Raw genomic sequence first — 127508 nt, 5'->3', positions numbered from 1 at the left:
TACAAAGCCAATCCCTCTTGGATGGGAGAGGGGGAACTGGGAAGGGCAAGGGGGGCGCAGAAACAGCCTCTTTGCACCCCAAAAAAGAGGGGCTGAGCCAGGACCCGGGTGGGTGGTGGTCACGGGGGGGGGGGACGGGGACAGACGGACGACGACTCCATCCCCCCTCCCTTTGGCAGCTCCCGCTCGCAAAATTGGGCTCTGCAGCGGGGAAAGGTGGAACGGGAGCTGCGCCCCACGCTTGGGGACACCGGGGACAGCCCGAGGGGCGATGCCCACCCCAAATCGCCGCCTGCCCCAGCCGCCCCCGGCGGAGGAGGGGGTGCGGGGTTGACCGGACGTAGGGCCGATGGTACGACCAAAATACCGCTTCCCGCGCCACGGCCGGCCCTGCGCGTCCCGCCATGGGGCCGGATTCGCTTTCCAGCTAAATGAAGTGCAGCAAAGCCCCGGGCAGGCTGGGAATGACTCACACAGCAACTGGAGCAACACACACACGCAAACACACACACGCGCGCGCACGCGCATGCATATACACACACACACACGCACGCACGCACGCGCGTGTGTGTGCATGCGCGCTTTATGAATGATTAATCCCAGCGCCGATGAGTCACTGCCGCCGGCGACCGGGAGCGGGGTGGGGAGAGGGAAGACCACAGCAAAAAATCCAGGGTCCAACATTCAAAAAGCAACAGCCCCATGACGGGAAACCGCCCCAGATTTCGGCGGGGGGGGTGGGGGGGGTGGCGGGGGCACAGTCCTCCTGGCACTGCCATAGGGAGCGGTGCGGGGGGGGGTGTGTGGAGGGGTATTTGGGGTGCTCAGCTCCCCTCGCCTCCTTGCACCCCCTTTCCCCATCCCTGCTGGCCGGGGGTCCCTCCCTGCAGCCAGGGGCACCCTTGGGTGCTGCGTGCGGGGGGGTGGGGGGGGGAGGGGGAGCGTGCCACCACCCGCCCCGTGCTGATCCCCCTGCCCGCCCCGGGGGGTCTCCACCCTCTCTCACCCCACTCCTTCTCCTCCTTTACATCTGGGGCTGAATCCCCCTTTTCCTCCCTCCTTCTGCCTCCTCGTCGGTCCCGGGCTGCCTTTCCTCCCCCGTGTCCCCCCCACGCGCTTATCTCCTTCCCTGAGTGGGGGGACACCCCCCACACACACACCCCAAACCCCTGGGGACCCCCCTGCACGTCACGGTCCCCAAGGGAGGTGTGACCATGGGGGGACGCTGGGGCCAAGCGCCGCAGGCAGAGGCCACGGACAGGGACGGTGACGGTGGCCCTGGCACCGCGACGGGGCAGGTTGGGGACCCGTGGCCCCCCCCGGGACACCCGTGCGGCGCAGCCTCGCTGCCGAAGGCGGGGTTCTGGCCCAGGGCTCTGGCGCGGCGGCTGCCAAACCGCGGGGCACTGTGGGACGCCAACAGCCGCCTTCCACTCCCCAGCTTTGTTTTGTTTTAAAAAGTAACACCCCCCCCCCCCCCCAAAAAAAACCACACACACACCCCCGGGGCGGGAAGGAAAGCGCTTTCTGCCCTTTGCCTCCGGGTACTCCCCGAGGCGGCGATGTTCGCCGGGGTCCGGAGCATCCCCTGGGATCAGGACAGCCGAGATAAAGCTTCCAAAACTCAACCTGGGCAACCGTGGCCGGGGCAAAGGCGCGGAGGGACCAGCTTGGGCAATAGCTAAAAATGACAGCTAAGGGTCATCGGCACAGCCTGTCCCTGCTCTGGCAGCCCCTGGCACCTCCTGGCTCCTCGCGCCGGACCCTGGCACTCAGTCCCACGCTTCGCTGCCGGGGGGTGGGGGGTGCTGAGTCTGAGGGTTTCCCCCGGGCCGGGGGGGGGGGGGGGCAGCAGGACGCCATGGGGGGCTTGGATGGGGGTCCGCCGGCTGGCGAGCCTGCAGGGATCTTGCAATCCTCCTCGCTGGCGTCGGCAGCCCGCGGTAAAGAGGCTCCGGGGAGGGTCAGGCTCTGCCCCCTTTGCACCAGTTGCTCCACACAGAGCCCCCCCCGGGGATGGGATGGGATGGGATGGGATGGGATGGGATGGGATGGGATGGGATGGGATGGGATGGGATGGGATGGGATGGGATGGGATGAGATGGGATGGGATGGGATGAGATGGGATGGGATGGGGTGGGATGGGATGGGATGGGATGGGATGGGATGGGATGGGATGGGATGGGATGGGATGAGATGGGATGGGATGGGATGGGATGGGATGGGATGGGATGGGATGGGATGGGATGGGATGGGATGGGATGGGATGGGATGGGATGGGGGTGTCCCCCCCAACGCAGCCACGCAAACCCCCTTTCTCCGGGGTGCGGACAGCCCCGTTCTTCCCCGCCAGCCCCAAGGAGGGCGCAGGGGTGATGCCCGCAGCCCTGCCTCGGGCTGGGGCAGGGGGATCCCGACCCGGCACGCACACGGGGTGGGGGGGGGACCGAGGAGCCCATCGCCGGCACGGCCGTGAGCCGGTCACCAGGCCTGGTTGGCTCACGGCTGGCAAAGGGGCGCTTGTCAGAGGGGTTTAATTTAAACCAGATGCGCCGGACGGCGTGACGGGCGAGCCGGGAGGACAGGCTCCGCTCCGCATGGCCCTTCCCCGCCGCCGCACGGGGCACGGCGCGATGCTTCGGCCCACAAACGTGAATTCCTGCGGTTTCCACGAGCGCTGGGGGAGCTGGAGCGGTGCGAGGGGGACCGGAGAGGGGCGATGGAGGGACGGGGCGGCTGCGTGGCTGGAGGAGAAGCTCTCGGCACGGGCTGTGTCTCCCTCGGCGTGACTCAGAAAGCAGAAAGCAGTCCCATCCCTGGAATTTCAACCCCCTCCAAAGCTCTTTGGCCTGCAAAAAAAAGCCCGGAAACGCTGGGTGCCTGCGAACGCCGCGATGTAAAGTTACCACGGGCAAACGTGGGCAGCGACGAAGCGCGGCTGCTCTGGGGGTCGGGGGCGACGAGAGGAGCTGCAGCTCCGGGGACCCCCCCGTACCACGCGGCTGCTCCAGCACGGAGGGACGCGGGAAGGGGACGTGCCATCATCCCCAGGTGGGAGCCCTGCGGACTTCTTTTCTGGTGGCTTTTCAGCTCTTTTCGGCTCATTCCAAGGTCCCTGGGGTTCGCTTCCCAGGCGGCGCGCAGCTTTTGTCACCTGCTTTTGCAGGCACAGAGCAACCCGGGACGGAGCCACCCCCATCCCCCAGACGCCTTCCAAGTGCTTCCCTCGCTCCCGGCCTCAGCACGGGGCCGTTTCTCCGGCTATTTCCTTTCCCAAGCAGACACACCCCATCTCCAAGTGGGGATTTTCCCTTTCCAACCCTCTTTCCTGGCCAACGAGACATAGCACCGTTAACCCTCCAGCCCCAACCACCCTATCACCAGCAGGAGAAGATCCCAGCCTCCAGGGTTTTTTTTTCCCAATCTGATCCCAGACAGCCAAAAATCACCGGGTTGGGCGTACGCAGCAGTCCCCCTCCCGTAGAGCCCTGGCAGTAAGTGACACCCCCCGAGGATGAAGAGAGACACGGTGGTAGAGGCAGGGATGGGACCCGCGTCGCTCGGATCAGCATCCCAATCCATCGCGTCATGCCATGCACCGTGCTGACCTGCAATGCCCTTCCTGCCACGGGCTTCCAGTTCCCCCCCCCCCCCAAAAAAATCTGCGCACAAAAGGGGGTTGGGGTGTGTGTATAGAGGAGTTTTAATTAGCTAATAATCTTTAATAGGGTTTAATTGCCTTGTTATAAAAGGTAATTACAGCAATACATCAATTAGAGCTGTAAAATTAATAGATTTACCAGTTGTATTTATTGAGAGCGCTGAAACTTGCAGGGAGCAGCAGCCAGGGCAGCGCTGACGGGTGTGCTCCGGGATGCCAACGGCGGGAATGGGAGCAGCCGCGGAGCCACCCCGCCACGAATCCTGCTTGAGCCCCCCCACCCCCACCCCCCCGCCCCAGCCAGCCTGGGAACCACCAGCACCCGCGAACCGCCCCGCGATCGGCAGCCAAGGTGTTAAAGCAGAGCGGACAGACAGACGTGCCAAACGCGAGGATGGGGTTCCTCTGGGACACTGGAACCAGTCACCTCCGGCAAACTGGGACCAGTCACCTCCGGCACACTGGAACCAGTCACCTCCTCTCTGCTTGAGCTCCTGAGATGGGAATGGCTCCGTTTGCTTGGGCTGGGGCAGACGTCTGTCCCGCAGCAACGACCGAGGGGACGCCTGTGTCCCCCCGCAAGTCCCGCGCTTCACTCTCGGGAGCAAAAGCATCCTTAAAATCCAGCCTCCGAATCCCCCTTTAGCAAGACAGCGGGCACCCAGGGGTGCAGGAGCCCATGGGTGCAGCAGCAGAGAGAGGAGCACACCCAAAGTGCTGGGGCTTTTTTGGGGGGGGGGGAGCGTGCCCTGGGGTTTGCAGCCCCCCCGAACCCCGGGAGCGCTGGTGCTGCCGCTGGGCTGCCAAGCGGCAAGATGCGGCCCGCTCCAGGTAGCCCAGTGGAAAACGCATCATCCCATGGCTTCGCCAGGAGGGGAGGGTTTTAAAGGAAAAGCCGTTTTGGCGTCGCGTCGTTTTGTGGCCCCGTTATCCAACCCCCACGTTAAGGCCGTTGGGGATCAGGGGTGGACGGGATGCGGAGCCCTCCTGCCCCTTTCCCAGCTTTGCTGAGGGTCGCTCAGGATAACGCCTGTTTCCCATAAAGTCTCTACACCACGCGCACATCCACCCGAAATATCCCGTTTCACTGAAAGGAGCGACTTTCGGAGTGTAAAATCCTGAGCAAGCCACTTTTCTGCTCCCCGCAACGCCCCCCCCTTCCCCCCCCCTTCCCCCTCCCCCGGCGCTGCTGGGTCGGGGTCACGCTCACCTTTTAATCGCCGTTTTTTTCCCCAAGCGGCGAGCTTGGCGCGCGCAGGACGAGCGAACGCAACGGGCTGGCGCCAGCCCAGGCCGGCGCGGGGCAGAGGACGGAAGGCAGGCACGCACGCACCGGTCCGGGATGTGCCCCGTTTAACGCCACCTTCAGAACGACACCCATACCCACAGCCGTCCCAAGTCCGCCAGGTCTCAGCGTTTTCGAGCTCACCGGGTGCGGGGATGAGGAGGAGCGAGACCCGGGCACTGCACCCGCGCTGCCCAACGGGGTTAGTTCATACCATGAGCGGCACATTCGGTAGAAATTAGAAAGTTTGGAGAGGAGGTTTTTTTTCTCGCCCTCGATGGCGGTGATTCAGAGAACTCCTCGCCCCGGTGCCGCAGCCCTGAGCCCGTCCCTTCCTCCCGAAGCCGCAGCGCTCGCACTGTCCCGCGTTGGCTGTCCCTGCTGGGAACACACCGGCTTCTACGGGTAGACTGGGCTGAGGGTACCCCTCGTGTATTTTATATTGCTATCAGGATCAATAATAGCTCTTTAGTGCTATTAATGTTAATTATTTAGCCTTATTCTATTAAATCTGTTCATAATTCAACCCCCGGGTTTCCTTATTTTTTTCCTGATTCCCCTTCCCGGATGGGGAGGGCTCATCGGGTGGGAGAATAATTGTCTTAACGACAACAAATTGCTGTGGGTTCCTCAAACCATAACAAGCAGCCGTGTCCCTTACGATACCCCCCCACCCCGGTCGCATCCATCCAGGCTGTGGTGCCCATGCACGGGGCTGGGGGCTCCCTCCTGAGCCCCCCCCCCCCGGCCACCGCTCGAGCTGGGCCGATAGTCCCACGGTGTTGCCTCTTGCCCCGCCGGGAGCAGCCTGCGGCACGGCCGGGGATGCGCGGGCAGGGATGGGGGTTGGAGGGCCGTCGAGTTTTTCCTCCCGCGGGGGCTGTGCCAGCTCACCTTGGCATGCAAAACGCCGGAGCCTCCGAGCGCCGGCAGGTCCGGCAGCCAGCACCGCCGGCAGGATGCGGACCTGCCTTGCCCTCATCCCCGGTCGGAGAAATCCCCGGCTGCGTCAGCGGGGCGGCAGCTCACCGGCTTCCCTCGTAGGGCGGCGGAGGTGCCCATGGGGATGTTTGTGCAGGATGGGGCTGGAAGAGGTCCAGGACGTTCGCGGCGCTCAGCCTTTCCCGGCTGCCCTGCTTGCAAGCCCGCAGGAAAGGTGGATAAAAGCCTTCAGGGCTCCCCACGGCCTTCCCCAGCATCTTCCTCCGGGACTCCAGCCCAGCCCCAAACCCGGCCTCAGGGCCCATGTCCCGGGGTTGGCAGCGCTCCCGGCGCCTGTCCTTCATCCCCGGGGAAGCCCCGAGGTGGATGGACGGCTGCGGGTAGGAGAAATCGCAGCCACGGGCTGTTGCCGCTCCTACGGTAAAAAGAGCCACGTGCTCGAAGGTCTCCGTTGCTTGTGGCTTTTCGGCTGCCACAAAACAAATACCTCCAGGGATGGTTTCAGGATGAACTAATCCTTTCCTACGTTTTGCCCATATACGCAACATCCAGCACCTTCGCTCCTGCTCTGCGGGCAGCTACAGGGATTAAAAATCAGCTTTTACCGGGGGCTGTGCAGGGTCAGGCTGCCCCGGACGGGAGAGCAGCCTCCGGACGTCGCTCACTCACCGCTGCAGCCGTGGGGAAGGGATGGGGACAGGGATGGGGACAGGGATGGGGACAGGGATGGGGACAGGGACGTGAGGTCGGCTGGTGCCAGGACAAACCCCCCGGAGCCCCACAGCCGCTGTGCTGATATTCACATCCCTTTTTGCTGCCTTTACAAGGGGGAAGCGGGGAGAGGACAGGGGTGGCCCGCGAGCACCGGCGCGCACCGGCCTCGCCACGTCCCTCCTGTCATCCTCGGCACCGACGGGACGGAGCGCACGCCCCTCGTGTTTCCAAACACCGTCCCCACCTCCCCGGCTGTCCCCGTGCCGCTCCGGTTCCTTGAGCGGGTGCCACCGTCTCACAGCCGGGGACGGTTCCTTCTGTCACTTCTTGGCAGCTCCCGGGAGAAGGGGTGGTTCTCCAGACACCGGAATCCGTGGCCGGCGGCCGGGAGCAGAGCAGGGATCCCATCTCACGTGCCGGCAGAAGGACATCCAACCCCAGCGCCTCCTCCAGCCACCAGCAGCTCAAGGTCTTCTGACGCCAGAGATGTTTCGTAAAGTCACCAGTCCTCCAAAAACACCGTCTCATCCCGTTCTTGAGGCTGTTTGTCCTTTCGCCCCCCCCCCCCCCTTTCCCTCTTTCCCCCCCCCCGGATCCTACAGCAACGAACCCCTCGGTTTCACTACACGCTGCGGGAAACGGCTCAGACATTTTCTCCTACAAAATACGGTGTTTGCTTCTTTCAGCTCTTAATCACGGGGATACGGGATTCTCGATTCCTCCCTCCTTTCCACCTAAATCTGCAGCTTTTGCCGCTGCGGAGGCAACTTAAAGCGTGCCCGAGCGGCGCCGAAAAGCTGAGGGCGCAGGATCCGCAGGGAAAACCACAGCATTTACGGCCATTTAGCTGCCGGTCCCGAGGCCCCACTCACGGCTCCCCGCGCGCTTGGCATGCTGCGCGTCCCTTGGGTTCCTCCCGCACGTTTTTCGGCGCTGAAGCTTCGTCCTCCCGGGGTGGGGACACAAGCCGTGGCCGGGAGCTGCTCCGCTGGTGGCCGAGCACCTTCCCTCCCCTGCCTCTCCATTCCCTGGAGATGGACCATCGCTCCCCGTAACCCCTCCACGGGAGAAGCTGAGCCGGGAAAACCCCGTGAGCTCAGACGGGTGCGTCACCCGCTGCCTTCCGTTCGTTTCCCTCTACAGACCTTTCTGCAACGGGGGTGTTTTCGTGTTTTCCTGCTATTTACCGCCACCTCTCCCTCCCAGTCCCACTCAGCTTATCTGCTGGGGCGGGAGAGGAGAGGGATGTGGGCTGGGCGGCTTTGCTGCACTCCAGCGGTGCGGGGAAAAAAAAAAAAAAAAAAAAAAAAAAAAGCGAAATAATTAAAAACAAAACAACAAACCAACCCCACAAGAAAACAAACCAAACCAAAACCGACCTGCACTCAAACCAGTGCAAAACGGAAGCGCTGGGGTAGTCCCGCAGATTAAAGGAGAAAAAGAAACGGGCTGGGTTGCAGAAATGAGAGCAGGACGCTGCACGAAGAGAGTGGCACACACCGTCCCCGCGAGGGGGACGCAGGATTGACGACCTGCTGGCTCCAGCCCCGACCCTGCAGAGGGAGAGCGACCCCGAGGCTGCTCTCGTCTACGCTACGGGTGAAAAAAAGTCTCTCCCCAAAGCAGGGTGAAAAAATCTGCCCCGTCGGGGGAATATCCGCACATTGGCTCTCCCATGAAGAGAGGCTGGGAGAGGTGGGGGGGGTCAGCCTGGAGAAGAGAAGGCTCCGCGGAGACCTCAGAGCCCCTTCCAGTGCCTAAAGGGGCTCCAGGAGAGCTGGGGGGGGACTCTGGGTCAGGGAGGGGAGCCGTGGGACGAGGGGGGGCGGTTTGACACTGAGAGAGGGGAGATTGAGATGAGATATTGGGAAGAAATTGTTGGCTGTGGGGGGCGCAGGGTGCCCCGAGAAGCTGTGGCTGCCCCATCCCTGGAGGGGTTCAAGGCCGGGTTGGACGGGGCTGGGGGCAACCTGGGCTGGGGGGAGGTGGCCCTGCCCAGGGCAGGGGGGGTTGGAACGAAATGATCTTCAAGCTCCCTTCCAACCCAAACCGTTCTATGGTTCTATGATTCTATGAAGGGAGCAGAGCCCCCAGAACGGCAGTGGGGAGTGCCGGGCTGTGGTTTGCACCGGCAGCCGCAGGACGGCAAGGGGGGGTGAAGCCGGAGCACCCAGGCGGCGGAGGTTGGAGGGCGCTGCTAATCTGAGCTGATCCTGCAGCACGGCCGGGTACGTGGGCGGAGGAGCGGTGGGAGTTTTCTTCATGGGGTTTGGACGTAAAAGGCAGCGGAGGCTGGAAATGAATAAGATTAACATCAAAGGAAAAATGCGATGTAAAAGTGCCTCGTCTTGGTTTTGTCCCGGGCCGAGCGGTCGAACGAGCCTTTCTGTCCCCACTATTAATTATGGGCTGCGGTGTGACGGAGCCCAGCGGCTGAGCTCAGCGCTGGGCTGTTTGTTTGCCTGTTGCCAAGTGCCCGGTGGCCGCGGGTCGGGATTTACAAGCCCTGTGGTTCAGCCACGGTTTCGAACTGGCAGAGGGGGTTTGGGACGGGGTGGGAGCCAGGGAGATCCCTGCCTTTGATCTGACGGCAGAGCTGAAACCAGAGGGTTGGGTTGGACCGGGCAGGATGGAGCCTGCGGTAGCAGGAAAGGGGTCTGTGCTGGCCGTGCCGGCACCGGTGGAGACCCCAACTGCTGCAGAGGATGGAGGCTGTGGGGCAGCTGTGGATGTACTGAGTGTCAGCCACCCCAGCTCGGCCAGGAGGAGCGCAGGGCGCTGGTCAACAGGGGCTGGAGGTCAGATGCCACCAGGAACGACTCAGGGACAGTCGGGAACACCCTTGGCTCTGACAACGAAGACAGAGAGCACCAAACTGACCCCCAGTTCCCGGGCTGGAGGGGAGGTTCCCTTCCCAGTTGCCTCCGCTTCCACCTCTGTCCTTCTCTGTGCAAAGCCTGGACCACCCCCCACCCACCCCCCCGGCCTTTCAGCTCGGCCGTGCCCGGTCTGTGGGGCTCAGGCCACCCCATAAAAGATCTCCACCACCCTCCAGCGAGCCGCGGCGTCCTCGAAGCTCAGCTGTCCATGATGATGGTCCATGCCTCAGTTTCTCCATTTGCCAGACTGGGGTAAGCGCCTTCGTCCAGCCTTTTCCCACCTTAGCTCTTCACCTGAGAGTTTCTCTGGGTCGAGATGGTCTCTTTAAGCATATAGAATCATAGAAACACAGAAGGGTTTGGGTTGGAAGGGACCCATCAAGGCTGCCTCCAACCTTGACGTCACCAATTAGCTCACTTCTGCCGGTGACCATCAGGTCCAGTAACGCATCCCCTCTGGCTGAGCCCCGCTCTCATCGGAGGATGCTGGAAACTACCACATGGCAAATAAAGACACTTATTATTAATGATTATACAGCATCACCCACACCACAGGCTCTGCACAGTCCTCAGCTGTGTCATGCGAGCCCCAACACCCAGGGGCTGACCAGTCCCATGGTTCTGCAGACGCATGGCCGGGTCCATCCCGGTTCCCTTCCCCTCGGCAGCGAGAGGCCGACGTTGGCAAACACGCCACGCAAAACCATCTCATCAGGCGGACACCGTAACCCGCAGCCTCTCCGCATCCCGAGGATGCAGCAGCCAAGGGGAGCTGTCAGCAGGGTGACACGCACCGCGGGTGACGCTGGATCTGTCCCCCAGGAGAGACTGGCGGTGGGATGCTCTCCCGGCCGGACAAGGTCGGAGGCTGAGCGCAGCCTGGTTCCCCAGGCAGGGAACGGAGCGAACGGAGCTCCATCTCGTGTCTGACGTGTGCAGTACAGAATCGCGGAATTATTGAGTGGTAAGGGTTGGAAGGGACCTCTGGAGATTGTAGAACCATAGAACCATGGAAGGGTTTGGGTTGGAAGGGATCGTAAAGACCATCCAGTGCCACCCCCTGCCCTGGGCAGGGCCACCTCCCCCCAGCCCAGGTTGCCCCCAGCCCCATCCAACCCGGCCTTGAACCCCTCCAGGGATGGGGCAGCCACAGCTTCTCGGGGCACCCTGCGCCAGGGGCTCATCGCCCTCACAGGCAACAATTTCCTCCTCAGATCTCATCTCAATCTCCCCTCTCTGTGTCAAACCGTTCCCCCTCGTCCCACGGCTCCCCTCCCTGACCCAGAGTCCCCCCCAGCTCTCCTGGAGCCCCTTTAGGCACTGGAAGGGGCTCGGAGGTCTCCCCGGAGCCTTCTCTTCTCCAGGCTGACCCCCGACACCTCTCTCTGCCTGTCCTCCCAGCAGAGGGGCTCCAGCCCTCCCAGCACCTCTGGGGCCTCCTCTGGCCCTGCTCCAACAGCTCCGTGTCCTTCTGCTGTGGGGACCCCCTGAGCTGGAGGCAGCACTGAGGGGGGGTCTCCCCAGAGTGCAGCAGAGGGGCAAAGCGGAGCTCATCTCCTCCACCCCCCGGCCAGAGCGGGGGCACCCAGAGCAGGTCGCACAGGATGGGGTCCAGGCGGGGTCTGAATCTCTCCAGAGAAGGAGACTCCACCGCCTCTCTGGGCAGCCTGTGCCAGCGCTCCGCCACCCTCATGATACAGATGTTCCTCCCCGTGGTCAGACGGACCCTCCTGTGTCCCAGTTTGTGCCCATTACCCCTCATCCTGTTGCTGGGCACCGCTGGGAAGAGCCCGGCCCCGTCCTCTCGCCATCGCTCGGCGTTGATGAGATCCCCTCTCAGCCCTCTCCTCTCCGGGCTGAACCGCCCCGGCTCTCCCCACCTGTCCCCGGCAGAGAGACGCTCCGGTCCCTGAGCATCTCCGCAGCCTCCGCCGGACCCTCTCCGTGTCTGCCTTGAACTGGGGAGCCCCGCACTGGGCACAGCGCTCCAGCTACAGCCTCGCCAGGGCAGAGCAGAGGGGGGGGATGACCTCCCTCCACTTGCTGGCCACACTCTATTTTAATGCACCCCAGGCTACCATTGGCCTTCTTGGCCACCAGGGCACACTGCTGGCTCACGGGCAACTTGTTGTCCACCAGGACTCCCAGGTCCCTCTCTCAGAGCTGCTCTCCAGCAGGTCAGCCCCCAACCTGTACTGGGGCATGGGGTTAGTCCTCCCCGGGTGCAGGACCCTACATGTGCCCTCGTTGAACTTCATTAGGTTCCTCTTTGCCCAACTCTCCAGTCTGGTAGTACAGAAGAGGTGAGTCCAGTTCTGGGACAACACTGTCCGCGGCAGCTCCTCTCCCCATCTCCCTGGGCCCCCGTGTGGGGTGGGCTCCGGGTCGCTGCCAGCGTCACAGCCACCCTCACCCGGTGGCTTCTGGAGGACTTGTGACAGAGGTGTCACTCGTCTCCGAAGGAGTCCCCAGCCTGAAGACCCAGGGTGGCATGGGGATCGTCCGGTTGCCATCCAAGAGCTTTCAGGCTCCCAGCGGTCTGGGGGCGCTGACCCACAGGGATGCCACCCCCTCGCCGCCCCGTGCCACCCCGCTCCGCGCATCCCCGCTCTCGCCGCAAAGCACAGGCACGGATTCATTTTTATAGGCACGGCGCCAGGGCCGAGGAACTGCTTCTCATTAGACGAGCGGAGCCTGGTAATAAACGATGCCGAGCTCCCATAACGGGCTGGCGTCCTACCAAGGGATGCAAAGGGGATGGGGGAGAGGAGACATCCCTCACCGGGCTCTGCGCTGCCTGCGGCGCTGGTCCCTCTGCACCCAATGCAGCGCAGGGTTGCGGGGAGCATCCCCTTCTTTCCACTCGATGCCGGTGTGGGGACAAAAAAACCCAACACATCCTGACCCCGGCGGTGGCACGGCAGCACCCCAGCGCCGCGCTCACCTCCCTCCCCCTGAGCAGCACCCACCCCACGCCGCTCGTCTCTCCCTCCAGGCCCTTTGCCAACGGCACGCTGCAGAGGGAAGGGAGGGGGGGGAAAACGCTCCCGGACAGCAGATAGTCCCGGTGAGCCAGCCAGGAGACGGGACACGCTGCCAACAAGGCTGCCGGGTGGAAAGCAGGAATGGGAAACCAGCTGCACACACACACACACACACACACACACACACACCCCCGGCGCGGAGCAAGCCAACGCGGTGCCACCAAGGACCGGGTGGGACGGGGCTGGAGATGAACGCAGTGCCCTGTGCCGGTAAAAACTCATAGCGCTGAACCGAAAAGACAACATGGGCGTTCAGAGGCTCGGGATGCCGAGCGATAGCTCCTGCATCCCGGCCTCTCTGCACGGAGCACACCGGACACGGCACCGGGCTCCTTGCTTCTGGGATGGAGCCCCGGTCCTTCCAGCCCCCCGCTGCCCTTCCAGCCCCCCCGCTGCCCTTCCAGCCCAGTTGCACGGCCCCGGCGTCCTCCCCCGAGCACAAAACCCTCCTCTGCTCTTGTTGGCACATCGCTGGCGCCGGGATCTCGTTGCTCCCAAGGCAGAGCGCCAAGCGATCTGGACGGGAATAGTTAGCAGGCTGACAGCCGGGCTGAGCTGCAGGTGTTGGGCTGACAGCAGCACGGGGAGGTGGCGGCGGCGGCAGCGCCAAGGCTTCTCCGGTTTCCAGAAACAAGATCTCCAGGGATGCTGCCTGGCCCCGGCACCAACTGGCAGACGTGGCAAACGCCGCGGTGGGGACGGCCGGGCAGCGGGGTGCCGCTCCGCTATACCGCGACCCTGTCTGCTGCGGGAGCGTCGCCCGGTAAAAGATGTTTTGGTGCTGCCCGCAGCCGAACTGGTTCCCAGTCCTGCACCTCAACGCTGCCCCGGGGGCGTCCGCCCCGCTGACGCCCACCCCTGCGGCTCCTCTGAGCAAGGGGATGGGTCAGGCATGGCGCGAGGAGCCCGCCGCGTCTCCCGATGCTGGGATCCGGGACGAGACCCCGTGTGTCCTCGGGGGGCTCGGCCGGTTGGGTGGCTCTTTGCCAAAGTGCTGAATGGTGCCACATCCACGAAACGCCTCCCTGCGGTCACCCGCCGGGCAGGGACGGCAAGCCCGGCCGCCCGCCCTCACCGAGGCAAAAGTACGGTGGGATTTGAGGCGGGAGCGGGGTAAAACCCGGCCCCAGCTTCGCTGCCCTGGGTGCTCCTCCCTCCCCGGCCCCCCCACCTCCTCCTTTGGCATGTCGCGGGGACGGGATGCCACTGCCCGGAGCCACCTCTTTGCCTCCGAGATGCTGAAACCGAGGAGCGGGAGGCTCCGGCCATCGCGGGGTGAGGTGGGGGTCTCTTGGGCTTTCCGAAAGCGGGGTCAAGGGCTGCCCCTTGCTCCTCTCGCTGGCCGCCCCATCGAGAGGTCTGAGCCCTACCCGAGGTGGGACATCACCCCTGGGGGCTGTGGAAACCTCCGTCATTGCCCCCCGCTCCCCTTCACCTCCTCCCTCCTGGCCACGTCCATGCGAGAAACCCGCAGCCCTTATGCATTCGCCACGACCCCGTGCCCCGCGGGTGGCCGTGTCCCCAGGAGCCCGCAAGGGGCAGGAGGACATTCCCACAGCCGTGGCAACCCCAGCGATTCGGGGAGCCCCCGAGCCGCCCGCAACTCAGGCTTGGGTTTACACCAGGTGGCCCTTTGCTGCTTGCAGAGGGGTCCGGCCCCGTGGCGGGCTCTGAAATGATCCTGAGTCCCCCCCACCCCCCCCCCGGCTTTGTTATTAAATCAAATCCATCTGGCCTCGACCGTGGACGCTTGTTATTCGAGATCCCTCTCTGAGCGGAGCCGGGATTAGCTGCCGGGCATGGAGGGGGGGGGATTCTCCCTCCCTCTCTCCCACCCGCTCCCAGCCCCTCCTGCCTCTCTCTCTTTTGTGTTTCTCCACTTCTCGGAGGAGCAGGGGGAGGCGCGGGCTCTTCAGGCCGCTTTTGTGCAGCGCGGAGCCGCACGGGTGTCCCCGTTGGGATCATTATGCCACCGCTCTCCCGGTGGGTCCCGTCTAGACATAATCGCCTGCACTTGACTTACCCGCGCACGGGGCAGCCGGAGCCCCCCGAACCCCGGCGACAAAGAGGGGGGTGACACCGTGCTTTGTCCCCAACCACCTGCCCGTTCCCATTTCTGACCCCGAGCAGCCCGAAACCTGAGCGCTGCCCCGGGAGCCGCTTTCTCCAGGGGACGCGCAGGGTTATGCCCCAGCCCAGCCCCGGGGAACGCACCGTCCCGCGAGAGCGGCGGCAGGCGCCGGGGTAAATCGGAGCGGTGCAGGACACGCTGCCGCTGAACGACTGTTTTTAAGCGTTACAGCAAGCGCTTTTAAGCGTCGCTGCCTGCCGGGGCCGTCGCTGCCGGTTTCCCTTCAGGCTGCATCTTTCAGACCCCTGTTCAGGAGTCGCCGGATGGAGCGATCACCTCCGGCTGTAACCTCCATGAAGATGACCGATTTCCACGGCTCTGACAACGTAGAAAGCGGTGGGGGAACGCAGTTGTTGATGAGCTGCCGGCACGACGCGGAGGCCGGGGGAGCCGGGCGGCGGGGGGAAGCTCCCGCTGCCACCCTCGGGGACAGCAGCCACCTCCACCCGGTCGGGACGAGGCGACAGCATGTCTCGCTCCAGCCCCGCGGGGACCTCTCGAGGTCGGGTAGACGGGGAGCCGTGGTCCCCACGGGCTCCTCAGCCCCGGGCCCTGGGTTCGGGCCGCCACCAAAGGTGCCAATTAGCGCACGGGCTCATTTCGGAGCTCTCGCTGGGCACGGGCTTTCGCTGAACAAGGCTGGGGGCTCCGGGCATGCCCCAGCCCTTCGCTGCCGGCTGAGCCTCACCTCGGCCACTTGCGTCTCCTCTGCTGCAAACTGCTCTCCAGAGGACACAGCTTACAGCCCCGACACGCCGTTATTTCCACCACTGCTGGCGGACGCGGTCTCCAGTGAACTACGGGGTGACCCCACACCTCCAGCCCCTCGCCCCCCAGAAGCTGTGGTTGGAGGCGCATCTGGGATGGTCCAACTTACAGAATCATGGAACCATAGAACGGTTTGGGTGGGAAGGGGCCGTAAAGCCCATCTCGTTCCAACCCCCCTGCCCTGGGCAGGGCCACCTCCCCCCAGCCCAGGTTGCTCCCAGCCCCGTCCAACCCGGCCTCGGACACCTCCAGGGATGGGGCAGCCACAGCTTCTCGGGGCACCCTGCGCCAGGGGCTCACCGCCCCCACAGCCAACAATTTCTTCCCAATATCTCATCTCACTCTCCCCTCTCTCAGTGTCAAACCGCTCCCCCTCGTCCCATCGCTCCCCTCCCTGACCCAGAGTCCCCCCCCAGCTCTCCTGGAGCCCCTTTAGGCACTGGAAGGGACTCTAAGTCTCCCCCGGAGCCTTCTGATCTTACTTTGCATGAGATGAGCGATTGCAGCAAAGCGCTGAGTGAAAGCCGGGTACGGCGTGAGAAGGACCAGACAAGTTGGAGACTAACTTTAAACATGGACTTGGTGTTTATGCCTCATCTGCAAAGCCAGGAGGACGCAGCCAGGAGGACGCAGCACGCCTGGCTTTCCTCTCCAGCCTCGGCAAACCCGTGACGCCTTGAATACACCCGCGAAGCGCCCGCCCAGCCCCCACGCTCCCCTTTCCCCACAGCCTTACCTGTACCAGAGCCCGTCCACCACTTGGGAGCAGGGAGGTGACAGCCGAGCACGGATGGCTCTTCGCCCCCAGGAACCACCGCAGCACTGCGTCCCGGCAGCAGCTCTCCATCTCACCGCAGACCTCTTGAAGGCCAGGTAGGGGATTCGGCATCCCGCAGCCGGGTAACGCCAGACCTGCTGGATTTCCACCTGATTTCCAAGTCCCGGTCCTTCTGCAGCTGACTGGAAAACAGAAGAGGAGACAAAGCACGTTGTGGGGAAGCCCTGGAGTCCGGGGCCTTCAGCAATGCGATGATTAACAGCGGGTGCCTTCATTCCCGGGGTCACGCACAGAGATACGAACGTTATCGCACCAACCCTGCTCTCTTAGAGCATCCGGCGGGAACTTTTGAATGGCACAGGGGACCTCTCCGTGACAGAGAGGGTGCTGCCACCTTCTCCGGGCGGCTCTGCCGGTACCCGTCCGCACGGGGATCTCAGCACAGCCCCGAGGGGGTCCCAGCTCCCTCCCAGGCCACCCTGCCCTGTGGTGGGCTGGCAGCCCATTTCGGAGGAGACCGGGAACGTGTCCACTTGACGTGCCTGAAAAGCAGCCCACATCTCCCCGTTGCTATGGAAACGCTTCTTTTAAAGCAAATGAATAGTAATAATTAACACGATCTATTAAATAATAGTAATAAAGGCATTCGTAATGACTTGTAATTGGTAAAGCACTCTTAATAATACGGGCTCGCACCGCGACCCGCTCCCAGCGCCGGAACGGGGGCCGGGGCAGGATCTCCCACCCAAAGGGGAGTCCCGGGTTAGGGCGAGTGCCCTCTGCCTTCCGCGCCGCAAAGGCAGGAGCTTAGCGGGATTCAGCGAGGGATCAGACGTTTATCTGGATAACGAGGATGTCTAGACTGATAAGAAGAAGGGTTAAATTGGCTCAGGGCCTGATTCTGCTCCACCGTGCGGTGCGCGCAGCTCGGTGCACCCCAGCGCCCGCGGGAGCAACTTTGTGAGCAAAACCACGATGGGTCGAGGCCGAGTGTCTGTCTGCAGCCGGGCTGGACACAGCCCTTGTTCTTCCCACTTTTTCAACCCAGCCGTCAGAGGTATGGTCAGGATCCTTAACCCCGGGAAGGCAGAGGCGAGGAGAACTCTTAAGAAACCTTTAACGGGCGCAAATTAGCTTTTCTGAGCTCTCAGTTTTCTGCCTTGGCTCCGCTGTCTCCCCACTCTCCATGGAGCAAACCCCGCAGAGCGGGGCACAGCCATCCTACAACCTGCCCCTGCGAGGAAGACAGAGCCTGGGGCAGGGGAGAGGATTTTAGATGGAGGCGTTGGATTGGAACGGCGCAGGACTGAGCTGGACAAAGCGACGCTGGGCGTCACGGTGACAGGGCAGAAAGACGGCTCTTGCTAACTCAAGCGACCCTTTAGACAGCAATGCCCAGGGAGGAGGAGGAATAGATGAAAAAAAGCATCTTCTCCCTCATCTTCTCCATGACCTGTTGTGTCTGCTCCTAGTCCCAAGATCATGGAGTAGATCCTCCTGGAAACTATGCTAAGGCACGCAGAAAATAGGGAGGTGACAGCCAACATGGCTTCACTAAGGGCAAATCGTGCTTCACAAATGTGGTGGCGTTCTACAACGGCGTTACAGTGTTGGTGGATAAGGGGAGAGCATCTGATGTCATCTACTTGGACTTGTGCAAAGAGTTTGACGCTGTCCCACACGACATCCTTGTCTCTAAATTGGAGAGACGTGGATTCGATGGATGGAGCACTCAGTGGGTAAGGACTTGGCTGGACGGTCACACACAAAATGTTATGGTCAACGGTTCAATGTCCAAGTGGAGAGCAGTGACAAGTGGTATTCCTCAGGGGTCAGTACTGGGACCGGTGCTGTTTAACATCTTTGTTGGTGACATAAACAGTGGGATTGAGGGCTCCCTCAGCAAGTTTGGTGATGACACCAAGCAGTGTGGTCGACACGCTGGAGGGGAGGGATGCCATCCAGATGGACCTGGACAGGCTGGAGAGGTGGGCCCATGTGAAGCTCATGAGGTTCAAGGCCAAGTGCAACGTCCTGCATGTTGGCTGGGGCAATCTCAAGCACAAATCCAGGCTGGGCAGAGAATGGCTGGAGAGCAGCCCAGAGGAGAAGGACTTGGATGTGTTGGTGGAGGAGAAGCTCACCATGTGCCGGCACCGTGCGCTGGAGCCCAGCGAGCCCCCGGCACCCCGGGCTGCATCCCCCGCAGCGTGGCCAGCAGGGCGAGGGGGAGATTGTGCCCCTCTGCTGCGCTCTGCTCTGCTCTGGGGAGACCCCCCCGCAGTGCTGCCTCCAGCTCGGGGGCCTCAGCGCAGGAGAGACATGGAGCTGGTGGAGCGGGGCCAGAGGGGGCCCCGGAGCTGCTGGGAGGGCTGGAGCCCCTCTGCTGGGAGGACAGGCTGGGAGAGGTGGGGGGGTCAGCCTGGAGAAGAGAAGGCTCCGCGGAGACCTCAGAGCCCCTTCCAGTGCCTAAAGGGGCTCCAGGAGAGCTGGGGGGAGACTCTGGATCAGGGAGGGGAGCCGTGGGACGAGGGGGGGACGGTTTGACACTGAGAGAGGGGAGAGTGAGATGAGATATTGGGAAGAAATTGTTGGCTGTGGGGGCGCTGAGCCCCTGGCGCAGGGTGCCCCGAGAAGCTGTGGCTGCCCCATCCCTGGAGGGGTTCAAGGCCGGGTTGGACGGGGCTGGGAGCAACCTGGGCTGGGGGGAGGTGGCCCTGCCCAGGGCAGGGGGTGGCACTGGATGGTCTTTGCGGTCCCTCCAACTCTTACCATTCAATGGCTCTACGATTCTATGAATTTAATACCTCTAAGTCCTCCCTCTGCCAACCTCGGTTGAGGCTGGTCAGGAGGTTCAGACCAACACGCAAGCCCTGGGATCAGGTGTGGCTTTGCCTCCCTTGGGAAGCCATGCTCAAACACCCTCTCTTCAAGCTGTGAGATGCTTCCAAAAGGATCTGGAACAGCAGAGAGCAAACAGATGCAAAGACCTGACAGTCTCACCTGCTTGTTCACACCAAGAGTCCCTTTGCTGACTGCAGCCAGCCGACAAGGTCTTCTTCGCAGAGCAGTAGCGAGGACCAGCTCGCTCGAAATTGCTCAGCGCTCCCGCGGGGCGAACGCTCCGGGAAAACCCGTCCTGATTTAGTTGTCTGTCTTGAGAGCTGAGTTGTTTGGAAGAGCAGGTGCCCAACTGTCAGTGCTCTGGAGGAACATCGTCCACCCCTGGGCTTGCCCGACCGACTTCAAAGCACCTAAAAGTGGCTGCAAGACGTGCTCTTTGGGTTTTTCCCCGAACAGGTCTCATATCCGGGCTGCTGTGCCATGCGGGATGCCGGAGCAGCGTGAAGAGCAACGAGGTGGGTCGCAGCGATCGCAACACACCTGCGTGGCTCAGCCTCCATCCCTCCCTCCCCGAAACACCGCGCTGCAACTTCCACCACGAGGCTAAATTTAGTAGCAACAGGAAGAGCTCCGGAGTACGACGGGATGATTAAAGCATCCCTGGAAAGGAGGCATCACGTGCAGCGTAATGACTTTCCTCATCTCTGGCACAACGTGCAACAACCGTTGCGGCAAACGATGGGGAAAGGTGAGGAAGGGAGAAAGAGAAAGGTGCTCCTACACAAAATTGGAGGGTTCGTGCTTGTCTGGAGGAGAAAAACCAGGACCTCGGCTCTGCTGGGCTGTGCCATGGCCGCACTGCGTGACTTTGGTCAAATTGCTTACAAAGACACAAAAAAGTTAAGGATCACACACGCTACCGTCGCCTGAGATTTATAAACTGCTTCGGTTACAAGTAAACACCTAGATTAAAGGGGAAAAAAAAAAAAAAAAATCTCTTTTACATCTATTTAACTTTGTGTGTCGAGAGCGCTTCGTGAATAATCAGTGTCACCGTTTTCCAGCACAGTCGGTGGGGATGAGGCATTGATCTTTCACTCCATGCAGGGATATCCAAATCTACACTTTTGAGCTCTTTGCTGGCCTTGTTTGGCAAAAAAAAAAAAAAAAAAAAAAAATAAATGACTGCAGCCAGCCCCATCACCCCCATCCGTGTTCTGAAGGGCAACGGGATGTCATTGGACCTCACCCCAAGCTATAAACCTTCCCTGTTTTCATAGAATCATGGTTTGGGTTGGAAGACCATCCAGTTCCAGCCCCCCGCCACGGGCAGGGACACCTCCCACTAGCCCAAGCTGATCAGGTTTTCATTTAAAATCCCCTATAATTGGAAAAAGCGTTAAATCTGCGGGTGCGCGGAGCCTCCAAGCAGGAAGATGTTACCGTGCCAAGAGAAGCTCTCAGGAAAACAGACCATCCCCTCTGGTTGCACCCTGTCCTGGTTTGAGCCGCACAGGGCTAATTTCTCTTCTAACCTTTGGGAAAACTGCACTTTTACAAGACTCGAGTGTCTGAATTTGTGAAAATACCGACTTTATAGGCAGTGATGGCGTGCGGGTTTGAAGGTCTCAGCGTTTTCGAGCTCACCGGGTGCGGGGATGAGGAGGAGCGAGACCCGGGCACTGCACCCGCGCTGCCCAACAGGGTTAGTTCATACCATGAGCGGCACATTCAGTAGAAATTAGAAAATTTGGAGAGGAGGTTTTTTTTCTCGCCCTCGATGGCGGTGATTCAGAGAACTCCTCGCCCCGGTGCCGCAGCCCTGAGCCCGTCCCTTCCTCCCGAAGCCGCAGCGCTCGCACTGTCCCGCGTTGGCTGTCCCTGCTGGGAACACACCGGCTTCTACGGGTAGACTGGGCTGAGGGTACCCCTCGTGTATTTTATATTGCTATCAGGATCAATAATAGCTCTTTAGTGCTATTAATGTTAATTATTTAGCCTTATTCTATTAAATCTGTTCATATTTCAACCCCCGGGTTTCCTTATTTTTTTCCTGATTCCCCTTCCTGGATGGGGAGGGCTCATCGGGTGAGAGAATAATTGTCTAAACGACAATAAATTGCTGTGGGTTTTCTCAAACGGTAACACAGCCCAATAACACAAGTTGCTTCGACTCCACCACTCAGATCCTCATCCCGAAACTGGAAACACAGCACATCCCCCTCTCCCCGGCGGGCCCGTTAAAGACAGCGCTCATTAATTAGGGTAACAGGAGACAGGTAAATCCCTTGGATGGGGCTGCCATGTTCCCGTCCAAGCTTTCCTGGACGGAGATACGCGCACGTGCGGCGCACAGCTTGACAACGAACGTGTGGTGAATCCGACACATCCTGGCCGCGTTGGATTCGCCGGGCACACGCGGACCATCTGGCCAGCACATGGGCTCGGGGTTTGACACGTCCAGGAAGCATCTGAGTCATTGCGGATGCGGCCAGGCAGCCGACGGGAGCACGCGCGCGGGAAATCTGCTCCGCTGGCATCCCGGCGGAGGACGGTGCGATGCCCAAAGAGCCGATCCGCACGTGTGGATCTGCTACGCCAGGATTTTTAGGCCGGTGTAGGTTCAAAAATGCCACAAAACGGCTGACAACACCCCCTCCCCCCCTACAAAATTTAGAAGAGGACACATCCAAGGAAACGTACGGTAATCCTGATGTTCCGTAAACTGAAATCAGGAATAACCTGCTTGCAGAAGATGGGATTCCAATGGGAAGGAAAAGTATTCCTTGGAAAAAGAACCACGTGCATAAGCAGCACGAATAAGAGAGTGTGACCCTGAAACTGCAACCCCCTTTCAATCCCCGACCTAAAATCGTCCAAACTTCAAGCCGAAGGAATTTTTTCAACAACCTCAGGGCAGTTTTTCCAAAACCAAAAAAAAAAAATTAAGACCAGAAATCCAAAACTTCCTCACTTACAATCACGATCAAGCCTGCAAATGGCTCAGCACCACCAGTCCCACCGCCAGATTGTCCCCGTAGCTTAGCGCTCCATCTGCAGCCAATATGCTCAGCTCTTAACAAAATTGAGGGGTTTATAAATCTGCTCTCCCGGGCCTGATCCCATGGACCTGGACCCACCAAAACCAATGGACTTCAAGAAGCTTTGGATCAAAGCTTTGCGGTAATTTACTTATCTCGTAGAAGAGCTTAATTAACAAATGTTTGCAAAGCACTTTAGGATCCCGGCGTGGAGGAGGCAAGACACCTCTTGCTATCGGTCCCGTCTACAAAGCAAAGAGGTTTAAAATCAACGCGCAGCAAGTGAATTGTAAGGACAGTTGCAGGCACAGACGGGGCTGCAGTGACGTGCCCTCGGGTGGATCGTCCCCTTGGGTATGTGCCCTCAGATGGAACATACCCTTGGGGACATGCCCACAGATGGATCATCCCCTTGGGTACGTGTCCTTGGATGGATTGTCCCCTTGGGTACTGCCCTCAGGTGGATCGTCCTGTTGGGTATGTGCCCTTGGATGGATCCTCCCCTTGGGTATGTTCCCTCAGATGGATCGTCCCCTTGGGTACATGCCCTTGGGTGGGTTGTCCCCTTGGGTACGTGCCCTCAGATGGATCTTACCCTTGGGTACATACCCTCGGATGGATCATACCCTTGGGTACTGCCCTTAGGTGGGTCATCCCCTTGGGTATGTGCCCTTGGATGGATCGTCCCCTTGGGTACTGCCCTTGGGTGGGTCGTCCCCTTGGGTACATGCCCTTGGGTAGGTTGTCCCCTTGGGTACGTGCCCTCGGATGGATCGTCCCCTTGGGTACGTGCCCTCGGATGGATCGTCCCGTTGGGTATGTGCCCTTGGATGGATCCTCCCCTTGGGTATGTTCCCTCAGATGGATCGTCCCCTTGGGTACATGCCCTTGGGTGGGTTGTCCCCTTGGGTACGTACCCTCGGATGGATCATACCCTTGGGTACTGCCCTTGGGTGGATCATCCCCTTGGGTATGTGCCCTCGGATGGATCGTCCCCTTGGGTACGTGCCCTTGGATGGATCGTCCCCTTGGGTACGTGCCCTTGGATGGATCCTCCCCTTGGGTATGTTCCCTCAGATGGATCGTCCCCTTGGGTATGTTCCCTCAGATGGATCGTCCCCTTGGGTACATGCCCTTGGGTGGGTTGTCCCCTTGGGTACGTGCCCTCAGATGGATCATACCCTTGGGTACTGCCCTTGGGTGGATCATCCCCTTGGGTATGTGCCCTCGGATGGATCGTCCCCTTGGGTACGTGCCCTTGGATGGCTCATCCCCTTGGGTACATGCCCTTAGGTGGGTCATCCCCTTGGGTACTGCCCTTGGATGGATCATGCCGTTGGGCATATGCCCTTGAGCAGGTCGTGCCCTTGGGTACATCCCCTCAGGTGGATCGGCCGCCACGGAGGGCAGATTCACTTTTGAACATCATTCCGTAGTGAAGGACCAGTGCCTGGGGCTGCCGGATGAGATTGTGGGCTCAAAGCTCCCGTAGCCGCAGGGTCTGAGGGATCCCATCCGGCTTTCCAGGGTTTGGGATAGTCTCCTCTTTCGCTTGCGGCCGAGCAGCTATTGAAGCCAGGGATGGGGAGATGATGTCTCGGAGCTCTCTGTTCCCCCAGCTCCAGTCTCACGTGAAATGAAAATAAGGAAAAGCCTAAAAAAGGTGTCCTGGTCACAAGCTTTCCTAGCAGCTGCTGGAAATACAATACCTCAACTAATATAATAAATATAATATCTCAAATAACATAATAAATATAATACCTCAAATACCTCTTTCCCCCGGACTCGGGTACTTTCGGGGGGAGGGGGGGGGAGGGGAAGAGGGACGCAGCACTGGGAAGTGCCAAACTTTGCTTTGCATTGATGACACAAATTAACCCAGAAAGTTTCTTCCCCGCGTTCGCTCTTGATGATGAATGTGAGTTCCCGTTTTGCCTAAGGACAGTCTGCTGGCACCACCTCAGTCAACGTCGGCTTTATTCCTGCCTTCGAAAGGCTTTTCCGTTACAAGCCGCGGTGCCCGCGCTCCCCTCCCCGACGGCTCTGGCATCGGCAGCACTTGCAGTTTGCCGTTTCTCCCTTTTCTTTCATCATTCTGCGCCCTATTGCTTCGGAAAGGGGTGAGGAGCACGTGACGCTGCTGCACAATCCCAACCTCTGGGCTTGGCGGAGTCTTCCGTCGTCCCTGGTTTTAATTAATATTTTTTCTTTCCCTCTCCCCCACCCCACCCCCCCAACAGTAATTATGGGGATGTGGATTTTCAAAACATTTGGAAATACCAACTTTTTAACTAGAAACGCTGCGTTTCTGCCAAAACCCCGGTAGGGCCCTCGGGAGAGGTGGACGGAGCCGCGCGCGGTCTACAGCCGGCGGCAAACCCAACACCGCTACCTGGAACCGAAAAAATAACCTTTTACTCCCACGTCCAGGGAGCTGCGAAGGTTCGAGCCTCCGCCGGTCCCGTGATAGGAACCCACGGTGATCCATTCCAGCTCTTCAAGTCAATTCAAGCCACCCGGCAGCGCTAACTTTAACCTGAATTACTATGGAAATGCAGCTTCCCCAGAGGGCAGCAGTGCCGGCCGGGAAGGTGAGATCATTCCCAAGCAGTTGCTATCGCCACGAGGAGGATCAAAGTCTTGGTCGGAGCCCAGCTACGCCCCCAAAATATTGTACGAACCGAGAAAACGTTGCTATCGGGGGACCCATCAGCATTAGTCATTGCCTGCGTTGCCAATTCCTGCCGTTTTTCCAGGAGCGTTCGTGTTTGCCCGAAATTCCCAGCTCCCTGAGTCATGTGAATATGCGCAACGAGGAATTTATATATATATATATATATTTTATTATTATTATTATTTTTTAAAGTGAGTTTCTAGACCTTGCGGCTGTGCAGAAAAGGGCGGTGATGTAACTCGAGCGAAATCTGAAAGCCCCCGGGAGAAGGGAAATGAAAAGAAACCCCACGTCCGTTATTTTTGTGGAGTCACGCGAACTTTTTTAGTTAGTTTTTACGATTTCTGGGCCTGACTTGAGCTGTTCGAAAGCCCGGGGCTGCAGCTCCGCGGTTCCCTCTTTTTTTTTTTTCTTTTTTTTTTTTTTTTTCCTTTCACTTGATGATTTCGAGGAGCACTTTCTCCTCCTGAAATGTCCAAGACAGAACTTAAAACGGAGGGCAGGAGCGAAAACGCGTCCCTAAAACGCCACGCTCCCTACAGACCCGGCATCGTGATTGGCTTCGTGAGTGAGACCGAACTTTGGCAGGTGAAAACGTCGCTCTGTAGAATTCGCAGGACAAAATATGACGGTTCCCGACAATCCCACGACACGCGGTACGCACACGTGTTCGTGCGCGGGGCCGCACGCGGGGATACACCCCCCCCACACCACCCTACGCACACACCTGCATACGGACACGCATGCACACAAAACCCCTCCTGGAAAAAGACACGTGCGGTTTACGTACGGATTTCAGGTGAGCGCTCACCCGTAACACGCGCGCGTGCGCTCACATGGATACGCGCAACCTTTTTTCCCCGCGGTTTTAAGCGTGTTAAAGCCACTCGCGGGCTGCCCGTAGGCGAACGTCCCCACGTGCGAAACGCAGACGCCTTTTCGGCCATATAACCTCCACGCGGCACCCGGGACTGAGCGCGTCCGTATTCAACACTCGGCGTGATGCGTGTGTAAGGCGCACACGGAGCCACTATCCATCACCTCCCAACGCAACCAGGCGCCACCTCTTCGAGGGAGGAAAACATCCCAAACCGCCACACTTTCACGAGTCCCATCACCATGCAAAGCTTAAAAAACAACAAAAAAAAACCAACCCCCAACCCAAACCCACGAGTAATTTGAGACACTCTTCTACAATCATGACCAAACTGAGCCACATGAGAAGCGACAGCGTGAGGCGGCTTCTGCTCTTCGCTCTACTTTGGTTTCTTTTTTTTTTTTTTCTTTTTTTTTCTTTTTTTTCTTTTTTTTTTCTTTTTTCTTTTTTTTCTTTTTTTTTCTTTTTTCTTTTTTTTTTTTTTAACCCCCCCCAACACAAACACCAAAACCCTCTAACCCAGGCAGCACAGCAGCTCCGTTCCGGGTCCCGCAGCAGAACCGGTTGAGTCCCGGCATCTTTTGCTTTAAAGATCGGGAAACCTGGAGACGCCGGGACAAAAAAACGAAAGCCGAATTCCCGTTCCCGAAAGTGCCTGGGCAAACTTGCAGGGAAAGCTGTAACAGCAACACCTTACCGTCTGAGTCAGTGGATGAGACATTTCCTTGTGCTGGGTGCCCCATCTGCTTAGTTCATCTGCAAGCTGAGATCTTCTGCTCGTAGACCCAAAAGGGGAGGGAGAGGAGGGATGGGGAGGTGGGGGGGGATGAAGAAGAGAGAGAAACCTTGCTGGAAGGATGTGAGAGCCAGCGAGAGGAAATCATACAAAATCCCGCTGGGGGGATGTGGAAGGGGGCGAAGGGAGGGACGGTTAGGAAAATTCCTGCCTGGGTTGACAAGGCATCAGTGCCACCATCCCCCTCGCTCCGTCCCCAGCCAGAGCCGCAGCCGTCGCCTCTGCCAGGGCTGCGGCGCAATGTGGCTTCGCCGGGAGCCTCCCGTCTTTCCCGCATTGTCTCGCTCCGGCGTAAGCTCAGAGCAATCTCATTTCATGGGAGAGACATCTGGTTTGATTCAAAGGGGAAGAAAGGGGAAGAGGGGAGAAAGGCGCGCTCACACTCCTCACACTCACACACACACCACACACACACACACACACACACGCGCGCGCGCGCTCGCACACCGCCCAGCCTTGCTGGCGGGGAGCTGGAAAGCTATTTTCAATGCTTCCCTCTGCGCTAAACCGCTCCTCATTTCAATGAGAAAAGGCGGGCGAGGGAGCCAGGGCTGTCCCATGGCTCTCCCCCAGCACCCCCAGTTTGCAGCATGGGGGGGGAGGGGGGCTTTGCTGGGGCAGGGAGCCAAGGTCGGGGCGGCCGAGCCCCCCGCGGTCCTGCCGAGCCCCCCACGGTCCCACCAAGACCCCATGGTCCCACCGAGCCCCCTGCGGTCCCACTGAGCCCCCCACGGTCCCACCAAGACCCCATGGTCCCACCAAGCCCCCTGCGGTCCCACTGAGCCCCCCATGGTCCCACCGAGCCCCCCCCCGTGATCCCATTGAGCCCCCCATGGTCCCACCAAGCCCCCTGAGGTCCCACCAAGCCCCCCGCGATCCTACCGAGCCCCCCATGGTCCCACCAAGACCGCATGGTCCCACCAAGCCCCCTGCGGTCCCACTGAGCCCCCCATGGTCCCACCAAGACCCCATGGTCCCACCGAGCCCCCCCCGTGATCCCACTGAGCCCCCCATGGTCCCACCAAGACCCCATGGTCCCACCGAGCCCCCCCCGCGATCCCACTGAGCCCCTCATGGTCTCACCAAGACCCCATGGTCCCACCGAGCACCCCCCGCGATCCCACTGAGCCCCCCACGATCCCACCAAGCCCCCTGAGGTCCCACCAAGACCCCCGCGATCCCACTGAGCCCCCCACGGTCCCACCAAGACCCCTGCGATCCCACTGAGCCCCCCACGGTCCCACCAAGACCCCATGGTTCCACTGAGCCCCCCCCGCGATCCCACTGAGCCCCCCACGGTCCCACCAAGACCCCATGGTCCCACCGAGCCCCCCTGTGATCCCACTGAGCCCCCCATGGTCCCACCGAGACCCCATGGTCCCACCAAGCCCCCCGCGATCCCACTGAGCCCCCCACGGTCCCACCAAGACCCCTGCGGTCCCACTGAGCCCCTCATGGTCCCACCAAGACCCCATGGTCCCACTGAGCCCCTCATGGTCCCACCAAGACCCCATGGTCCCACCGAGCCCCCCCCCGTGATCCCACTGAGCCCCTCATGGTCCCACCAAGACCGCATGGTCCCACCAAGCCCCCCACGGTCCCACCAAGACCCCATGGTCCCACCGAGCCCCCCACGGTCACACCAAGACCCCCATGGTCCCGCCGACTCCCCCACGGTCCCACCGAGACCCCACGGTCTCGCTGAGCCCCCCATGGTCCCACCAAGCCCCCCCAACGGTCCCACTGAGCCTGGCTGCTCCCGCAAGGCCTTGGGGTGCCGGGGTGGGGTGGGGATGGTGTGTGTCCCCCTTTTCCTCTCTTTCCGTGATTCCCAGAGCTGCCGGACACGCGGTTTCAGCCCTCAAACTGTTGTGATTTTGGTTGGGGGGGGGGGGGGTGTCCCCCCACGTTCTCCCAGCAACTATGGGAGAAGAGAACCACAGAATGGTTGAGATCGGAAGAGCCCTTAAAGATCACCTGTCCACGGACAGACGGACGGACGGGGGGGAGGGGGGGTTGGAAGAAGGACGCACACCTCTTTGAAGGCCGCGTGCCCCTTCGCACGAGGACGGAGCCACCCGTCCATGGGAGGTGGCCCACGCCCCATCCCGCTCAGCCCCCTTCTCCCCACCCTTCGCCCCAAAGACTCTGGTGGCCCTGACAGCCTCCGGCCCAAGCGGGGCCACCATGGGGTGACCGCTTCTCCCAAGGGTCCCCACGCACACCCCTCCCACCCCCGGCTCCTCGGGACCAGGGTGGGCGCCGTTGGGTCCCCACGCGCTCCTCCTCCACTTGTGGCCCCTCCATGCCCGGGGCGTGCACGGCGGGTCCCCACGCGGCCCCCTCCACCCATGGCACAGCAGGTCCCCCGTGTCCCTTCCGTCCGTGTCACAGCGAATCCCACCACAGCCCCTCCAGCCGTGTCACGGAGTGTCCTCCCTCCACCCATGTCATGGTGGGTCCCCACATAGCCCACTGCACCCGTGTCACACGGTGGGTCCCCACGCAGCCCCTCCACACATGTCACAGTATGTCCCCCGCTCCCCCTCCACCCACGTCACAGCATGTCACCCCTCACCTCCTCCACCCGTGTCACAGCAGGTCCCATTGCGGCCCTTCCACCCGTGTCACGGTGTGTCCTCCGTGTCCCTTCCATCTGTGTCATGGCAGGTCCCCTCACCCCCCCTCCACCCGTGTCACAGTATGTCCCCCGCGCCCCCTCCACCCATGTCATGGCGGGTCACCATGTCCCCCCTCCACTTGTGGCACAGTGGGTCCCATTGAAGCCCCTCCACCCATGTCACAGCGTGTCCCCCGTGTCCCTTCCATCTGTGTCACAGCGAGTCCCCCCTCACCCCCCTTCGCCTGTGTCACAGCAGGTCCCCCCCCATCCCCTCCACCCGTGTCATGGCGGGTCCCCCACGCCCCCTCCACTCGTGTCACAGCACGTCCCCCCATGGCCCCTCCACCCATGTCATGGCGGGTCCCCATGTCCCCCCTCCACTTGTGTCACAGCAGGTCCCCCCCCATCCCCTCCACCTGTGTCATGGCGGGTCCCCACACAGTTCACCCCCTCCCCCCGTGTCACGGTGTGTCCCCCACGCCCCCTCCACCCGTGTCACAGCACGTCCCCCCACAGCCCCTCCACCCATGTCATGGTGGGTCACCATGTCCCCCCTCCACTTGTGTCACAGCGGGTCCCACCTCACCCCCTCTACCCGTGTCACAGCAGGTCCCATTACAGCCCCTCCCCCCATGTCACAGCATGTCCCCCACGTTCCCTCCACCCGTGTCACGGTGTGTCCCCCCTCACGCCCTCCACCCGTGTCACCGCATGTCCCCAACACCCCCTCCACCGGTGTCACGGCATGTCCCCCCTCACCCCCTCCACCTGTTTCATGGCGTGTCCCCCACGTCCCCTCCACCCCTGTCACAGCGTGACCCCTTCACCCCCTCCACCCGTGTCACAGCATGTCCCCCCCACCCGTGTCACAGTGTGTCCCCCACGTCCCCTCCACCCATGTCACAGCGTGACCCCTTCACCCCCTCCACCCGTGTCACAGCATGTCCCCCCCACCCGTGTCACAGCGTGTCCCCCACGTCCCCTCCACCCATGTCACAGCGTGACCCCTTCACCCCCTCCACCCGTGTCACAGCATGTCCCCCCCCACCCGTGTCACAGTGTGTCCCCCACGTCCCCTCCACCCATGTCACAGCGTGACCCCTTCACCCCCTCCACCCGTGTCACAGCATGTCCCCCCCCACCCGTGTCACAGCGTGTCCCCCACGTCCCGCCCACCTGTGTCACAGTGTGTCCCACCTCACCCCCCCCCCCCGTGTCACACCGTGTCCCCCCTCCCCCCCCGTGCCCCGGCGCCCCCCCACCCCCCCGCGCCCCCTCCACGCGCGCCCTCCCGGCCCTGAGTGCCGCCCGGCGCGCGCGCGCGGGGTAGGGGGGGGGTGGGGGGGGTGTGTCCGCGCGCGTGCGCGCGCGCGCGCGCGTGTCCGCGCGGCGGCCGCGGACTACATCCCCCATCAGCCCGCGGGCGGGGGCGCCTCCCGCTGCGCCCAGCCGCCTTCGAACAAAAGAGTTGTTTCCCCCCGCGGGGCTCCGCGCCGCCCCGCGCCCCGCCGGCCCCCCGCACACCCCGCCGGCCGCCGGGAGCCGGGGGCGGAGGCGGCGGCGGGGGGACCCCGGCGGGCTGGAAGTGCCTGGGCGAGGGAGCTCGGGTTACAGAGAGAAAGGGGCTTGGCCAGGCGGAGGGGAGGTGGGCGGAGGGTCCTTTTCTCTCTCTGTTTCTCTCCCTCTGCCTTTTTTTTTTTTTTTTTTCCTCCTCTTTTTTTTTTTTTTTTTTTTTTTCCCTCCTTCCCTTCTCCCTCCCGAGCTCTTTGTGTCCCCCCCCACCACCCCCCCTCCCCTCCTCTCGCTCTCACACCCCCCACCCCCCCACCCCCCACCCCCCCCCCCCCCCTTCCCCAACCAACCACCACCACCCAACCCCCTCTCAAGTCTTTGTTAGCCATGCCTAGCCTGGTAGTACCAGGGATAATGGAAAGGAACGGGGGTTTCGGCGATTTAGGCTGTTTCGGTGGGAGCGGCAAAGACAGAGCGCTGCTGGAGGATGACCGGGCGCTGCAGCTCGCCCTGGACCAGCTCTGCCTGCTGGGGCTAGGCGAGCCTTCCTCCTCCTCCTCCTCCTCCGCCGTGGTGCTGGTGGAGGACAGCAACAACAACAACAATAACCCGCCGCCGCCGCCGCCGCAGCAGCCCCCGCCGCCGCCGCCGCCGCCGCCGCCGCAGCAGCAGCAGCAACCGCCGCCGCCGCCGCCGCCGCCGCCGCCAACGGCCCCGAAGGGTTCGTCGGCTCCCAGCGCCGGGGCGGCGGAGCCCAAGTTGTGCGCTCTGTACAAGGAGGCCGAGCTGAGGCTCAAGAGCAGCTCCAACACCACCGAGTGCGTCCCGGTGCCCAGCTCCGAGCACGTGGCCGAGATCGTGGGACGGCAAGGTGAGCGCCGGTGTGTCCCGGTGTGGCGTGTGTGTCGTCCCCCCCCCCCCCCATCCCGGTATCCCCCCCCCCCCCTTCCCCGGGTTGCTTTCCTCGGGAAACTTCCCCCCCTCCAGCCGCCGCCGGGAGGATCGGGGACCGCCTCCGCCAACTTCCCCCCGCCGCTCCCTCCCCATTGTTCGGGACCGGCGCCGGGGCGGACCCCCCCCCCCCCGTCGCCACTCCGCGCCCCGCTCGGTTCAGCCCCACCGGGGACAAAGCGGAGGGGGGGCAGCCCGCATCTCCCATCCCCGCGGCTGCGGACGGGTGGTGGGATGGGGTTTTTTTTTATTGGGGGGGGTGGGGGTGGGGTGTCCGTGGGGGGGTGTGTGTGTCTATAGGAATTCTTGCGTGGGCTTGTCCGGTTGTCTGTCTGCACCGGAGCGCCGAGCCCGTGGCTCCTCCGGTTCTGCGAAAGAGCCGTTCCTGAACGGTGCTCTCCGCCCTCCTTCTTTTTTTTTTTTTTTTTTTTTTTTTTAAAAAAAAAAAAAAAAAGAAAAATAAAGCGGGGGGGGGGGGGGGGGGGGAGGTGAAAATAAAGCGGGAGGAGTGGGGAGGGGAAGGAGAAGGGAGAGCGGGGCCGGCGGAGCCCGGCTGCCGGCGCGGGGTGAAAAATCCTCTTTGTTGGGTTCGGCGGAGCGAGGGGGGTGTGGTTGCGCCGGGGCTACCGGGCGGGCGAGTGGGCGAACGGGCCGAGGCGCGGGGCCGGGCGGGCGAGGGATGGAAGTTGAACTCCTTCTGCGGCCATGTGACTGGCGGGGGGACCCCGCAGCGGGCAGCCGGGCGTCCCGCGTGGGTGTCCCCCCTTCCACGCACCCCCCCCCACTCCCCCCCCCACCCCCCCGGTCCGGCCCCGCCGCTGACCGCGCTCCGCCACAGTGATGCTTTTGTTCTCCTTACGGCGGTGTTGGGATCGAGGTGGAATGGAGGAGGGCTTTAAAAAAAAAAAAAAAAAAATATATATATATATCTATCTCTATCTATCTGTCTCTATATACCACACCCACTCTTAAGTCACCCCTCGCCCACCCCCACCGCTCCGGGCTCCCGAGTGTGCATGGGGAGGGGAGGGGGGGTGCGGGGAGAGCAGCTCCGTGGGCATTGCGGGAGCCGGGGGGGGGGGTTACAACGTGGGGCTGGCGAGAGAAGTTTTGTGTGGCTTACAGAGGGGGGCAAAAAAAAAAAAAAAAAAAAAAATAGTGTGGCTAAGTAGGAATTTTTTTTTTTTTTAATTATTTTTTTTTTCTCTAAGCGAGTAACTTGACGCCGCTCTGGAAGTGTGACGGGCAGTGACTGCGGCTCCAAATCCAGATGCTTCCTCTTGGGTTGGGAATTGAAATCGCCCGAGCAGGGGGTTTGCGGTTTGACGTGATGGGAAGGGGGCTTCTGGGAACCAGTGCTCCCAGTAGGGAGGCTGAGGTGGGCAAGGGGAGGCCCCGGGGAGAGGGACAGGAATGGCTGGTGGCTGTGCATCCTTACCGGAGCGTGTTATGGGAACAATGGAGCTGGTGGCTCAGCGGTCTCCCACCGGCGAGGCTGGAGGCCGGTCCCCGTGCTGGGATGGAGAGCGCGTGGGGGAAGCCGTCCTCCCCCAAAACTCAGGGGGTCTGCAGCGGAGGGAACGGCTCTTGCTGTGGTTTCCCCCCCCCACCGCCGCACTGGGGTGGTGGCCCCTGCGCCGGTGGAGTTGGGGACACAGTGGGGCGAAGGGCCTGATCCTCCCCGTGATGCTTTTACAGCGCCGCGAGCTGAGAGCGGCCAGAAACGGCGGGGCTTTGCACCAACTCGGCGCTGGCGGGTGCAAGGCCGTGGAGAATCAGGCCCCCTTTGTTTAATAAAGTTAGAAAAGAGCGAGGATTCGGCAGGCGGAATCGAGGGGAAACGTTAGACGATGCGGGAGGTGCTCGGGTTATTTTCTTCCTGGCTCTCGCCACTGCCCCAAACTCCCGAGAAGGGGGTGTGTTTGGATGGGTTCGATACGCAGCGGCGTGGCCGGAGGGATGGAGAGGAACGTGGAGACCTGGAATTTTTTTATTGTGGTTTTTTTTTTTTCTTTTTTTCTTTTTCCACCATTTTTAGAGTGTGTGAAGGGTTTTCCCACATCTGGGTAAACTGGGAAATGTCAGCGGGCCGGAGCTGCGGCAAGGCAGACTCGGTGGCGCTCTGTCAGTTCGTGGGTCAGGCGGTGCGAGCTGTGCCCCCTTCTAGAGGCGGGTGGGCCAGATCCTGCTCTGGTGGAAACCACCGTTGCTTCAGCAGAGAAGCCCAAACTCTTTGCTCCAGCAGAGATTGGGGGCCCACACTTTCTGATTTTTAAAGGCCCATAGGAATGTCTCCTGGGGCTTTTTTTTTTTGGGTGGAAAGCTGGATTACGAAGCCGGCGCTGGGCGCAGGGCACCCTGGGGGGCCGAATCCTGCGCGTTTGTGGATGCCTGAGCAGGAATCCCCCAGGGGGACCCAGAAACTGCAGATTTTCACCCCCTTGGTAATACTGCTCATGGGGCTGATGGTTTCCGAAGGAAATGAGGGTTTTATGGGTATTTGTGAAGAGGGTGATGAACGTCTTGGGAAAGAGAGCGAAAAAAGAAGTAATAGTGAAATAAAAATTATTTCAGAGCTTTAATTAGTACCAGGCTTGAGCTTTTTCTTTAACTTAGTATTTTCTGATCTGACAAACCGCACTGGTCCTTCATATGGTTTGAAAATACTATCTACCATCTTTGAAAGTGTACCTTTCCGACACGTACGCCTGTAGGAGGCCTGGATCTGGGCACGGGGGCCCTTCTACGGGCATCTGGTGGTGGGATTTCCACCTGCCCGAATACGCTGCCCTTTACTTTGCCGGAAGAGCGTAAAGGTACTTGAGTATAAATAAGGCTCAATCCCCATATATTTTTATAAGAACGTTTGTAAGTGTGATTTGCGAAGAGGTTTACTTGTGGCAGAGGGGGCGGCTCCTCTTGGAAGGAGAGATGCTGCAGGAGCGAAACCTGTGCTTGGCGGCTCCCTGCGTTCCCCGGGAACTGTTACCGTGCCCCGGCGGATGGAGCCAATCGCGTGCTGGAAACCTCGCTCGAGTTTGCGCCGGTGCCGGTTTGTGCGCTGAATTCGAGCGGCGCTTCTTCAGCGGCGCGACCGCTAGCCGGGCGGGATGGGGGACTCACTGGGATGAGATCATGGGCTGCGGAAAGGAGGACTTTGCGGGAATTGGCTGAACGGGTGCTGAGAGCTGCTCCTCCATCAGGATGCCCCAGGTTCCGTGGTGGAGAGCGAGGTGGCTGGTGGGATGTGCCAAGGACTGCTTTGCAAATTGCAGGAGAGGAAACTGGAAAAGGAAGGATCGTAGAATCATAGAAGGGGTTGGGTTGGAAGGGACCTTTAAGATCATCCAGTTCCAACCCCTTGCCGTGGGCAGGGACACCTCCCACTAGACCAGGTTGCTCCAAGCCCCAGGATGAGGGGATAAAGTCCTAACAATCCCTTTGACTGGTGTTTGTGACCTCTTCTGCTCTGCCCCTGGCCATGGTTGGCAATGACTTCCCTTCCCTGGCTGGGAGTGGAGCCATGACCTCCATGTGTGCCCTCCTGTGGCACAGGGTAAGGAGCAGGGATGTCTCTGCCTGTCTTGCGGCTCCTGCAGATCATTTCCCCCTTCCTTTGGTGTGTGGACTCCAGCCGTGCGGAGCTTGGGTGGTTGAACCTCCTGGCACGTGTCATGGCGTGCATGGTGCTCCCTGGTTCTTCTGGAGCCGGTCTGGACCTGCATGGTGCACTGGGGCGCTTGGTGGCTCTTGTATTTCTCCTGCTGACTCTTGTGGTGGGCATCTTCCCTGGCCCAGTTCCTCTCTGGGACTGTGTGTGTTCTCAGGGCTGCGCAGATAAAATTGGCCAGGGTGTAAAGACAAAGCACTGAAGTGGTGTCCCACCATCTCCTCAAAAACCACCTGCAAACCAAGGGCATTGCAAAGGAGAAGGTTCTTGCGACCCAAGGGCGTGGGTTGAGATGGGAGAGATGCTGGGAGAGCGTCTAAAGGTGTCCTGCTTTGGCCGTTCAGATCGTGAACTTAGAAAGGGGCAGAAATCCTCAGCCACCGGGATGTCCGGGTTCTTCCCGAGAAGTCACCTGAGGCAGGCGTAGGTCAGCCCGATGAAGAGGCATATCTGACTTTTCTGCCGGTGTGAAATCTGCTCCCGCTGCCAAACTGGGCTGCTGTCCGTGGAGCCGGGGTGGAGGCTCCTGGACTCTTAAGGCTGGATCTTGTAGTTAGGGAGCCATGGGTTCTTTGTGTGCCCGGTGCGTGCAGGCGCGGGGAGAAGGTAGCGGGTCGGTTTGGCTTCTTGCTGCGCGGAGCACAACAGCGCAAGGCGCCCGCTCCCAGCAGGTCCCTTCCCTGGAAGAGTCTTTTTTGCTCCCATCGTCAGTGGTAGCATCCATTGTCACCTGTACCCAGAGACACCCTTTGATGAAGCATCTCCCAGCCCGCTCTAACTAGCCTGTTGTCAACAGGAATGAGATTATGTGAGAGAGGAGCTTAACGTAAATTGCTCTTTCTTGGCAAGGTGAAGTCAAATAACAAGAGGCCCCACTAACCCCAGGTGATTGGGCTCTTTGTGTAGCTCCAAACATGCTCTAACGCTTTTAGCATTTAAAAATAGTCCAAGGAAGCCTTTTTCATTGAGGAAGTCTGATGATTGCAGCTCCCCCACCCACCATGTGGAGGTGGGTGTACAGCATCCGAGAAGCAGCGAGGGGGGCAGATCCTGTTGTCTGCTTGCTTCGCGTAAATCTTGGAGCTAAAGGCACCCGGGCTGGTGGGGCCCGAAAACCAACCTCCGTACGCCGCTCTAGCAGCTTGAGACGGGCCTTAAAGGGAGAGAAGAAATTGCAGTCGGTGTCAGATTTGTTATAAAGTGTTAATGAGAATCCATGTGAATTTTACACCAGGGAAAAGTGCAGAACGGGATCGACTTTGTGCGGTTTGAACTGGAGGTGGGAGGAGAAAATGGGTCTGGGAGAGAGACAAAGGGAATTTTCTAGGGAGACACGCACGCTCCGCGCATCGGATCCGGCTGCTGGATGCCGCGCTGACCGAGTGAACCGCGCCGCAGAGCAGCCGGCCGGAATCTAGGGCAGTGGGAAAGCGTGCTGGCGTTGGGTGGGGGCCCCCGCCCCCCCTCCCCTCGATCCTGCCTTTGTCTGGCAGCCCCCCCCCCTCCTCCTGCGTCCCCCATCCTCCGCCAGCTTGCCGTGCCCCGCTTTCCCTCCCCTCCTCCCCGCGCCGTCCGGCTCCGAGCGTGTGCCGCGCAGGATTGTGCCATGCAGGGGTCCGCGGTCACACCCACCCCGGTGTGATGCATCGCTGGCGGAGAGCGGCTGCTCAGGACCCGGCGGGGGGGGGGGGGGAGGGGGACGAGGGGGCTTCCAGCCCGAGTTCCCAACTTTCCTCCGCCGCACAACAAGGCGACGATTGTCTGTGGCATCTGGGTTGTTGCTTTTGGGTCGTGTTGTTTTTTTTTTTCCTTTTTTTTTTTTTTTTTTTTTTTTTTTTCTTTTTCCATTTTTTTTTTTTTGTTCTTTAATAAACAACTTTCGTCGCTGCATGAAAAAAGCTTAAAATCGCTGCGCTGGAATGAGGTGGTTGCTTATTTTCGTGGCGTGGTGGTGTGTTGGGTTTGGGGTGGTTGGTTTTTTTCCCCCCCCCTTTCTTGTAAACACAACTTGCATCATCAGTACAATAAAACCTCAATGCAACGGGATTTAGTTGTTTGTGGTCCTTTTGTGTGCATTTGTGTTTTTTGACACCACTTTCATCAGGTTTGCAATGCAGCAAAACCTTACCCCACAGATATTCAGGAGGGGTTTATTTGTGATGTTCTTTGTGTGCTTGTCTTTTAACATGGCTTTCATCTTAAATGGAAAAAGAATGCCCCACCTTACCAGAGATATTTGAGGGTTGTTTATTTTATGGTCCTCTGTAATTTTCTGACTATAACAGAAAAAAAGACCAAGTCCTAATTTGCCCTTAGGCTCTCTTATACCACACCAGCAATGTCAAAACGTCTTCAGTGGGGTATTTACAGGTGTAATTTATACCGGTGCAGCGTAAAGGTGCTTTAATATAAATGAGAAGAGGGCTGAAAATCTTTTGTCTTTAGAGATAATTTTGTATCTGATGAAAACAAGCAATATAAGGACCTGGAGTGATTTGTGTGGTGTGTTTTGTGTTTTTTTTTTTTTTTTTTTTTTTTAAAAAAACCAACAATCCACACCACAAAACCCCAACCTAACAAAAAAAAAAAACCCACCTCGGGGCTGGATCCTTAGTTGCTTGCTGTAAGCTGGTATGGCACCTCTGATGCTTTCAGGTGAAGCCCACGCTTCTGGGTGTAAATTGGCACGTGCTGGAGGTGTGCTGGTTTGTGCCAGGTAAGACCCTCTCTAGACTGCCTCAGAATGTACCCGTGCAGGATCCGTCCCTGTGGCAGCAGCGAAGGGAAGGTTGTCAGCGGGTTTAACTCTGAATTTACACCAAAGTAAAATATCCGATGGAACTACTCCATAGGCATGGCTGCATTTTCCATCGTGCTGTCCTTCTGCTGGCATTTACACCGTACGCGGTGTGGTGGGCACATCCAGTGTACGTCCATCCCGTGTGCTGCTCTGGCTTTTTCCTGCTGCCCGTGCAGCACACGGGAGCCTGGGTGCAAACCACAGGGAGGTCCTATGGAAGCACGGTGGTTTTACGCCGCGTTTTACTGAGCGAGAAAAGATTGGGGGTGGTTTCGTGCAAAGTAAACGGCAGTCAGATCAGATGCATCCTACACCTTTGTTGCGCTCGCGAGCGCCTGCCTTAGCTGGACCAAGTTCTTGAAGCCTTCTCGTGTTAGTTTTGATGGCTTTGTTTACCCCTGGTGCAGGGGTAAGTGGAGAGGAGAATGCGGTTGTGCATCCAAATCTCCCCCTGCTTCCACCCCCCTTACCCCTCCCCAGTTTGGCAATGTCTAGACTCGATTTATTTATTTGGTTTTAGCCAGAGCTAGCCGCTCTGCGGATTAATTCCAGTTAGAGAACTGGTCTGGGTGCCCGAGGCTCGACAGTCCTCAAGGGTTTGTTCCTGTATGTTAACATTTGTGGCTTACTAGGGTAATTTGCAAACACATTTACTTTGAGTCAATTGGCAGTCAGTTAACTGAAGTTAAAAAGAAAAAGGGGTGGGGGGAGGAAATAATCATACGAGCCTCCTTTGCAAAATGCTTTGGGATCTGTGTTATTGGCAAAAAACAGAATAATAGAAGCTAGGTAGTGGAAACACAACAAGAAAGGGCTTAATTCTCTCTCTAATATAAAAATCTAACTGGCAGGAGTCTGCCAGGGATCAATTAGCTGATGTCTGCGCACTGCCTTAAAGAGTAGAACACAACAGCAAAGTTATATATTATTATAGTTTCTACAGGTCCTTTTCTCCTCTTAGTTTTACATTTTTAACACCACCCACTAAGCAGTTTTCTCCCCTTTTAATAATCCACTGAGTAAAGCGGTTTGTTGCGTCTTGTTTTCAAATTTCAGTTATGCACGCAGAAAGCCTTTCATTAAAAAAAAAACAAAACCAAAAACACAGAGGATGAATTTGAAAAAAAGCACATAGGGCTGTGCTACTCATCGGGCCAGGATAGAAGGGGCTGCATCCTGATCTGGCTGAGCTCTGGCAGAAAGGGAACGATGTCGAAGGCGGCTCACGCCCCTCTTTAGTTGTCAGGGTTGGGGTTGAGATGGGCTGGGGGCCTTGGCACTGGGTGGGTAAACCGGATTTAAGCCCAGCCTGATTTTTAGCTGATGTAAATCGGCACAGCTCTCTGGGAAGTTGGTGGGGTTACCTGGATTTATACCGCTGCTGGCTTGGCCCGTTGTCTGCACCAATTTAGAGCTGCTAGAGATCTGGGCCACTGAACCTGCTGGGCTGCTGGTCTTGATGGAGTTCGTCTCATTTCCTGTGGGGTTATTTTCTCCAGTTTTTAAGCACAGGATCCCCCATCTGGCTGTCTCCGCAAAGCTGGCTTTCCTGTCTGCAGGCCTGCACGGAGACCCTCCCTCCTCCTCCTCCTCCTCCCCCTGCTTCTCACACCATCGACTGCACCATGCGTCCTTTTGTCCGTTTCTAGATCCTCCCTCCCCCTCTCGCCGTGCTCTCTCCTTGCCCGTCTCCCTTTTGCCGTTTTGGGGTGGCTCTCCTTTGCCTCCGCACCCCTAATTCTCCTCCTCCCTCCCAGGGATCGCAGCGGGCCTCTCCCTCAATTTCCATCACCTTTCCTCCGTCCCTAACTCCCTCCCACCCTCTCCAGCTCGTGTAACTCGCTTACGTTTGCCCTCATTCATGTGTATTCCTTGCCACCGTTTCCTTCCATCTGTCCCCAGCATGGAGCCCCCGTCCTTTGTCACCGCTCTGCTTGCCTGACCCTCCGTGTCGCCTCCTTGATTGTTCCCCATCGTGCTGGGCTCAGATCCCTCTCCCCCCACACGCAGTCATTGTCCCGCGGCTTAGAAAAACGCCGAACCCCAGCCCAGCCCTGACATACGCCTACCTGAGGTCCTTTTGCAAACGGGAGCAAGCCTGGCGCTCCCGGGAGGCAGAACGTGGGTCACTGAGGAATTCAGCAAACGCTCCTCCAGCCTGGGGTGATGCGCGGGAGTCATTTTCAGCGCGGATGCTTGCCGCTAACACCCCTTTTCTTTCCATGCGACGCTCCGGTGATATCCCTGGGGAAATGGTGGCATCTCGGTTAATCTTCCTAAGATGGAATCTCCATCTTTGGAGCGAGCAGCATAGGAGCGGAGCGGGGAAATGTCTGCCAGGGATGGGTCAGGGAGAGCCGACCCTGACCTGGGGCTGCGGGAGGGCAGAGGTGACCCCTTGATGGTTCTCTCCCGCCTTCCACGGGCTCCTTGGGATGAACCTTTAGTCTGTGATTTTGTCCATGTGCTTTTATTCTCCAGTTGCGTTGTGCCAACCACCGTAAGGTCCTGTTTTTTGAGTTTCCTAAGTACTAATAGTACAACACCGTAGATGACCACTGGTCCACATCAACTGTTAAGAAACTTTGCTAAACAAAGCATTGCAAATACACTTCAGGGTGCAAACTCAGCGGGGAGTAACACGTGAGCTACGTTGGACTTGGCAGGGGGTGCATTTGGTTTGGAATTTGGGGGTTTGCCCAGCTCTTTCTCTGGGTCAGATCTAGCATTTCCATTCCGCAGGAATGTGGAATTAGTGGCTTAGAGATGGGTTAAATGCAGCAGCATCGCAATGCTGAGCATTATAGGAAGTTTTGTAGTAACGCAGAGCAAGAGACAGCCGTTCTTCCCATTCCACAAACGGGGGACTGAGTCTCCGAGAGCTGAAGTAGCTCTGAGGAGTTAAAAGTCGCGTCGGGAGTCGACAGCGAAGTCAGGATTTACCGGCACGTGCCCTCCACCAGCGCCAAGACCCTCTGACGAGTGGTGGGGTTTCGAAGCTATGCCGGGAGGTTTTGTGTTCGCACAGTCTCCCGCAGTTTGACGAGGCTACACCCCAGTGCCCATGCGATGTTGCGAGATGCGAGTTGTGACCCGTCAGGCTGAGCATGCTTCGTGCCGCTCTAACTATTGGTTGTACTGTGCGCAGCGCCTGCCACCGCTGCGAGCGCGGGGAATTATTCTTGTCGGCTGCGGTGGCACGAGGCTGTGTTTTTATCACTGAAGGTGGTGGTGGGGTTCGATTCTTCTTAATGATACGTGGTGCTGGGGTCGTTACGTTCCTGTAAATACCCTGGTGCCGCAAGTGTGTGTCTCGTGAGATGAGCCGCAGATAAGTGCCACTAAGTGAGTGGCAGCCCTGAACTCCCAGCTGGGAAAGATGTTGTTATTTATTAGGATCTGTATAAATAATAATGTTCCAGCCCACCAGCTAAGGAATCTTAATTTCTTGGTTGCAGAAGCATCGCTCACAGGTAATCTTGTGTTAAAATATGATGTCGGTGTAGTATGTTGAGAAAAATTTGCTGGTATCAGGTGGTCAGAGGAGAGGAGAAGAGATGGGCTCCTTTTGGGGTGGGGAGGAGGTGGGGGATCTCACAGAGGGTCCAGTGCCATATCCCGATCCTCTTGTTCCATGAGCCCGGAGTCAGACACCTGAATTCGTGGGAAACCAGGGCAAAACGCTCACCTCACTCCATCTGCTCTAGTAGAAACGCGGTGCCCTGCAGAATCGCATTTTTAAATTCTTTTTAGAGACCTAAACTTGGAGCAAACCTCCCCGCGGAGGAAGCCACAGTCCGCAGGGGAGCTTGGTGCCAGGCTTTGAAAATGCCTTCAGGCACCGAGTGAGGCTTTTGGAGAGAGGGGTCAGAGGGACAGCAGCAGGGAGAGTTTCCAGAACCGGTTTAGAAAACTGTGCCACATCTGTAAAAACATTTCGTTGCTTCATGGCATCCTAGTGTCATCTAGGAACCTGGAGTCACACAGTTGGCTCTAAACCCCTCTAAAAAACTATTTGGAAGCCGAAACACACTGAAAAGTCTCTTGCCTTTTTTGGAAAAGCAGAAAGATGTTTTCTGAGCTGTAAAGAGCAGGGGCATAGGCTTGGTGAGCTCCAGGGAGGTGGATATTGGTAGACAAAAGCACCGGCATGGCAAGCGACCCCAGGAGAGTCTCCGAGCGCCCGGGCAGCTGTGGTGGGGAGGGCTGCGGCCATCACTGCTCGAGGCACCAGCGGGAGAGCGGAGGACGAAGCGCAGCCCTGGGCTGGATGGCCTCCCCTCCCTGGGCAGCCATGGCCCCGCCATCGCTGCCGCTCCTGGTGAGCGCCAGGAGCCGGGCTCCACGCACAGCCTGCGGTGGGGCTCCGCATGGACACGGGAGGGCAGCCCTGCCCCATTTCTTGCTGGTTTGACCCCAAAGCAAATACCGGCATCCTGCTACCCCCCGGCCTCCTAGCAGGGCTGACGTTTGGGGTCCCACCGTGTCTGAGGTGGGGAGCCCAAATTGCTGCGTCTCTGCTACCTCCCCCCAAACTTGGCCCCTCAAAAGTGACCTGGGTCTGGTGAATTGCACCGGGTTCACCCCAAAAGCTCCACAGTAGGACAGAAGAGGGCTCCGCTCTCTTGAGTTATGGCAGACGTCTCTCCCCTCCTGTTCCCTGTGAGCTGGTGTGGTCCACGTTGGCCATGCCTGGCCACGGACTCAGTGTCCCCCTGCTTCCTCCTGTCATCTTCAGCCTCTTGTGGCGCCATGCGTCAGTCGAATTCTTCCTGTCCTGAGATCCACTCTGAGGCGAGGGGAGCCGGGGCGGCCATCTTCTCTGAGGGGCAACATGGCGGGGCCTGGCCCTCAGCGGGGACAGGCTTCCTGACAGGGACGGCTGGCCCATGGGGAGGGCTTGAATCCCCTCCACCCCGGCTCCCTGGTGCTTGGGGGTGTGAGAAGGGGAGATCTCCGAGGGGTGATTGCTGAGGGGTGGATGATTTCAGAGGGGAGGTGGCTGAGGAGGATTGCGTAGTGGGGGGCAGCACACAAAATGGCGACACCCTCTTGAGGGTGAGGGAGTGGGGAGCTCCTGAGGGAGGAGCTCTCTGGGGCTGTTGAGGGGCAAACCTTCCTCTGGCACGTCTCCTGTCAGGGTTAGGGGGGAAGAATGGGCCTTTCCCTCATTTTAGGTTCCTGGGAAGGGGCTGCTGTGTGGTGCAGGCCCTGCTGAAAACATGGCAGCTCAGCCCGGTTTCCTGAGGAGAGGGGAGGGCGGCGGGACAGCCTCTTTAACCTCCCTGCCTTGTTTTCTCTCTCTTCCCCAAGGCTGCAAGATCAAAGCCCTGCGGGCGAAGACCAACACCTACATCAAGACTCCAGTGCGGGGTGAGGAGCCGGTCTTCATGGTGACAGGACGGCGGGAGGACGTGGCCATGGCCCGGCGGGAGATCATCTCCGCTGCCGAGCACTTCTCCATGATCAGGGCCTCCCGCAACAAGGCTGGCACCACTTTCGGCAGCGCTCCCACCTTGCCGGGGCAGGTCACCATCCGGGTGCGCGTGCCCTACCGCGTGGTGGGCTTGGTGGTGGGTCCCAAAGGAGCCACCATCAAGCGCATCCAGCAGCAAACCAACACCTACATCATCACGCCCAGCCGGGACCGGGACCCCGTCTTCGAAATCACCGGCGCGCCGGGCAACGTTGAGCGCGCCCGGGAGGAGATCGAGACCCACATCGCGGTGAGGACGGGCAAGATCCTGGAGTACAACAACGAGAACGACTTCCTCTCCAGCAGCCCCGACTCCGGCATGGAGAACCGCTACTCGGAGGCCTGGCGGGTCCATACGCCGGCGCCGGGCTGCAAGCCCCTCTCCACCTTCCGACAGAACAGCCTGGGGTGCATCGGCGACTGCTCCGTCGACCCCGTCTATGAGACCCCCCGGCTGAACGACCAAAACGACTTCAATTATGGTTACCTCTTCCCCAACTATGGCGTGAACAAGCAAGATCTGTATTACGGGGTGCCGGAGTCGGGTGCCCCGATGTGGGCTGGGCAGGAGAACACCAACCCCGTCTCGGTGCTCTTCTCGAAGCAGCAGCGGTCCAGCAGTACCGGCGCCATCCACCCAAATTCGCATCGCTCCCCGTCCTCCTCCATCCAAGAGCCCAATCTCTCCGGTCTCCCCAGGCGGTCGCAAGGGGAACCGCTCCAAGGGTTTTCCAAGCTGGGGACCACTACCGCTGCCCGGACGTCTGTCTCCAGCAGCCGCGAGTGCATGGTGTGTTTCGAAAGCGAAGTTACGGCAGCTCTGGTGCCCTGCGGCCACAACCTCTTCTGCATGGAGTGTGCCGTGAGGATCTGTGAGAGGACTGATCCAGAGTGCCCGGTTTGCCACGCTGCAGCCACTCAGGCCATTAGAATATTTTCCTAAAGAGACAGAGCAGGGCATTGGGGTGGGGGGGTGGGGGTAGGAAGGGAGCGTGGGGGGGGCCAGGAAAGAAAAATGATGCTGATGCTAATAATAATAATAATAATAATGATAATAATAATAATAATAATAATAATGACATCTGAAGAACAAACAAATGAATGAAAGAATAAATTAATTTAAAGAAGAAGAAGAAGAAAAAAAAGAAATTATTTTACAAGCAATGTATGTTATTTTTTAAAAAAAGAAAGTGAATAATAAAATTAAAATGAATAGCAAAGCCAGAAATTTTGAAGGGCGAACGATGCTCCAGCCTGCAATGTCTTTTTTAAAACAAGTACTCTGAACGCACACTCGGATCTCGCAAGCAAAGCGGTTTAGTTCAGTTTTTTTTGGTGGTGAGATTGGGACTTCTCTGCATTGACCAAGCCAGGCCATCTCGATCGGACGGGGAAGGGAGCAGGGACGCGGGGAGGGCCCTGCCAGCCTTTCTTCTCCAGCCACGTTCAATCTTCACCTTGGTCTGAAGCCCCTACTCTCCTCCCCCCCAGGGATGTCAGCCCAACTGGGAGCTCAGAAAGAAACAAATAGAAAGAAAGGAAAACGGATGACGGGGATTTAGAAAAACAAGAAAGAAACCATCAACCTCTGGGAACCTGTTAGAACGAGGGCACAACTGTATTACCTCAAAGATTTAAACAAAAAAAAAAAACCACAGCAGCTAAAGAACTTTTATTGTTTTCCTTTTTTTCTAAAAAAAACAAACAAACAAAAAAAAAAACACAAAAAAAAAAGAAAATCAAAAGAAGAAGATGAAGAAATAAAAATGGCGCCAGTGAAACTGAAGAAGGTTTGGAAGAACCTATTGGAATCACACTGGGCGATTAGCATTTATTTTATTATTCTGAGCCACCGTGGAGTCTGGAACTTTGTTCTTTTTTCCTTATCCGAGCAGGGATTTGTTCATCAGACGAATCAGGAGTCACTAACAGGGTATTTCAAAAGCAGTCCTGAGTTCCCATCCATGGGGGGAGTGTACCGACTTCCACGTTTCCGTAGTTCACTCTTCATCCTTTTTTCCAAGCGATGCCAGCTGCAGCTACACACGCCACGCATGCGCACGCGCACACACGCACGCACACACATGACATTGTGCTTTTCTTTTCTTAGCAAAATATATATATCGCACCAAAACCTAAGAAAGACGATCATGCAATACAGGCAATGAGCCCATATGAAACCAACGTGCATCCCAACAGAAAGCAAAAAAAAAAAAACCCCGAGTTTATATATATAATTTTGTTGTCGTCGTTTTTAAACTGGACCAAAACTTTTGTTACCCAAAACCGAGTGGGGGGAAAAAAAAAAAAAAGAAGAAAAAGTATTTCTTTATGGACCAAAACCTCTTCAGCTGTCCTTTACCTGGATCTTCCTGAGGTTGGCCACTTTTATATATTATATTTTTTTCAGAACGAAACAAAACAAAACAAAACAATTGCCTTGTTGAACATCCTTTAATCATTTAAAGACTCCTGGTTTTGTTAAATCAGATACTTTTTAAACCATTGGGAAGTGGGAGAGGATGGGCTTCGAGTCTGGCTTCTGTGCCAACGCACACAAGATGCAAGCCAGCGTCTTAACATCGTCAGGTTTGTTCACCCAGCCTCTGGATGCCAAAATGCTGTGATGGTAAAGATGTGTGTTGGATTAACCTATCAAGTACCAGTATACCTGTCTATAAATATATGTGTATATATATACATAGGCGCTTCACTCATCGAGCACCTATATATATATATATGTGTATATAAAATTATATATATAGAATTTTTCTCCCACCACCACCGCTTCCCCGTTTCCTACCCCTCGACTTCTGCTCACAGATCCTGGACCCTGATTTAGAACTGAACCCACAAGTTTCACAACTTGGCAGAGACAGTTCTACAGCAACAACGGAAAAAAAAAAAAAAAAAAAAAGGCAAAAAAAAAAAAATCGCCTGAGATTTTTTTTTTTTTTTTTCCCCTTCAGTTACAGGAGACTTTATTTTCATCGTAATAATATTCCTGGGAACATCCCCTCTTCTGCTTGTTTTGCTGCCGCTTTGCTCCCGGTTGCTGCCTCTGCCCTGGTGTGGTCCGCTCGAGCCATCCTCGGCCACCGGTGGAGAGGCTGAGCTTGCCGCTCTCGGGGCAGGCTGCTCCGGTGCTCAGCGTCGATAAAGATCCGCTTTTCCATCTTCTGATATGGGGTGGAGGGGCGTGAAATGACGCGCCTCCACCATTTTGCATCGACGGTAAAATATTACGTAGGGGCAAGAGGTAGATGGAGGGGTGGACGACGTTCCTAGGCTCTGTAGTGGATGCTGATGTTTTGGAAAAAGTTAAAAAAATAATAATAATGCTGTGCTAAAGGGACACTGTCAGGTCGAATTTGTACTCACCTCCTCCCCAAAGCTTTAAGAAATCTCCGGCCGCTCGGTTCCCCCGGCCCCGTGGTGTGCACAGCCGTTGGCACCGGGACCGGGTCGGGATGTGAGCGCTTCCCGGGGGAAGGCGCCGCGGTGTGGACCCGCCGGTGTGGGTGCCGCGGGGCAACGGCGGGCTGGGGGTGCTGGCCAGCCCTGCTCCGGCCAAACTCCCAAAGCCTCCCCGGGCCAGTGTTGTCCCAGGGCACAGGCGTGAAAGCCATCTACCCCCCGCCCCCCCCCCCTCCCCCCCGGGGAAACATGGCCTCGGCAAAGGCTTCAGAGCCCCGGCCAGCTCTGGCCACATCCTTTGTAAAACTGGCCCAGTTCTCGTTCAAAATCTGGCTTCCGTTTGGTCCCAGTAAAAGAAGGGGAAGGGAGAGGGGGAACATTTCTGTTCTCCGGGGCAGTAACCTCTCCCCTCCACCACCTCCTCCTCCGTCGTGTCCCGTCCTTCCCCAACCCCGGGTTGTATTTTATCTGTTCCTTGTGCAAAATTCTCCCACTGATGTCAAGAGAGTGGTTGGGGCAAGAGCTGGTGGGGGGTACGGGGCGGGGGGGAGGTGGGGTGGGTGGGTGCGGGGGGATCCAACCACCCTTGGAAGGGGCGTTCGGAACTGTTGGTGTTGGTAATGGAGGGGATTTAGCTGGAAACTGCAACGGCAAATGCTTCCCTGGCCGAGTCCCCGGGGGCCGATATGTTAGTTGAGTGACTAGTCGTTCTTGGCTGAGTGAAGTCTGTTCGTGGTAATGTGAGCAAGTTTTTGATCAATGTCTTATTTGATGCCAGGTTGTGAAGAGGTGGGTGGGAGCGGGGAGGGGGGAAGGAGACACCCGTGTCGGGGACCTGGGGTGGGGGGGACCTATTCTAGCACTGACCCTAGGGAGTGGGAAAGGGGGGACGGTACGGGGGGCTCTTCTCTGCTCCTTGTATCTCCTCCCTTACCTTAACAAGCGAAAACGATGTAAAAGCCTCCTGCATGCTGAAAAATGTTTAGAGAAAAAAAAAAAAAAAAAAAAAAGAAAAAAAAAAACCACCAACCTTTCTTTTCTTAAAAAAAAAAAAAAGGGAAAAAAATTTAAAAACGTAAAAAAAAAAAAAAAAAGGATTAATGACCCAAACAAACGTCCTGATCGGAACCGGAGGGGGGCTGTCCGTCTGTCCAGGCAGCGGCATGTCTGCCCCTCTCTGCAGACGAGGTTCCTACTCAAGTCTCCAAGTTGGCCTTTAATAAAATCTTCAGTTCCAATAACCTTTATATATATATATATACATATATATATACATATACATATATATTAAAAGAAAGCTTGATGTAGCAGTTCTAGTTTAAAATTAATAGAAGTATTTCGGCCCCTGTTTTATTTTGATTTCTCCTTTTCCCCTGCTTTCCCCCATAACCCCCCCCCCCATCCCAAACTCCATATTTTGATGTAGCAACTTTGGAAGAAAGAAAAAAAACAGGCGCTGTAAACCCACCCAGAGCTACCTCTGGCCCGAGAGGGGGCTCCACGGGGGGGCTCGGGCAGTGCGGGGAGAGCTGTGGCCCCCCCCGCCTGCTCCCCCCCCCCCCGGCGGGGGCACTTCCCCGTTAGCATCCACGGGGAGCCCGGTTGCGGGGCTTAAACAACAAATTTGCGTAACTTCTTTTTTTTTTTTTTTTTTTTTTTTTTTTTTTCTCTCTCTTTTTAAATATATGTATATATATAAAAATCTTAAAAAAAAAAATAAAATAAAAACAAAAAACAAGAAAAATGCCCATGACCTTAACTATTTGCTCTGACTTGTATCTTCCTTGATAGGTGACTAAAAATGGCTTGTTGGTCTAATTCACCAGCAATAACGTTAACTAAAGACAGACCCCTCCTCCCTGCACCCTGCCCTTCTCCGAGCGGCGTTCCCGGGGCTTTTCCCCCCTTCCCTCCCGCCCCGCAGGGATGATTTTGGGGGACCCACCTTGCAATAGGAGCAGCTTAACCTCAACCGCCCGAAACATCCCTCCTGGGACGCGGGGGGATAACCGCTTTTCAGAGGGGCTAAATTGGTACCGGGCACCCTAATTGTGCCCAGGGAAGGAGGGAGGCACGTGGAGCCGGGTCTTGCCGAGCCGTCCTGCTCTCCCTCCATCTGGTTTAGGAGCTCAGCGATCCTGTTTCTCAACACTTCCCCATCCTGCAAATCCCACGAGGGCTTAACTTTATGGCTAGCCTATGGGCCACCAAATTCGGGCTGGCTTCCGTGCATCCGTGTGTGCAGGATGGGACCGTGCAGGTGGCCCGGTGCAAATGGACGCTGCTGGTTTTGGCGGGGAGCGGGTAGTTCCCGAGCGTTCCCATCCACCGGTGGGGATGGTGGACCCAGGGTGGGGACCCGGCTGAGGACCCCGCTGTGACTTGCCGTTCCCGGATGGATGCCGGTGGCTGTCTCCCCTGGGCACTCATCCTGCGGCATCGGGGCGCTTTCACGAGGCGGGCGACGCAGCATCCGAGGGCGTGAGCGGTGGGATGGAGGGCAGGTCCCCAAAAAAACGGGGGGCGGGGGGCGATGCTCGGAGCATAGCTGCGTTGGAAGGTGCTGAGCGATTAGCAGGAGGCTTCCAGGTCCGGGCAGGATCAGACCCGTGGGGGGACGGAGCGGACTGACGTGGCACCCGACGCCCCAGCTCAGTGCGCCGCTGGGATTTACGCCTGTGCTTTGCCAAACCGCAGCCAATGTCGACACTTGCTGAAACCAAGGAGCGGGGGGCGGGGGCTCCGGTGCTTTGCTGAATTTGGGACTCATCCTGCAACCTTTCCTTGCGGACGTGACCTCCCGAGCAGAGCCGAGACGGCGTCGGGGCTGTGGGAGCCGGGGCTCCCCGATCCTGGCACGGCGGGGGGATGTGACCGGGGATGTGACGCGGGTGGCAGCGGGGTGCTGGGCAGGGGACGCTGCTCTGCCCCGTCCCCCAAAACCTGCTGCGTCTTCGGCCGGTGTTCGCAAGCCGCCGCGGCGGGGACGGGGACTCCTGGAGAAGGGACGATGCGGGGGAGAGGGTGACAAAAGATAACCAAGGGAAACGGAGGGAAAAAGTAATATCATGCTGTGATGTCATCCTCATCGACATAAATTATATAGAGAATAGTATGTATTATAATACATGACAAAAGAAAAAAAAAAAGAACCAAAATTGGATTTATATTTAATGAGGAGATACTATAAAAATATCTTGTCCTAGCTCCCATTTGCAAAAGTATTTTTCAGCTGGAGGGATATCTATTATTTTTTTCTCTTTTCTTTCTTTCTTATAAAAAATAATCTCCATACATACAAAGGCTCAGACTGTTAATATTGTGAACCTCTTAAATCAAAATGCTCCAACCTGTTTATTTGGTATTTGAAGGGTTTATTTTGATGCATTTACTGGTGTTTTTTAAAGAGAGAGAGAGGAGGGAAAAAAAGACTAAGATTTTAAAATTAGAACATTTCTTTATAATTTAATATTCTATTTTAATAAATGCATTTATTACATGTAAATGTAGCAAGGAACTGGGCTAATAAAAATACTTTTTATTAGGTAATTTATTATAAGAAAAAAGGATATTTTATTTTATGATAAAGTGATCCTTAAAAGTTTAGAAGGTTTAGAATATATGTAGGTTAAAAAATACATTTGTATCCAGAGTATTGCTTAAAAAGTGTTTTTAATATATGTTTCCTTTTTTTTGTGTGTGCGTGTGTGTATGTAAAAGGTGATAGTTATGGTGCAGATAGCCCTTTCCAGAAATAAGAAATTAACACAGTTGGATGTATTTAAAAAAAAAAAAAAGTTAAAAAAAAAAACAAAACAAAAACAAAACAAAAAAAAAAAAAGGAGAAAAGAAAAACGGTCGTTAAAAACCAGAGAAGTAGAAAGAGAAAAACCACTATGAATCAAAGCCCGTGCGGTCGTTTCGAAGCCCCCGTCCTGTGGTTGCTCCGGCTGGCGAATCCCTTGGCCGAGCTCTGAGCGCGCTGAAGCGTCTTTGCAGGATCAGGATCAGGCCCCGGCTGCGGAAGACCCTCCGGGATGGGGCTGAGGGGGGGTTTTGGGCAGCACCGTCCCGCGCCGGCCCCGCTGCAGCCCAGCACTTCGGCGCATCCCCGACGCCCCGGGGCTCCGGCACCCACCCGCCGCCCAGGGCAGCGCCGGGTGATGGAGACTCTCGCTGTGGTTTCGGTGGAGACACGGGGGCTCCAGAGGAGAGGTTGGACGCTCTCCGAAAGCCGCGTTGACGTTCCTCACTTCGTCAGCCCACCTCGTTTTCCCGCCAGCCCTCTCCCGTCCCAGGGAGCCGGGGGAGAGTTTGGCCATTGATGGGGTTCGGGGTGGGGTTTCAGAGCGCCCCGTACCAAACCGCGTCTTGTCGGAGGCGAGAGGGTTTACAGTCCTTCCCGCAGCCTTGGCGTTAGGGACCGAGACCCACCACCAGCTTGGACCTCCCCGGGACAGGATCGGGCTCGCGGGGTGCTCTGCGGCCGAGGGAGGGGGTTGCCCTCCGTTGCCTCCCTTTAGGCTTTGGCTCCGTTTCTTCCTGCGTCTGGAGCGCGCTGCGGGGCCGGGAGTGTTTTCTCCCACCGCATTCATCTCCCAAACATCCGCCCTCGTCCTTTTGGACCGAAGGGCTTGTGCAGGACCGGCGCCCGCCCGCCGCTGCGTTGGGCTCCAACCTGGTGCTCCGAGCAGCCGGGGGACGAGACCCGGCCAGCTTCGACCCGTCCTAGATAGGAAAATATTCCCCCCCCTCCCCGAAAACCAGCGCGGGCACGGCTCGCGCCAGACAACGCAGATGAGGACAGCCTGGAGCGAGCGGGGTGTCCCCTTTTAGCCGGTGAAGCTCTGAGCTTGCAAAGCACGTGCTTTAATCCAGGAAAAGCACTTAAGCGCGCGCTTAGCTTCAGCCCCCGTCCCTGAGCGCTTTTTGCGGGATCGTGGCCCAAGGAGCAGTTTCGAGGACGGGGCTGAGCAACCGGGACCTCCCCGCGGGCCGGAGACCCGGACCTCCGCCACGACGCTCGCCCGTGACCCGCTGCCCACCCCAGGGCAGCAGGGAGACAACGGCGGGGAGGCGGGGGGGGCGATGCTTCTGCTCCGTTGCCTTTCAAAGAAGCATTTTTAAAAGAAGAATTTTTGTTGTTGTTGTTGTTGTTGTTGTTGTTGTTCGTTTGTTTTTAACCAAAAAGGAGAAGCAAAAAAAAAAAAAAAAAAAATTAAAAAGAAAAAGAAAAGTTTGAGTTGATGGGTATTAAAAAAAAAAAAAGTTAATAATAATAAACATTCAAATTTATTTCATATAATCCTAGAGTAAAGATTAAAAATAAAATTAACTAGTTCAAATAGTAGATGCTATCCATATTGTTTAATCTATAGTAGATCCAAGTGATCCCAGACAGAGCAGAATGTAAAATAAACTTGTAAACAAGATCAGCTATCATTTTTAACTTCCCCAGAAATTCCATCTTTTTTTGGTACTATTTTTCTGAAGCAAACAAATAAACGAACGAAAGCCTAACAAAATAACAGACCACCGACTGGTACCTTCTGTCAATCAAAGTCCTGAAGTTATTTTTATAGAGGGGGAAAAAAAAAAAAAAAAAAAAAAGAAAGGGATCTAATAATATGTATTTTTTTAAAAAGATACGTTTGGGTTTTTATGTTGCTTTTTTAATAAAAATATAAAGATTTGGCTGGTCACTGAACAAAATGAGAAAGTTTTAGGCCATTATTTTTGCCTTATTCTGACCTCCAGCCTCGGGCTCGGAGCACGAAATTGCAGAAGAAAAAGACGCGTTCGAAGTTGCTGGTTACTTTTCTTGTGCCGTTCTCGCTTTTTGAACTTCTCCGAGCACCGAAACCGCGGCGGGACCGTTCCTGGGTGGGAAGGCGAAGGAAAGGAAAATTGGATGAACTCCCCTCTGTAACGGGACGGACAGAGCTGGCAGGCGGCGAGGTGCTGGGGCGAAGGCGCGGGGCTCCTCCGGCGCGGCCGTGAATTAGGCTTTCTGCCCTCGGAGCCGGGCAGTAGATGTAGAACGTTAGGGTTGGTTTATTCCCCCTTTTTTTTTTTTTTTTTTTTTGTCTTTTTTTTTTTGTCTTTTTTGGTTTGTTTTGGTTATTTCTTGACCCGCCGAAGGAAGCATTGCGCCAGGGAGACGATGCGCGCCTTGGGATGAGCTCCTGTTTAGCAACCGGCGTCTTTCGGGATGCCAGATTTGGCTTCTTGGGTGGGTGGTTTTGGTTTTTCTTTGGTTTTTTTTTTTCGTTTCTGCGCCGGGCGCTGTGTTGCTCGGCCTCGAATCACCGGCTTCGAGCGCCGGAGCCGCGGGTGAAATGTTGGCAAAAGGCTCTGCTGGCTTAGGAGGTCCTTCCCACGGCTGTGCCGGACCACGGCATCCCTGAGCGCTCCGCTTTGCTTCCCGACAGCCGACCCAACGCCGTCAGCTCTCGGGAGGGGGACGTTCGCGGCGAGCGCCTGGTTTTCGGCTGCCAAAGCAAAGGAGGAGGCTGGAGGGGCTCCTCGGCCGGTGTCGCGCCTCGGGCTCTGCCGCCGGACACCCCAGTCCTTACGGTGCCGAGCGAAGTGGCTCCGGGAGACGGCGGGTCCGTTCGCACGGAGGACAGCTTTTCCGCGGATGGCAGATCCGCTTTGGGCGGTTCGGGAGCAGGGGAGCACAGCCCCGGCACCGGCGGTGGGCCCCCCCCCCCCCCCTCCCCCCCGGTTAAACCCCGGTCCTTAACGTTTCAGAGCCAGGCCAGCACTTTTCTCCGGAGCGTCGGTGACTGCTTTTCGCTGCACCAAAATCACCGTTTACACGATATAACTCGAAAATAAATGACCTAGCGTCAACTCCGTTATTATTAGGGAAGCGGAGCGTTGCAAAGAAAACACTCTTGAAAGGCGGTTACCTCTGGGTTTAGCTTTTGCTCCTGTCCTCTGCGTGGTGGCTCAGCCGTAGCGAACCCAGGGATGTCCTGGAGTTCGGGAGCATCCACAAGGATCCCAAAGCCTTCGAGAAACGCCGCGGCTGCCCTGCGCTCCCTCGCCCGCCGCCGGGGCGCCCGCGCTTGGGGCGGGAGGAGGCAACCGCTTACCAGCATTCATTCAGCAAAGCCATGCAATAGGTTGGGAGAAGGAAGCGAAGACAGTTCTCATTCGGTTTCTGCGTATAGCACTGTGAATCAGAGCTCAACTCCACGGGACTCCCCCCCCCCCCCCCCGGCACGCCGGGGGAGGTTTCGGAAAGCGGGGCGCGATGTCTCCCGCGCTTTCGGAGGGGTTCGTGCTTGGTGGAAATCAAGCGCCTGGTCCTTCCCCGCAGGGGCGGCGAGGCGGCCTGTTTGCTCTTTTCATTTTGCGTTTTACCTCATTTTTTGGTTTTAATACTTGAAGAAGAGTCAGTGATTGACGTTGTACAGTGATGCCCTGGACTGGAGAGTGGATGCACTTTATAGTAACTTGTATACTGCTAGTGGGGTCCCATCCTGCCTCTGCCGAGCCCGCAGCAAGGTTTCCTTGGTGTCAGCACCGGCAGGGGCAGAGCCAGGATGGGCTGGTTCTTCCAAAAATTTAAAAAAAAAAAAAAAAAAAAAATTCTTTCTAGGATGTTAGGGAGCGATCTCTGTATTTTATTGTGGGTTTTCACATACTGTAGAAACTCGAAGTCACGTTCTGCTGTCACTTGACCCGGTGGAAAATTCAGCCGTATTTGTGCTGGGCTGACTTCGGTTTTGCCCGTGCGGTGCCGACTGGAGACGGTGGCGGAGGTCGGGCAGCTCCTGCGCCTCTCCTCCCGTGTAACTCGCCCGTTTCAATGGGGTTACTCTACTGGAATGGGAAGTCGCTTCAGCCCTGGCAGGCTGCGGCGTTACCGCTGGCTCCGCTCCAGCGTCGCTTCAGGGCTGCTAATGGAGCAAATTGAAAGTCACCCCCGGTAAAGTGACACTAATGTAAAATCTGGAGTTGTTCCACCGGTGTCTGCGCGGGGCTTAAAAAAAAAAAAATCAAAAAAAAAATAAAAATCAAGTCGCCCCTCCGACGGTGGCACCAGTTTACCAGGCAGCTGACGGCAGAATGTGTTTTCTTGGTCTTGCGATGATGCTTCGGAAACAACTTGCAGAGAAACGGAGCGGCGCTTTTGTGGCCGCAGAGATCTTCTCTCGGCTCCCGGGAGCTGGGACGGAGAAGACACGGTCGCAGGCTGCTTTGCTCGTCTGCGAAACAATCAGCACTTTTTTTTTTTTTTTTTTTTTCCCTTTTTCCTTATGAATTCTGTTCAAGATAATCATAAAAAAAAAAAAAGGGGGAAAAAAAAAAAAAATCAGGGGGCAGATCCTGTTTTGCAATTGAGGATTTGCTCCTGGGTGAAAAGCAGTGTTAAGCAAACATGAAAGGCGGCGGGTATGAGCGCTGACGAATCCCGAACTGGCAGGGCTGTTGGAGCCGCGGCCGCCGCAGGGCTCGCTCACGCTGCCGTGCCGCGGAGCCGACTCTGATCCCAGCCCCGGGCGAGCCAGGGAAATCCCCAGGGATGCCCAGAGCAGCCCCCGGGCACCCGCCTGCACGGCCTTTGGGGCTGCAGAGGGTCTCCTCCGGCTCTGCCCCGGTATCGGAGAGATCCAGGCTCCGGCTCGCTGCCGTTGGCACTTTGGCAAAGCAGCTCCAGTGGGATTTCCCGTGTAAGACGTGAGCTAAACCGAAACGCAAACCACCGGGGACCATCGGCAGCCGATCTCGGCGATACCCCCGCGGCAGCCGCGGTTTCCAGGGGAGCGCAGCCCTCCGCCAGCCCTTCATGGCTTTTGCTTGACAAGTGCCATCGCAGCTTTCTCTCGTCCTCGCTCAAAACCGCTGTAACAAGTTCGGGTGTATCCGCTTTCCCCGGATCCGGGTGCTATCGCACGGTCCTACTCCACGGTACTACCAACCTCGCGCTGAGCCAGCCAGCCACAGAGTCGCCCGGTGTTCGCCTGGCCGTCCCGACTGTGTGGCCCTTCCATTTAAAGTCCATTCCCTAATATGTTGCGTTTGCTTTTTCTTTTTTCTTTTAATTTTTTTTCTTTTTTTTTTTTTTTTTTTTCTTTTAACGTCATAGGAAACCTGTAGTCGGGATTGTTACTATTGGAAACCGATCACATGTTCCATCCAGGTATTTTCATCTCTCCGGCGTTACGCAAAAATAAAGGCCTGAGAGAGAGAGAGAGAGATATAACCGAACATAGAAGTAGAGTTAGGCTCGTTGTCTGAGTTTTGAGGCATATAGTATAAGGGGAGAAGGAAAAAAAAAAAATTAAAATAAAATAAAAAATTAAAATAATGATGTTGCACAACTTGTAGAAAACAAAGAAGGGAAAGGGTTAATGTATTAAATGTGCTAAATTACATTAAGAACTTAATTTTATTAAAGTATTATTACTTAAGAAACTTGGTGTCTGCTCTCGCTTTCTGTCTGTCCGCGTTTTGGGACTTTCTGTCTGTCCGCGCTTTGGGAAGGGGGCCGGGAGCGCTGCTTGGGAACGGGGCTCCCGGCCGGGCTGAGCTCTGGGGGCTGTGGGGCCGTCACCTCCGTCTCCCACCGAGTTTCACGCCTTTAGCCACACTTCTCGGGGTTCGTTAGAGCAAAGGAGTTCCATTGGCAAGATTCCGAGCTCCCCTGCGCCGGCCGCTCTTCCCGGTCCCGGTGGCAGCGAGGTCCCCCGTCCGTGAGCCTTGTGCCCCGTTCCACCCTTCCCACTGCTTCATTCCAGCAGAAATCGCGTAAAAACTGGAAAACCTGGAACAAAACTGAGCTGCTGAGCCTGGAAGTGTCTCCGTGAGCCTAAATGAGCTCATCACCCGCTGTGTCCGCGCCAGCGCCCGGTTGGATGGCACGTCTGCCGGCAGCGAGCCCCAAGGGCCGCTTGGCTCGAGCCCTGTCCCTCTGCGGAGCCGGGGGCAGCATCCTCGCCCCGCGCACCCACCTCTGGGGGCTGACATCACCTCTTGGCACCGCGTTTCGGTGCGGGCAGATGGTGGTGCGGGAGGGGGGGGGGACGGGGGGACGTTTGGCAGCTCTCCGGCTGGTCTGCATGGAGCCGTGCCTCTCCCGGCTGGCACGGGCACGGGGCAGGGTCCGGCCGGGTGGGGTGATAACCGTCACCGACCTGGGGACAGCCCCCAACCACGGTCAGACACAAAGAGGACGCGGCCAAGGATGGGTTTGGCCAGCTGAGGGACGACGACGTCGCCTCTGGGGCGGTGCGGTGCGGGGACGCGCTGCGCCGTGATGGCTCGAGCCAAGGGTAAGGTGCTGCCACGGCCGGTGGCTGCGCTGGCGGTTGGAATAAAAAGGGGTCAACTCAACCCAAACCGCCCCCCCAACTGCCCCGGTGCCATGGCAGTGGCATCCAACCTGCCCCTCCAGCCTGCCGGCAAGTTCACCCCCTTGCCCAGGCATCGGTGACACCTTCCTCACCGCCGCCTCCTCCTCCTCCTCGCCCTGCGTCGCTCGGGGATGCTGCCCCGCTGCTCTGCACCCCGGCGGGCAGAGGTGGGGGGTCGGAGCTGGCGAAGCTCCCGGCCTCCAGGAGAGACCCTGGCAGAGACGGCAAGAACCTCCAGCAGCGACTTTATTTGGGGATTTCGGCCCAAATTCCTCTTTTCGTCCATCAGTCGCAGCCCCAAGGCAAGACCCTGGCACAGATCCCCCCGGCGCAGCCCGGTGAGGTGGGGGTGACCGGGGACAGCCGTGCAGAGACAGAGACCCCCCCGTCGAAACCCCACACTGCCATGGGGGGGGGGACACACTCCCAGCGCTGGCGTTAATGGGGACGGGCTGTCCCAGGAAGGCCACCGCAGCGCCTGACCCCCTCTTGATTGACACCTACCAGTCACCCCCCGACAGAGGCACTGGGCTCAGCCCAGTCTGTCCCAACACCTTGGCTCGTGTCCCCCCCCGGGAGGTACCCACTGTCCCCTACACGAAGAGGGGGGGGTGGGAAACGGGGCCACTGTCACCCCGTCGGTGCAGCAGACGCTCCATCTAGTGGCAGCAGTGTCCCCAAACCGCGCCACGCTGCCACCAGCCCCCACCCACGAGTGACAAAACACTCGAGTGGCGCAGGTTGAAGCCACGGGGGACACTCCTCGCAGTGCGGAGCAGAGGGGTGCCATGCGCTGCCACCGGCCACCACACTGCGGAGGGACCAGATGTCCCCCCCTCAGCCCCCCATCCCTGCCCTCACCCCACCAACGTCCCCACGACCCCTTTATCCCCTTTATCCTTTATCCCCCACCTCGGGGCTCCTTTTGGGATGGGGCAGCAGTGGAAGAGGTGCAGCATCCCCCTTTGCCGGGGCACACCGGCAGGGGGGTGGCGGCGGGAGCAGCGTCACCCCCCGCACCCCACAGCGGGGTGTCCCGCAGCAGCGCCCGGAGGCACACGCAGCCCTCGGCCTGGAAGGGACATGGTTGGGCGCAACCGCCCGCGGCGCGGATGGCTTCACCGGGCAGGAGAAGGGTGCACTCCGTGTCCCCCTCCGCCCCCCCCCCCCCGAGGGCTGCGCCCAGGGGTGCCGCAGAAACGTGGCGCCAAACAAAGGAGTCACCACGTCTGGGCTTGTTCGGTGCCACCACCCCGAGTCACCCGGTGACCGTACCTTCGGGGCGAGAGGAAGCGGGGACACGAGAGGACGATATGTCCCAAACCATGGGGAGAAAGGGGAAAGATCCTGATGCTTCACACCCCCCCCCCCCCCCCCATTTCTGTAGGTCCTACATAAACGCAGGGAGAGCAGCACAGGGGCAGCGGGATGGTGCACGCAGGAGCCGTTGCGCAGAAGCAGCCGCCCGCCCGCCGTGTTCTGGGGGGCCGCAGCGAGCGGAGGAAGAGGGGGAGAAGGGTGATGCCACTGTGTGCTGGGGGGTGGTGGTGGGGGGTGGGGGGGGCTGTGAGGGTGGGGGCACCCCAGGGCGCTCAGATGTTCTGGCAGCAGGGCGCCTGCCTGCCCTCCTGCTGCGTGGGCAGCACCCGGATGGGCTCGATGCTCGTGGCGGGGCCGAATTCGGACTCCGGCTGCCCCGCGATCTGCCTCTGTGACACGATGCGGTAGATCTCTGCCAGCAGAGAGAAGGAAAAAAAATTTAAAAATGAAATAATTCTTTAAGTTTCTATTTCAGCAAGGGAGCAGCCCCCTTCCAAAACACACAGCTCGAGGGGTGCAGATGCCCACATCTCCCCATCCAGGGGAGCAGGATCCCACCCCAGGATGCACAGCCAAGGTCTCCAGCGGCGTCCTGGGAGGACACAGCGTCCAAAACCACCTCCATCCATCCCGTCTCCCTCCTTTCCTTGTTCCCCCTTACCCGAGAGGATGTTGTGGAAAGCCGTCTCCACGTTGGTGGAGTCCAGAGCAGACGTCTCGAGGAAGGACAGCCCGTTCTTCTCTGCAAGGACAGGGCGAGCTCAGGCGGGTGCCGGGAGCTACAGCCGCCCTGGGATGGGACGAGACGGGGCGGGATGGGGGACATACCTGCAAAGCTCCTGGCCTCGTCAGTGGGCACAGCCCGCAGGTGCCGCAGGTCGCTCTTGTTGCCCACCAGCATGATGACGATGTTGGCATCAGCGTGGTCCTGCAGCTCCTTCAGCCAGCGCTCGGCGTTCTCGTACGTCAGGTACTTGGCGATGTCGTAGACGAGCAGAGCTCCCACCGCCCCCCGGTAGTACCTGCGGGGACAGCGAGGGGACAGGGTCACAGCGGGGTCCCGGGTGAGGGACACGGGTGGGGAGGAAGGAAACTCACGCTGAGGTGATGGCCCGGTACCGCTCCTGCCCGGCCGTGTCCCAGATCTGAGCCTTCACAGTCTTGTTGTCCACCTGGATGCTCCTTGTGGCAAACTCCACCCCGATGGTGCTCTTGCTCTCCAGGTTGAACTCGTTGCGAGTGAAACGCGAGAGCAGGTTGCTCTTCCCCACCCCGGAGTCCCCGATGAGCACAACTGGGGGGGGGGGGGGAGGATGACAAAGCACAGTGTCAACCCCCCTCCCCGGCCACCCAGCAAAGGCATTCGCATCCCGCGGTGCCGACCATCCCAGCAGACCCCACAGGTAAAGGATGGGGACATCCCCGTCTACCCGGACCCCACCTTCATCGCAGCCGGGGAGAAGCCACCGGGCGAGGGGAGCGGGACCAGCGACCTCCCCCCGTCCTGGCAGCACCGCATCTGCCTGTAACCCCCCCCCTCAAGAAAATTCCTGCCACGGCCTGGAAGTAGCCAGGGCTTTCCTTCCCAGCACCGGGGACGGGCGGGCGCAGTATGCACGTGGACAAAACGGGGAGAACATCAGAGCCGGGACCTGCGCGGAGACAGCCGGGCCAGAGAGGACAAGCAGAGGCCGGGTCTCCCATTTCCAGCCCGAGCTCCGACCCTGAGGGTGCACAATAGGACGTAAGGATGTGGTCTGAAAGGAACCATCCTCCTCATCCTCCTCCTCCTCCTCCGCTGCCGCCGGTCCAGCCCGTGAGTGGGAAGTCCCTGGGTGGGGGTTAGTTAAGTACATTTTCTGCCTGTCCCAGATCTGGCCGGTTCCTGTAAAACCCGGTGCGACAGGCTCTGGGCGGGCTGTGTCACGTGGCTCCTCTATCAAGTTTGTTGAGTTTATGACTCAACGGGTTTTGATTATTTTATTTTTTTTTTTAATTATTATCTATTTTTTTTATCCCCCCACTGTCCATTCTGTTCGTTCTGCAGGTGCGCTCGAACGCAGCCCGCTTCACTGCGCCCACCCTGGTGGGACCAACCTTGGGGGAGACACTTCTCCCCACCGGGATCAGACACCAGCAGGGCCGAGATCACAACCGTCCGGTGACCGCGCCGGCGAGAATGCCGCAGCTGCGACACCGGCAAGGGACCACCGGGTACGGCAACAGCGCTGCGCGTCACCAGGGCTGCAAGGAACGCAGCGAGACACATCTACACTCGTTCAAGGCTCAGCGGCCGCCATCCTCCGAGGATGTTGCTCCGTGTCCTGGATAGAATCGTCCAATCGTCTAGGTTGGAAGGGAACTTTAAGATCGAGTCCAACCATTAACCGGACACTGCCAAGTCCACCACTAAGCCACGTCCCTCAGCACCACATCTACCCATCTTTTAAACCCCTCCAGGGATGGAGACTCCACCACGTCCCCGGGCAGCCTGGTCCAATGCTCGACAACCCTTTCGGTGACAAAATTTTCCCCCAATATCCATCCTAAACCTCCCCTGGCGCAACTTGAGGCCGTTTCCTCTTGTCCTATCGCTTTTTATTGGGAGAAGAGACCGACCCCCCTCTCACTACCCCCTCCTTTCGGGGCGCTGTGGAGAGCAGTAAGATCTCCCCTCCACCTCCTTTCTGGGCTGAACACCCCCAGTTCCCTCAGCCGCTCCTCATACGACTTATGCTCCAGACCCCTCACCAGCTCCGTTGCCCTTAATAACCCCTTCCCCATCATCTCCGGTTCACCGGGACGTGGCAAAACCCTCCACCCCCCTCCTTGCCCAAACCCTCGGCGCAGGGCAGCCAACAAGAAGCGTTGCTCCGCGAAGGCCGGCGGCGTGCAGAGCAGCTCCCCGCCGTCGCCGAGGGCACCGGGAGGCACCGGAGCCCCGCTGGCAATGCCCGTGCCGGGGCAGCCGGCAACGGAGGGAAGGGTGGCTGCTCCAGGCAGCACCGAAAGCCGCCGCGTGCTGCGTGGAGGTCCAGGAGGACCACACCAGTCTGGGCTACCCTGGACAAACCAGCTGGAAAATGCAGGCCAGTAACGAGCCAGGTTCGTTAACGCTTACCGAGCTTCACCGCTTTGGTCTGGGCTTGGTGATTAAACAAGGGGAAGTTGCCACTTCCCCCGGCTCAACGGCCACGTCCTCCGTCCCGGCGGTGCCGTGCTCCTGCTGCCTCCGGTCCCTCCGGTGCCTCCACGGGCCGGGGACAGGAGGGCAGCGCAGCCGATGCCCGCGAGCGCTCCGGCTGCCGGGAGGTGGCACCGAGCACAGCCAGGGGAAACTGAGGCACGAGCGTGTCATGCTGCATCACCAGCAAAAAAAAAAAAAAAAAAAAAAATAGTGGAATGGGAAAGCCTTAGGAAAGCGGGTTGGGGGAGGGAGGGAGGAGCAGAGCCAGCCCGTGCCGGGCACTCCCTGCACAGCTCCCGCGGCCACGGCACGCTCCTCGCGCTCCCGCGGGCTTTGCGCCGCGGCCGGGATGCGGGGAGGGGGCTGGATGGATGCAGCACCTGGATGCAGAGGGTGCTCAGCCCCAATCCCCCTGAGCTTGAAGGGCTCGAGGACCCGAGCGGCATCCTCCACCCCACGCGCAGAAGCGTTTGGCACACGCAGTCTCTGCCGCCTCTGAAGAACGCGGGGAGCACGCGTCCCGTGAAACATCCCGACACGTGGTGGGGTGGAAAGAGCCTGGAGCTCCGCGCAGGCACCCCGAGGAAGGGTCCGAGGAGCAGCCATGCCCGGGGCCACGGCTCCTCTATCCCAGGCCCCTCCGGCAGCATCCAGGGCCATCCCGTGAGCACAGCGGGAATCCGCATGGCGCTTCGCGGCGGGAGAAGGCAGCGGACACTCCCGTCTCGGTGGGAATCAGGGTAATGCCACTTCGAGCCGTGACCATCTCCCGTTTCCCAGGGAGGGGGGGGCAGCCGGTGTCAGCAGAGCACCGAGACCCCCGCGAGCGCTGGCCCAGCCCCGTGCCCCAAAACCCCGCGTCTCCCGCGGGCTTTGCCCCTAATTCAGGAGGGATGAGCGGATTCTGCATTCAAAACTGAGTTCTCTTTTTTTTTTTTTTTTTTTTTTCTAAGGACTCCAGAGATGACCACGAGACGGAGGAGGGGAACGCAGAGCCGCCCTCAGTCCTGGCTCCTGTGGGGTCACAGGGAAGGGACAGGCACCACCGGAGGACACGGCGCCGGGGCCATCTCAGAGCCACGCTGGCCCAGGAGCGAAGGACGCGCTAGCCGGAGGAGCTCCTGCCCAGGCACGACCCAGCTCCGGCTGCATCAGAGTTTCCCCCCTCGTCGGGTCCCAGAATAACTCCGGAGAGGAGGATTTTCCTGAGCAGGGGCCGGGGGAGGTGTGCGGGGAGCCAGTGGCTACTGGCCGGTCGGTGGCCGGAGTCACCGAGGGCCTTTCGGGCAGGGCTGGGCGGCGAGGCTGACTCATGGCCGGCCGGCGGGTGATCTCACTCCCCGGGCTTTTATTGCTCGGGAGGTTGTGACGTTGTCCCCTGGCTTCCCCCAGCGCCCCGGCGGCCACGGCACGGGGAGAGCTGGTAATGGCAGGGAAACCCAGCGTGCGGAGGGGCATGGCGGCTCGGAGGGGGACGGCGGCTGGGACGGGGATGCTGGGGGGCCAACGGCCGGGAAAACCGGCATCAGGCCTCCAAGGGCCCCGTGCCATCTCTCCCCACGCTTGGTCACACCGTGACCAACACCGGGAAGGACAACCCCGCAGCCCTGGATCCTTTCCCTCAACCGCAGCCGGGCGAGCGGCACGGCTTTTCCTCTTGGGAATGCTCCCTCAGCCCCCAGAACGGCTCCTCCTGACCCCCCCCCCGGCACCCAAACCCCCCCAGAGGGGCTCAGGGGCCGGCACAGCCTCCCCAGGGCCACAAGGACCCGCTTTCCCCCCCACCAGTGCCTCCTCGGGCACCCCCAGGGACCCCGCCATGGCCACGGCCACCCCTCCCATGGGTGCTGCACCCAGGTGAGGGCTCCAGACACCCCCCCCCCAAGTAGTAACGAGCTGCTTTAATTAACACAAGGGCCACAAATAGCCACCCACACCCAGCAGGCACAGACCAGCTCTCTGCAAACCCTCGGACCACGGCAGCATTTCGGCCTCCACCCTCAGGCCCCAGTACCACCGACACCCACCACCCCTCTGCCCAGTGCAGCGGAGCCCCCCAACAAGCCCCCCCCCCCGCCCAGCACTGGGGGCTGCGTGTTATATCCCAGTACAAGCCAAAGCTCCATCTTCCAGCTCCATCCCGAGGGTGCTGCGTGGAGATAGCACGCACACCCCCCCCCACCGCAGTGGGCTGAGACCGAGCACAGCTCATTGCAGGAATGACCAGAGCAGCACAGGCTGAGACCGCGCACAGCTCATCACAGGCATGGCCAGAGCAGCACAGGCAGAGCAGGAGACCCACCTTTGAAGAGGTAGTCGTACTCATCGTCCTTGCCCCGCATCTCGCCCAGCACCACAGCCCCCACTCCCACTGGGCCAACTGGGATTTCCGGGCCTTATCCAGCCCTAGCAGGGGCTGTCCCCTGCGCACCCATTGGCGGCCACAGCCCTTCCTCCTCCGCACCCATTGGCGGCCGGGGCTGCCCATCACCGCCCAGTTGTGCTCACCTGGGCCAGGTAAGGGGAAGTGGGGGGGGGACACACAGGTATGTGGGCTCCGCTCCCCACTCAGCACCGCTGTGCCTTCCCCCGGCGCACCACCGGGGCGGCCTCGTGCCGAGCGCTGCATGGCAGCCGGGAAAGGCCACCGCGTGTGCCAGCCGTGGGGACGGCCGCGGCCACGCTCTCCGTGCAGAGCCACGGGTGCCGAGTGGGAGCGGGGCTGACACGTCTTGCACGGTGCAAAGGGAAAGAGGGTGTCCGGGGCCAGAGGAAGATGATACGGGGAATCCAGCAGCAATTCTCCCGTTTCCGAGGGGTTTCGAGTAACTGGCTGATGCCGAGTCACGGTTCGGACTGACAAACTGCCAGCCATCCCCTAGAAGCCATCGAGGGTGTGGGGACATGGGCTGGGAAAGGTTGTGTGGGGAGGGGGCGCAGGGGGACCATGGCATCGGGCTGGGAGGGGGCGCAGGGGGAACATGGTCCTGGGATGGAAGGGGACACAAGGGGACGGTGGCATTGGACTGGGACAGAGCGCAGGGGGACTACGGCATCGGGCTGGAAGACGGCACAGGCGGACGGTGGCATCAGACTGGGAGAGGGCGCAGGGGGACGGTGGCATCGGACTGGGAGGGGGCACAGGGAGACAGTGGCATCAGGCTGGGAAGGGGCACAGGAGGACGGTGGCATCAGGCTGGGAGGGGGCACAGGAGGACGGTGGCATCGGGCTGGGAGAGGGCGCAGGAGGACGGTGGCATCGGGCTGGGAGAGGGCACAGGGGGATGGTGGCATCGGGCTGGGAGAGGGCGCAGGGGGACGGTGGCATCGGACTGGGAGGGGGCACAGGGGGACGGTGGCATCGGGCTGGGAAGGGGCACAGGGGGATGGTGGCATCGGGCTGGGAGAGGGCCCAGGGGGACGGTGGCATCGGACTGGGAGAGGGCACAGGGGGACGGTGGCATCGGACTGTGCTGCTTGGGTGACCACGATCTGCAGCGCGCGGTGGAGGTGGGGCGCAGGGGATGGGACCACAAACACGCAGGAATTCCAGCTCAGCAAACCCGCATTTCGCAAGTCCTTTAATGGTTGTGTCACCGCTGCGCTGGACACGGAGCAGCTCCCGGGCCCGTTGGCACCGGGCTCTGCTCCGACCCCATCCCACCCTGCAGGCAGGAGGAACCTTCGCTAGGTCCCGCCGTCACGCTTGTCCCCCGTCTGGGACGGGGACAGCGGTGTGCCAAGGGCTGAGCGCTGCCGCTTCACTCCTTAGGGCTTGGGGTCACCCCAGCGCAGTCCCCGGTGGGGACGGAGACCTGTGGGGACAGCCACATCCCCGGCGGGTGGCACAGGGTGGCCTCATGGGAGCAATCCCAGGGCCAGCGGCCATCGGAGCAGCTCCCGTCGCTGGCACGGTGCCGCCCAGAACCTCCCGGCCCCTTCGCCAGCGGTGCCGGGGGGGTGTCGCAGTCCTCTGCACCGCAGGGCCTGGGGGGGGGGGGAAGGGCAGGATGTCCATAGGGGACCGGTGGTGATGCTAATCAAGTCCTGCCAAAAACGAAGCAGACAGAGCAGAGGTCCGGGCACCGGTGCTTCTCACCGTTTATGGCAGAATTTGGCCACCGTCCGGGACTGCTGGTCCCCCCCGCACCAGGACGGGGGTGGCACCGCGGGCTGGGTGACACCAGACGAGCCTGCGCGGAGGCAGACCCAGCTCGACGCCGCTGCCGTGTCCCGGGGGCTGTGGGGGTCACCGGGGGCCACCCGGGGTGCCGGGCCAGCTCAGAGGGCCACGCAGCACGGGCGCTTCTCCGTCTGCGCCGGGGCCGTGCTCTCCGGGCTCTCGTTGGCAAGCGACACCGTGTTGCTTTGGCCGCTCCTCTGCTTCTGCTTCTGCACTTTGTGGAAGATCTCTGCAAAACAAGAGGTGCTGGAGGTGGGGGGGGGGTCTGCGTGTCACCCGAGGGCCACCCCGGGGAAGCAGGGACAGCTTCGAGCCCGCAGCCCCCGTTGCCCGCCCGCTGGCCCACGGCTTGGCACGTCGTCGGTGGTTCTCCTTGCCCTGTATGCAGCGGAGGGGACGGAGGGGAGGGGTGAGAAGGGAGCAGCTCCCGCAGGCTGCATCCCCGCCGGTGCCTGGGGAACACCCCGCGCTTGGGCAATTTCCTCTTGCCCAACCTGGGCTTCGTGCTTCACCCTGGGCCAGCGCTGGCAGCTCGCCGGCTGCCTCGGCGCTATACGGCGCGGCGCGGCACAGCGCACCTCGCCACACTCCTGCCCCGATGCTGCCGGCTGCCGTTCCTGGAGAGGTTCGCCCGGCCGAGCATCACCCCTCGCCATCCCCGTCCCCCGCAGGTGCCCACGGCCGGTTCGGCAGAGTGCCGGAGACGTTGAGTCAAGAGCTCAGGACAACAGGAAGGGGAACGGGGGATTACAGGGGTAGAAGGAGCCCTCGGGGCTTCGGGGATGCCCGGGGGGGGGCATGAGAACAAAGCCATGGGGTGCGGAGAGCGGAACGCCCAGGACGAAAGGCCAGAAACCAAACCAGCAGGAAAGACAACACCGAAACCAGCCCCAAATTGCTCAGGTGGAGCAGCGCAGAGGGACGCGCCGCACATCCTCTGCCCAGCCCTTGGTAAGGCACCCCGTGATATGCCGGGCGCCGGGGCCCCACGGCGTCGGGGCCCCACAGCGTCGGTGCACCGTACCCTTCAGGATGGTCTCGAACGCCTGTTCGACGTTGGTGGAGTCCAGCGCCGAGGTCTCGACAAACAGCAGCCCGTTGTTGTCTGCAATGAGAGGAGCCCCCCGAGACGATGCGGACCCCGGCGAGGGCACGGCTCCATTTCCGTGCCCCTTTAGAGATGTCGGGGTGCCCGCACTGGTGCGGGTCCCAGCTATCAGGGGGGTCCCCAAGCCCCCAGCCCCAGGGCAGGGTGCCAAGCCCGTACCTGCAAACATTTTCGCCTCCTCCATGGGCACCTCCCGAGCCTGCGCCAGGTCGGTCTTGTTGCCCACCAGCATGACGACGATGCTGGCCTCGGCGTGGTCGTACAGCTCCTTCAGCCAACGGTCCACCACATCGTACGTCTGGTGCTTGGTGATGTCAAAGACGACCAGGGCACCCACGGCCCCCCGGTAATACCTACAGGAGAACCGCACCATCACCCCATGTTCCAGACACCTCTCAACAGCATCCTCACCACGAGGGCATCACCACCCGGGTACCAGGGGGATCCCTGATTTTGGGCATCCCATCCTTACGCAGAGGTGATGGCGCGGTACCGCTCCAGCCCGGCCGTGTCCCAGATCTGAGCCTTCACCGCGGCGTCTCCCACCAGGATGGTGCGGGTGGAGAACTCCACGCCGATGGTGGTGCGGCTGTCGTGGTTGAACTCGTTGCGAGTGAAGCGGGAGAGTAGGTTGGTTTTGCCCACCCCGGACTCTCCGATCAGGACGACTGCGGAAGGAAGGGAGAAAACTCACTGGAGCTGTCGAGGAGGGGAGAGGGCTGCTCCAAGACGCTCTACAGAAATTCAAATATCCTTTTCTGACCTGAGCCAGACCAGCCAGAACCTCGTTGCATTGGCAGTGCGGCAGCCGGACCGCCCCGGCTGCCGGCATGGGGTGCACGGGCATCCCGCATCGCCCGATGGCCCCAGACCTGGGCAGGTACGTGGGTACGACACCCGGCGCCGTCACTCCTTCAGCAAATGGGGGTCCCATCCCTGCGGCATGAGCTCTCAGCCCCCCGAGTGCAGCTGAACCACCTCTGCTGAGCCCAGCCATGCTGTCCGGGGGGGGTCACGGCCACCAGGATCTGGGCAGCAGGACCCAGGGCAAGCCCCAGGTCACCCCGCTGCGGTGGGCACCCAGGACCGGCAGCACACCGGAGCCTCTCCATCTGCCCAAGGTCCAGCGGGGTCCGGTTGGTAGCGCCCGGCAGAGACGGAGGACACCGCTGCCCCGTGCCTGCAGAGCTCAAGCTGGGGGACATGAGCCCGTGCCCCCGTTTCTCCAGCCCAGGTTTGATCCACACGTCTTCTGCGTGTGCCACCACTGAGGTGACGGCAGCAGAATGACTTTTAAATGCCCGCTGCTCTCAGGGGTTAATGGGCTCGCACGGTGTTTACGCCTCGCACGCTCAACCCCGGCCGTCTCAGCCCCCACCGCGTGCCAGCAATTCGCCCAGCGTCCCACGCGTGCGGCTTTAGGGTGGGCATGGGTGTCCCCGTGCCCCCAGCGACGTTCACTAGCCCTGACCCCGCTGCCATCAGCCGGGGACACGGCCGAAGCCGGTGCCAGCTCCCCGATCCCCTGACCCTTTGCAGCTCCCGGCGTGCACCAGAGCTGCGGGGATGGTCAACAACATCGGGACACAGCAACCCTGGGGGAAAGACACTCCAATTCCCTCCCCACAGCCCCCAGCCTCTCGCTCCATCCCTTTTTGGGGGGGGGGGGGTTGGCATCGAGCCCCGGACTCACCCTTGAAGACAAAGTTATAATCCTCCTCGGCGCTGCCCATGTCGCCCCGGCTGCCGCTCGCCCTTGCCGCCGCCACCGCCACCGCTTGGTTTCCTCCTTCCCGCTGCAAAGCCTCGAGCAGACGGTGCAGGGCGGGCTGAGCGCCCAGAGGGAGGAGACGCAGGGGGCAAAGTTTCCTCTCGGACCGGGGTCCCGGGGAGCGAGCGGGGTCCGGGGGGAGCGACGGCAAGGCCGGCCGGGTCGGCGGCGCGGCACGGCTGGTTGACTCAAGGGGTGGGACTGGGTGTCGCAGCGCAGGTTGGGCAGGTAGTGTCACCCCTGGGACCGTCACGGGGAGGAGGAGCCGGGGGCCTGATCCTGGGCGCTGGGACCGGCGCAGGCGGCAGCGCGGGGCAGGCTGGGGCAGCGCGGGCAGCCGGGCCAGAAGCAGAACCCCCAGCTCAGCCCAGCTCCAACCGGGTGTGAACGCCTTCCCTCGCCTCTGCTGCCATCGTGTGAAAGCCGGGGAAACCGAGGAAGGGAAGGAGTCCCCGCTGCCCCCCGCTACGCCAGCGCAGCCGGGCAGGGGTGCTGGGGCTCTGTTGTCCCCGCTGCCCCGGGACACGAGCCCCTCGCAGCCCCTGCCCTCTTTTTCCCCAACACGGAGCTATGGGCAGCCCCAAAGCACTGCCCGGGCACCCCCGGCCCGGCACGACCCCCCCAGCTCCTCCTTTAATTTGCACAAGACACAAAAGGACACAAACATCAGACACACTTTTATTCCCCCCTTCATTTTTTTCGCTCCCCCCACCTTATTTTTAAAGGCCACACCAAAGCAGGACCGAGCCCCGGTGTGCCGGTGGGGCCGCTCGCCCCCCACCCACGCTGGTGAAGGCGTCGAAGCAAACGGCCTTTGCACAGCAGCACCGCACCTCTGAGCCCCTCCGCTTCCCTGCTCAGGATGCGGCCACCTGCGTGAGCGGCTCCTCCAGGTACTGGACCAGCGCCTGCGCCTGAGAGCAGAGAGCGGCGGCGTGAGCGGTGCCCAGGTGGGTTTTGCCACCCGCGCGCACACCGCCCGCGTGCTTATTTTAATTCCTATTTCATTTTAGTGCCTTAAAAAGGTGTGGTGCGGCGCCTGGGCTGGCACGGGGGACAGAGGAGCCTCTGCAAGGAGGACAGAGGGTGTCCCAGGCGTGGCAGCTTCCTCCACCACTCCCATCCTCATCCTCCTCAACAGCTCTTTCCCACCCCACGCTGGAGAAGCAGCCCTGTCCCCCGGCCCCCTCCCCACCAGCATTACCTTGGCCTTCAGCATCCCAAATCCCACCGTCTCCTTCGCGTACATGCAGAGCAGTAGGTTTGCCACCCGCGTGATGGCCACTCGCCCCTCCTGCCCGGGAAGAAACAGCACCCGTCACACCCCCGGCTTGGCAGGGACCGCCGGCAGGGTGCCGGGGGACCCCCAGGGCCATGGTGCTGCCCAGGGAGGGGAGGGCAGCCCCCAGCCCCACATACCATGCAGTCCATGAGGATGAATTTGAGGTTGTCCTCATTAAACGCCTGGTGCCCGTTCTTGTCGTAGGCCACCCAGATGTTGCTGGCAATGGCCGCGGTGACCCTGGCATCAGTGTCCCCGTAGCCCGAGTAGGCGAGCAAGGACCCCTCGTTGTTCAGGAGCCTGGAAACAAGATTGGTGGGGGGTAAATTGGTGCCTCTAAACCCAGTGGGGCACCAGCCCCCACTGCAGTGCTGGGGGGCAGAGCAAACCCCCCCCAGCCCAGTCCCCCACTCAGGACAGGGCAGGACAGTGTGGATTTGCGGTACCTGCTGCAGCCTGGGCAGGAGCCAGGAGGGCAAGCACCGTGCACGGCCCCGGCACTGGGTACTGTGCACAGCCCCAGCACCGTGTACAGTCCTGGCACCAGGCACCATGCACAGCCCCAGCACCGCGCACGGCCCCGGCACTGGGTACTGTGCACAGCCCCAGCACCGTGTACAGTCCTGGCACGGCACATCACCCCGGCATTGGGTACTGTGTACAGTCCTGGCACCACGCATGGGGCTCCAGCTCCATTTACTGTGCGTAGCCCAGCGCCGTGCACCGTGCATGGCCCCAGCACGATGCACAGCCCCAGCACCGTGCATGGCGCTGGCACCGTGCATAGCCCCGACACTGCGAACAGTCCTGACACCATGCACAGCCCCAGCACCCTGCATCTTGTGCCATGCACAGCCCCAGCACCCTACATGGCCCCGGCACTGTGCATGGTCCCAGCACTGGGCATCCTGCACCATGCATGGCCCTGGCACCATGCACGGCCTCAGCACCCTGCATCCTGCACAGCCCAAGCATCCTGCTCCGTGCACGTCCCCAGCACTGTGTATCATGCGCCGTGCACGGCCCTGGCACCATGCACAGCCCCAGCACTCTGCATTGTGCACCCTGCACAGCCCCAGCACCGTGTATCCTGCACGTGCATGGCTCCAGCACCCTGCATGGCCCTGGCACCATGCACAGCCCCAGCACCGGGCATCCTGCACCATGCACAGCCCCAGCACCGGGCATCCTGTGCCATGCATGGTCCTGGCACCATGCACAGCCCCAGCACCGGGCATCCTGCACATGCACAGCTCCAGCACCCTGCATGGCCCTGGCACTGTGCACAGCCCCAGAACTGGGCATCCTGTGCCATGCACGGCCCTGGCACTGTGTACGGCCCCAGCACCGGGCATCCTGTGCCATACACGGCCCTGGCACCATGCACAGCCCCAGCACTCTGCATTCTGCGCCATGCACAGCCCCAGCACCGTGCATCTTGCACGTGCATGGCTCCAGCACCCTGCATGGCCCTGGCACTGTGCATGGCCTCAGCACCGGGCATCCTGCATCATGTACGGCCCTGGCACCATGCACAGCCCCAGCACCGGGCATCCTGCACATGCACAGCTCCAGCACCCTGCATGGCCCTGGCACTGTGCACAGCCCCAGCACTGGGCATCCTGTGCCATGCACGGTCCTGGCACCATGCACAGCCCCAGCACCGGGCATCCTGTGCCATACACGGCCCCGGCATCCTGCCCAGCCCCAGCACCCCGCAGGCCCCTGGCAGGCCCCGGGGGCCCACTCCCAGGGTCGGGGGAAGGAAGGAAGCGCCTCCCGGCAGAAGCGTGTCCCGGGCGGGCGGCGGGAGCGTGTCAGCCGCCCCCTCGGCCCCCGCCCCGGCCCCTACTCACAGGGTGCTCTGGACCCCGCCGGTGTTGGCCTGGCTCAGCACCTGCGTCAGGGCCTTGGGGCGCAGCATGGCGGCCGCCGCCCCGCTCGGCGCCCGGCGATGGCGGGGTAGGCCGCGGCGGGCCTCCCCCGTCAGCGAGGCCATGCTCCGCCCGGAGCACGCCGGGACGTGTAGTCCCTCTGCCGGGGAGGCCGTGAGGGCCTGCGGCGGCTCTCTCGTCCGTGTCCCCCCCTCCCCTCCCTGCAGGGCCACCCCGGGGTGCCGCCCCGGCTCCCGGAGAAGGGACTGCCGGCGGGGGACGGGGGGTGCGGGGATGGGGGTCCCCGCTGGCAGCCGGGGCCGGGTCAGGCCGCGGCGTGGCGGTGGTGGTGGTGGGGGCTCAGTCCCCAGCGCCAGCCCGAGTGACCCGGGGGGGGGATCCGGCAAAAATGGAGCCGTTAGAGTGGCTGCAGCAGAGGGGGGGGGGGGGGTGCACACGGGGGGTCCGGGGGGACAGGATGGAGCCCGAGATCGAGGGGGGACAGGATGGGTCCCGCTAACGAGAGGGGACAGGATGGATCCCACTAATGAGGAGGGGGTGCAGGTTGAATGCCGCTAATGAGGGAGGACAGGATGGGTGCCGCTAATGAAGGGATGCACGATGGATCCCGCTAATAAGGGGGATGTGTGGGATGGGCCCCGCTAACGAGAGGGGACAGGATGGATCCCGCTCATGAGGGGGTACACAGTGGATCCCACTAATAAGAGGGGGCTACAGGGTGGACCCCGCTAAGAAGGGGGGTGTGGCGAGATGGACCCCGCTAACGAGAGGGGACAGGATGGATCCCACTAATGAGGAGGGGGTGCAGGTTGAATGCTGCTAATGAGGGAGGACAGGATGGATCCCACTAATAAGGGGGGTGTGGCGGGATGGACCCCGTTAACGAGAGGGGTGCAGGATCGATCCTGTTGACAAGGAGGGGGTGCAGGATGGATCCTGCTAATGAGGGTAGTGCAGGATGAATACAGGTAATGAGGGGGTGCAGGATGGATCCTGCTAATGAGGAGGGGGTGCAGGGGAGAGACAGCTAATAAAGGGGGGTGGGGGGATGCAGGATGGATCTGGCTAACTAAAGGGGTCCAGGGTGCAGCCAGCTAATAAGAGGGGTGCAACATGGACCCAGCTAACGAGGGGGGTGCAGGGGAGATCCAGCTAATTAGGGCGGTGCAGGATGGACCCAGCTAATGAGGGAGACCCTGGCTAGAGCCAGCTAATAAAGGGGGGTGGGGGATGCAGGATGGGTCTAGCTAATGGGGGGGGGGCAGGATGGATCTGGCTAATGAGGGGGATCCAGGGGAGAGTCAGTTAATAAAGGGGGGTGGAGGGTGCAGGATGGATCCAGCTAACCAAGGGGGTCCAGGGTGCAGCCAGCTAATAAGAGGGGTGCAACATGGACCCAGCTAATGAAGGGGATGCAGAATGGATCCAGTTAATGAGGGGGGTACAGGATGGGCCCAGCTAATGAGCGGGGTGCAGGATGGATCCAGTTAATGAAGGGGATCCAGGCTAAAGCCAGCTAATGGGGGGGGGTGTTGTAGGACAGATCCGGCTAACCAAGGGGGTGCAGGCTGAAGCCAGCTAATAGGAGGGGGTGCAGGACAGATCCGGCCCCGGAGGGGCTCTCGCCAGCCCGTGGGGATGCCAGTGAGGAGGCAGCACCGCCGGCAGCCCACCCTCCCCCCCATCCCTACCCCTTTAACACCCCCCCACACACCCCCCAAAACGGCGGCGTCGCAGCAGTTCCCCGCCGGGCCGCCAGGGGGCGGTAGCGGCGGCGCGGGGGGTCGGGGCGCCGCTCTCGCGCGGCGGCGCGCGCCGCCTTTCTCTGGTGGCGGCCCGGGCTGGCGGGGCGGGCGGCGAAGATGGCGGAGCCGAGCGGCGGCGGCGGCGGCGGCGGAGGGCCCGGCCCCGGCGGAGAGGGTGAGGCGGGGCCGGGCGGCCCCGGCGGGGCTCTCATCCGCGTCACGGTGAAGACCCCTAAGGACAAGGAGGAGATCGTCATCGCGGAAGGCGCCTCCGTGCGCGAGGTGGGGGCGGGGGCGGGCCCGCGGGGGGGGGGTGTGGACGGGCGAGGGGGGGGCCTGGCTTGGGGGTGAAGGGGTGAGGGGAGCTGGAGGGGCCTGGCTTGGGGGTGTGGGGAGCTAGAGGGGCCTGGTTTTGGGGGGGTGGGAGGCTGTGGAGAGCTGGAGGGGCCTGGTTTGGAGGTGGGGGGCTGAGGGGACCTGGAGAGCCCTGATTTTGGTTGGGGTGAGGGGTTGTGGGGTCCTGAAGGGGTCTGCGTTTGAGGTGAGGGGCTGATGGGGCACGGAGGGGCCTGGTTTGGGGGTGGGAGGCTGAGGGGATCTGCCAGGGCCTGTTTTTAGGGGGGTGAGGGGCTGAGAGGACTTGGAGAGGCCTGGTTTTGGGAATGGTGAGGGGCTAGGGAGCTGAATGCAGGGGCTTTTAGGGAGGGACCTGGCTTTGGGGAGGGGTGAGGACTTTCGAGGTGGAGTGAGCGAACCGGGGAGCCCTGAGAAGTGGGGGAACACCGCTTTGGGTTGGAGGTGAGGCCTAGAGGGACTTGGAGGACTCTTGGAGACCTGGCTTCGGGTTGCGGGGGGAGCTGGGGCGGCCTTTGGGGCACTGCTGGCCTTTGGGGCACTGCAGGAGCCCAGCTTGAGGTGAGCTGGGTGACCCGGGTGAGGACAGGGGCTTTGAGTGGGGAGGTGACATTTGAGATGAGGATATTCTTGGTGGAGAGGTAGTGGAGATGGTGCTGGGTGTAATCCGTGGGAGGGTTTGTGGGTTGGTGATGTGGGGGGCTGTGTGTGAGGGGCTTGGAGAGTGGCTGTGGGGGGAAGAGAGCTTTGGGATGGATGGTTGCTGTGGGGAGAGGGGTGTGAAGGATTGGGGTGGGGGTCTGGGGGCTCAGCCGGTGGGCTGGGTTGTGCGGGGAGCGGGAGGGAAGGTGTTCCTTGAGTGGTTGGTATGGGAAGGGCGCTGCAATGGGGAGAAGCAGCTTTGGGGGCAGAGCCAGATGAGTGCGAATGGGGCTGCCTCTGGGGAGGCAGCTGGTATTGTGGGTCTGGACGCTGAAAGGCAGATCCCTCGGGTGAGAGGAGAGGGGCTGCGCAAGTCTTTGGGCCAAAGGTTGGATGGAGTGGAGGAAAGGGAACATCGGCCCCTCCTGCGAGGGAGCTTCACAGGGCACGGTGGCATGGGGTGAGCAGGAAGGGGCTGGAATTTGCAAGGACTGGCTCAAGTGCTGTCGACGTAGCTGTGCCCACTGGGACAAGGTGTCGTCAGCACAGCTCTTGGCTTGCTGCACGCTTTGGTCTGGGGTGTGGGGCACGAGGTTGTGGTGTCAAGGACCTGGCAGAGATCTCTGGGGAGCAGAGTCGAGGGGTAGGCAGGGGCTTCTTCCTTGTTGGCTTCTGAGAACCCGTCAGTGTAAGTGCAATGTTAAGTGACGGCTCTGTGCAGAGGAGGGCACGAAGCTTTGTGACCAGGATGACCTGGGGCTCAGGGCTGTGCTCTCCCAGGCATTGTTTTTGAGGGTTCTGGTGCGGAGGCTGCAAGCTCCTCTGGGACAGGTGTATGCTTCTCTTTCCATCCTGGCCTTTCCCTCCAAATTTCCTCTAGTTTGTGGCTTCCAAATGCAAGCCTTTTTCCTCGCAAATCAACTTGGGAATGTCTCAGCTGGGCTAGCAATGACAATCTTATTGGCAGGTGTTAATCCCACCCCATCACACAGTAAAGAAGAGGTGTCTGTGTTACGTGGCGTGGCATGCTCACAGGGAATTCGGTTGCAGAAATAGGAATTGGAGAAGACCTAGTTTATTTCCATTGGCTGATAAAGGATTGTTCCCTTTTCCATGGAGCTGTGTCCTGTATTAAATCAGAGTTGGGCTTTCCGTAGGAAAAAAAAAAAAATCAAATGAGCAGAGACAAAAAAAGTTCAGTCATTCAGAGAATAAATGGTGTATTTGGATTAGACCTGAAAGACACACTTGGTCTTGCTTTGGAAGCCTTCAGCCCTTGAGGTAATTCCTCTGTTCTTTCTGAAACTTACTCCACATTTTGTAAGTGTAGAGGTTGTCTTTGGTTTTTTGTTTGTTTTTTTCCTTAACGCCTCAGACATCCTCAGCAACTGGTGACTGAATTGGTACCTGCATGGGCTCATTTTGGGTGAGATACTGGAGGACTGTCAGTTCCTTATGTTGTTTGCATCGTGGATATGATATCTGGAGTATTACCTTTAAATTTCTGGTCTCAGTCCTTTGCCTGAAAAATGCTTTGTTTGTTTTTCAGTTCAAAGAAGAGATTTCCAGGCGGTTTAAAGCCAAACAGGATCAGCTGGTTCTGATCTTTGCCGGGAAGATCCTGAAGGATGGAGACACGTTGAATCAACATGGGATCAAAGATGGGCTGACTGTACACTTGGTCATTAAGACTCCACAGAAGTAAGAAACTGTTTCATCTTGGGGTCTGAGGGTAAATGGATGATGCGAATAAACCGTGGTGGAGCATTTCTGCCCGATTGGCGACCAAAGCGGAGTACTTGTGTGAGGCCTGAGTGCTGTTTTGGTGCGTGTGTGAGTCTGGCAAAGGTGATCTGGCAGGAGAATTCTCCCAGGCCCTCTCCCTGCCATAGCTTTGCCATCCAGCTGTGAGGTTTATTGCTCGGCCTGTCTTCTCCTTAGGTTACACAGCTGTTTAAGTTTTTTGGCAAGTACCTGAGGGGGGTGACTCTTCTTTAACACAACTTGTGTATGTGACTTTGTGTATTTTGAGCCTTTATAATTTAGTAATCATGAAAGAACTCATTGGAACTTGATACTAGTTCTAATAAAGATAAGTGGCTCTTGGCAGAAATTACTTTCCCAATGAATTTGTGTTGAAGTTGAAACTAATACTCAGTTTTTCTTTCACTTACTATCATATGCTTTGCTCTAAGCCTGTGCTCGTGCTCTCTCAGATGCCACGGGAGGCATACCGCCTGTGCAGAGCACTATCTATGGGGCAGAGCAGTGTTTCTGTATGGTACCTATAGGCATGTCTGCATGGGCGGGCACAGACAGGTGCGTCCCTCAGTGGGAATGTGCAGAGGCTCGGGCCGTATGACCACGTGCACACAGTGGTGGTTGTTAGTGCAAGTACAGTACTGAGGGCGCACCCCGTGGTAGATTCCGGTTTGGACTCGCCTCACTTGTGTCCATCTGCACCATGTAGCTCGGCCTGAGAAAGTGATGCAGGACTGACTGCAAGGTCCTACAGGGTTAGGCTTTTCCCAGTGCTGTCCAGTGGAGTAGTGGGCACAGAAGGCTCTTAGGAACAGCGGCTGTCATTTAGGTGCAGCAACGTCTTGTTGATTTCAAAACTCCCTTTTGCAACCGTTTCTTGGGCTCCTTGCTGCAGTCTGATCAGAATCCCGGTGAACTGATGGGGCTGTGGCTCTTTGTGCAGTTCAGCTGTCCCCTGGGAGAGCTGCCTTACTGGCTTAGTCAAGATTAGTGCTTTTCCCCCCCTTCTGTTTTTTTACAAAGACAAGCATGTGTATTGTCAGCTTCTGCAGGAAGCCTCTCGCTGGATTCTGCATCTCCAGGTAGCCTGATAGTCTGATGTCTGATTTACCGCTGTCTCCACAGCAAACTGTGGTACTTGTGAACCATTTCAAAGGGTAAACAAGAGAGCTGTCCTGGGTTGCTCATTTTTTTCCCCACTAATAGTCATAGATAAGTGCTTACTGAAGATATTGCAGCCTCTTCCTGTGCTGAGAGAAACCAAGTGACCTTTCTCTGGCTTCCTTCTTCCTTTTTTGTTCAGCTTCCTATTTGCTTTGTTTCCCCACTCTCTGCCTCCCTCTCTGTGGCTGCTGGTTTTCAGCAGCAGTCAGGTGAGTCTGGAAAGTGGACAGGGACCTTCAAGTTTGATTTTTAAAGTTCTAGAATAAGAATGAAAAAGGAATCGGAGTTAGAGAAAGGAATCATTCTCAGTTTGGGAAAAAAAAATCAAGAAATCATTGTTCTTATTTACTTGTTGGTGGCGTAATAGCATTATTTGAGGCGAGTAAAGTGAGTTTTGTGGTCTAATTTCATGTGAAAGCTCTTCAGTGCTAGTCCAGGACTCACTGTCATGACTGCAGATGCTTCAGAGAATCTTTAAAGGTTCTCTTTCAAATTCCTGTAGAAATCCCGAGGAGGAACTGTGATTACAAGGTACTAGCTTGGGTTGGTGTAGTCAATAAAGCCCATGTCCAGCATCTGCTGCGCTGTGGCTTATGGCACAGTATCTGCATGTGTGTATTAAAAGAAGCTCTAGTCAACTTGTGTTGGATGGAGAAGCCTTGTAAGCGAGATATGGCCAGTGGCAGAAATGTGAATTCATAGCCAAGCTGGCCAGAAACATTTTGTAGCTTCATGGGGCAGATGCTAGCTGCCTGTGCCTCAGTTTCCCTATCTGTAGAGTAATGCTGATCCTTATTTTTGCCCCCAGGAGCACTGATAGGAATATTCAGTGCATGGGAGGATTTGCAGAAAAGCATATTCTTGTTTACCCCATGCACTAGCCCTGCTGTAACCTCCTGTGGTTTCTGTGGGAGCAGCAGGAGGATTTTCCTGTTTGGAGCAAACTCATTGCTCAAGGATATAGCTGAGGTAAATAGTTCAGTGTGATTCAAGGAAGAGCTCGGGGTAAGACCAGTCAAGCCACTTCTTGTGGGCCAGGATAAAATGTCCAGGTCTGTTATGCATCAGGATGGGAGGCAGATTCCAGCAGATGGAAGGCATCTGGGAGCACAGCTGTGCATCCATGCAGGCAGGAATGGAAGCAGCCAGGGCTGGCTGCTGTGGGGACAACAGGCTCAGGGGAGGCTCAGTCAGTGTGGGGTGCACCGTCCTGTGTCCCCCACAGAGGACTGCTCACCGTTACTGAATCTCAGGAGTTTAATGCCGCCTTCTGTTTCTTTGCAGGGTCCAAGATTCAACGTCTGCTGCTTCTGCCCCCAATGCTGCTTCTGCCCCCAATGCAACCCCTTCTTCTCCCGCTGCCCCGTCTCAGCCTTCCACATCCAGCAGCGCCGGTTCTGACACAGGGAGCGGCAGCAGACGGAGCAGTGGGTCAGGGACCATGGGAGGTCCCGGAGATGGAGGCCCTAATAGTGCTACATCAATCCTGTGTAAGTGATGGCTGTGAGAAAGCGTGACGCAAAAGAAGAATTTCCTAGGATTAGACCAAGGAGTCGGGGTTCTTGACCCCTGCGGTCATCTCTGCTTGCTGTAGGCTTTGCATGAGTTGCTTCCACTGGCATACCTCAGTTTTCCTGCTCAGGGTGATGCCAAAGCCCTTAGCGAAGCATGTGTCGGGGGTGTCCTCCCTCAAGAGCTGGCTGCCGTAGGAATATAGGATACCCTGAGACTAGTGTGGGTACAGTTCAGCTGATGTGCTTGTCCTCTTTTTGCAGCTGCCGACAGTTAGTGACTCACGCCTCTCTCCCCGTGTGTTGTTCCCTCTCCAGCTGGCTTTGGCGGCATCACTGGGCTGGGCAACCTTGGGATGGGCTCTGCCAACTTCATGGAGCTCCAGCAGCAGATGCAGCGGCAGCTGATGTCCAACCCAGAGATGCTTTCTCAGATCATGGAGAATCCCTTGGTGCAGAACATGATGTCTAACCCTGACCTCATGAGACAGATGATCATGGCTAATCCCCAGATGCAGCAGCTCATGGAGCGAAATCCAGAGATAAGCCACATGCTGAATAACCCGGAGCTCATGAGGCAGGTGAGTCAGCACACCAGGGCCCGTTTAAAGCATGTTCAAGAGCATCTTTGTGGACCAGCTTCAGTGCCTGTTCTCCAAAGGGAGTGTGTGAATGCCAGATCAGTCATTTCAGAGATCTCTTCCTTCCTGCTCTAAGCCCCCCACAAACAGATGGTGGTCTCGAGTTATGTGAATACTGATTACTCCAACCCACATACTTGCAACTCTTATCTACCTTTCAGGGCTATTGAATCCATCATGTGTTGGGCAAAAAAGGATGCTGGGATCCTTTTGTGTGTTGCATGCATGGCTACTGAGTTCTGATTCAGAAATAGGAGTAAAAGCAATCATGGAGAAGTGAAGCTACCGCAAAAAGCGTTTTATTTCTCTCTCTTTCTCTTGATGGATTAAGTATAGATACAGAGCTGTACAGTCAGTATTTTACTACCTGTATCAGCAGAGAGCACCAGTCATAGGCTGGGATCCTAGAGGTTCTTGATTTTCTATACAGTCCCAGAACAGAGAGGACCCATGCCCTAGAGGACTGGCTGTCTGGAAGACCAAAGGTTCATCAGAAGTGAAGCATAAGGGATGAGTGAGAGCCTGAGTGTTAAATAGCCCTTGACAGGACTCTGCTGTTCCCCCGGGAAGACTCGTCAGGAGGTCCTTCTGGGTTGTTGCTGAATGAGCTTAGTTTCCATCTGCTGCTTAGTTATCTTTTTCTACTGTGTCAGCCATACATGAAATTCCAGAGCTGCAGGACTAAATTGTGAATGATATGTACTTAAGCAGCTCCTCAAATGAAATCTGGATGTTCTTTGTGCAGGGGAGACCCATCAGAAGCCTGGAGAGGGTGAATTTCTTGGTTTTCTTGAAATGGGAAGGATCCAATCTCTTCCACCTTCTCAGTTTCTGAATGCAGTCCATCTACTTTGAGTGGGAACATATGGGTGTTAAATGTTTGGATGTCCTGATACTGCTTAGAAACAAAACAATCTCATCTAGCTGAATTGAGGTTGAGAAAGGAAGAGAGCTGAGCAAGGATGGGAGGAGCCAGGATCCCTGGGCTCTCTTTGCTTGGATAAATGATCTCTCTGCTCTCTGGCTGTGAAACGGGTTTAATTATACTCTTTCTTCTGGGAGCTGAGATTTAACTCTTTGAGTGCTTGGCTGGTAGATCAGTACAATACCACTGGGCTGCTAACCAGTCTCTTGACCCACTCTGGTCTTCCATGGTGCACATGGGCCTGAGCTTTCCACATTTTCCTCCTTTTCCCAGACAATGGAATTGGCTCGTAACCCTGCCATGATGCAGGAGATGATGCGGAACCAGGACCGTGCTTTGAGTAACCTCGAGAGCATTCCAGGAGGATACAATGCCCTGCGCCGGATGTACACGGACATCCAGGAGCCCATGTTTAGCGCAGCCAGGGAGCAGGTAAGTGGGGTGTAGTCTGCTGAGCGTAGGAAAGGGGTCTTTCCCTGACCCCCGTGCTAACGGAGCAGCTTTCCCAAAGCATGGTTGTTCGTCCCCGCCCGCTCTAGATGACGAATGCGGCCACTAGCAGGAGAACGTTGTGCAGTGCCTGTCGTCTGCTTTTATTACACGGTTTGGTATATCTGAGCAGAGACCTGCCCTCGCTCCTTTGGTCTCTGAACAGGCTGGATGCCAGCCATTGCCGCTGTGAAGGCCCCATAGCTTCGTTAGCGCAGCCCTCTGCTCTCAGCCCGGCTTACTCTATTAGCTCAAGCCTGACGCCTTTGGATTGGAGCTGGCTGAGATCCAGCTGGCTTGAAGCACAGGAGGAGTGAGCACAGGTCTGTCTGCAAAAGGCTGTGCAGACATACTCCAGTCTAGCATTACCTACTGGTATGTCCGGGTGCTGATTTTACATGGATGTTTTGAAGCCCTGTATTTGGGAGCCAAATCTAGGGCTGTGGCCATTTCTTGAGCCTGGTCTTTTTCTGAGCAAGGTGTGTTGTGGATTACAGATTTCTCAGGAGGCGAACTGTGGCGCGTGTTTAGCAAATTCTGGACCTGGATGAATATGATCGGCTGTTCCCTAACTCTTAGAGTGGTGGGGTTAGTCTGACATTCTCTACTGGGGCTTACTGATTATAGCTATTTCTTTTTTCTTTTTTCCTAGTTTGGCAACAATCCTTTCTCTTCTTTGACGGGGAATTCTGATAGCTCAAGCTCTCAGCCTTTGCGGACGGAAAACAGAGAGCCGTTACCGAACCCCTGGAGCCCCACGCCCCCTGCTTCCCAGAGCCAGGCACCCAGCAGCGAAGGGAGCACTGGCTCAGCAACCACCCAAAGCACACCGACTGTATCCAACCCCTTTGGGCTGAATGCTGCTAGCATTGGGGCTGGTACGTAAGAAAGAGAGGAACCAGAGGGTGCTACTGACTGAAGAGTTCGCCCAGGCTTCCCTGGAGGGTGGTTTCCTCTGGCATTTGAGTGTCTGTCTGTGGGTACTCTCCAGATGAATGATTCTAGCCCAGTTGTGAGTGCAAATGGGGTATTTCTTGTGTGCCTGTCAGAGGGCTACTTTGGGAAGTCCAGGTCCCTGCAGCCCTCAAGAGCATGGAAGAGTGGCAAGCAAAGTGCTACCATTGCTGTCCACAACAACGTTCCCTGTTGGCCAGGGGATGAAGTAAAGGCATTGTTGTTAGATATCATGTTGTATTTCAGGCATTGCAGCAGTGCTCAGGCTTGTAAAGGGTTTTCATTTGCCTTCTCTTCCCATTCCCCTTGCAGGCATGTTTAACAGCCCAGAGATGCAAGGACTCCTGCAGCAAATTTCTGAAAACCCTCAGCTGATGCAGAACATGATCTCTGCCCCTTATATGCGGAGCATGATGCAAACTCTTGCTCAGAACCCGGACTTTGCAGCACAGGTAAAAGTGTTGCAGTTGTCTTTGATTGTCAGGCAGGTCGTGAGCACAATGCTTGTGAGACAAGTCTGCTTCTATATCCTCTTGCAGAAACCAGAGAACTGAGTGAATATAGCCAGTTATGTTGTATTTCTCAATAGCTTGAAGGCAGTCGCAGTACTGAACCCTGTGTCTTAGCAGAGCCCCTAATAAAAAAAGGTGGCTTTCAAAGGGACATGGGAATGGCCCTTCTCTTTGCCCGTGGCCAGGTGGCCCCAGATCAGCACTGCTGCCAGGAATTGAGCTGTCTTGTTTCAGTCCCCATTAGCATTAGGGGAACGTGTTGAAAGCCCAGGGAGGGAGTCAGGGGTATGACTGACTTGATCTTCATGGCTTAGTTAAGTAGGGTTTAACAGCCAGTGGCAGCAACCCTCTGACCCTACCTACGTGTGCTGTCTCTTGCTAGATCATGGTAAATGTCCCCCTCTTTGCTGGGAATCCACAGCTTCAAGAACAGCTCCGCCTTCAGCTCCCTGTCTTCCTGCAGCAGGTAAAGGCCCCTGTCTGGCCCTGTGCTGCTCTCAGCCCCCAGGCTCCAGAGCTTTTCCGTCCTCTGTAGGAAAGGGAGTATCTCGGCCGCTTAGGCAAGCGAACTAGGAAGCATGTGGGCTTGGGTGGTTTGGGCTGTGAAAGAAGGGGGTTTGCACAGGGGAGAGAGAAAGGAAGAGCTTATTTAGACAAGGTAATCTAAATTAAGTAATCTACCTAAAGGTGGACTTCAAATTAGACTAGTTAAGCTACACGAAACCCCTGTGTGGACAGTCTCTCACTGATGAGTTTACAAAAATTAAAACAGCTAATTGTGCTAGAGCAGCTGGTTCACTCAGGTAAATCAAATAAAATCACTTTAATTCCAAAAGCATGTGCCCCCAGTTCTAATCTGATTCACCTGGTTTGTTTAGGAAATTTGATCTAAATTCTGTGAGTATCTCAGATGAGCCCTGCAGTCTGGAGACTTGAAGGAGGAACCAGACTCGCAGGTTTGCTCTGGCTGCAGGGCGAGAGGCGAAGCTCTGTGTTAATTGTTGTTCAGATTTAAAGCTGGTGGATCTCTGGCTGCCGACGCTCTCGCTGTTTGGTACCGCTGTGTCTTTTTGCCTTTGTTCCCAGATGCAGAACCCAGACTCCCTCTCCATTCTCACCAACCCCCGCGCCATGCAGGCGCTCCTCCAGATCCAGCAGGGACTCCAGACGCTGCAAACGGAGGCCCCAGGACTAGTGCCAAGGTAACAAGCGCTTCAGAGTGGGTTTCTGCAGGCGGAGCTGACATGCTTGATACCAGCAGGCAGACTAGATGTTGATTCATCGAGGAGATCTGCTTAGGGCACCCTGTCATGGGGACTTCTCTGTGTGTGTGTGTGCCTGCAGGCCTCTGTGAGTTCCAGCTAATTAGAACTTTCTGCTTGTTTGTACTTCACGCGGGAAGTCCTTGACCCTTTCTTTTTGGAGACAAGGTTTGGAAACCACTTGGTCCCTCCCCCATCTTTTGTTTGCCGTATTCAGTATTGGCTGAACTCAAGAATTTTATCTCTGGAGAACAGTATGAGATGCACAGCCACAAGGTTGGGTGGGTCCGTTGGGGCAGACTGGTCTGCTGGCAGCGCTCAGGCCTTCTGCTCTCTGGGTCACGTTCAGTCTCTGCAGTTCCTTTCAGGCCTGTGCCTCTGTTAGAATTGCTTACTCCCAGCACCGTGTGTGACCAGGATACAAACGCAGCCGGTTTAACTGACAAAGCTGTCCTGTAGCACGGGCCTCGGCGAGGGCCAGCCTGGCAGAGCCTGCTGGTTACCGTGCTGCCTGGCACTCGGGGGACACCCAGAAGTGCCAGCTTGCCTCTGAGCGTGCCCTGCCTTCCTCTGCAGCCTCGGCTCCTTCGGCATGCCTCGAATGCCCCCGTCCTCCACAGGAGGAAGCACAATCCCGGAGAACCCTGTTCCCTCCGCTTCGACGCCGGCCAGTGCCTCTCCAGCTGGGGGTGGTAACCCCCAACAGCAGCTCATGCAGCAGATGATCCAGCTGCTGGCCGGAGGAAGCTCTCAAGTATGTAATGCCCAGCTGCATGCTGATAACGCTTCTGGGGAGGGACATCCCCAGGGTGAGCTAGAGGCTGTTCCGATCCCACCCCACTCTAGGGAGGCAGTCCCCAACAGGTTTCTCTTGGCTATGGTGCTTTATGCTAAGTTTGGTGTCTCAGGCTGGCTGGTTCTTTGGGGTGTAGTAACCCTTTGCACAGGTTTGAAGCGAAGAGCGCCATGGATCCTCCTCCCAGTGCTGCTCTCACCGTAGGTACAGAACTTGGACGCACTGTGCGCAGCGTGGCTGCTCTGCCAAAGCCCGTGGCAATGGGGGGAGTATTTCAGTCACTTGGGGAGCCTGGAGTGTTTCAGTATGCCTAAAGCTGAGCTCGGGGTCCCAGCTCAGCCGCCGTTGCTGGCCCTGCTGGTGTTGATCTCTGCTGTCTGACCCTAAGGTCTTTGTCCTTTCCCTCTGTAGGCGCAGAGTCCTGAAGTGCGATTCCAACAGCAGCTGGAGCAGCTGAACGCCATGGGCTTCATTAATCGTGAGGCCAACCTCCAGGCGCTTATAGCTACTGGTGGAGACATCAATGCAGCAATTGAGAGACTGCTGGGCTCCCAGCCTTCCTAAACTCTTGTCATGCTGCCCCGCAGATGTCAGCACATGCATCCATACACATGCACCAGGGGGATCTTTCAGGAAAGCCCACCGTCATTTTCATATCTGACAGCTGTCCATGTATTTAAAACAAAAAATGATACAGCTTAACCCCTGACCTTCCTACTAAGTTAAGATTTCATGTTGAAATGCTCTTTAACTGGCTTGTATGTGGATTCCAGTTCTCATCGTGGCCACAGAGACTTCAGATGTGTATTTTTTCCTAAATATGCCCTCTGTCTCAGACACTCTTCTCTCTCTCTCTAGATGGTAGAGGCGATACTTCTAGTTACTTACCTGAATGATTGTGTTTTGAGTAGCTTGATTTTAACTGTACATGATTCCCTCCCCTAGTCCTCCTTTCAGGCAAATATTTAAAACTTGAGCCAAGTTTGGTTTTTGGTTATTTCTCCCAGCGTCCTATTGGGAATGGATCAAAAGGAAAAAAAAAAATTGAAATGACCTGGAAATTTCTGATGTCATTTGTCTTAATGTTCCATTGGATGAACTGAGCCTGTGTCCCTTGCGTGCAGGTGCCTCTGATCTCCTGGTAGAGGGCTAATGTGCATGAAAAAGACATTTGAAGTATGGCCTCTTTACACTCTTGGGATGGTGTAAAGGAGCCTCGATGCCTTCGGGGATCAGGCTTGCTGTTCTTGAACTTGAGTTGAAAGTGCCGTGCAGAAGAATGTGTTCGAAAGGTGTGTTTCTGCCCCAGCAATTGAGTTCTTACGCGGTGGTGTCAGGGGTTTGGTGACTCTTGTGCTCAGTAGGCTCATTCCTGAAAGTGTAAAAACAAAAAAAGGAAATTGAAAAAAATAAGTTAACGATCTTTTCGCTTCACTGGAAAATGTTGAAGTTCATGTTATTCCCAGTTTAGATCCATCCTCCATTCCCTCCCCCCTCCATTTTGGTGTGTTTGAATGTTATGACTCCAAGAAACTCCCCAAGGACCAGCAGGGTGGTATCTTCCCAAGAGCCTCCATGGCTGTGTAATTTGCATACCATTTTTATCAAAGAAAAATAAATGCGCACAACCATCTGTCTCCCTGCACTCCATGTATCTTCCTTGATTGCCACATTTAAGCTGATTGAGTTCCCCTTGTTACTTGTGATTAATCTGCCTTGTCCCCCCGTGCTTACCTCTTGCAGATAGCGTGGGGCGTCCTTCCCCGCCTGGCTGGGCTCGCGTCCCTCTTGTGGCAGGAAACCTCCTTGACACTTAAGTACTTCAGGGAATGCTGCTGAAGGTTTGCCCAAAATCTGGCTGGCCCTAACCATGCCCGTTTGGAAGCTTCCTTTGAGTTAGGGACTCTCAGGTACGTGTAGGACAAACTACCAGCGACTTGGTGGTTCTGCTGTATTTGGATGACCTGATGTGTGGTGTACGAGAAACCAGCGCGTTCTTCTGCAGACCCCAGAGGTGTTTGCTCGCAGCTGGACGCTGCCGATGCCCAGGGGAGCCCTGAGCAGCTCTGCGTACAGTGGATTTTACCCCTGCTTTTCTGTAGGAAGCACAGTGCTTGCTGTTAGTTGGGTGTTAAGTATTTGTTTTGGTTTTTTAAGTTGGTTTTTTTGGGGGTTGGTTTTTTTTTTTTTTTTTTGGTAGGGGAGGATTAGGCAGCGAGAGAGGATGGGAGGAATCCCAGCGCTGCTTTCTTGTATACCTGTAAAACCTGCTGCAGCCAGCTTGCTTCTGCGTTGGAGATGGGATCTATCAATAATGGCCTGTGTTGTTGGAGAGCGTAGGTGGAGCAGTGGTTGCTTGAGAAAACACGGGAGTGCGTGCCTGCCTTTGTGTGTGTGCATCACGACGAGACTGGGGGGGGGGGTTTTGAGATGAGGATTCAGAAAGCCCAGCATTCATCTCTGCTTTTGGAGGCTGCGCACATACATGTGGATTTCTTTTTGCAACCTCTCCTCAAACGTAGAAAGAATTTGCAGAGTTGCGTGGCCATGGGTACTGGAGTTCCTGATTGCCCTGGCAGGCTCAGAGATCTGTCCTAATGTTGCTCGCCGGCCCCTTTGCACCTAAAAATGGGCTTATAAAAAGGCCTGTGTGGTCCTTCGTGATCTCTTAGGTTTGGCGGATGTCCTTTTCCTGTGCTGAGGTCTGTTTATCTCTGCGAAGGCTCTGTCCCTGTGCAAGCCAGCTCTTGCAGAGCGTGCTGTGGGAGGATGGGGTAACCAGGTATGCGAGAAGGAGCAGAGAAGGCGGCTGGTGCTGCTGGGGCGTGGAGCTGTACCCCCGTCTCTGCCGTAAGGTTGTGCTCCGTGTTTGAACCTCTTTCAAAAGCAAAACTGGTCCCAAACCCTGGTGTTTCTGGCTAGACGCAGTCCTTCCAGCTCCTTCCTCGGAGTTCGCAAGATGTGCTGATGTGGTGTAAATTACACCAACGCGAGGGATGAGTGTGCGTGAGAGGGGAGCGGGTGTGCTGCTTGCTGGCAGGACAGAAGCTTCTGCCCTGTCCCTCCGCTTCTGATGGAGGAGGGACTTGAAGGGGCAGAGGGGGTCCAAAGCAACGAGCGTGCCGAGAGGGAGTGCTCCTTACGAGGCTGTGGCTGCTGTTGCTGTCCCGGCTGGGACCGGGGAGATGGCGCAGAGCGGGCGATGCTTCAGCATCGCTGGGGTGAGGCAGGAGCGGAGCTGTGCAGAGGCTGACTGTGAGCAGAGCTGGCTGGAAATACCTGCGTGGTGGAGGGATCCCGCTGGCGGCGTGGGCAGACTGCTGTCAGTTACAGAACAGAATTAATGTGCTGCTTGTGCAAGTCCTTCCGCGGATATTTTATTTCTTAAGCCGAGGTCCCTGCTTTTCCAGGGAGGGCTCTGGACAGTGGCACCCGTGTGGAAGCCACTCTCCAGTGCTTCCCATAGAAGGACAACGGTTGGCATCTGGCTGAGGGAGAAGTGAGGAGGGGGAGGTGCTGAGTCTTCACAGGCCACTCAGTCCTCAGTGTCTCGCTGTCATTTAAGCAGGAAAACATATTTCTCCTGTCTCTGCACATCGCAGCATCCGCCCTTATGTCAGTTTGAGATCATTCCTCACCTGCTGCCAGCCCACCAGCTAAGGTGCTAAAATAAAGATAACGGGGCAGCTTGCTATCTCAGCTTGCAGCCTCTGTTTGCATCTGATGTTCATCTGCCAGCCCTCCACCTTCCCCCAGGCAAAGCTGCCACCCTCCCTGCTCTCCTCCTTGCTGCGCCAGAGGGGCTTTCATAGGACCATAGAACGGTTTGGGTTGGAAGGGACCTTGAAGATCATTTCGTTCCAACCCCCCTGCCCTGGGCAGGGCCACCTCCCCCCAGCCCAGGTTGCTCCCAGCCCCGTCCAACCCGGCCTTGAACCCCTCCAGGGATGGGGCAGCCACAGCTTCTCGGGGCACCCTGCGCCAGGGGCTCAGCGCCCCCACAGCCAACGATTTCTTCCCAATATCTCATCTCAATCTCCCCTCTCTCAGTGTCAAACTGTTCCCCCTCGTCCCACGGCTCCCCTCCCTGACCCAGAGTCCCCCCCCAGCTCTCCTGGAGCCCCTTTAGGCACTGGAAGGGGCTCGGAGGTCTCCGCGGAGCCTTCTCTTCTCCAGGCTGACCCCCCCACCTCTCCCAGCCTGTCCTCCCAGCAGAGGGGCTCCAGCCCTCCCAGCACCTCCGGGGCCGCCTCTGGCCCCGCTCCACCAGGTCCATGTCTCTCCTGCGCTGAGGCCCCCGAGCTGGAGGCAGCACTGCAGGGGGGTCTCCCCAGAGCAGAGCAGAGCGCAGCAGAGGGGCACAGCCCCCCCTGGCCCTGCTGGCCACGCTGCGGGGGATGCAGCCCGGGGTGCCGGGGGCTCGCTGGGCTCCAGCGCACGGTGCCGGCTCGTGGATGGCTTTCCCCCCCCCCCAGACCCCCAAGTCCCTCTCGGCAGCGCTGCTCTCCATCCCTCCATCCCCACCTGCGCTGGGACCGGGGGTTGCTCCCACCCGGGTGCAGGACCCCGCGCTTGGCCATGTTGAACCCTGTGAGGTTCACACAGGTCCACTTCTCCACCTGTCCATGTCCCCCTGCATGGCATCCTGTCCCTCAGGTGTATCACCGCCCCACTCAGCTCAGTGTTGTCACCAAACTTGCTGAGGGTGCCTTCCATCCCACTGTCCATGTCACGTTGCAGATAAAGATGTTACGCAGCACCAGTCCCGTGCAGTGGGGTGAAGTGCTGAGCTCAGCGCTCTCTCCTGTTCCTGCCTGTGCTGGGCTCCCGCAGGCCTGTGGCACCGGTGGTGTTCCCACTTCTCCAAACAGGGAGGAAGAGCGGGGAGAAGGGCTGGCGGCAGGAGGAAGGGGCGGTGGGGTGGGATGCAGCGAGGCTGTGTCGCAGGAGCCGGGATGGATGCGGCCCCCCCCCCCCCCGGCTCTGCTCTCCACCAGCCCAGCGCCCGCTCACCTTTGCCCGGCCCAGGCTGGGGAGGAAGAGGCGATTTTGAAGAGCGGGGAGAAGGGAACTGTTTAGTGAAACATTAATCCCCGCCCGAGAGCTTTCCCTAATCCTGGGTAACGTGCGGCAAAAGCCCTCGTTCAAAGGAACAGCCGCGCTCTCGCTCTGTCGTCTCTCTCCCTCCCCGAGGAATTGCCCCAAGGTGGTCCTTGCTGACTGTTTCCTCTCATTTTTCTCTGATAAATAGAATTAATTCCTTTAAAATGTTATGGAAGGAGCAATTTCCTTGGCAGGTAGCGGTGAATCTGGCTGGTTGATTTGGAGAGATTTCTTCTGTCAAGGACTTATTTTCACTCCATTCGCCCCCCCCCCCACCCCCCCCCCAGAGGAGAACCGCAGCCGTTTCCCCCGATAACCGAATGTTACGCTCCCAACTTGGAAATCTTATACGCGGAGGAGGGAGATAGGGCAGGAAACCGACATCTAAAATTCTTTCATGAAACCGGTTTCGATGACTTAAGGTCCTTGGGTCAGGACGTGTCCCGTGGCCGCAGCCACGTAAGGAAGGGCGAGAGGTAGAGGAGGCTGCGTGATGCTCCTCGGCCTTTCTCCTCAATCCCGCAGCATTTCAGGGCGGATAAACCATGATTTGGAGAGCGGCTGGGCCGGCGCGTGACGTCCCAGCGGGACGTGACCATGTCACCGTTGGGTCCGCGTTCGCCTTGCTCTGACTTGGTTTATTTTTAATTTCTTCAGCGAGTCGATAACCTCGTTCCCTGCAGCTGCCCGCCTGGTCCTGGCCGCCTTTCACAGGGGTTTGCACGTGGGCGCAGCGCTCCCGGTTTGCGGGGTCGGCTGCGCTGGAGCCGACGTCTGTGCCCGGGGCAGGGCGGAGACTGGGATTTGTTGTTCGCTCCCGTTGACGTTGGAAACAACACAATCACAAGTCTTCCAGCCTGCCCCGGGGCCGACGGACACGCGGGACGGCCGAGGGTCGGCTGGAGCGCCTCGCCGGAGCTGCCCTGGGCAGAGAGAGAGGGAGAAGGGTGACGTTTGGGCACCTCTGCGTCTGCCCCGCGTGGGGTTAGGTTGGGGATGGCTGACGGAGCTGTGTTTGCACCCGCAGGCGCACAAGGGGCTGTGTCACCCGCGAAACCCGGTGGGTCACTAACATGCACCGGGAGAGGGTGCAGTTTGCCAGAGGGGCTTCGCAGCCCTTGGCCGCTGCTGGCAGCGGGGACACAGAGAGCAGCAGTTGTGCCCAAATGTCCCATCCCCACCAGTGCCAGCGGTGGGTCGGAGCCCCGGCTCAGCCCCGGTCTCCCGTTTGGGAGTGCGGGCTGTCGGCAGACGGCGCCAGGGACAGAGGAGAAGCCCTCCTGTTCTCCCCACACCGCTCCGGGAAGGGTCTCCGCTTTGGGCAGCTTTTGCGGTGCTGGGATGTTCGGTCCTGCCCTCCTCCTGTTTTCCTGGATGTCCTGGTGGGAATATCCCCATCCACGCTGCCTCGGTTTCCCTGCCCCGGGAGACGGCTCCTCCATGAAGGTTATTCCTGCCTTTTTTTTTTTTTTTAAAAATATCCTAGCAGACAGAGCAGTGAAATACGGAGCAGTCAAGGCTGCCGCCCCGCAGACCCCGGGCTGCCGCCGTCCCCCCACTCGCCACCACCCTGGAGATAAGCCCCCAGCACCCTTACGGAGGGGAGCGGGAGGAGAAGGCGGCAGGCGCCGGGGTGCTGGGGCTGCGTGGGACAGCACGGTGCGAGGAGATGCAGGAGCGCTGCTGGGGGGCTGGAGAAGGGGACGGGGCATCCCTCGGCCCCCGAACCGCTGCTGCTGTGGGCGACGGTTGCGGCAACGCAGAGTAGAGGGTCAGTGCCTTTGCTGTGTGCGGGTGCGCCCCGTGGCACAACATGCACACCCCGTCATGCGCCCCGTTGCACCGCACGTCCCACGCGCACCCCTACGTGTGCCCTACACCCTGTGCACACCCCATCACGCACCCCTCGCCCACCCCGTGTGCACCCCATAGGCCCCACGCACGTCCTCTCATGCGCCCCATGCGCGCCCCATAGACCCCATTGCACACCTCGCATGCCCTACGCCCCATGCGCGCCCCGTCATGCACCCCATGCACAGCAGACCCCACCCGCACCCCATAGACCTCATTGCCCACTTCACACCCCACGCACCCCGTGGGCACCCCATCGTGCACCCCACGCACACTCTGTCATGCACCCCAGCGCACAGCGCACCCCATGTGCACCCCGTTGACCCCATCGCGCACCTTGCACGCCCCACACCCCAGGCATGCCCTATCATGCACCCCATTGCACAGCGCACACCCTGTACACCCCGTTGCACACCTTGCATGCCACGCACCCCGTCACGCGCCCCGTGCATGCCCCGTCATGCACCCCATTGCACAGCGCACCCCACGCGCACCCTGTAGACCCCATTGCACACCTCGCACGCCCCACACCCCATGCATGCCCCGTCATGCGCCCCGTTGCACACCTCGCACGCCCCACACCCAGTTCACACCCTGTCATGACACCCTGTCACGCACCCCGCGCACATCCCCGTAGACCCCACTGCACACCTCGCACTCCCCACACCCAGTAGGGGGGTCATGCACCCCATCGCACTGCAGACCCCACACCCACCCCACGCGCACCCCATTGCACACCTCGCGTGCCCCGCACCGAATGCGCACCCCGTCGCGCACCCAGTCGCACCGCAGACCCCGCCCACGCCCCGTAGATCCCATCGCACACCCCATCTCACGCCCCATCTCATGGCAGACCCCCCGCGCACCCCACGCAGACCCCGCTGCACACCTCACACGCCCCACACCCCGTGCCGCCCCGTCATGGCGCCCCTCCTCACCTGGCCGCTGGTTGTCCGTCCTCCCCGACCGGCGCGGGAGGGAGGTGACGCGCAGGAGTTGGTGGTGTGTCCGGGCTGCCCGCACCCCGCCGGACCACCTCCTCCCCCCGCTTTGGGGGGGGGCGCAGCTTTGCCGGAGGGAAGGGAGGTCCCGGGGGTGTGACAGGGGTGCGCGTCCCCATCCCTGAGGCACCACCCGGGGGGAGCGCCTGGGCAGCGGGGCAAGGGGGGGCCGCAGCGGGGTCCCCAAGCCCGAGGTCCCCAAGCCCAGGTTGCCCAAGTTCAGGGTCCCCAAGCCCAGGGTGCCCAAACCCGGGATCCCCAAGCCCACGTTGCCCAAGCTTGGGGTCCTGAAGCCCAGGGTTACCAACCTGGCAGTCCCCAAGCCCAGGGTGGCCAAACCCGGGGTCCCCAAGCCCAGGTTGCCCAAACTGGGGGTCCCCAAGCCCGGGGTGTCCAAACCCGGGGTCCCCAAGCCCAGGTTGCCCAAGCCCGGGGTGGCGGCAGCCGCCGGCGCCTGGGAGCCTTATAGCGAGCCCGGGGTGGCGGGCGGGTGGCCTTGGTGACAGCGGAGAGTGGCAGCCGGGGAGGGACGGAGCGGGGAGGGACAAGGACACCGCGTGGCTTGGCCTGGGGGGGGGAGGGTGTCTGTGGCTCGGGATCGGGCCCCTCCGCAGCCCGCGGGGAGCGGTGTGTGTGTGGTGTGTGTTGTGTGGGGGTGTGGTGTGTGGTGTGTGTGGTGTGTGTGGATGTGAGCGTGCGCACGCGTGGAGCAGGTGTGTGTGTATGTATGTGCACACACGTGTGCACGCGTGGGTTTGTACGTGTGTATGTATCTATATGTGTGTATATGTGTGCGGATACATGTGTATATATGTGTATATACGTTTATATGTGTGTATACGTGTGTATATGTGCACATAGGTGTGTATACATGTGTATAGATATGTATACACGTGTGTATATGTGCATATATGTGTATACATACATATACCTGTCTATATGTATGCGTGTATATGTGTATACATGTGCGTATATGTGTGTATACATATATGTGCATATGTGTGTATATGTGTATACATGTGTATATGCATGTGTAGATGCGTGTATATATGCGTATATGTGTATACATGCGTGTATATGTGAGTATACATGTGTATATATGTGTGTATATATGCATATATGTATGTATAGGTGTGTATACCTGTGTGTATACGTGTCTATACGTGTATATATGTGCGTATACGCGTATACCTGTGTATATGTATGCGTGTATGTGTGTATACATGTGTATACGTGTGTACATGTGTGTATACGTGTGTACACGTGTACAGGTGTCTATACGTGTCCCCACGTGTGCCCCCGTGACCCCTCTCGCGCACCCCAGCCCCGCCCCGCCCCGCCCCGCGCGCGTTCCCGCCCACGCCGCCCACGCATGCGCAGAACCCCTCTTCCCGTCGGCCCCGTGCGCCTGCGCAGCCCCCGCCCCGCCCTCCCGCATGCGCACTCGGCGCTTCCTGCCCGGCGGCGGCTGAGGGGACGCGCTGCCATGAGCGCGCCGGAGCCGCTGGGCCGCGGGATGCGGTTCGCCGAGAGTCAGCTGCGGCGGCATGGCTGGCGGCGAGGTGGGGACCGGTCTGGGGTCTCCGCCATCCCTCGTTCCTTCCTGACTGGCCCCGGCGGTCCCCAGGCCCCGGCGGTCCCCAGGCCCCGGCGGTCCCCGGCCCACCCCCCAGTTCCTGGCCCTCCCCTCTCTCATGGCCCGTCCCCGGTCGTCCCCAGTCCGCTTCCCGGAGGAGCAGGGCTCGGCCTCACCCCCCACGCTCGGGGTCTCGCAGCCGCTCCAGCCCCCGGTGGCCTCCGGGTCTCAGGGGCAGCCGCTGCGGCGAGTGACGGATGGCCTTGTCCGCAGGGCAGGGACTGGGGAAGCGGGAGGACGGCATCGCCGAGGCCATCCGGGTGAAGGTGAAGTGTGACACGGCGGGGGTGAGTGCAGCCCCCTGCCCCTGCTCGGCCCCAGCGGCCACCGCTGGCTGCGGCCATTTCGGTGGCTCCTCTGCACCCCGCAGGTGGGACACGATGCAGCGGAGACGTTCTCTTTCCACTGGTGGGACCACGTCTTCAACGAGGCGGCTGGCAACATCGCGGTGGAGGCTGGGCAGGTAGGAGGGCTGAGTGGGGGTTACCCAGCTCGGGCCAGGGTGGGGCTGAAGGCAGGGGAGGGCTTTGGGGTCCCTTTTGCGCTGTTGCTATGTGTCCCTGCAGCATCTCACATGGGGACCGTGGTGGCAGAGATATGCTGCTGGAGGGGACAAAGCCCCTTGGGCAAAACGCTCCTGAGCCCTTTGCCTCTCTTCCCCAGGATGGCATCTCCATGAAGACGCTTTCTGAGCAGGGAGTCAGGATCAGCAATAAGAAGCCCCGCAAGGCTGGCAGAACTGGCAGCATGCTCTATGGCCGCTTTGTGAAGGTAACCAGCCCTGGGGATGTGGCTCTGGGAGCAGCTGGTGTCTCTGTAAAGGTTGCTGTGAACTCTGCATCCCCCCCCCCAGCCCTTGCAGCACAGCCTCTCCAGCCCGTGGCTGCTGGGGCCCCCGGGGTCCCCTTCGCCTTGTCCCCCTTTCTCTCAGCCCCTCTGTCTCTCCCTGCTGCAGTCAGCCACGCTCACAGCACATGGGGAGGAGTCCACAAAGCTGCCCGCCGGCTCAGAGAGCAGTGAGGAGGAGGAGGAGAAGCTGGACCTCTCTTCAGCCAGGAGGCAAGGCTGGGGTACACACCCCATTCCCGCCATGCGGCAGTGGGGAAGGATGAGGGCTGCGAGGGGGAGCCCCACTCCAGACCACGCTCCCCACTCAATGCCGATCCTGGGGGTGACATGTCCTGTCTGTGTCTCACAGGCTGACGGATGAGGAGTTGATGCGAGCGTGCGGGGGCCGCACGGCACACAAGTAAGTGGTTGGTGGGGGCTGCACGGTTGGGCTCCTTCCTCCTGGGAGTGGCTTTCGAGCAAGCTGGGCTGGGGGGCCACGTTCCCTGCCAGGGAGGTGCTGGACCCCAGCTGCCCACCATCATTGCAGGGGTGCCCGTCATGGCCTGACCATGAGCGCCAAGCTGGCACGCCTGGAGGAGCAGGAGCGAGCTTTCCTGGCCACGTACCGACACAAGGAGCGGCAGCAGCAGCAGCCTCCAGAGAGCAGCCCCCCAGCAGGGAGGCAGGAAAAAAGAAAGAAGAAAAAAAGGAAACAGTTCAGGGATGGAGCCAATCCTGAGGTGCTGCAGAGCCAGGAGCCAAGCGGAGAAGAGGAGGTGGCGGGAGAGGAGAAGGTAGTGAAGAGGAAGAAGAAGAAGAACCAGGAGAATCAAGAGCCAAGCGGAGAAGAGGAGGTGGCAGGAGAGGAAGGGAAAACTGCAAAGAGGAAGAAGAAGAAGAAGCAGGAGGAGGAGGACAAAGAAGAGCCAGTTGAGACAGAGAAGAAGAAGAGGAAGAAGGACAAGAAGAAAAAGGAGGATGACAGAGAAGAGATGACTGAGACAGAGATACCTCTAGAAGACACAGCTGAGCCAGACCAGGCTGGGCACAGCCCCAAGAGGAAGAGGAAGAAGAGGAAGAGGGAGCCAGAGTGATCGAGGGCCAAGACTGCTGTGCTGCGCGGCTGCTGGTACCGTCTGGCTGCGAGGGTCCCCATCCTGCCTGCTGGCTGGGCTCTTCCCAGGTGGAGCCCAGTGCTGTGGCCGAGCTGCGCGTTCGCTGCCTGGGGATGCCAGGCCGGGACTGGTTGGTCTGGAGCTGCAACGAGCTTTATTTCACTCCCTGAGCCTTCCTCCTGTCAGGGGTGACCCCGGCTCCCACCAGACCCGGGGCAGGGACCCACGTGTTGTGGGTCTGTTGCAGAGGGACACAAGGGGACGTAACCCCACAGAGTATTGAAATATTTTTTTTCAAGAGCACGAATAAATCTTTATTGCAGTTAAACCATCCCGAAGTGCAAGATCTGTGGCAGACCCCGGGATCCCAGATCGCATCTACACCTAGAAGCACTCAAGATTAGGTACCAACCCCAAACACAGCCTGCCTGGCAGCCACCCCGACGCTCCCAAGCTCCTGGGGGCTTTGGTCTGCAGTGAATTTCGATGAGGTGCTGAGCATCCTCCTAGTAGAGAGCTGCGGCTGTGGCAGAATTAGGCCCTGATCTGCTCTGCCGAAGCCTAACCCAGCACCCCAAGCCCCTACTGAGCCCCAGCCCTAAGTCAGCTGCAGGACGCAGTCTGTCTCGGGATACGGTGGCAGGTTTAAAGCGTATTTCTCCTGGAGCGCGGTGGGCACAAACCTACCCCCGAGGTAGTGGTAGCGGCCGGTGAAATGCATCGCCGCCTTCTTGGGTGCTGTGAGTGAGATGAGCATGTCGGGCTGGAGACCGTCCGCCTTCCCCTTCTCCACGTCCCAGCCTGCAACGAGCCCCCAGGGCAAGCTGGAGCCAGAAGGACCCTGGCCGGGCACCTTCCCGCAGCGGGTCTGGCCGTTACTCACCTGAGGGGATGTCGATGCTGGCGATGGGCACCGTGATGCGCTCAAGGGTGCCGAGGATGCTTCCGAAGGGCTCCCGCACCGCTCCCTTGAAGCTGAACCCGAAAATGGCGTCCACCACCAGGCCGTAGAGCTCGTCGATGAGCGCAGCCTGTGGCGGGGGAGGCAGCGGGTGAAAACCAGCCCCGCGCACAGCTCCAGGGGTGGCTGCTCCCCAGCCGGAGGGGGGACACTGCTCCTCACCTCAGCCGGGAACTCGGGGAGGAAGGGGATGTCCATCTTCTGGCACTGGGTGGTCAAACCTTCAAAGAGGGGCTTGTTGGGGCGCTTGGGGTAGAACACGGTTGGTTCATAGCCCTGCGAGAGCAGGAGGGAGCTGAACGGCGCTCTGGCAGCAGGAGCAGCCGGAGGAGAGGCAACCCCAAAGCTTGGGGGTATGGGGGGGACAAGGGGATGGGTCCCTTTCCCTGGGGGGAGCGTGCAGCCGCCTGCACGAGAGACTCACAAACATTTTCAGGTGCCGGGCGCAGACCAAGCCGTCGCCGCCGTTGTTCCCCGGCCCACACACGACCAGCACGGCGGGCCGGCTGGTGGTGAAGGAGCTGGGTGGGTAGGCCTGGTGTGGGACAGGGGGCGTAGGGTTATGCCAGGGATGGGGGGGGGGGGCACCCCATGGGGCTGAGACCCCCCCTCCCAAGACCACCATCCGCCTCTCGTGGGCCCACCTTGGCGATGGCGGTGGCGCAGCTCAGTCCCGCCAGCTCCATCAGCTGGTCCACGCTGAACTTGTACTCGGTGAAGAGCTCCTGGTCGATGGCCTGGGCCTCCTCCTGCCTGGGGAGGGGGGGTGGCACCCCCCGGGGGCCCTGAAACCCAGCCGGACCCCCGGCTCCATGGGCTCAGGGACAGCCCCTGGGGTGGCTCTGCGCCCCTCAACTTTGCAAAGCACCAGCGGGTGCGGAGGGGGGGGACGGGACGGGACACGGGGCCCAGTTCCCCACGCTGAGCCCCCCCCCCATGCACCTCTGCACCCTTATCTGTCCTCCCCAACCCCTCTGCACCCCAACACGTTCTGCCCGACCTCTCTGCACCCCTCCATGTCTTCCCTGACCCCTCTGCGTGCCCCCCCCGCCATGTCCTGCAGGAGCCTTCTGCACCCCCTGTGTCCTACCCGACCCCGTTATACCACCCCATGTCTCCCCTTTCCCTCTGTACCCCCCCATGTCCTCCCCAACCCCTTTGCAGCCCCCCATGTCCTCCCCAGCACCTCTGCAGCCCCCCCATGTCCTCCCTAGCACCTCTGCAGCCCCCCCATGTCCTCCCTAGCACCTCTGCAGCCCCCCCATGTCCTCCCCAACCCCTCTGCAGCCCCCCATGTCTCCCCTTTCCCTCTGCAGCCCCCCCATGTCCTCCCCAACCCCTCTGCAGCCCCCCCATGTCCTCCCCAACCCCTCTGCAGCCCCCCCATGTCCTCCCCAACCCCTCTGCAGCCCCCCCATGTCCTCCCCAACCCCTCTGCAGCCCCCCATGTCCTCCCCAACCCCTCTGCAGCCCCCCATGTCCTCCCCAACCCCTCTGCAGCCCCCCCATGTCCTCCCCTTTCCCTCTGCAGCCCCCCATGTCCTCCCCAACCCCTCTGCAGCCCCCCATGTCCTCCCCAACCCCTCTGCAGCCCCCCATGTCCTCCCCAACCCCTCTGCAGCCCCCCATGTCCTCCCCAACCCCTCTGCAGCCCCCCCATGTCCTCCCCTTTCCCTCTGCAGCCCCCCATGTCCTCCCCAACCCCTCTGCAGCCCCCCATGTCCTCCCCAACCCCTCTGCAGCCCCCCCATGTTCTCCCTAACCCCTCCCCCCCCTCCCGTGCCCCCCTCCCCCCTGCCACCCCCCCCCCGCCCTCTGTGGACCCCCCAAACAACCCCCTCCCCCCTAAACATGCCCCGCATCCCCATGCACTTGTCGCATCCCCCCCGCCCCCAAACCACCCCCCCCCCCCCCCCCGCAGCCGTACCCGAGGAAGCGGAGCCCCGCGCTGGGCCGGTGCATGGCGCGGTGGGGGCGGCAGCGGGCCCGGTCCCGTTCCCAGCCCCGTTCCCAGCCCCAGCCCCGGTTCGGGCACCGTCCGGCCGCCCGCGCCCCCCCCGCCGCCACCAGCAGCCCCAACCCCAGCAGCGCCCGCGGCCCCGGCATGCGGCGGGAGCGGAACGGAACGGAGCGCAGCACCGCACGGAGCAGGCGCGGGGGCGGCCCCGGGGCGGAGCGCCCCATCCCCGGACCGCCCCCCCCCCCCCCCCGCCTCCGCCAACGGTGCACAGCGCGGAGAGGGACCGGAGAGACGCAACCGGGTCCGCCCCCGCGAACCTCCCGGGGTTCAACGCGGCCAAGCGCGGGGTCCTGCACCCCGGTGGGGGCGACCCCCGGTCCCAGCGCAGGCGGGGGGTGGAGGGATGGAGAGCAGCGCTGCCGAGAGGGACTTGGGGGTCTGGGGGGGGGAAAGCCATCCACGAGCCGGCACCGTGCGCTGGAGCCCAGCGAGCCCCCGGCACCCCGGGCTGCATCCCCCGCAGCGTGGCCAGCAGGGCCAGGGGGGGCTGTGCCCCTCTGCTGCGCTCTGCTCTGGGGAGACCCCCCCGCAGTGCTGCCTCCAGCTCGGGGGCCTCAGCACAGGAGAGACATGGAGCTGGTGGAGCGGGGCCAGAGGCGGCCCCGGAGATGCTGGGAGGGCTGGAGCCCCTCTGCTGGGAGGACAGGCTGGGAGAGGTGGGGGGGTCAGCCTGGAGAAGAGAAGGCTCCGCGGAGACCTCAGAGCCCCTTCCAGTGCCTAAAGGGGCTCCGGGAGAGCTGGGGGGGACTCTGGGTCAGGGAGGGGAGCCGTGGGACGAGGGGGAACGGTTTGACACTGACAGAGGGGAGAGTGAGATGAGATATTGGGAAGAAATTGTTGGCTGTGGGGGCGGTGAGCCCCTGGCGCAGGGTGCCCCGAGAAGCTGTGGCTGCCCCATCCCTGGAGGGGTTCAAGGCCGGGTTGGACGGGGCTGGGAGCAACCTGGGCTGGGGGGAGGTGGCCCTGCCCAGGGCAGGGGGGTTGGAACGAAATGATCTTCAAGGTCTCTTCCAATCCAAACCATTCTATGATTGAAGCACCATGAATGGACTCCCACCAGCAGTTCATCCCTGCCCTGGGGGTGCAGGCCAGATCCTGCTGCCCAGTCATGCTGTTGGCTCCCCCCATGGGAAGCGGCCATCTCCAGTGTCCTCCAGCATCACACGAGGCTGCAGATGAGGGACAGCATCCTGCTCCCTGTGCGGGGCTCGGCGGCGGGGCTGGGAAGCAGTGAGGACAGCGAGGCGTTACGGGGTGTGGGAGTGCCCGGTGGGATACAGAATAGGGGGACGGGGGAGGGGCGATTTCATATAGTGGTGCTTAAAACCACCCTCAGATCTTCTGCCCTGTCTATAGGGCTGGGCGTTGGGGTTGGCTACAAGGTGCCAAAATGCCAAGCCCTGGGGATGTCGGGCTTGGGGACACAGCTGTTGAGAGGAGCAGGGGTGTCCCGAGCCCTGCCGGTGGGGGGCTCTCCATCCTTGAACCCTCCCCTTCCCACCTCAGAGCCCAGACCTCCCGTCCACTCCCTTACCCGCTCCTCCAGTGCATCACCTACCGCTCTGGTGACCTCCGCAGGAGGGTTCGGCGGTCACGATGCCCTGTGAAACGCAGCGTGAGAACCGCAGCCCTCGGCTCGCCGGGGAAGTGAAGCTCCGGTTGTGGTTGGTACTTACTTGGCCGGTGGCGCGGTGGGGCCGGGCGCGGGCGGGTGGCGTGCAGGTTACTGGGAGCAAAGCAGAGACGATGGCTCATGTGGGGGTGTTGGGGAGCACAGATTTGTAGAATAGTTTGGGTTGGAAGGGACCTTAAAGCCCATCCAGCGCCACCCCCTGCCCTGGGCAGGGCCACCTCCCCCCAGCCCAGGTTGCTCCCAGCCCCGTCCAACCCGGCCTTGAACCCCTCCAGGGATGGGGCAGCCACAGCTTCTCGGGGCACCCTGCGCCAGGGGCTCACCGCCCCCACAGCCAACAATTTCTTCCCAATATCTCATCTCACTCTCCCCTCTGTCAGTGTCAAACCGCTCCCCCTCGTCCCACGGCTCCCCTCCCTGACCCAGAGTCCCCCCCCAGCTCTCCTGGAGCCCCTTTAGGCACTGGAAGGGGCTCTGAGGTCTCCGCGGAGCCTTCTCTTCTCCAGACTGACCTCCCCCAACTCTCTCAGAGTGACAGACTCACCCCTATCGCATCGTTACCAAACCCTCCCAAATTCCAGCTTGAATTACCCCAAAACGGGCTCTCCAGAATTCCGCATCTTTTAAAACAGCTGGATTTTCACCTTTGCCCACAAAAAATCCCCAGGGCGATGCCACTCGCCGCGCTGCGTTTGCTGCGTGTTTGCAAGGGGATCTGGGTGCGAGGAGCCGTATTCATTGGGGCGCCTCCCCCTCGCCCACCCACCCGTTAGCCTGGGGCTGACTGCGACACCCTGGAGCGGCGCTGGGACCATCCTCATCCTCCCCAGAGATATCCAGGCGGCCGCGTGGGTCGCGGGGCTCCGGTGCGGGGCCGTCAGCCGGGACCGCTCCTGTACCTGGGGGAAGGGTGGACAAATAGGCAGAAATCCGGTACCAGACGGAGTGATGCTGTGGCTCCGGCAGAAATTGGCCGTACGGCTCAAGGAAATTGTTCGGGTTTTAGTTCGCACCCTCTTACCCGAACGCCCGAGACGTGCGTCCGGCACAAGCGCATCCCCAAGCCGATTTTTTCCCTCGAAGGACCTGGGGTGGAAGGAAGGCAGATGTTGTCTCATGGATGATGTTGGGAACTCCTCCGCGCAGGAAGGAGGGAGGGGACGGCAGCATTCCTACTCACCCCTCGCTCCCCCGGAGCCGTCTCCTGCTGGCGTGGGGCAGCGTGGAGCGAAACCGCGGCTGGCTGGGATCCTGCTGGGATGGAGGGACTGCCTGGGGTGTCCCTCTGCCCCCCCCAAAAACCTGGCGCCGCTCTCCACCAAGCCCCACCTGGGGTGTCAGTCCCCAGCACCCCGACCTGCCCCCCGCCCCCGGGGTGATGCTCACCGGGGCGATTTGCCCCCCGCCGCCGCGGAGGCAGAGCTGGTGCCGGATGGCGTCGGTGAGCTCGTGCACCACGCGCCGGCGCGCCGCTCTGGGGGTGTCCTGCGGACGGAGAGAGCTCGCGCGGGCTGGGCTGAGCGGGACTGTCCCCACGGCGGGGGCAGTCACACCGGGATGCACGGTCCGGCCTCGGGGGCTTCCCCCGGTGTGTCTTACCTGGCAGTAGGAAAGCAAAGTCAGGGCTTCCTTGTAGTGCCCGATGGCTTTCCGGGAGTCTCCCAGGCGGAAGCAGGCTGCTCCCAGCCCCTCGCACGCTTGCCACTGTCCCTGCACGTCCCCTGGGAGGCGAAGGGCAGCATCAGTGCTGGGGCAGCACGTCGCAGCCGGGGTCCCCCGGGGAGGGAACGTCGCTGGTGGCACCAAGGCGTGTGGTGCGGTCACCACGCCTGAGGGATGGGATGCCATCCAGGGGGACCTGGACAAGCTGGAGAAGTGGGGCCATGCGAACCTCAAGAGGTCCAACAAGGCCAAGCGTGGGGTCCTGCACCCGGGTGGGGGGCGGCGACCCCCGGTGCCAGCACAGGCGGGGGGTGGAGGGATGGGAGAGCAGCGCTGCCGAGAGTGGGTGTTGTCTACCTTGACTTCGGCAGGGCTTTCGACACTGCCTCCCGCGTCATCCTCCCAGGCAAGCTTAGGGAGTGTGGGTTACATGAATGGACAGTGGGGTGGATTGAACTCAGAGGGTTGTGGGTAGTGGTGCAGAGTCCGGTTGGAGGTCAGGAATGAGTGGTGTTCCCCAGGGGTCAGTACTGGGTCCAGTCCTGTCCAATATATTCATCAATGACCTGGATGAAGGGATGGAGCGTACCACCAGCACTTTTGCTGATGACACTAAACTGGGAGGGGTTGCTGACACGCCGGAAGGCTGTGCCACCGTACAGCGTGACCTGGCCGGGCTGGAGAGTTGGGCGGAGAGGGACCTTATGAAGTTTAACAAGAGCAAGTGTGGGGTCCTGCGCCTGGGGAGGAATAACCCCCTGCACCAGTACAGGTCAGGGCTGACCTGCTGGAGAGCAGCTCTGTGGAAAGGCACCTGGGAGTCCTGGGGGACAACAGGGTGGCCATGAGCCAGCAATGTGCCCTGGTGGCCAAGAAGGCCAATGGCATCCTGGGGGGCAACAAGTATGGGATTGGAGCATCTTTCTTACAAGGGAAGGCGGAGGGATTTGGGGCTTTTTAGTCTGGAGAAAAGATGATTGAGGTGGATCTCATCAACGCTTATAAATCCTTCAAGGGCAGGTGCCGGGGCGACGGGAACAGTCTTTTTCCAGTGGTGCCCAGTGACAGGACAAGATGGAACGGGCACAAACGGGACCATAGGACGTTCCATCTCAACCCGAGGAGGGACTTCTCTCCTGTGGGGGCGGCAGAGCACTGGCACAGCTGCCCAGAGAGGGGGGGGGGGTCTCCCCCTCCGGAGCCATTCCAAACCCGCCTGGATGTGTCCTGTGCCACTGCTGGAGGTGCCCCTGCTCTGGCGGGGGGTGGCACTGGGGGAGCTCCAGAGGGCCCTTCCCACCCTGACCAGTCTGGGATGCTGTGAGGGACTTAGGGATGCTGGGGGTGGAAAAGCCACCCCCTGCCATGAGCCATGAGCCATGAGCCATGAGCCATGAGCCATGAGCCAGCAACATCCGCTGGCTGGGAGCAACCTGGGCTGGTGGGAGGTGGCCCTGCCCGGGGGGGGGGGGGGGGGGGGGCACCGGATGGGCTTCAAGGTCCCTTCCGACCCAAACCATCCTGCGATTCTGTGATGCCCTTTGGATCCGCTGCATGCCCGGTTCCACTCCGCTCGGTACCCGGCTGCTGCAGAGCCCCCCAGTGCAGGGAGGATTTCCCCGTGCCCCCCCCATCCCCCCCCACCTTACCCGAGTCGCGGAAGGCTTGCAAGGCATGCAGGTAGTTCTCCGCGGCAGCCTCGTGGTTGCCCAGCCGGCTGCAGGCGTACGCCAGGTTACCGAAACACTGTCCCTGCGCCCTCCGGTTCCCCAGAGCGCCTGGAACGGGGAACAGGGGGCTCCATCCCGAACCGGCGCACTCGGCAAAGCCGAGAGCAAGACATACCGCTGGGAGGTACCGCTGGGAGGGGTGGTTGACACACCAGAAGGCTGTGCCACCATACAGAGAGACCTGGCCAGGCTGGAGAGTTGGGCGGAGAGGAATCTTATGAAATTCAATAGGGGCAAGTGTAGGGTGCTGCGCCTGGGGAGGAATAACCCCCCGCACCAGTACGGGTTGGGGGCTGAGCTGCTGGAGAGCAGCTCTGTAGAAAGAGACCTGGGAGTCCTGGTGGCCAACAGGATGCCCATGAGCCAGCGATGTGCGCTTGTGGCCCAGAAGGCCAATGGCATCCTGGGGGGCATCAAGAAGAGCGTGGCCAGCAGGTGGAGGGAGGTCGTCCTCCCCCTCTACTCTGCCCCGGGGAGGCCACATCTGGAGCACTGTGTCCAGTTCGGGGCTCCCCGGGTCAAGAAGGAGAGGGAACTGCTGGAGAGGGTGCAGCATAGGGCTACCACAATGATTAGGGGACTGGAACACCACTCTTCCGAAGCAAGACTGAGGGAATTGGGTCTCTTTAGTCTGGAAAAAAGACGGTTGAGGGGAGACCTGATCCATGCTTATAAATACTTCAAGGGAGGGTGCCAGGAGGATGGGGCCAGGCTCTTCTCGGTGGTGCCCAGTGAGAGGACAAGAGGGAACGGGCACAAACTTGAGTATAGGAAGTTCCACCTAAACACGAGGAGGAACTTCTTTACCTTGAGGGTGGCAGAGCGCTGGCACAGGCTGCCCAGGGAGGTGGGGGAGTCTCCATCTCTGGAGACATTCCAAACCCACCCGGACGCGTTCCTGTGCCACCGGCTCTAAGGTGGCCCTGCTCTGGCGGGGGGGGGTGGTTGGACTAGATGATCTCCAGAGGTCCCTTCCAACCCTATGATTCTATGATTGATTCTATGACTTACTGTGCAGCGCCGCCGCTCGCCGGTGCCAGCCCAGCGCCGTGCCGAAACTGCGCAGGGCGTTGTGGGCAGCGCCCAAGTTCTGCAGCAGCGCGGCCTCCCCGCGCCGGTCCGGCTCGGCGCCGCAGAGGGTCAGGGCCCGCTGGAAGCTCTCGGCAGCCAGGGAGAAGACGCGGAGCTGGGAGTAGCCGAGGCCGATGTCGTTGTAGAGTTTCCCTGCGGGGCAGAGAGGGAAGAGGAGGGTGCGGGCGCTGCTCCCCGGGGGCCCCCCGCGCCATGGCTGCGGCGCGGCGTTACCTCGCAGGGCCGGGTCGGGGATGCTCTCGCAGAGCGAGCGGCACTGAGCGAGGACCCCCGCGACGTCCGCCGCCCCGAACCGCCGGCTCTGCAGCATGGAGCCGCTCGCCCTGCTCAGAGCCACCGCCGCCGCCTCCGGGCTCGCCGCCGCCGCGTAAGTCCGCGCGGCATCCAGGAAGCAACGCGCCGCTCGCGCCGGCTCCCGCAGCCCCAGGTAGCAGCAGCCCATCTGCACGCGCGTCCCGGCTCGGCTACCAGCCTGCGCCGCGTGGCCACCGCCACCGCCGCCTTGGCCGAAATATTCTAGAGCCTTCGGAAAATCCCGGAGCCCTTCGTGCGCCGCTCCGATGTTGAAATAAAGATCCCCCAAGCGCTCCCCGCTCTCTCCCTCCGAGGGCTGGGACTGGAGGAGGAACTCAAAGCCCTTTTTGGGCTTCCCGGTCTCCACGTAGGCAGCCCCCAGGTTGAAGGCGCAAGCCCTGCGGAGCCGGGGGCTCGCCGTGCCCCCGGAGAGGAGGAGTGCCCTCCGGAAGCATCCCACCGCCTCCCGCGCGTCGCCCCGCGCCAGCGCCCGCCGGCCGGCTCGCGTCAGCCCCTCGATCTCGGCCACCCGCTCCACCGCCTCGTCACCTCCCTCTGGAGCATCTTCCCGGGGCTCGGGCGGCTCCGTCCTTTTCTTCCGGTTCTTCTTCCCGCCGGCGGGGACGGTGGGGACCGCTGCGGGGTCAGCAGCGTCCTCGGAAGCCATGGGCACGGCGAGCGGTTCGCTCAGGACAACCCTCCCGCGCGGCTTCGTGGCCAACACGGAGGAGAAGAGGGTCACTGGGGGATGAGGAGGGGGTCCACCGCCGCACGGGGCGGGTGTTCCCGGGGTGCGTTTTTGGCAAGCGGGATAACGGGTTGCACGCGCTTACTGGTTGCTCCGTGGGCGCAGAGGGCACCCAGAGAGGGGAGAAGGGGGGGACGGGGTGTCACCGCTGCATGCCACCGCTCTCTGGGTGGGGACGGAGCGTGTCCCCAGGGGACTCCGCGTCCTGCCGGTGCTGGGCTGGCTGGCAAGTAACCTGGAGCGGGTCGTAGCCCCCCCCTCCCCCAGGTGATGGACGCCGGGACTGGAGCACAGGTAGATTCCGAGTGCCAAAAATAATAAAAAAAATAAAGATGTCAGGGTCGCGCGTGGCACGCGCAAACTGGGACAAAGCCGGAGCTCCTGGGGAAGGCGCGTTCCCGCAATGGCCCGGCTGGCTCTGGTTTCATCTCCGTCACCGGCCCGGTGCGCGGTGCCATGGCAACTCGGGTGAGCGCCGGTGGGAACCGTGTGATGGATGGCACAACCGGCCGCTTGCTGTCCTGGCGAGGTGGTGGCACTGTCCCGGGGAGATCGTGACACTGTCCCAGTGAGCTGGTGGCACTGTCCTGACAAGGTGGTGACACTCTCCAGGCGAGCTGGTGGCACTGTCCCAGCAAGGTGGTGGCACTGTCCCAGCGAGCTGGTGACAGACACACGGACACGTTTAATGGGGGGGGGGCACATTGGTGGTTGGGGACACATTGACGCGGGGGCACGGTGCAGGGAGGGTGACGGGCACCCCGGGGGTGAGGGGTCCCGTCCGGGTGGGCAGAGCCCGGTGTGGCCCTGGTGACAGCCAGGTGCCCCTGGGGTGTGCGGAGCCCCCTGCGTCCCCCCGCGGGACCCCCCGGGTGCGCTCAGCATGTGGCACTGTGGGGGGTGCTGTGCCAGGGGGTGCCCGTGTCCCTGGGGGCACCCCGGTGCGTGCCACCCCCCCCGCACCCCAGGACCCCCCCCTGCACCCCAGTGTGCCCCACTCCCTGCCCCCATGAGCCCCCCCCCCCCCCAACGGTGTGGGCCACCCACTGTACCTGGGACCCCCCCACATCCCGCTGTGTGCCACCCCCCGCACTCATACCCCCCCCTTTACCCCGCCCCCCCCCCCGCCCCCCGCTGTGTGTGCCATCCCCGCACCCATGGGACCCCCCCACCCTCTGGTCTGTGCCACCCCTCGCACTCATGCCCCCCCCCTGCACCCCGGACCCCCCCCGCACCCATGAGCCCCCCCCCCCGGTGTGTGCCACCCCCTCCCCTCCATGCCCCCCCCCCCCCTCCCGGTGTGTGCCACCCCCCGCACCCATGGGCCCCCCCCGCACCTCACTGCGTGTGCCATCCCCGCACCCACGGCCCCCCCCCCGCACCCATGGGACCCCCCCACCCTCTGGTCTGTGCCACCCCCCGCACTCATGGCCCCCCCGCACCCCTCTGTGTGTGCCACCCCCCGCACCCACGGGACCCCCCTCCCTCCAGTATGTGCCACCCCCGCACTTATGCCCCCCCCGCACCCACGGGCCCCCCCCCGCACCCGGTCTGTGCCACTCCCAACACCTCCCCCCCCTCCCCCCCCCCGCTGTGTCCCGCCCCCCCCGGCTGTGTCCCGCCCCCCCCCGCTGTGTCCCGCCCCCCCCGCTGTGTCCCGCCCCCCCCGGCTGTGTCCCGCCCCCCCTCCGCTGTGTCCCGCCCCCCCCGCTGTGTCCCGCCCCCCCCGCTGTGTCCCGCCCCCCCCTCGCGCCCGGCGGCCCCCGCGCGGCCCCACGTGTGCGGCGGGAGATTCAAATCACGGGCGGAGCCGCGGCGGCCGCAGCCATGGAGGGATCGGGACGCCGTGAGTGAGCGGGGCGGGGGGTGCTGGCAATGGGGGTTGGGGGGACAGGAAAGGTTTGGGGGTGCTGGGGGGTGGGGGACAGGCGGGGACGTGGGGGGGGGCGGGTTTGGGGGTGCCCGGGGTGGTGGTGGGGGCGGGCAGGTTTGGGGGGTGTCATGGCATGTGTGGGTAGGCAGGTTTGGGGGTGCCAGCGGGGTTTGGGGGTGCGAGGGGACGTGGGGGGACAGGAGGGGACGTAGGGGGACAGGCAGGTTTGGGGGTGCAGGTGTACATGGGGGACAGGGGGATCTGGGGGTGTCATGGGGGTTTGGGGGACAGGCAGGTTTGGGGGTGCCAGGGGATGTGGGGGGACAGGAGGGGATGTGGGGGGACAGGCAGGTTTGGGGGGGACAGGCAGGTTTGGGGGTGCAGGTGTACATGGGGGACAGGGGGATCTGGGGGTGTCATGGGGGGTTTGGGGGACAGGCAGGTTTGGGGTGCCAGGGGATGTGGGGGACAGGCGGGTTTGGGGGGGACAGGCGGGTTTGGGGAGGGACAGGCAGGTTTGGGGGTGCAGGTTGTACATGGGGGACAGGGGGATCTGGGGGTGTCATGGTGGTTTGGGGGACAGGCAGGTTTGGGGGTGTCAGGGGACGGGGGGCAGGAGGGGACGTGGGGGGACAGGCAGGTTTGGGGGGGGACAGGGAGGTGTGGGGGGGGACAGGCAGATTTGGGGGTGCAGGTGTACATGGGGGACAGGGGGATCTGGGGGTGTCACGGGTGTTTGCGGGACAGGCAGGTTTTGGGGTTCCAGCGGGGTCTGGGGGTGCCAGGGAACGGGGGGGGGCAGGTGGGTCTGGGGGTGTCAGGGAGGTGTGGGGAGACAGGTAGGTCTGGGGGTGCCGTGGGGGGGGGGGCAGGAGGATGAGGGGGGGACAGGCAGGTCTGGGGGTGCAGGGGGATGTGGGGGGGTGGGCAGGCAGTGGTGTGGGGTGCAAGGGATGGGGGGGGGGGGGGGGGGCAGGTCTGGAGGTGCCGGGGTGGTGTAGGGGGTTTGGGGGTGCAGTGTGTGTGGGGGGGCAGTGGAAGTGCCCCAGACACCCGGGTTGTGGGTGGGGGTGCTGCTGGGTGACACTGGCGGTGCCGAAGGACCCCAAACCCACCTCTGTGCCCCCCCCCCATCCCCCTGCCCCTCCCCTCCTCGGTACCGGCTCCGTTATTTGGGGAAAAAATTGGAAACTTTCCCCCAACCACCCACCCCAGGGCTGCAAAACCTGCCGTCCCTTTGGGAAATCTTAAGTTGGGTGGTCGTGGGGGGGTTAAAAAAAACAACTCCCCCCCCCCCCCCCCAGCCCCCCCGATAAATGGGGGCTGACGGGGTGTCCCTGTCACCCAGCCGAGCGCCCCACCGCAGAGGAGATGGACGAGCGGAGGAGGCAGAACATCGCTTACCAGTACCTGTGTCACCTGGAGGAAGCCAAGCGGTGGGGGACACCCCCCTCCCCCCACTCCCTCCCACCTCTGGGTTTTGGGGGGGGGGGGGGGGGATAAGGCACAGGGGGTGGGGGGAGGCTGCAAGGGGTAAATTTGAAAAATCCTGTCTGCTCCTGGGGTTTTTCCCCTTTAAAATGTTGGTTTGGGGTTTTTGGGGGGTTTGTTGGTTTTTTTTTTTTTTTGGGGGGGGGACGGGGGACACACATGGGGGCGCTCAGCCGTGCTGTTGAGAAGCACCCTGCAGCAAAGGGGGGGGGGAGGGTGACCTCTCCCTGCCATGGGGGGCATTTATGGGGATGGGGGGGGAGGGGGGGATATAGGGGTGATGTCTTCCTGCCGGGGGGGGTGGGGGGTGGGGGGTGGTTATGGGGATGGGGGGGTGACTATGTCCCTGCTATGGGGGGGATTTATGGGGATGGGGGGATATAGGGGTGACCACTCTCTTCCATGGGGGGGGTTATGGGGATGGGGGGGGGTGACCTCTCCCTGCCTTGGGGGGGATATAGGGGTGACCGCTCTCTTCCATGGGGGGGATTTATGCGGACAGGGGGGTGACATCTCCCTGCCGTGGGGGGTGGGGGGTGTTATGGGGTTGGGGGGGGTGACCTCTCCCTGCCATTGGGGGGATATAGGGGTGACATCTCCCTGCCATGGGGGGGACATTTATGGGGATGGGGGGGATATAGGGGTGTCCTCTCCCTTCCATTAGGGGGGGATTTATGGGGGTGGGGGGGCCAACCTCTCCCTGCCATGGGGGGGGATTTATGGGGATGGGGGTGGTGTCTCCTTTGGGTGCTGCTTTCCCTGTGTGGAAGGGGTCTGTGGGATGGTCCCGGGGGTCCACAGCGTGCCCCCCCCCTCCCCGGCTCTGCCCTGGCAGCTGGCTGGAAGCCTGCCTGAGCGAGGAGCTGCCCCCCCCCACGGAGCTGGAAGAGAGCCTGCGCAACGGGGTGGTACTGGCCAAACTGGGCCACTGCTTCGCCCCCGCCGTGGTCCCGCTGAAGAAGATCTACGACCGCGAGCAGACGCGGTACAAGGTAAGGCCATGGAGGGGGGGGGGGGGGTGTTGGGGGGGGGGCACATTCCATAGGGCAGACCCCAAAACTTGCAGGGACCTTTCCCAGCGCTGGTGAATGCCAAGTTGGGGGGGGGAACACGCTGTTTGCGATCGTTAAGGGACAATATAATAGAAAAAGGCTGTAGGGGGGGTCTGAGCTGCCCTGGGGGGGGGGGGGGGGGGGGGGGGTGTCGTGGGTTTTGCCTCTGGTTTTAACCTCGTGCCCTGTCCAGGGGAGATGGGAGAAGGTGTTTGGGGGGGTGGGGGTGGGTTCAGTCTGACCCCGGCTTCCTCTCTCCCAGGCAGCCGGCCTTCACTTTCGGCACACGGATAACATCAACCACTGGCGCGCCGCCATGAGCCACGTGGGGCTTCCCACGGTAACGTCCCCCGTGTCCCCCTCCGCTCTCCCCGGGCCGAGGGACGCGCTGGCCGGTGGCCCTGGAGGCTACGCACCACCGGCTCGGCTCATGGGGGGAGCACCGGTGTCACCGGGGGAGGGGGCTTCATTTCTGTATCCATTGTCCGTCATCCCCCCCACCGCCTTGGACACCATCGTCCCCGTGGACCATCTCGATGGCGTCTCCACCTGAGCTGCCTCTTGTCTTGTTGGCAGATCTTCCACCCGGAGACCACCGACATCTATGACAAGAAGAACATGCCGCGGGTGGTCTACTGCATCCACGCGCTCAGGTAGGGGGGGGTTCACCGGTCCGACCCCGGGGCCGAATCTCTGGTGGGGGGGGTTTGCCTTCGTGCTCTTCGGTGGTGTCACCCCCAGGGTTGGGGTGACAGCCGCACGGTCACGGCGTGGGTCTGCTGCTCTTCTTTCAGCTTGTACCTCTTCAAGTTGGGGCTGGCTCCTCAGATCCAGGACTTGTACGGCAAAGTGGACTTCACGGGTATGGGGCTGGAGTGGGGAAGGGGGGGGGGACGGGGACACTCGGATTGGGGGCTGGGGGGGGGGAGGTGTCGCGGTGGGAAGACCGGTGGGCGAGCGTTCCCAAAGCTGCCTCGGTGATGCTTTACCCTGCTGTGGGGGTTTGCTGCCCCCCTCCGGTTTGGGGGTGGTGGGGGGTGGTGGTGGTGGTGGGGGGGCTCTGCTGGCTGCTCCCCTCTGGTGCTGGACCACGGTGATGCCTCTGTGCTCTGCTGCAGAGGAGGAGATCGACAACACAAAGCGGGAGCTGGAGAAGTACGGCCTGCAGCTGCCTGCCTTCAGCAAGATCGGGGGCATTTTGGCCAACGAGCTCTCGGTGGACGAAGCGGCAGGTAAACGAGTACCCGGCCCGTAGCAGGATCTCGGCTCAGCCCCCCCAACGTCAAATCCGGGGTCGGAGAACTGAGAGATGCTCTGGGGAGATGCTCCTGGTGGAGCGGGACCAGAGGAGACCCCGGAGGTGCTGGGAGGGCTGGAGCCCCTCTGCTGGGAGGACAGGCTGGGAGAGGTGGGGGGGTCAGCCTGGAGAAGAGAAGGCTCCACGGAGACCTCAGAGCCCCTTCCAGTGCCTAAAGGGGCTCCAGGAGAGCTGGGGGGGGACTCTGGGTCAGGGAGGGGAGCCGTGGGACGAGGGGGAACGGTTTGACACCGAGAGAGGGGAGAGTGAGATGAGATATTGGGAAGAAATTGTTGGCTGTGGGGGCGCTGAGCCCCTGGCGCAGGGTGCCCCGAGAAGCTGTGGCTGCCCCATCCCTGGAGGGGTTCAAGGCCGGGTTGGACGGGGCTGGGAGCGACCTGGGCTGGGGGGAGGTGGCCCTGCCCGGGGCAGGGGGGTTGGAACTCAATGATCTTCAAGGTTCCTTCCAACCCAAACCATTCCATGGCTCTACGAGACGTTCTGAGAGATGCCCTGAGTTGTGGAGGCACCTGGTTGCTCTCCTGCTGACCCGTACGTGGCGGCAAGGGCTGGCACAGCCCCTTCCCAACCGGCAGCTCCTGGGTTGTGCGTTAACTGGGGTTGCTGGAGAGACACCAACACTCCCCGGGCAGTGGAGTCAGCAGCTTGCTCTTGGAGAAAGCGGGGTTCCCAGCATCACGTGTGGCGGTGGCTTGTCCCACTGCGCACCGGGATATAGCGGATGGTCCATCACAGCCCTCTGTGCCCTGTCTCACCTGTGTCCTTCCCGCTTCGCCTCCAGTCCATGCCGCGGTGCTGGCCATCAACGAAGCAGTGGATCGGGGGGTGGTGGCGCAGACGATGGTGGCCCTCCGTAACCCCAGCGCGATGCTCCTCAACCTGCGTGAGGCGCTGGCTGGTGCCTACCAGGAGATGCTCCACAGGGCGAAGCTGGAGAAGGACAGCAATGCCAGGAACAGGGTGAGGAGGGCACCGGGGGATCCGGGGGGGGCTGGAAGAGGAGCAGCCCCTTCGCCGATGTGCTGGTGGGAGCTTCCAGCTGGAGGGGTCCTTCTGGGTTGGAGACCGTCCCAGTGCTTGGTGGGCGAAACACAGCCTGGGAGCCCCCGTGCTGGTCAGAAGATGGAGGAAAAGATTCCTCTTTGGAAGGCCCAGGGCTTGGGGATGGGAAACGAGCCCAGGTATCCACAGGGCACTCCCACTGTGTGCTGTTGGGTGGAAAACTCATGGTGGGGAATCCCTCTCCAGTACCCGCAGGTGATCCCCGAGGGAGAGGACATCTACGACCGGTGTCTGACCCAGGCTGAAATCCAAAGGAACATCAACAAAGTGAACGGTGAGCAAAGTTGTGGCTTCCTTCCTTCCTTCCTTGGGGGAATGAGATGAGATCTGAGGAAGAAATTGTTGGCTGTGGGGGCGGTGAGGCACTGGCCCAGTTTGCCCAGCAAAGCTGTGGCTGCCCCATCCCTGGAGGTGTTCAAGGCCGGGTTGGACGGGGCTGGGAGCAACCTGGGCTGGGGGGAGGTGGCCCTGCCCGTGACCGTATCGGTGGGACCGTGGTACCCCGGGCGGGAGGGGAGAACCTGCCCGGGCTGGTGGGCACAGCAGAGAGGAGCTGTCTGCTCAGGCCATTCGGACCCGGTGGGGAGCGGGGCTGGCTGTGCGTTTCCAAGGAGAAATTAAACTTATGGGTATGCAGACTTCAACGGAAGCCCCCGTTGCTCTACGGAGCTGCGGGATGATTGACCTGCTCGCCTTCCCCCGGCTGTGATGTGTCCTCTCTCCTAGTGCATGGAGCTCTGGAGGAGGTGGACGATGCCCTGGAGAACCAGGACGCGCCGGCGCTGTACCGCGCGCTGCAGGACCCCGTCCTGGCCCTGCGCTGCCTCCAGCGGGACAACCTCGACCGCTACTTGGAGCAGCTCAGCGTGGACCGGGAGCAGAAGGCGCTGGTAGGGGCTGGCAGGAGCCTGCGGGCGCGGGGTGCCCACGCTGGGGGTGGCACCCCAGGACTGCCGCGGTGCCCAGGAAGAGGAGGGGAGGGGGTTCCCCCTGGGTGGGGGGGGTCGCTCTGCGGATCGGCAGCTCCCCATAAAGGGGTCTGAGCGTGGCCGCTCCGTCAGCGCAAGGTGGGTCCGGTGCGACGCCGTAAGCCGCTGTCTCTGCCCGCTGCAGGAGTTGGGCTACGTGGACCTGCTGGAGCAGGAGGAGGTGGAGGCAGGGATCCTCGCGGCGAACAAGAAGGGCGAGGAGGAGCGAGCCAGTGAGTAGCCGGCATGGACATGGGGCTGACGGCAGGTTTTGCTGCCCGGTGCATCCCCCGGAGCCGGTGGCCCCACCGGCTGCTCGGCCAAGTGTCCCCGGGGAGAGATGGGGCACAGCCACCTCCTGCGACCCCCATCCCTGTGCCGGCTCGCCCCGGTCTCTCCCTCAGTGCTGCGGGCCGTCGGCCGGATCAACGCGGCCATCCGTGGAGGGATGCCAGCCGAAACGTTGGAAGCGCTGATGGACCCCGCAGCGCAGCTGCCCCTCGTGTACCCCCTCGCCGCCCCCCTGTACCAGCGCCAGCTCACCCTCCTGCAGCGCCAGCACCCACGGGTGAGACCTGCGCCGGGGACGGGCTCGGGGTCCCACCGGCAGTGGGGGCATCAATACCTCTGTTAGGATTAGGGGGTGCTTCCCCCACGCTTGGGGGGCTGGAGGGTGGGGGTATGGGGGGAGGAGGGGGGTGTCAGCATCTCTGCCTGTCCCGTGCAGGGCGAGCTGGTGCAGGAGGAGCTGTTCGTGGCTGTGGAGATGCTTTCGGCCGTGGCGCTGGTGAACCGAGCTTTGGAGGCCGGGGATGCCGACGGGCTCTGGAGCAGCCTGGTCAGCCCTGCCCTGGGCCTCGCGGGCGTCGAGGACGCAAATGCGCAGCGGTGAGGAGGTGGTCTCTGTGTTTGGGGTGAGGGGGTGGGGAGCAATCCCTTGGAGGAGATGGTCGGGGGGTCTGGGCTTTGCATGGGATTGTTCCACCAGCCTCCCCCCCGACCCCGTGCCGTACCCTTTCCCCTTTGGAAAGCAAGGCAGCGGGCTCCGGCAGGCGCCGTTCCTGCTTAAAATGCACCGAGCTGTTGTCCCGTGTCTTTCTCGCAGGTATTTTGAGGACTTACTGCAGCTGAAAGGTCAATCCAGGGAAGCGGGAGCTGAGTTCCTGAGCTGGAATGACATTCAGGACAGCGTGACTGACACCAATTCATCAGTGCAAGACGAAAACGACCGTGAGTCCTGCCTGCCTGCGTGGGCTTTGGTCGAGCAGGGGGTTCTGCAAACTTCCCGGGAGGGAGGTTGCACTCGGAGCTCAGCCCTAATTAGACACTAGAGAACCTCGCGCTACTTTGGGCCGTGACCCCACCGTGTGCCCGGAGCAATGGATGGGGGGAGGGGGGAAGCGGGGCTGAACCGCGTGTCCCTTCCCTCCCACGCAGGAGTCCGGGCTGTCCGGCTGATCAACGAGGCGCTGGTGCAGGCGGACCCCGAGAAGACGCTGGCGGCGTTGCTGCTGCCGGCGGCCGCTCTGCCCGACGTCGCCCTCCTGACCGCTCGGCGCTACCACGACGTCCTGGCCCGGGCGCGAAGGCTGAAAGCCCAGGTGGGGTGGCATCCCCCCTGGCCGTGTGGTACCCTCCCCTGGCAGCGGGGCATCTCCCCTGACCATGCAGCATCCCTCCTTGGTAGCATGGCATCCCCCCTGCCCATGTGGTGCCATCACCAGGAGCTTGGCATCCCCTGCCAGCAGCGTGGTATCTCCCCTGACCATGCAGCATCCCTCCTTGTAAGCGTGGCATCCCCCCCCGGCCCATGTGGTACCATCACCAGGAGCTTGGCATCCCCTGCCAGCAGTGTGGTATCTCCCCTGGCCATGCAGCATCCCCCCTGCCCATGTGGTGCCATCACAAGGAGCTTGGCATCCCCTGCCAGCAGCGTGGCATCTCCTCTGACCATGCAGCATCCCTCCTTGTAAGCGTGGCATCCCCCCTGCCCATGTGGTGCCATCACCAAGAGCTTGGCATCCCCTGCCAGCAGTGTGGCATCTCCCGTGGCATCTCCCCTGACCATGCAGCATCCCCCTTTTGGCAGCGTGGCATCCCCCCCTGCCCGTGTGGTACCGTCACCGGGTGCTTGGCATCCCCTGCCAGCAGTGTGGTATCTCCCCTGACCATGCAGCATCTCCCCTGCCCATGTGGTGCCATCACCAGGAGCTTGGCATCCCCTGGCAGCAGCGTGGCATCTCCCCTGACCATGCAGCATCCCCCCTTGGCAGCGTGGCGTTCCCCCACCCATGTGGTACCCCCCCCAGCAGCGTGGCATCCCCCCCCAAGCAGTGTGGCATCTGCCCCTGACCATATGGTGCCACCATCAGGAGCTTGGCATCCCCCTTGCCAGTGTGGCATCCCCCCTGGCCATGCAGTACCCCCCCCCTTGTCAGCGTGGCATCCCCCCTGGCAGGGTGGCACCCTGCAAAGCAGAAGGTGCTCGAGGGGTGATGTAGTGCAAGACCAGCACAGCTGAGGCTCTCGGAGAGCGGGGGGCTGCCAAGATCATTAGACCCCCATCTTACCCCCCCATCTCCCTCCCCCTGTCTCGCCAGGCCACGGAGGACGATGGAGCTGTGCTTTGGTGGGAAGAGATCCAGGACGGGGTCTGCAGAGCCAACCAGGACTCGGTGGCAGCCAGGAGGAGTGAGTGCTCGCCCTGGCGTGGGTGCTGGGTGCTGCCCCCCTACCCCCCGGCCAGGGTGCTGCCGCAGGGCAGGGTGGGGGTGGGGAGAAGGGACTGATGTGAGCCCCCTCTGCTCCCGCAGTGGCTCTGGGCACCGCCGCCATCAACCAGGCCATCAAGGAGGGGAAGGCGGCGCAGACCCTGCGGGTGCTGCGCAACCCCGACGTGGCCCTGTGCGGGGTGGTGAGCGCCTGCGCCGCGGCGTACCAGGAGGAGCTCACGGCTCTGATGGCCACCAAGAGACAAACAGGTAAAAGGGGGGCTCCGGAAAAGATTGGGGGGGGGGGGGGGGTGGACTCTGGATCAGGGAATGGAGCCATGGGATGAGGGGGAACGGTTTGACACTGAGAGAGGGGAGATTGAGGTGAGATATTGGGAAGAAATTGTTGGCTGTGGGGGCGGTGAGCCCCTGGCGCAGGGTGCCCCGAGAAGCTGTGGCTGCCCCATCCCTGGAGGGGTTCAAGGCCGGGTTGGACGGGGCTGGGAGCACCCTGGGCTGGGGGGAGGTGGCCCTGCCCAGGGCAGGGGGTGGCACTGGATGGTCTTCAAGATCCCTTCCAACCCAAACCCTTCTCTGAGTTGCGGTGGAGGCACCCGGTTGCTCTCCTGCAGACCCTGTGCTGGCACAGCCCCTTCCCAGCCGGCAGCTCCTGTGTTGGGACCACCTCTAACTGGGGTTGCTGGAGAGACTCTCCGGGCACTGGAGGCTGCAACTGCTCTTTGAGCAGAGGGGGTTCCCACCGCCGCTACTATACGATTCTACGATGTGCTCTGAGAGATGCTCTGAGGATTCTAGGAAAAGCTGGGGGGCTGCAAAAACTCCCCCCCTCCCCCCCCCCCCAGGAGCCTGGGGTGCACCCCTGTCCGAGCCACTGGGGGGGAGCAGCACCCCCCAGCAGCACCTCTCCGTCTCACTGTGTAGGGAGTGCGAAGCCGTGCTGGATCCGGCACAGGCTTACGGATGGTGCTGAGTACTACCTGAGCCTGCAGACCTTCGAGGGCAGCTGGCAGCGCCCGCGCGACGGTGGCCTCAACACCACGCACCTGAGCCGGGAGGAGATCCAGGTACGGGGAGGACGGGGCTCGGTGGGCGCCGGTGGCATCGCAGGGGCTGAGCTACTGCATCGTGTCCCCGCAGTCGGTCATCACCCGAGTCACCGCGGCGCACGACCGGGACCGCCTGTGGGCATCCAACGTCGCCTTCGTGGTGAGGCTGCAGGCTCGGCTGCGGGGCTGCCTGGTCCGTCGGGAGTTTGCGGCACGGCGGCGCGTCCTGCGGGAGCAGCAGCCGGCTGCCATCAGGATCCAGGTGAAGTAGCCAGGATCCATCCCTCATCTGCGCGGGGGGGGGGGAGATGCAAACCACGGGCAGCTGCTCGCAGCATCCTCCGGTGGGTCCGGTGAGCACCGCTGCTTGCCGCTCTGCACGTTTGACAGCCAGGACTCACCCCAGGCACCGCCGAGGACGGTGTGGGGCTGGTTTTTCTTTCTCGCAGCAGCCGCTTTGGGTGCTGCATCTCCTCCCCTCTCTTCTTCCTCCCCTCTCTTCTTCCTCCCCTCTCTTCTTCCTCCCCTCTCTTCTTCCTCCCCTCTCTTCTTCCTCCCCTCTCTTCTTCCTCCCCTCTCTTCTTCCTCCCCTCTCTTCTTCCTCCCCTCTCTTCTTCCTCCCCTCTCTTCTTCCTCCCCTCTCTTCTTCCTCCCCTCTCTTCTTCCTCCCCTCTCTTCTTCCTCCCCTCTCTTCTTCCTCCCCTCTCTTCTTCCTCCCCTCTCTTCTTCCTCCCCTCTCTTCTTCCTCCCCTCTCTTCTTCCTCCCCTCTCTTCTTCCTCCCCTCTCTTCTTCCTCCCCTCTCTTCTTCCTCCCCTCTCTTCCCACCGCGCTCTCTGAAAAACCGGACGCAGCAGCGACCGCGGCGCGGGTGGCGGTAGCTGGTTGTCTTTTTCTCGCGCCCAGGCTCGTTGGAGAGGCTACAAGCAGCGCAGAGCTTACCTGGAGCGCCTGCGCTACCTGCGAGCCAACGCGGCCGCTGCCATAAAGGTTCGGGAGACTCTTCCTTCACCCCTCTGCGCCCACGTTGGGCATCGCCGCTCGCTCGCTCGGCAGCAAGCGTGGCGTTTCCCCGCTTTCTCCCTGCGCATCCCAACGGCAGCGAGGGAAGTGTTTAAAGATGGGGGGGGGGGGGGGGGGGGGAGCAACCCCCCCCCATCTCATTAGACTTCTCCACGAGTTAAATCGCGGTGTAGGAACTTGTTCAGCTCCGTTAAAACCAGGGCGGCAGGAGGGAGCTAAGGCTCAAATGCCCATTAAAACCACAGCTGGGGGAGAATACGGCAACTGGACCGGGGCAAGGCTGGGCATGGGGGAAACTCGGGCTGGGGGAGGATGTTTTTGCAAAAATCCCAATTTTTTTTTTTTTTTCCCTCCTTTCCACCCGTTTGCTTTGGCCAAGTGAATCCTTCCAGTCTCCAACCCCTCGAACTTCTCTCCCAGATCCAGGCGGGCGTGAGGATGTGGCAGGCTCGGAGGAAGTACCAGGAGAGGCTGCGCTACTTCAGGAAGAACGTGAGCGATGGCATATGGGGAATAAAACAGCTCCTGGGAGCGTGTCAGCGTCTGCGGGGACGGTCCTGAGCGCGCGGTTGGACCTCTGCCCCCGAGTGCTCGCGGCGCATCCCTGTACGGGGATAGATGGGAAGGAAAAGGCGCCGGGTGGGTCTGGAAGCTGAACTGTTGGGCTCTGTTAAGCGTGAGGAGAGGGGAAAAAAAAAAACCACTCCAGTTCCATCAAAAACCAACAAGGACTTCAGGATGCCCATTAGAGGGGAAGGAAATTTTGGGGGAGAGGGGCGTGTGGGCTGCGGGAAGCGAAGCCGCGCCTCTGGAGTTGCCGCAGCCCGCGAAATACGGCGAGCGGAGGGGAAAACCACGGCTGGGGGGGGCGAAATCCTGGAAATCCCACCTGGGTGGTGACGGAGACCCTCATCCCGGGCAGCGGCAGAATCCCGACGGTGGGAGCGGACAGCCGGGGGGCCCGACCGCCTCTCCTCCGCTCCCCGGTGTGGTTTAGGGCCGCGGTGGGGAAAAGTTTTCCCCCCCCCTCCCCCAACCATCCCTTTGTTTGTCTTGGCAGATTAAAGCTGTAATTAAAATCCAGGCTTTTGTGCGAGCTAATAAGGCCCGTGGGGATTACAGGATGCTGGGTAAGTGCCTGCTTGTCTCCCCTCTGAAGTGGTTCTAATTAATCGGGAAGGGGACTCTGCCTCCTCCCTCCTTGGCCCTGCGTGGTGGGGGGCGGCAGGCTAGCCGGCCACCGGTGTCCTCGTGGCAAGCCCGAGCGTGGCAGAGGCTCGGTGGCCCCTCGGCTAGAGCGGCGCTGGGGATGCTCTTACTCCCCCTCCGCTCCCGAAGGTTTCCCGGGGAGGCGTCGCAGAGCGCGGCAGCCTCTCGTCCTGCGCCCCGCTGTTGCGAGAAGATGCTCTTTTTGGGGTGGAGGAAGGGGGCGTTTCGGTGAGGTGCTGGGGGGGCGGGTCCGAGGGTCCACGGTGGGGCTGGCCGCTCAGTCTTCCCCACGAGCGTTCACGGCGGCGGCGGCGGCGCCGCGTCTCGCTGCAGTCCGCGCCGGGAGCCCGCCGCTGAGCATCGTCCGGCGCTTCATCCACTTGCTGGAGCAGAGCCAACACGACTTCTGGGAAGAGTCGGAGGTGCTGCGGCTGCAGGAGGAGGTGGTGAAGACGATCCGCGCCAGCCGGCAGCTGGAGAGCGACCTGGACCTCATGGACATCAAGATCGGGCTGTTGGTCAAGAACAGGATCACGCTGCAGGTGGGGAGCGCGGCGGCAGGGGGACGACCTCGACCGCCTCATGCGGCTCTACCGTGGTGCCCAAACCCGTTCAGCCCATGCAGAGGTGGTCCTCCCCTCCTTGGCGTCACGGCTTGAACTTCTCTGCACTTCGCTGTTGAAGGGGTCGGGGAGCATCGAGGTGCCTCTGACTCCCTTTCCCCAGAAGCTGGGCTGAACGCCGGAGCGTGCCGGCAGTCACCGACGCTTCTCTCTCCTTGCTCACGCGGCTCCAGGAGGTGGTGTCCCACTGCAAGAAGCTGACCAAGAAGAACAAGGAGCAGCTCTCGGAGATGATGTCCATAGACAAGCAGAAGGGGCTCAAGTCCCTCAGCAAGGAGAAGCGGCAGAAGCTGGAGGCCTACCAGCACCTCTTCTACCTGCTGCAGGTGGGGCTGGTGGGGCTCTGTGGTGTCCACCGCAGCTGGGGGAGCAGCCTGGGGACCCTGCCACCCCACGACACTCGGGGTTAGCTCAGTGTTCCTCCTCCCTGCAGACCCAGCCTGTGTACTTGGCCAGGCTGATCTTCCAGATGCCCCAGAACAAGTCCACCAAGTTCATGGAGTCGGTGATCTTCACGCTTTACAACTACGCATCCAACCCACGGGAGGCTTACCTGCTGCTCCAGCTCTTCAAAGCAGCGCTGCAGGAGGAGATCAGGTGGGTGGAAGTGGGTGCCCCGGTTTGGGGACAGGTCTGGGAAAAGGCTGGACCAGGGGCATCATCTTGGGTGCAGTTATCTCCTCTGGCTGCCGCCTTCTGCGTTGGAGAACAAACGCACTGGCCCATCCCCTTCATCCCATCCATCCCGTCTCTCTCCCCAGGTCCAAGGTGGACCACGTCCATGACATCCTGACGGGGAACGCCACGGTGATCCGGCTGGTGGTCAGCTTCTACCGCAACGCGCGCGGGCAGAACGCCCTGCGGCAGATCCTGGGTGGCCCGGTGCAGGAGGTCCTGCAGGACAAGAGCCTCAGCATCCGCACCGACCCTGTGGACATCTACAAGGCTTGGATCAACCAGACCGAGTCACAGAGTGGGCAGAGAAGGTCAGGGCCTGGGCGAGGAGGCTTAGCCTGATCGCAGCGTGACGGGCGCTGGGATGGTGATGGGGGACCTTGTCTTCCACCCACAGCGAGCTCCCGTACGAGGTCAGCCCTGAGCAGGCTCTCAGCCACCCCGAGGTCCAAAGGCGGCTGGATATTTCTATCCGCAACCTCCTCGCGATGACGGACAAGTTCGTTTCTGCCATCACCTCTTCTGTAGACAAGATCCCGTACGTATCGGGCTGGTTTGCCTGCGCGTCCCTGCAGCGCTGTCGGTTGGAAGGTAGCTTCAGCAAGGTCTTAGAAAGGGAGGTTGGGTGATGGGGGGGGTTTCCCGGCCCCTCAACTGCCGCAGGACCGAGTTACTGCACTGTCACCAAGGGGAAATCCAAAGATCAACGGGCACTGCTGCTTCTGCTCCGCCGGCAACGCTCCGGTGGGCTGGCTCTTCTCCCTCCGTTTCCGAGCGCTTTGCTACTGGTGTTGAGGTGTCTGCAAGGAAGAAGCTGAGCTTTGTGGTAATTTTGGAGGATGAAGGCTTCCTCCAGGGGTGTCTGGGCTGGCAGCAGGGAACGGGAAGGAGCTGACGGATGCTGCAGCTGCCAACCTCTCCTATGGGTTCCTCCATCGCCCCAAGGATGGCGCTACTTGGGTGATGGGTAGGAGGGATGGGGCAGAGTGGCCGAGCCTGGTGCTGCTCCATATGCTGACGGATCTCTCCCTGCCCTCTCCTCAGCTATGGGATGCGCTACGTGGCCAAAATCCTGAAGACGTCCTTGGCTGAGAAATTCCCCGAGGCCTCGGCGGAGGAGATCGACAAGGTACCCCGGGGCTGGGGGGTCGGGGTTCAACCGTGTGTGCCCATGAAGGGCCAGTATCCCTCCACAGAAGGTCAAGTCCTCTTGACTTAAAAATGCCTTCAAGTCAACTTTTTTTTTGAGTCGCTAAGGAAATGCCTACGGTGGGCTCTTTGTGCTGCTGTCCCCCTCTGGGAGGGTCCCACCAGGGCGGTGCAAGGACAGAACAACCTTCCCTGCCGAGCTGCCACCAGCCTGCGTGCTCCTCGACACCCAGCCTGTCTTGTGCCCTAGATCGTGGGGAACCTGCTCTACTACCGCTTCATGAACCCCGCGGTGGTGGCCCCTGATGGCTTCGACGTCGTGGACATCTCTGCCGGGGTGACCCTGCATCCCGACCACCGCCGCAGCCTGGGCTTCATCGCCAAAGTGCTGCAACACGCAGCTGCCCACAAGGCCTTCGAAGGGGAGAACGCGCACCTCTGTGGGGTGAACCAGTACCTGGAGGACACCCACAACAAGTTCAGGTGGGCACCGGGATGGCATCGGGGTGGCAGGGCGGCTATGAGCCGGTGGCAGGGGTTTTGGGGCTGACCGAAGAGGTGTCTCTCTGCAGGAGGTTCATCTCTGCCGCTTGCTGTGTCCCGGAGCCGGAAGAGAGGTTTAACATGGACGAGTACTCGGAGATGGTGGCGGTGGCCAAACCGGTCATCTACATCACAGTGGGGGAGCTCATCAACACGCACAAGGTAAGGGCCTAAAACTCATTCACAAACATGCAGGTTCCGTTTCTTCTGCTCCCGCCTCCCGGGCTCTCCGCTGTGTTTCATCCCGCTCCGCTGTATCCCACCACCAGCACAGCTCCTCCTGGATTTTGTGGTGTTTTTTTGTTGTTTTTTTTTGTTTTTTTTCCCCTTTTAAAGCAAGCAAATAATCCAAATTCTGCATTATTGTCCTTCCCTGAACCTCAGCACTTTGCAGTCCCCTCTGCGTCGTTCCAACTGGTCTTCACTCCCTGTTTCTTTGCATGTCCCTTTGCCGCCGACTCTCCTCCCTCGCCCCATCCAGCTCCTGCTCGAGCACCAGGACTCCATCGCACCGCACCACGGAGACCCCCTGCACGAGCTTCTGGAAGATCTCGATGACCTTCCTACGGTCCAGTCCCTTGTCGGTAGGTAGAGCTTTGGGGCCCACCACCCACCCGGGCAGGAGGAGGATGGAGATCAGGCTGGTCTCCTTGCACGAAGCTCTAGCTGGATTGCTTTGGGCATGGTAAAGCCAACCCTCCTGAGCCCCACGTGGCCACTTGGGCTCTCTCTGCCCTCGCAGGGGAGAGCGTCGCCAGCCCGGCGGACAGCAATGCTGAGCAGGCACTCTCCCAGCTCGGCAAGATGGAGATCTCCCTCACCCTCACCAACAAGCTGGTGCCGGCGGCCGGCAGCGAGGAGAGCGACGCGAGGAGTCTGCTGCTGAGGTGAGGATGGGCTCTGGGGGCTTCTGGGGAGCTTCCTGGGGGTTGGGATGCCAACTGGGAATGCTCAAGGAGTGTGAGAAACCCTTGGGAGGCGACTAAATGATGTGCTGCTCTGGTGGAGGAGGGTGATGGTCCAGAGCAGGTGCCTGACCTCTCCTTCTGGTCTCCAGCACCAAGCAGATGCTGGTGGATGTGATCCAGTGCCAACCAGGAGATTCCCTTCCGGAGATCCTGTGGACACGGGCCTCGGAGCACGAGGTGGGATGCGTCAGGCTGCTGCTGGGGATGAGCTAAAAAACTTCTTGGGCAAATAGCAAACAAGTCCTCAGTAAAAACCTGCCCCGCTCCTCTCAAAGGCTTGGCTGCTGCTCTTCTGCTCCAGCAGTGGGTGGGCTCCATGCACGTGTTTTGGGCCAGGAGAGACTCGTACCAAAGTGTGTGTGTGAGGGGGGTTTGATTGCTCCATCTCCTCGTGTCCCGTTCCGGCTGCGCGCCAAGCTTGAGCCCAGAGGAGGCCCCAGAGGTGCTGGGAGGGCTGGAGCCCCTCTGCTGGGAGGACAGGCTGGGAGCGGTGGGGGGATCAGCCTGGAGAAGAGAAGGCTCCGCGGAGACCTCAGAGCCCCTTCCAGTGCCTAAAGGGGCTCCAGGAGAGGTGGGGGGGGACTCTGGGTCAGGGAGGGGAGCCGTGGGACGAGGGGGAACGGTTTGACACTGAGAGAGGGGAGATTGAGATGAGATATTGGGAAGAAATTGTTGGCTGTGGGGGCGGTGAGCCCCTGGCGCAGGGTGCCCCGAGAAGCTGTGGCTGCCCCATCCCTGGAGGGGTTCAAGGCCGGGTTGGACGGGGCTGGGAGCGACCTGGGCTGGGGGGAGGTGGCCCTGCCCAGGGCAGGGGGGTGGAACGAGGTGATCTTCAAGGTCCCTTCCCACCTACACCATTCTGCGATTCTCATCCCTAGGAAGCTTCCCACGAGCATCTCATGCGCAGGCGAGCGCTGCGGGACGCCCAGACCCCCGCCAAGCTGAAACGCAACCGCTCCCTGGCTGCCAACAGCCAACTCTCCATGGAGGAGAAGAAGCGCAAGATCATCTGCAACCTGCGGCGCTTGGAGAGCCTGGGGCTGGTGGACTCTGCCCACCAGTACCAGGAGCTCATCAACGAGCTGGCCAAGGTGGGTGGGGGGACACTGAGTTGGGAGGTCACCTCTTTACCAGAGCGGGATGTCAGGTGGGTTTAAAGCTCAGAATGACTTACATCGGCTTTCTCATACGGCTTCGTTTCCTCCAGGACATCCGCAATCAGAGGCGGTACCGGCAGCACCGCAAAGGAGAGCTCCTGAAGCTGAGCCAGACCCTGCAGGGCCTCAACGCCAAGACCTTGTTTTACGAGGAGCAAATTGATTATTACAACCAGTACATCAAGACCTGCCTCGACAACCTGGCAGCCAGCGACAAGTACGTTTCTTACGAGAAAACGCTATTTTTTAATTTATTTATTTATTTTGTGTCATTGCTATCTGGATGTGGTGAGTCCTGGAGATGTTTTGGGGGGGGGTCCGGAGGTTTACGTGTGGTTCTGAGCTCGGTGGTCCCTTCTCTTCAAGGGTCAGCGGGAAGAATAAGAAGCTGCGGACACTGCACTACACGGCGGCCCGGCTCTTCGAGAAGGGGGTGCTGCTGGAGATCGAGGACTTGCCGCTCAGCCAGTACGTAGGCCCTGCTCCGGTGGGATGAGCTATGGCACAGCAACGCTTGGGCAGGTAGAGGAAAATAACCCGGGAGGAGGGTGCGCGCGGGCCCACCGTCTCCCCCTCCCGAACACGGGGTGAGATGTTTTGGGTATTACCAGGAGAACACGGGCGATGTGGGGTTTGGAAGGGGGATTTGGCTTCCGATGTGCCACAGGGGTCGCATTGGGTGGGTGACCTTCTCCTCGGTTGCGTTTAAAGCCGCGAAGCCCCTTTTTTTGGGTAGCGAGCGGCTCTTTCCCTTCAGGTTCAGGAACGTGATTTTCGACATCGTCCCCTGCGAGGAATCGGGCAGGTTCCAGGTGAAAGCCAAATTCATGGGGATCGACATGGAGCGGTTCCAACTGCACTACCAGGTGGGGGAGCCCGTCCTGGGGCTGCTGGGGCAGCCTGGGGGCGGCGGGGGTGGATGGTGTCCCCACACCTGGCTGGTTTTTGGTGGTGGGGGTGGTGGGGGGGATGGACTCGGAGCCTGTGGGGAGCCCTACCCCGGGTTGGGGACAGCCTCACCCGGTGTGTCCCTGATGCAAAGCCAGCTCCGTGCTGGCTCCCCTCTCCCCTGGGGGACCCCGCTGCAGCCGGGTGGGACAGACGGCCACCACGGAGGGGTTGGCAGTGGCCACGGTCCCCTCTCCCGCAGGACCTGCTGCAGCTGCAGTACGAGGGCGTAGCCGTCATGAAGATGTTCGATAAGGCCAAGGTCAACGTCAACCTGCTCATCTTCCTCCTCAACAAAAAGTTCTTCAAGAAGTAACAGGGGTGGTGGGGGGGTGATGCTGTGGGGTCGGTGGTCCCATGGCCAACGTGTCCTCGTGGCCGGGAGAGCGGCTGCTTGCAATGAAGCTTTCCTGCCCGGCTGCAGCGTGCTTTGAGCATCCACTGGTACCCGGCTGGGGGCCGGCAGAGGGCTCGGAGCCTTGGGCAACCCAAAATGGGTGTTGGCTAGAGGCCGGTTGGGAGCCCCCCACCCCTGCGGCTCGCGCGGGCGTGAGCCGGTACCCCACCGTCCCCGCAGGAAGGATGTGGCCGCCGCAGCTTTTGCAGCACACGTAGCTTTTAAAAATCTTTGGGGGGGGGGTTTGTGGGTGTTTTGGCTGGAATACTGCCGGCTGCTGAAGGACGCTATGGATTTCTGGACACTACACGTTTTTAGCGATGAAATAAAGGTATTTTAATATATAATTTTTTTTTTCTTCCTCCCGTTAAAGATGGGGGAGATGATGTCAGAATTAGAAATCAGATGATTGTCATAAAGATGTCAGAATCGGACTTTATATCAGGGTAGGGAGAGAGGGAGAATATAGAGGCAATAACCGTGCGTGAAGACACCCATGGGCTGTTCTCTACTAAATCAAGGTGCAATAGGAGAATTTTGGTTTTTAAAAAGGAATTTCCCTGCCTGCTCTCAGCCAGGCTGGGGGCAGAAAGAGAGGAGGGTGGCTCAGAGCCACCGCTGTCCCCGGGATGCCTCGGGGCACCGGAGCCCGGGGACCTCTCCTCTCCTCTGGACCGCAAGTCGGTGCCTGGCAGCCGGCGTGGAGCACCCCCAAGCGCCCGTCTCCGCCGGGAGGGCGGCTGCTCTGTCCCCTGTTGATTTGCTCTGGTGCTTAATTAGTTTGAAAGAGTGGCATAATGACCGCGTTTGGCTATGGCTGTTTTTAAAGCACTTTCTCTTCCCTGTA

The 127508-nt window shown here is 60.2% G+C and overlaps 9 protein-coding genes across 10 annotated transcripts; 4 read left to right on the top strand and 5 right to left on the bottom strand.

Moving 5' to 3' along the window:
• Positions 1 to 30956: 30956 nt before the first annotated feature.
• Positions 30957 to 44409, top strand: MEX3A (mex-3 RNA binding family member A; the record flags this gene model as incomplete). Its single annotated transcript, XM_082496234.1, has 2 exons — positions 30957 to 31440; positions 43304 to 44409. The coding sequence occupies 2 exons, from the start codon at positions 30957 to 30959 to the stop codon at positions 44407 to 44409; spliced, it is 1590 nt and encodes a 529-aa protein (XP_082352360.1).
• Positions 44410 to 58842: 14433 nt separating this feature from the next.
• LOC309682205 (ras-related protein Rab-11A-like) lies at positions 58843 to 64099 on the bottom strand (the record flags this gene model as incomplete). The annotated part of the gene is made up of 5 exons (XM_082496233.1): positions 58843 to 58982; positions 59232 to 59312; positions 59399 to 59592; positions 59669 to 59864; positions 64060 to 64099. 5 exons carry the CDS (start codon positions 64097 to 64099, stop codon positions 58843 to 58845), a joined length of 651 nt encoding a protein of 216 aa, XP_082352359.1.
• A 1251-nt stretch (positions 64100 to 65350) lies between these two features.
• On the bottom strand, positions 65351 to 68781 carry RAB25 (RAB25, member RAS oncogene family; the record flags this gene model as incomplete). The annotated part of the gene is made up of 5 exons (XM_082496127.1): positions 65351 to 66169; positions 66965 to 67045; positions 67208 to 67401; positions 67521 to 67716; positions 68742 to 68781. 5 exons carry the CDS (start codon positions 68779 to 68781, stop codon positions 66039 to 66041), a joined length of 642 nt encoding a protein of 213 aa, XP_082352253.1. The 3' UTR covers positions 65351 to 66038.
• Positions 68782 to 69475: 694 nt separating this feature from the next.
• On the bottom strand, positions 69476 to 72108 carry LAMTOR2 (late endosomal/lysosomal adaptor, MAPK and MTOR activator 2). The gene is made up of 4 exons (XM_082496046.1): positions 71958 to 72108; positions 70239 to 70401; positions 70024 to 70113; positions 69476 to 69733 (listed from the first exon to the last, which is right to left on the bottom strand). Exons 1-4 carry the CDS (start codon positions 72098 to 72100, stop codon positions 69677 to 69679), a joined length of 453 nt encoding a protein of 150 aa, XP_082352172.1. The 5' UTR covers positions 72101 to 72108; the 3' UTR covers positions 69476 to 69676.
• Positions 72109 to 73858: 1750 nt separating this feature from the next.
• UBQLN4 (ubiquilin 4) lies at positions 73859 to 86389 on the top strand (the record flags this gene model as incomplete). Of its 2 annotated transcripts, XM_082496017.1 has the most annotated exons (11): positions 73859 to 74023; positions 76287 to 76438; positions 78947 to 79152; positions 79492 to 79754; positions 81013 to 81171; positions 81881 to 82106; positions 82495 to 82634; positions 83077 to 83160; positions 83781 to 83896; positions 84533 to 84710; positions 85164 to 86389. In XM_082496017.1, the coding sequence occupies 11 exons, from the start codon at positions 73859 to 73861 to the stop codon at positions 85314 to 85316; spliced, it is 1842 nt and encodes a 613-aa protein (XP_082352143.1). In that variant the 3' UTR covers positions 85317 to 86389. The 2 variants fall into 2 exon arrangements, with proteins under 2 accessions (XP_082352143.1, XP_082352144.1); XM_082496018.1 differs by lacking the exon at positions 83077 to 83160.
• A 7784-nt stretch (positions 86390 to 94173) lies between these two features.
• Positions 94174 to 96558, top strand: GPATCH4 (G-patch domain containing 4). The gene is made up of 7 exons (XM_082495974.1): positions 94174 to 94269; positions 94557 to 94630; positions 94714 to 94806; positions 95007 to 95114; positions 95299 to 95402; positions 95542 to 95592; positions 95722 to 96558. The coding sequence occupies exons 1-7, from the start codon at positions 94194 to 94196 to the stop codon at positions 96266 to 96268; spliced, it is 1053 nt and encodes a 350-aa protein (XP_082352100.1). The 5' UTR covers positions 94174 to 94193; the 3' UTR covers positions 96269 to 96558.
• Positions 96559 to 96736: 178 nt separating this feature from the next.
• On the bottom strand, positions 96737 to 99356 carry NAXE (NAD(P)HX epimerase; the record flags this gene model as incomplete). The annotated part of the gene is made up of 6 exons (XM_082495975.1): positions 96737 to 97090; positions 97173 to 97320; positions 97413 to 97526; positions 97675 to 97785; positions 97895 to 98003; positions 99178 to 99356. The coding sequence occupies 6 exons, from the start codon at positions 99354 to 99356 to the stop codon at positions 96888 to 96890; spliced, it is 864 nt and encodes a 287-aa protein (XP_082352101.1). The 3' UTR covers positions 96737 to 96887.
• Positions 99357 to 100429: 1073 nt separating this feature from the next.
• On the bottom strand, positions 100430 to 106348 carry TTC24 (tetratricopeptide repeat domain 24; the record flags this gene model as incomplete). Its single annotated transcript, XM_082496113.1, has 10 exons — positions 100430 to 100490; positions 100829 to 100871; positions 100947 to 100996; positions 101670 to 101802; positions 101925 to 101989; positions 102261 to 102388; positions 102503 to 102624; positions 104215 to 104343; positions 105307 to 105519; positions 105601 to 106348. The coding sequence occupies 10 exons, from the start codon at positions 106346 to 106348 to the stop codon at positions 100430 to 100432; spliced, it is 1692 nt and encodes a 563-aa protein (XP_082352239.1).
• A 3310-nt stretch (positions 106349 to 109658) lies between these two features.
• IQGAP3 (IQ motif containing GTPase activating protein 3) lies at positions 109659 to 126832 on the top strand. The gene is made up of 37 exons (XM_082496232.1): positions 109659 to 109738; positions 110629 to 110785; positions 111108 to 111185; positions 111422 to 111498; positions 111640 to 111707; positions 111964 to 112077; positions 112945 to 113123; positions 113412 to 113499; positions 113952 to 114115; positions 114339 to 114426; positions 114598 to 114761; positions 114921 to 115081; positions 115299 to 115423; positions 115631 to 115794; positions 116794 to 116884; positions 117007 to 117174; positions 117847 to 117989; positions 118063 to 118233; positions 118876 to 118959; positions 119413 to 119484; positions 120053 to 120122; positions 120535 to 120743; positions 120998 to 121150; positions 121258 to 121421; positions 121586 to 121810; positions 121897 to 122037; positions 122544 to 122628; positions 122899 to 123131; positions 123221 to 123353; positions 123673 to 123775; positions 123934 to 124078; positions 124249 to 124336; positions 125038 to 125250; positions 125367 to 125533; positions 125683 to 125784; positions 126074 to 126182; positions 126467 to 126832. The coding sequence occupies exons 1-37, from the start codon at positions 109674 to 109676 to the stop codon at positions 126578 to 126580; spliced, it is 4875 nt and encodes a 1624-aa protein (XP_082352358.1). The 5' UTR covers positions 109659 to 109673; the 3' UTR covers positions 126581 to 126832.
• The last annotated feature ends 676 nt before the right edge of the window (positions 126833 to 127508 follow it).

Source organism: Vanellus vanellus, assembly GCF_965231255.1.
Source record: "Vanellus vanellus genome assembly, chromosome: 27".
NCBI classification, from domain to species: domain Eukaryota; kingdom Metazoa; phylum Chordata; class Aves; order Charadriiformes; family Charadriidae; genus Vanellus; species Vanellus vanellus.
This window is presented reverse-complemented; position numbering and strand designations above follow the sequence as displayed.

What these genes read in the sequence shown, in the direction of transcription:
- LAMTOR2 (XM_082496046.1), bottom strand. Translation starts at nt 72,100, where the DNA reads ATGGCCTCGCTGACGGGGGAGGCCCGCCGCGGCCTACCCCGCCATCGC. An exon ending in GGCGGGGTCCAGAGCACCCT is followed by an intron (nt 70,402 to 71,957) that starts GTGAGTAGGGGC and finishes TCTTGTTTCCAG; the next exon opens with GCTCCTGAACAACGAGGGGT. An exon ending in TCATCCTCATGGACTGCATG is followed by an intron (nt 70,114 to 70,238) that starts GTATGTGGGGCT and finishes CTTCCCGGGCAG; the next exon opens with GAGGGGCGAGTGGCCATCAC.
- GPATCH4 (XM_082495974.1), top strand. Translation starts at nt 94,194, where the DNA reads ATGAGCGCGCCGGAGCCGCTGGGCCGCGGGATGCGGTTCGCCGAGAGT. An exon ending in GCGGCATGGCTGGCGGCGAG is followed by an intron (nt 94,270 to 94,556) that starts GTGGGGACCGGT and finishes CCTTGTCCGCAG; the next exon opens with GGCAGGGACTGGGGAAGCGG. An exon ending in GGGGGCCGCACGGCACACAA is followed by an intron (nt 95,593 to 95,721) that starts GTAAGTGGTTGG and finishes CCATCATTGCAG; the next exon opens with GGGTGCCCGTCATGGCCTGA.
- IQGAP3 (XM_082496232.1), top strand. Translation starts at nt 109,674, where the DNA reads ATGGACGAGCGGAGGAGGCAGAACATCGCTTACCAGTACCTGTGTCAC. An exon ending in CTCGGTGGACGAAGCGGCAG is followed by an intron (nt 112,078 to 112,944) that starts GTAAACGAGTAC and finishes CTTCGCCTCCAG; the next exon opens with TCCATGCCGCGGTGCTGGCC. An exon ending in ACAGCAATGCCAGGAACAGG is followed by an intron (nt 113,124 to 113,411) that starts GTGAGGAGGGCA and finishes ATCCCTCTCCAG; the next exon opens with TACCCGCAGGTGATCCCCGA.